The sequence below is a fragment of the Tamandua tetradactyla genome, chromosome 2, assembly GCF_023851605.1.
Source record: "Tamandua tetradactyla isolate mTamTet1 chromosome 2, mTamTet1.pri, whole genome shotgun sequence".
NCBI lineage: Eukaryota > Metazoa > Chordata > Mammalia > Pilosa > Myrmecophagidae > Tamandua > Tamandua tetradactyla.
Genome location: NC_135328.1, coordinates 213,298,904 through 213,428,912, shown reverse-complemented (window position 1 = coordinate 213,428,912; position 130,009 = coordinate 213,298,904). Strand labels below are relative to the sequence as shown.

At 48.1% G+C, this 130,009-nt stretch overlaps 2 protein-coding genes, 2 long non-coding RNA genes and 1 pseudogene across 17 annotated transcripts; 2 read left to right on the top strand and 3 right to left on the bottom strand.

Moving 5' to 3' along the window:
• Positions 1 to 12,726: 12,726 nt before the first annotated feature.
• On the bottom strand, positions 12,727 to 21,934 carry LOC143658648 (rRNA N(6)-adenosine-methyltransferase METTL5 pseudogene; annotated as a pseudogene).
• A 755-nt stretch (positions 21,935 to 22,689) lies between these two features.
• On the top strand, positions 22,690 to 33,650 carry MIIP (migration and invasion inhibitory protein). Of its 5 annotated transcripts, none has more exons than XM_077151269.1 (10): positions 22,690 to 22,801; positions 25,379 to 25,558; positions 25,754 to 26,113; positions 26,539 to 26,611; positions 29,561 to 29,669; positions 29,763 to 29,815; positions 30,587 to 30,716; positions 30,901 to 30,997; positions 31,634 to 31,768; positions 32,046 to 33,644. In XM_077151269.1, the coding sequence occupies exons 1-10, from the start codon at positions 22,727 to 22,729 to the stop codon at positions 32,094 to 32,096; spliced, it is 1,263 nt and encodes a 420-aa protein (XP_077007384.1). In that variant the 5' UTR covers positions 22,690 to 22,726; the 3' UTR covers positions 32,097 to 33,644. The 5 variants fall into 5 exon arrangements, with proteins under 5 accessions (XP_077007384.1, XP_077007387.1, XP_077007388.1 ...); XM_077151268.1 differs by having other exon boundaries at positions 22,726 to 22,837; XM_077151271.1 differs by lacking the exon at positions 22,690 to 22,801 and adding an exon at positions 23,238 to 23,318.
• A 33,445-nt stretch (positions 33,651 to 67,095) lies between these two features.
• TNFRSF8 (TNF receptor superfamily member 8) lies at positions 67,096 to 121,835 on the top strand. 8 transcript variants are annotated; one of them, XM_077151266.1, is made up of 14 exons: positions 67,096 to 67,183; positions 76,985 to 77,101; positions 82,819 to 82,971; positions 86,798 to 86,888; positions 87,262 to 87,425; positions 92,007 to 92,120; positions 94,670 to 94,822; positions 101,999 to 102,086; positions 102,390 to 102,517; positions 104,103 to 104,204; positions 104,336 to 104,389; positions 110,906 to 110,931; positions 112,075 to 112,279; positions 117,033 to 121,835. In XM_077151266.1, exons 3-14 carry the CDS (start codon positions 82,884 to 82,886, stop codon positions 117,275 to 117,277), a joined length of 1,458 nt encoding a protein of 485 aa, XP_077007381.1. In that variant the 5' UTR covers positions 67,096 to 67,183; positions 76,985 to 77,101; positions 82,819 to 82,883; the 3' UTR covers positions 117,278 to 121,835. The 8 variants fall into 8 exon arrangements, with proteins under 8 accessions (XP_077007381.1, XP_077007380.1, XP_077007374.1 ...); XM_077151265.1 differs by lacking the exon at positions 67,096 to 67,183 and adding an exon at positions 72,431 to 72,524 and having other exon boundaries at positions 102,393 to 102,517; XM_077151259.1 differs by lacking the exon at positions 67,096 to 67,183 and adding an exon at positions 72,431 to 72,524.
• LOC143674908 (uncharacterized) lies at positions 92,580 to 104,774 on the bottom strand. 3 transcript variants are annotated; one of them, XR_013171277.1, is made up of 3 exons: positions 104,630 to 104,774; positions 104,090 to 104,181; positions 92,580 to 93,193 (listed from the first exon to the last, which is right to left on the bottom strand). It is a non-coding gene; the product is annotated as an uncharacterized LOC143674908 (long non-coding RNA). The 3 variants fall into 3 exon arrangements; XR_013171279.1 differs by lacking the exon at positions 92,580 to 93,193 and adding an exon at positions 101,865 to 102,020 and having other exon boundaries at positions 104,090 to 104,227; XR_013171278.1 differs by lacking the exon at positions 92,580 to 93,193 and adding an exon at positions 101,865 to 102,020.
• Positions 112,841 to 120,167, bottom strand: LOC143674909 (uncharacterized). The gene is made up of 3 exons (XR_013171280.1): positions 119,939 to 120,167; positions 119,168 to 119,260; positions 112,841 to 113,071 (listed from the first exon to the last, which is right to left on the bottom strand). It is a non-coding gene; the product is annotated as an uncharacterized LOC143674909 (long non-coding RNA).
• Positions 121,836 to 130,009: the final 8,174 nt, after the last annotated feature.

Here is a 130,009-nt window from a genome sequence, read left to right as displayed (position 1 = left end):
CCTGAAAGAGTCCATCCCCCATACCCCTTAGACCCACTCTCCTCCTTCCCTCCCTTCTCCCTAAAAGGGGAGGTAGCATGCAATCAGGGACCTCTTCAAGGTGGCAGGCAGTGCAATCTCTGAAAGACTTAGAGGGTTAATGAAACCAGCTATGGGATCCCATCCCACCCCATTCCAGATTTCCCTCATCCCAGTCCAATACTGCAGCTGGTCTGGGTATTCACTGATGGGATGACTCAAAACTCTCATCCTCATGGCCCTGAGGCTTGGTGCCTTGCCCTTGTTGGGTGGTGGTAGATGTAATTTGCCTTTTACTGTCATCAGTGGGTGGGAAGACACCAAAAACACCACAGGGGATTCTAGAAAAATCTCCCTGCCTTGTTTGTTGTGAAACAGCAGCTTATCTGCTTGCGGTAATGAGCCCCACAGCCAGAGGGCCCACAGATCAGGAAGGTTCAGTGGGACCCTGGGGCCCTCCATGTTCCTTCCCAGAAGCTTCCCATCCAGAGGAACTGGATTCCCCAAACTGGCAGAACCTACATTTGAAAATTCCACAGTGGTTCGTGGCAAGAGGGGCCCCTACTCCACCCTCTGTTATCTGTATCCATGTGTTCTAGCCACCCGCGGCGGGATATGTCAGCATCCTTAGTACATTGCTAAGCCTTTAATCAGTCATGCCACTGGGTGTTGGGGTCCCTGATAAGATCAGTGGATCCTTTAGTTAGATACCCATTGCATCATCTGTTTTCCTATCAAAGAGTCCCTTGATCTGAAGCTGTGTTATTGGGGAAACCATGTGGCTAGACCAGGAAATCAAAAGTCTTCAGATATCGTGAGGCATGCGCCTAGGTGAATGAACCTTAAGGACAGTGTGCCAAATGGCAGGAAAAAAAGACAGATATTGGGCAGTGCAATGGTGGCTCAGTGGCAGAATTCTCACCTGCCATGCTGGAGACCTGGGTTCGAATCCCGGAGCCTACCCATGCCAAAATAAAAAGACAAATATTGTCATGCCTCACTCATATGGACTAACTATAATATACAAACTTAGAGGATTGAAGTCGAGAGCATGGGTCATCAGCTTGGGGCCTTTTGTAAAGGGTCCTAGATTGTAAGCTCTTACAGGAGTCACATATATATTCAGGAGTTGTAATTCTTATTTCTAAATTCTGAGATCCTGAGTTATTTGTGTATAACCTGGTCATTCCCTGAAACTTCGGGTAACTATGTGGCACCCGAGATTCCGAGTTAGAGCCCTGAAGCTATGAAAGTCAGTATTAGCTCATACAGGAGCTGTTCAAAAGTTGAAAAAGGGATCAGACTTCAACTAGAGATACAAATAAAGCTGGTTTAGATAGGACTAAGGTAGATCAGAATACAGGATAAAGGATGATCTCATCCATATTTAAAAACTTCAACTTTTGTGTGAAACCAAAGGGAAAGATGTTTATTTGGTGCAGGATTTATATTTTGGGTAGTGCATTATCTAATTTAACTTGTAATTTGGTCAGTTTTTTTAAACACCATAATTAAATGGAATCTTGAATAGGGTGTGAGATCCTGTTGGTGTGTACAGGTTAATGTGATGCCCTGATATATCCCAGAGTAATTTGGGCAGAGAATAAAAAAGTATTTGCAAAGTTCCCTTGAAGAACTGGGGAGAAAGGAGGAAATATTCAACTTCCCCACCTGCGGAATTCCTGATATTCCCGCAAGCAGTGGGGACAACCAATTCAATAGGCTGAACCCTTGATCTTGGGGTTCACCCCTATGAAACTTATTCCTGCAGAGAAAAGCTTATTTATAATTATGCCTAAGAGTCAGCCCAGAGAACCTCTTTTATTGCTTAGATGTGGCCTCTCTCTCTAAGCCATTTGGCAGGTGAACTCACTGCCCTCCCCCCTACCTGGGACACGACTCCCAGGGGTGTAAATCTCCCTGGCAACATGGAACAGGACTCTGGGGGATGAGCCGGGATCCAGCATCATGGGATTGAAAAAGCCTTCTTGACCAAAAAGGGGAAGAGGGAAATGAGACAAAATAAAGTTTCAGTGGCTGAGAGATTTCAAACAAAGTCGAGAGGTTATCCTGGAAGTTATTCTTACACATTATATAGCTATCCCTTTTTTGGTTTATGCTGTGTTGGAGTGGTTAGAGAGAAGTACCTGAAACTGTAGAGCTGTGTTCCAGTAGCCTTGATTCTTGAAGACGATTGTATAACCATATAGCTTTTATAATGTGACCGTGTGATTGTGAAAACCTTGTGGCTGATGCTCCCTTTATCCAGCATATGGACAGATGAGTGAAAAAATAAGGATAAAAATAAATAAATAATAGGGTGGGATAAAGGGTAAAAAATTGGGTAGATTGAAATACTAGTGGTCAGTGAGAGGCAGGGGTAGGGATGTGGGACGTATGAGTTTTGTTTTGTTTTGGTTTTAATTTTTATTTCTTTTTCTGGAGTGTTGCAAATGTTCTAAAAATGGTCATGGTGATGAATACACAACTATGCGATGATACTGTGAGCCATTGAGTATACTCTGTATGGAGTGTATGTATCTGAAGATTTCTCAATAAAAATATTTTTTAAAAATACAATTAAAAAAATATCTCCATGAAGGCCAAGCCTGACGTTCCATAAGTTTATAAAAAAGGATAACAGAGATGAAATTTAGTTAATTCCAAAAGGCACCTCAAGGTTAAAGGCTTTTTTTACTCCTATCACCAATAAAAAACAAACATACTTGTACTGCTATTCAAGTAGCAGAGGAAAACGTTACGCACGAGCTGCAGTCCAACCACAAAGAATTATTACTTGCTAAGACTGAGACAGGGAATTGGCTAAAACTGAAGTGTTCATAAATTTATCAGTGGAGCAACTGCCACTTTACACTTCCACCCGCCATGTGTAAGAAATGTAGTCCCGGGTCTTCACCAACACTTGGCATGGTCAGACTTTCATTTTTAGCTGTTTTGACAGGTGTGTGGTGATCCCTATGGTGGCTTTAATTAGCATTTCCCTGATACAGGATATTTGGATATTATCTTTTGCAAACTGTTTCTCAAATATTTTATCAACTTTTCTTAGACTGCCTATCTTTAATGGGAATTCTTTACCTCTTTGGGATGCGGCTTTTGTTAATTATATTATGTATGGCAAAAATCTCCTAACCTGTGGCATCTCTTTTCACTCTCTGATTGATGGCTTTTGATGAGCAGAAGTACTTATTTTTAATGTAGTAAAACGTTCATTTTTTCTTTAAAAAAAAAATGTCTCCAGATGGGGGTGCTGGTGAAGGACCCATGGGATGCGGAAGCAGATTCATGCCTAGACCAGGTGTCAACTCCACTAAGTAGAAATCACCACCCCCACCGGGGCGGAAGTGGGATTTGCTGTAATCTCTCTGCCACGTGGTAGGGGCTGGTCTCCCCAGGGATGGTTCCAGGTTGAGGGCTCAGCATTGGTCCTCCAGTGGAAAAATCAGGCATCCAGCAGTGGCAGGGGCCACATCAGCCTTTACAAGAGGAGCCCAGGCTCTTCATCCTGTGTCCGTGGCTACTCTGTCCATGGGTCCATTTCACCAGCACCAGGGTGGTTGAGGCAAGAGGTTGGCTGATGTCCACCAGCCACGGCATCCTGGCCTCTTGGTTCTTGATGGCCTCCCCTGCAGTAGACACTCACGGATGGACCTTAAACATGAGACATGAAGATAGGTATCCTTTGTAACCCCTCCCATAGGTTCATCTTCTACATTTCCCCCAGTTCTCCTTGGCACCAATCTGCCAACCTTCAAGGCTCCCAACTGACCAGCCAAGCCAGTTGTCACTACCCAGGACAACGTGTATATATTTCTGTTCCTTGGCCCGTTTACCTCTCCTATGCACGGACAGCTCACAGCTCTGCCTGCTGAGAGGACTAACTTTCACTGACCCTTCCATGCCACTTCCGAGATGGCCTGTGGTGGCAGTAATCCATCTCCAGCCAGCACAAACATGCTGCACCCATCTAGACCCAAGTTGTCATTTGTCTTCTTTCTTACTTTATTTTCTTCTCATCTTTTTTTTTAATTAACAGCTTTAGGGAGATATAATTGATATATAATAAACATTGCATGTTTAAAATACATGATTTGATAAGTCTTGACATAAGTATGTATGTGTGAAACCATCAATTCCAATAATACCATCAACCCCAGCCCCCCCCCCCCAAATTTCCTCATAACCCTTGGTAATTCCTCCCCCATTCACTTCCATCTTCAAGCAAGGACTACTATGTTTTCCATCACTCTAGGTTATTTTGCATTTTCTAAAGTTTGATATGCATGGAATCTTATAGCACATACACTTTTTTTCACTCAGCATAATTATTTTGAGATTCATCTATATTATTGCATATATCGATGATTTATTAATTTTTATTGCCTCCATCGACTCACCTCTTGATGGACATTTGGATGTACAATAAAGCTGCTATGAACAGCCATATAAAGTCTTTGCATGAGTATTTTCCCTTGGATAAGTGCCTAGCAGTAGAATGACTAGATCATATGTTTAACCTTTTTTTCTTAACTGCTTTATTGAGATGTAATTTATATACAACAAAATCATTGGTTTTAAGTGTACAATTCAATCATCTTAGTAATTTTGCAGAGTTGTGCAGCCATCACCACAATCCAAGTTTAGACTATTTCCATCACCCCAAAGGCCCCAGGTGACCCTTAATTTATTTTCTGTCTGGATAGATTTGCCTTTTCTGAACATTTCATATGATTGGAATCATACACATGTGTCTGATTCATTCATGTAGCATAAAGTTTATGACATTCATGTTTGTTGTAGTATGGGTCAATACTTGATTCCTTTTAATTGCCAAATAGCTTCCGTTTTATGAATATGCCACATTTTTTTTAATCATTAAGCAGTTGATGGAATTTGGATTGTTCCCTTTATTTTTGTTTTGCTATTATGAATACTGCTGCTTAGGAGAATTCATGTAAAAATATGGACATTTGCTTTCATTTCTCTTGGGTAGATACCTAGGACTGGAATTGCTGGGTCATATGGTAAATTAATGTTTAACTTTTTTAGGTATTGCCAAATTATTTCCAAAGTGGTTGTACATTTTACAGCCCCATCAGTCATGTTTGTGAGTTCCAGTTTTTCCCCTTCCTTGCCAACACTTGGTACAGTGAGTCTAAAGTTTTACATGCTGCAATTTTAGACAATTAAATAGGTGTGTAATAACTAAATGAATATTTAAATTAGCACCTAAAAGAATAAAATAACAGGAATAAATTTATCTAAACATATAAAAGACGTACACACTGAACACTACAAAACATTGTTGAGAGAAATTAAAGAAGGCCTAAATAATGGAAAGGCATTCTGTGTTCGTGGATCGAAAGACTTAATGTTTTTAAGACATCAATACTATCCAAATCAATTTATAATACAAAGAATACTGGTAAAAATTCCAGTAGACTATTTTTGCAGAAATGGAAAACCCAATCATCAAATTCATATGGTTAAGCAACACACTATTAAATAGCAGTGGGTCAAAGAAGAAATCACAAGTGAAATTAGGAAATACCTTGAAACGAATGAAAACAAAAACACAACAAACCAAATCTTACAGGATGTAGTGAAGAAAGTTCTCAGAGGGAAAGTTATAGCTCTAAATGCCTACATTAAAAAAGAAGACCGCAAATCAATAACCTAACTTCACACCTAAAGAAACTAGAACAAGAAATGCAAAGTAGTCCTCAAGTTAGTAGAAGGAAGAAAATAGCAAAGATTAAAGCAGAGATAAATGAAATAGAGAATAGAAAAACAATAGAGAGAATCAACAAAACCAAAAATTGGTGTTTTGAAAAGATAAATAAAATCGAAAAACTTAAGCCAATCTGACAGAGAAAAAGAAAGGACACAACTACAATCAGGAATGCAAGTACGGACATTACTAACAAACACAGAATAAAAAGAATTATAAAATGGTACTATGAACAGTTACATACCAACAAATTAGAAAACCTAGATGAAACGAACAAATTCATAGAAAAATACGAATTTCCTAATCTGACACAAGAAGAAATAGAAAATTTCAACAGCCTATAACAAATTTAGGAATTAAATCAGTAATCAAAAACTTCCCAGCAAATAAAAGTCCAGGACCAAATGGTTTCACTGCTGAATTTTATCAAACAGTTAAAGAATTAACACCAATCTTTCTCAATCTCTTCCAAAAAATAGAAGAGAAGGAATCACTTCCAAATTCATTCTGAGACCAGCATTACCCTGATACCAAAGCCACATACAGACAGCACCAGAAGAGAAAATTACATATCAATATTCTTTATGAATATAAATGCAAAAATCCTTAGCAAAATACTAACAAACCTAATCCAATAGCAGATTAAAAGAATAATAAAAAATTAAACAGCATGACCAATACAGAAATGCAAGAATGATTCAACATAAGAAAATCAATCCGTGTAAATACATCACATTAACAGAATGAAAAAAAAAAGATCATCCCAATTGATGCAAAAAAGGCATTTGATAAAATCTAATATCCTTTCAGAAAGACTTGAACACTGAAACCCATAAAACACTGTTGAAAGAAATTTAAAAAGTCTTAAATAAGTGGAACAGCATCTTGTGTTCATGATTGGAAAACCTAATGTCGTTGTTAAGAAGTCAAAACTGCTTAAAGCAATCTACAAATTAAAAGCAATCCTTATCAAAATTCCAGCACCTGAAAATAGATGGTAATCAATATTTTAAAATTTCACCTTATGTGTGAGACTAAAGCAAAAATGTTTATTTGGTACAAAATTTATATTTTGACCAGTGCATTTCCTAATATAACATATGTAGAGACTTGATTGAACAACACAAGTACACGGAACCTTGGGTAGGACATGAGATTTTGTTGGTTTGTCCAGAGTGATGAATCCCAGAGTGATTTGATCAGTGAGTGGAAAAGTATTTGCAAAGTCCCCTTTGGGGAATGGCGAGAACGGGGGAAAATTCAACCTCCCCAAGTTGAATTCTTGATATTCTCACAAGCAGTATGGACAACCAAAGCTATAGGCTGAGCCCCTAGTCTTGGGGTTTGTTCGTATGAAACTTAACCCCACAAAGGATAGGTCAAGCCTACTCAAAATTAGGCCTAAAAGTCACCCCCAAGAGAACCTCTTTTGTTGCTCTGTGGCCTCTCTCTCCAGCCAACACAACAAGCAAACTCACCACCCTCCCCCTGTCTATGTGGGACATGACTCCCAGGGGTGTGGACTTTCCTGGCAACGTGGGACAGAAATCCCAGAATGAGCTGAGACCCAGCATCAAGGGATTGAGAAATCCTTCTCGACCAAAAGGGGGAAGAGTGAAATGAGACAAATTGTCAATGGTTGAGAGATTCCAAACAGAGTTGAGAGGTTATCCTGGAGGTTATTCTTACGCATTAAGTAGATATCACCTTGTTATCCAAGATGTAACGGAGAGGCTGGAGGGAACAGCCTGAAAATGTAGAACTGTGTTCCAGTAGCCATGTTTCTTGACAATGATTGTATAATGATATAACTTTCACAATGTGACTGTGTAATTGTGAAAACCTTGTGCCTGATGCTCCTTTTATCTACCTTGTCAACAGATGAGTAGAACATATGGAATAAAAATAAATAATAGGGGGAACGAATGTTAAAATAAATTTAATTTGAAATGCTAGTGATCAATGAAAGGGAGGGGTAAGGGGTATGGTATGTATATATATTTTTTCTGTTTTCGTTTTATTTTTCTATTGTCTTTTTATTTCTTTTTCTGAATTGATGCAAATGTTCTAAGAAATGATCATGATGATGAATATGCAGCTATGTGATGATATTATGAATTACTGATTATATATGTAGAATGGAATGATCATACATTAAGAATATTTGTGTTTCTTTCTTATAATTTTTTTAATTTAAAAATTAATTTAAAAAAATTCCAGCACCTTTTTTTTGCAAAAATGGAATAGCTGATCCTTAAATTCATATGAAATTGCAAGGGACCCTAAATAGCCAAAACAATCTCAAAAAAGAACAAAGTTGAAGGTCTTACTGTTCCTGATTTCAAAACTTACTATAAAACTACAGTAATTAGAACAGTGTGATACCAGCATAAGGACAGACGTATAGAGCAATGGAATAGAATTGAGAGTCCAGACATAAATCCACATCTATGGCCAGTTGATTTTCGACAAGGGTGCCAAGTCCATTCAAATGAAGAAATAATAGTCTCTTCAACGAATGGTGCTGGAACCATTAGAAATTCACATGTCAAAGGGTAGATGTGGACTCCTACCTCTCACATATATACATATATATAAAATTAATTCAAAATGGATCAAAACCTAAATATAGGAGCTAACATTATAAAATTCTTGTAAGAACACAGGAAAGATCTTCAGGGACTTGTAGCAGGCAATGGATTTTTAGATTTTACACCAAAAACTTGAGCAAAACAAGAAAAAAAAGATAATGGGATTTCATAAAAATTAATTATTTTTGTGCATGAAAGAACATCATCACCGAAAGTGAAAAGATAACCTACAGAAATGGCGAAAATATTTGGAAATCATGTATCTGATAAGGGTTTAATATTTAGGATATATAAAAAAACTCCCATAACTCAACAATGATAAAGGCAAACAACCCAATTAAAACACCAGCAAAGGGCTCTAGATATTTCTCCAAAGATAGACATATGGCCAAAAAGTGCATGAAAAGATATTAACATCGTTGGTCATCGGGGAAATGCAAATCAAAACCACAATGAAACAGCACTTCGCACTCACTAGGGCGGCTATTGTTAAAAGATAAAACTGAAAATAACAAGGGTTATAGAGGTTACAGTGAAATGGGAACTTCTTCCCACTTACTGCTGGTGGGAATGTGAAGTGGTGCAGCCACTTACAATTCCTCAAAAAGTTCAACAGAATTCCACCCTTAAGAGATATATCCCTGAGAATGGAAGGCAGGGACTCAGATACCAGTACACCAGTTCATAGCAGCATTATTCACAATAGCCAAAAGGTGGGATATCCGAAGTATCCATCAACAGATGAAAGAATAAGCGAAATGTGTTCTAGCCATACAATGGAAAACTATCCAATCATATAAAGGAATGGAGATCGGATGCATGCTACCACATGGCTGAATCATGAAAACATTATGCTAAGTGACAGAAGCCAGATACAAAAGGACAAATAACGTCTGATTGCATTTATATGAAATATCTGGAAAAGGCTATAATTCACAGTTATAGACAGATTAGAGGTTATCAGGGGCTGGACAGAAGAGGAATGGAGATTTATTAAAGGGTAAAGAGTTTCTGTTTAGGGTGATAAAAAGTTTTAGTAATGGAAGGTAATCCTTGTGCAACGGTGAAAGAGTAATTAATGCCACTGAATTGTACACTTAAAAGTGGTTAAAATGGCAAATTGTGTGCATATATGTGCATGTGAATGTTGCCACAATTAAAAAAGATAGGTGTTTCATAATATCTCATTGTGGTTTTAATTTGCATTTACCTAATGAGTGGAGCCCAGAGCAAGAGAGGATTCTGAAGAAAGCAAAGCTGGGATGAAAGTTGGGGAAAGAGATATTCATGATGGATACGGATGCTGTTTGGAATATGTGGCCGAGTTTCAATGAGAGAATTTATGATGTTGAGCATATTTGCACAGCTTATTTGCCATTTGTATATAATCTTTGGTGAAGATTCTTTTTTCAGACCATTAAAGAAATTGAGTTGTAATCTGTAAGGAAAATCATTGCCCCTCCCTGTCCCCCACTTTGTGGTACAAGCCATTCAGGGGTGAAAATATCCCTGACAACAGGGGGCATAACTCTGGGGATGAATCTGGCCTTGGCACCATGGGCTCCACAATTTCTTCCTAACCAAAAGGGGATAAAGAAGTGTAATAGACTGTTCTAGTTTGCTAGCTGCTGGAATGCAATATACCAGAAATGGAATGGCTTTTAAAAGGGAGAATTTAATGAGTTGCAAGTTTACAGTTCTAAGGCCGAGAAAATGTCCCAGTTCAAACAAGTCTATAGAAATGTCCAATCAAAGGCATCCAGGGAAAAGATACCTTGGTTCAAGAAGGCCGATGAAGTTCAGGGTCTCTCTCTCAAGTGAGACGGCACATGGCGAACACAGTCAGGGCTTCTCTCTCGGCTGGAAGGGCACATGGCAGACACGGCGTCATCTGCTAGCTTTCTCTCCTGGCTTCTGGTTTCATGAAGCTCCCCGGGAGGCGTTTTCCTTCTTCATCTCCAATGGACTCTCCACTTCGTGGTGCTGCAGCATTCTCTGCTCTCTCTGAGTCTCTCTGAATTTCTCATTCTCCTTTTATAGGACTTCAGAAACTAATCAAGACCCACTCAAATGGGTGGAGACATGTCATCCCCTAATCCAGTTTAACAACCATTCTTAACTAAATCACATCAACCAGGGAGATGATCTCATTACAGTTTCAAACATACATTATTGAATAGAGATTATTCTACCTTTATGAAATGGGATTTATATTAAAAATGGCTTTTCTTAGGGGGCATACTTCCTTTCAAACCAGCACATAGACCAAGAGAGATCAAACAGAGTCAAAGACGCTACTCTGGAGGTTACCCTTATGCAAGCTTCAGTTAGATAATGCTGATTGCCACGGTTTGCTAAACCCCAACCAACATCACTCCTGTAGACTCTTAAGAACACGTAGGGCTCGAATGAGACTCTATAAAAGTTTCATGCACTAGGTTTACCTTCCTGGAACCTAGAATTCCCAAAGAATTCCTAGGTCAGAAAAATCCTGAACCTCAGAGGGACCAGCCTCTCCAGGATTATCAATTAATTACATCCCCCCATTAATTTAGTGTGGACACTCTTTCTCAACATGAAAAAGTCAGAGCAGGTATTGTCCAAAGATCCCTATAGATTGGGAGAAGGATTAAAGGAGAAGGAGGAGTTATAACAGAGAAAATGGGATTTAATAAACGAGTATGACTGCTGTATCACTATATTAACATTCCTTCCAGCCTCCAGTGTTTTGGAGCAGCTAGAAGGAAAAACCTGAGAAGGTGGAATAGTAGCCCATGACAAACTCTGGGATCTGTTCTGTAACAACTTGTTGAAGTGTGCTTTTAAAATTATTTCTTTTTTCTTTCTTTGCTTTGTATATATGTTATATTATACAATTTTAAAAGTTGGGTTGTTTTCTCTTGAGTTTTGAGAGTTCCTTATATATTCCTTAACAGATATTTGATTTGAAAATATTTTCTCCAATTCTTTGGCTTGTTTTTACATTCTCTTAACAGCATCTTTCAAATACTGGAGTTATTGATTTTGATATTGTTTTTCTCTCATGATTTGTGCTTTTGGTGTCACATCTAAGAAATCATTGCTTTGAATCTAAGGTCACGAAGATTTCCCCCAGATTTTCTTCTGGAAGTTTTTTATATTTTAGGTTTTACAATCAGGTATAGGAACCATTTTGAGTTAAATTTCACATATGTTACAAAGTACAGACTCAGGCTTTTTTCCCCCAATTGTTTGTGTTTTGCTTTGTTTGTGGCATCTGTATGTGTGTTTGGCATATAGAAATCCAAATATTCCAACATATTTGTTGAAAATATTTTTTTTAAAAATTTTATTTATTAATTAAAAAAATAAAATAAAACAACATACATAATCAGTAATTCACAATATCATCACTTAGTTGCATATTCATCATTTCTTAGAACATTTGCATTGATTTAGAAAAAGAAATAAAAAGATAACAGAAAAAGAAATAAAACGATAACAGAGAAAAAGAAGTTATACATACCATACCCCTTACCCCTTGCTGTCACTGATCACTAGCATTTAAACTAAATTTATTTTAGCATTTGTTCCCCCTATTATTTATTTTTATTCCATATGTTCTACTCCTTTGTTGACAAGGTAGATAAAAGGAGCATCAGACACAAGGTTTTCACAATCACACAGTCACATTGTGACAGCTGTATCATTATTCAATCATCCTCAAGAAACATGGCTACTGGAACACAGCTCTACATTTTCAGGCAGTTCCCTCCAGCCTCTCCATAACATCTTGAATAACAAGATGATATCTACTTGAAGCATAAGAGTAACCTCCAGGGAAAACATTGTCTTTTATCCATTGAATTGTCTTTGCATCTTTGTCAAAAATTAATTAATCATATATGTGTGGGATGGCATTATTTCTGGACTTTCCAGCTGGCCCATTGATTTTTTTATCTACCTTGATGCTAATATAACACTTTCAGGATTGCTGTAGTTTTATAGTAAGTCTTGAAGTCAAGTATTATGGGTCATCCACTTTATGAATTTTAAAATTTGCTAGACAATTTCTACAAAAAATCTTACAGGGATTTTGATTGGTGTTGCATTGAATCCATAGATCAGTTTGGGAAGAATTGGTATTTTAACCATATTGAGGCTTTCAATCAATGAATATGGTATATCTCTCCATTTACTTAAATCTTCTTTCTCTCAGCAATTTTATAATTTTAAGTGTGCAGGTTTTAACACAATTTGTCAGATGACAAATACTTGTCCGAAAGTATTTCACATTTCTCAATACTATTATAAAGGGTATTTTTTAGTAAACAATTTTTTTATTCATTTTACTAGATTTTAAGCTGCTTTTGTCCTTGGAGGTTTTTAAAAAGAAAACTGAACTAGGTACACTTCAGTGTCCAATGATTTCTTTTTATGAAATTTGTATGATGCTAGACTGTTACATCACAGATCTACAATAATATCTATATTGATTTTCCATTCTGCAGCTTTCTTTTGAATATTCTTTTAGTTGAGGATTTGTGTAAAGAATATACTGCTGTTCTTGACATTTGTCATTTCCAAAGCAGTCTTCGGAAAAGCCGTATCTGTTCCTTCATTATTTTTGGTTCCAAAGGAAGGATTCATAATTTTGGTATTGAATGATCTGCGCATTTTGTTAGATAATGAGCACTCCAATCCTTCTCTATTCCTTTTAAATATTTCCAGCGCTTCCTCACTGTTCTAGTTTGCTAGCTGCCAGAATGCAATATAACAGAAACAGAATGGCTTTTAAAAAGGGGAATTTAATAAGTTGCTAGTTTGCAGTTCTAAGGCCAAGAAAATGTCCCAATTAAAACAAGTCTATAGAAATGTCCAATCTAAGGCATCCAGGGAAAGACACCTTGGTTCAAGAAGGCCAAAGAAGCTTAGGGTTTCTCTCTCAAGTGGAAGGGCACATGGTGAACACAGTCACAGTTTCTCTCTCATCTGGAAGGGCACATGGTGAACATGGTATCATCTGCTACCTTCTTCTCCTGGCTTCCTGTTTCATGAAGCTCCCTGGGAGGCATTTTCCTTCTTCATCTCCAAAGTCTTGTGGACTCCCTGCATCTTGTGGCTCTGTCATTCTCTGCTCTCTCAGAGTCTCTCTCATTCTCCAATTTTGTTTCCTCTTTTATAGGACTTTAGAAACTAATCAAGACCCATCCAAATGGATGGAGACACACCTCCAACTAATCCATCTTAACAACCACTCTTGATTAAATCTCATCTACAGGAAGATGACCTAATTACAGTTTCAAACATACAGTGCCGAATAGGAATTAGAAGTGGCTGCCTTTACAAAATGGGATTAGGATTAAAACATGGCTTTTCTAGGGTACATACATCCTTTCAAACCAGCACACTCGCCTATCTCAAATCCAACACAAACTCCGCTGCCGACATTGCAGCCCCAAGTCTCAGCCATCCAAACCTCATCTTAGATCTGCAACCTCTTTATTTTCAGTGTCATCACGTGCGTTATGGATCGCATAGAGCAAAAAAAATGTAGCAATGTGCAGCCTGGTTGGACACTGTTCTAGAAGGGATGTGGGCTTTTCAAATCCATCCACTGGTTGCAGGTAACTCTCTAGTTCCTTAAAATTTAATTTCTTCTTCTATTTTTTCTTTCCAATGTGGGCTTGCAAGGTTTGACACTCACTGGATGTAGAGAGGCAGCCGGTGCTTTAGCCTTGGCCGGAAGCCTGTAAATAATTTTTTTTATCAATTTCAATTTATAATTATTCATTGCTGGTATATAGAATAGCATTGATTTTTTCGGGTGGGGTGGGGGTGGAGTGGAAGGTGAGCACTCTACCAGTGAACCACCCATGCACCCACCATTGATTTTTGTATATTCATCTCATATCCTGAAACCTTCCTAAACTCATTTGTTAGTTCTAGGAAGTTAGATTCTATGGCCTCTTTCATTATCATGTTGCCACAAGTAAAGACAGTTTTATTTCTTCCTTTCTAATCCGATGTCTTTTCTTTTTCTTGCCTATTTTACTGGCTGGAACTCCAGCACAGTGTTAAACAGAACTAGTGAGATAGGACATCCTTGACTTTTCCTGATTTTACAGGAAAAGCATTTTATTATTAGATATGCTGTTAACTGCAGGTGTTTTGTAGATGCCTTTTATCAGGTTGAGGAAGCTTCCCCTCCATTCCTAGTTTGCTGATTTATTTTTGTTGTTGTTGTTATTTTAGAAATGAACGTTGGATTCCATCAAATGCTGGAATCTCTCTTAAAGGTAAAGGACAGATTGTGGCAACTTCCATGTACAAGGGACAATGACTGGTGGATTTTCTGCATCTGTGGAGATTGATCATACGTCTTTTCTTTTTCTCCTTTGTCTTTATATATATGGTGAATTACTTTGATTTTTTTTGAAACTTTTTTTATTGTATACTATAACATATATACAAAGCAAAGGAATAAAAAAACAATAGTTTTCAAAGCACTCTTCAACAAATGCTTACAGGACAGATCCCAGAGTTTGTCATGGGCTGCCATACGATCCTCTCAGATTTTTCCTTCTAGCTGCTCCAGAATATAGGAGGCTAGAGGGCTTAAATACTTTTTTATCATCACAATTGACTTTTTTCCTTCTTTTTTTAATGAAAAATACCATATATACAAAAAGTATAAATTTTCAAGACAGCACCACAATTAGTTGTAGAACATATTTCAGACTTTGATATGGATTACAATTTCACAATTTTAGGTTTTTACTTCTAACTGCTCTAAAATACTGGAGACTAAAAGAGATGTCAGTTTAATGATACAGCATTCATACTCATTTGTTAAATCCTATCTTCTATGTATAATTCCACCATCACCTTTGATCTTTCCATCCCTCTCACTGGGGTTTCTTGGGCTAAGGTAATTCTAAATTTTTTATATTGGAAGGGTCTGTCACTAATATGGGGTAGGGAGATGGAACTAGCTGATGTTCTGGAGAGGCTGGGCTAGGTTTCAGGACTTATCTGGACCAGGGACCCATCTGCAGGTTGTAGGTTTCTGGAAAGTTACTCTAACACTTGTGGAATCTTACAAATTGCCCTAGGTGTTCTTTAGGATTGGCTGGAATGGTCCTGGTTGGGGGTTGGCAGGTTATGATAGGTAGTAAGGTCTACCTGAAGACTGCATAAGAGCAACCTGCAGAGTAGCCTCTCGACTCTATTTGAACTTTCTCTGCCACTAACACTTTATTAATTATACTTCTTTTCCCCTTTTTGGTCAGGATGGAATTGTTGATCCCACAGTGCCAGGGTTGGATTCATCCCTGGGGATCCTCTCCTACATCGCCAGGGAGACTTTCACCCCTGGATGTCATGTCCCATGTAGGGGGAGGGCAATGATTTCACTTGCAGAGTTGGGCTTAGAGAGACTGAGGCCACATCTGAGCAACAACAGAGGTCCTCGAGAAGTAACTCTTAGGCATGCCTATAGGTAGTCTATGCTGCCTTCATAAGCTTAACAAGAGTAAGCCTCACAATCAAGGACATGGCCTATTGATCTGGGTATCCCTAAAGTTTGACACAGTATCAGGGGATTCCCTGATGGTAATTTTAATAGTTCCATATTCCTTCTCTCCTCCCTCAGGGGACTTTGCCAATACTTTTTGATTATCTGCTTAATATATTCTAGGCTGTTTCGAGGCATTACAATAATCTATACAGGATTAAAGGACCTCTTTCTTGTTCTGTGCTCCCTGTGTTTCAGTTGTTCAAATGAGCTCTACAGGTTGAATTAGATTATGCACTAGAGAAAATTTCAGTGTCAGACCAAACAAACCTTTCTTCCATTGGTCTCAAAGAGTATGTGTGGTTCTAAAATATAGACACTGTCTTCCTTACCCCTATATTCTGAATTACTTTAACCCTAAACTGTTCAGCTTTGTTCTTATCTCTAAATATCAGGCCTCTCAAACAGCCTCTCAAAATCCAGGAACAATAATCACCACTCCGGACTTAATGTGTCTATCCTAAGTTTACAATCTAGGCCCCTGTTTTCTTATAAGCATTTTCTAAAGGTGACAAAACCATTGTTGTTCTTTTGTTTCTGGCTTATTTTGTCTCACCAAACATCCCACATGTTCATTCACATCGTTGCATGCCTCACGACATTGTTCCTTTTTGTAGCAGTACAACCTTCGTTCATAAGTATACACCATCAATCGCCAATCTACTTCTCTGTCAGTGCATCCTTCAGCCACCTGCATTCATCGGGCATCATGTAGAGGGCCTAAAGTCCACAGTTCATCAACATTCTCAATTTTAGATAATTTCATTGTTCCCAAGAGACAGAAAACCAATAAACACACCCCAAATAGGAAATCTAAACCTCCTCTTAACTCTTGTCCCTCACCCCATTATTTACCTCTGCTCTTGCTGTGGTAGTGCTGATGGTTTCCTTTTGAACATAGCCCATAGTATACAATAGCAGTTTTCTCCCTGTACCCTGAACTTAAACACTCTTTATACAAGAATCATATCTTTGAAGTAATTCTTATGAGAACTAATTCATATTTCTAGTGTGAGTCAGTGGGACATGTAGGTCTATACAACCCCTTTAAGTCTTGTTCATCTTCAGTATGGTAATATTACTTCTAAACCCACTAGAGAACCATCTTCGCGGCTATTGATGGACTTACACTGGAGTTCAACCTTATTAGCTAACGGTTCACCCATCTCTAGTTTCTATGTATATCTAAGTCCCCTATATTCTGTATTATTACTTTGATTTTTAAATGTTAAACCGACCTTTCATTCTTATGATAAACCCTACATGATCACGATGTATTATCCTTTTTATATATTTTTGTATTTGACTTGCGTATTAGTTTGGAAGCTGCTGGAATGTGATATACCAGAAGCAGAATGACTTTTTAAAAGAAGAATTGAATAGGTTAGAAGTTTACAGTTCGAAGGCAATGAAAATGCCCAAATTAAGGCACCAGTAAGAGGTGACCTTGGTTCAAGGAAGGTCCATGGGCCAGGAACACCTCTGGCAGCTGGGTAGTAAGGTGGCTGGCATCTGCCTTTCCAGGTCCTGACTTACTTAACTCCCATGGCAACGTCTACTGGGCTCCAAGCATCTCCAAACATCTGTGTCTATGATCTCCACGTGTCTGCCTCTGTGTGGGCTCTGCTGTGACGCTCCTGTCGGCTCTGAGGCTTCTATCGTTTCTCCCGTTTCTCTAGGCTCTGTCGTTTCTGGCATTTCTCCAAAATGCTTCCCCTCTTAAAGACCAGCAATCCAATAAAGACCCACCCGGAATGGGTTGAGTCACATCTCCAGCTAATCAAAAGTCAATATCCACAATTGGGTGTGTACATCACATCTCCATGGAGAAAATCCAATCAAAGAGTCCAACCTACATTATTAAATCAGGATTAAAAGAAATTGCTGCCTCCACAAGATTGAATCAGGATTAAAATATGGCTTTTCGGGGGTGTATCTACTATTTTCAAACCGGCACATTTTTGCTAAAATGTTAAGAATTTTTGCATCTATTGGCATGTAGCTTTCATTTCTTGTAATATATTTGACTCTCAGGGATCTTTGGTATCAGCAGGGTAGTGCTGGCTTCATAAAATGAGTTAGGAAGTATTCCTTCCTCTTCAATTGTATGGCAGAGTTTGTGTAGAATTGGCATTATTTCTTCTTTAATGTTTGGTATAACATACCAGTAAAGACATCTTCGTGCCCGAGTTCTCTTCTCATCCATGAGGTGGTCAGAAGGAAGTACAAGTCCACAGGTGCGACCTGAAGGAGAGACACTCCTGCAGCGGTGGCAGGTGACATGGGAGCCTGGGCGACCTATTCAAGTAATTTACTTGTGCCTTTTGGACCGGGTCAGACCCGATCCTGAGTATGCCATTCCATTTCTACCACCCAATGGTCTCTTATACCCAGCCTGACCATAAGTCTTAGTAACTCTGACAATACCAGCTCACTGCAGTGCCAGAGTCATTTGGTGTTCTGTGTTCAGGTGTTCTGGCTACCTAAGGGCTCAGTAGCATGCCACAGCTGTTTTGTTTTTTTTTCAAGCAGAGCAGCCATATATAACAGAAGATATGGCTTTTATCCAGAACCTAGGGGGTCTGTGTTGCAACTCTCTTACTGAGGCTTGTCAGAGACTCCATGCTGCATCTTTATCTGCCATGAATACCTCTAGCACCAGCTTTCATGAGTCCCTTCTTGCTCCAGATTCTATTCAAACTGGCAGCTGTGTCACTCCAGAAAGGGTCATAAGATTTTTCCCAAGAGAAACATGTTATCTTCAGAGTCAAAGACATTCACTAAGCACTTCTCTTTTTCTTAGTAATTGGAGGGGGAAGGTGCCACAATCTTTGACGTTGGAGGGCTGTTGCAACACGTTCTAGACACTACACGTAAAAATCATGGGATTTACTCACAGCCATCTGGCCTCTAAGTCTTCCTAGGAACACCTAGGGTAGTTGCTACATCCTATTCACTAAATCTAATTAGCTTGATGTTATCAGTTTCATGAGGCCAGCAGCACTCAAGGTCCTAAATAGATTAGATTGTGAAACAAAGTCGGAGGGTTTTATGGCCCTGAGTCAGGACTGTGAGCGCACACCACAGTATTTGCCTTGGGAATGGAAATCAATTTGACTCCTCCCCGCTGAGGGCAACTGAAAAGAGAGCATCCCTTAGCATTATAGCTGCAAATCCAGGGCCAAAGGCTGCGCTGTTCTGCTCCAGTAAAGAGTCCACATCTGGCCTCCACACTGGGACCACTGCCTGCTGTGGTCTATGAGCCATGCGGCTGTGTTTTGCAGGGTCAAGCAGGTGAAATGAGGGAGGACAGGATGTGGGCCAGCACCCCCCATACCCTTCACAACTCAGAGCAGGAAGAGGGAAAAAGCTTCAGGGGGTTCTACTTCCCCTCCCTACCTGCAATAGATTAAAGAGGTGGATTCCATTTCAACTCTAGCTTTGAATCTAGACCGCCTTGGTAACTTGCTTAGAGCAACAGAAAGTGAGGGAAGTGACTCTGTGCCCATTCTGAGCCTGAGACTTACAAAGGTCTGGAAGCTCTGCTTCCGTGCTCTTGGGATCCAGCCCCCGTGGAGGAAGGATGGGCTAGACTACTGAAACAAGCCAGGTGGAGAGAGACCCAGGAAGATGGGAGGACAACTTGGATATCCCAGCCCCAGCCGAGCTCCCAGCTGGAGGCAGCCACACGATTGAGCTCAGGAGAGACCAGAAAAGCTACTCAGCTGAGTCCCAGTCGGTCCACCTGTGACATAATAAATCTGTGTTGTTTGAAGTAATTAAGTTTTGGGGAGATTTTTAGCGCAGTGATAGATAACTGAATTGCCTGCCATAATGGCCCTTACTCCACAGATCAGGGAACAAATATGAAGGTTCCGCCAGCTGCTCAGGCTAGCCACCCCATCTATGCCTATGGGAACTGGGAAACAGTCACAGAGTGTTCTAGTTTGCTAGCTGCCGGAATGGCTTTTGAAAAGGGGAATTTAATAAGTTGCTAGTTTACAGTTCTAAGGCTGAGAAAATGTCCCAGTTAAAACAAGTCTATAGAAACGTCCAATCAAAGACATGCAGGGAAAGATACCTTGATTCAAGAAGGCCGATGAAGTTCAGGGTTTCTCTCTCAAGTGAGAAGGCACATGGTGAACACAGTCAGGGTTCCTCTCACATCTGGAAGGGCACATGGTGAACATGTCATGATCTGCTAGCTTCTTCTCCTGGCTTCCTGTTTCATGAAGCTCCCTGGGAGGCGTTTTCCTCCTTCATCTCCACTGGCTGGCGGACTCTGCTTCATGGTGCTGCAGCATTCTCTGCTCTTGCTGAATCTCTTGGCTTTCTCTCTTGTCATTCTCTTTTATAGGATTCCAGTAAGCTAATCAAGACCCACCCAAGCTGGTAATCCATCTTAACAACCACTCTTTTTTTTTTATTAAGTGTTTAATTTTTTTAAAAATATAACAACAAACAAATGCAAACATTCTTAACTTATGATCATTCTGTTCTACATATATAATCAATAATTCACAATATCATCACATAGTTGCATTTCATCATCATTATCATTTCTTAGAACATTTGCATCAATTCAGAAAAAGAAAAAGACAACAGAAAAAAATTCATACATACCATACCCCTTACCCCTCCCTTTCATTGATCACTAGCATTTCAATCTAAATTTATTTTAACATTTTAACAACCACTCTTGATTGAGTCACATCTCCAGGGAGATGACCTAATTACAGTTTCAAATATACACTACTAAATAGGGATTAGAAGAAACGGCTGCCTTTACAAAATGGGATTAGGATTAAAAGATGGCTTTTCTAGGGTACACACATCCTTTCAAACCATCACACAGAGCAAGTCCTGAAACCCACCGGACCCATAGAGATGGACTTGAGTCCAAACTCCATTTACCTCCTGGCCTCCATAAGCTTCCACTCCAGCTGGAGGGCCACGATGGTGTTTCAGGTCTCCTGGAATCAGTGTCAGCTCAGACTCTATACCTTAGGGTCTTTGGAAATTCTGAGTAGTCCACTTTTCCCATTGTACATTTTTCTGGCAAATGGCCACTGGCCCCCCTGCAGGAATATTTTCTATAGGTACCTGTGGTGGTATTGCACGTTCCTTTCTCAAGGAAACCAACCTTCCCTTCAATGAATGAGCTCAGTCTGAGAACTGAGTTGAATTTGGGCACTGGATGAGGAACCATGATTTTCCACCCTGTAGATGAAGTCAACCTTCTGTTTTAACATTTTTCAAGTTGAGCCATATCATGTTGACTGTCCATCTATCTGACTCCTAGGAACTTCATCATCTAATCACTGTCACAGATAACTGTAAGTTAAGAGACTCTCACTGCCACTCCAGCCCTGCAACCTCTTATAAAGTCTATCCTGCCTCTGGCAGTTATGTGATGGCTCTTGGCCTCTGCCATTCCCAAATCTCATCATCTCACTGATCCTAGGGAGGCCAGTGCCACGACAGCATCTGTCCCCATCAATCCCAACCTCTACAGCAGCCACCAGTGAGCTTCTCAAAGTTGCCAGGATCCCCTTATCAAGTTATTTCTTTTTGCCTGCCTTAAAGGGAATGTTCTTTGGACCTTCCTGAAAACACAGTCGGTTGGTAGGTTCTCAGAATGTACCTGGTAAAACTGTTCTTACATCCCTACTACCCTGAGACTTCTGACCCTTTCCCCAGTCCTATGCCAAGGAAGCGCTGGCATCTGCACCCGATTTACTGTAAACCATCACCACGTGCAAGCTGCCTGGGGCCGTCTCAGCAGATTCCTGCCGCCTGTTCAGGTGTCCTAGTCAGAACACTGGATCCCAAGTCATGGATGTGTGCCCCGTGGCAATAATTCTGTATTCAGATTTAAATTTGATACCACCCCACCCCACCCCCAGCATCCTCCAAGTGTATTCCCACGTCAATTTTCCTGCTTCTTTTTTTCTTGATGTTACGTATTAGTCAAGTCCTGCAATCCCTTTGATTCTGTAAGCAAGGCTTTACCTCCATCCTTGAACCGTGCAGGAGCTGACCCTGTTTATTGTCTAAGAGGCAGAGAGGGGTGAGAGTAGATCTAAATTTTATTTTCTTAAAAAACTGAGGTCTAATTAGTTCTTTCTCTAGTATTTAATGGCTGTGGGTTTCTGGGCAAGTCACTTTGGTATTTCTCCCAGCCTCGAGATTTTTGTTTGTTTTTCGGCTCTAAATGGCGACAGCATCACTCTTCGCAAAGCTTGGTTTCTAAGGAGAGGATGCATTGGCACAGGGGCTCTCCGTGTAAGCTGGCGCATATTCTACAGGCTGGATCACAGGTGTTCAGGTTCAAGTCCCACCCCCGCCTCCGCCCGCCCCCGTCAGGAACACCTCTTGGTTCTTCTCCGCCTCCCAGACCTTCAGACTAGATGCCCAATCAATCTCCCTTTAAAGAATGGATGCATAGTCGGCACACAGCAGGGAACTCGATAAATACGTGAACAGACGAATAAAAGATGAGGTCTCCAGCTCGCCCCGCCGGTTCCCACCCGCCAGCCTGGACACCAACGCCGCACCGGCCCACGAACCTATCGCTCTTGAACGTGCCGTAGCCGCCGGCCTCGGGCAGAACCAATCGGAGCCCGCCTTCCGGGCTCCCGCCCCGTTTCGAAAACCGACCCTCTGTACGCAGCCACCGAAGCTGACCAATCGGCTGTTGAGCCCAGCTGTTTATCCCGCCCCGCTGTTGAAACTGCCGCTTCGGAACGCGGAGTAACGCTGTCTGGAGCGACCGGCCCCGCCTCCACATCTGGCCAATCAGGGCCGCTAATGCGAGGCCCCGCCCACGCTCGGGCTCACCGCGTTATCTGCTGCGGCGGGCGGCGCTGTCCCGGCTTCCGGGTTGTGAGTGCGGGACCGGCGGGGCCGGGGAATGAGGAGGTGGGGCTCCGCGGTCGGACCCGCGTGCGCCCGCCCGGATGGTTCGGGCGGCCATGGGGAACGAGAGGGAGGGTTTCTTCTCCGGGTCCTGCCCCTGCGTCCCCAGGCACTGCCTCTTTCCCTCCCCCAGTTTCTCTTCGAACCTCACCTTCCGTTGCGTTTGTGCAGTTTTTGGTTTTCCTGAGCGCGGCTGGACCCTCCAAGGCCGTGCGAAAACGGGGACCCTCGGACTATAGGGGTTCGGCTTGGAGTCGCTTGGTCGTTCAGGGTAGTGGTCTGGACTCCCCGCCTGCGGATCAGGCTGTGTCCCCTGGTTCGCACCTCCACGGAGGCGTCTATATTCGCACCTCCGCCGCCCCCCACCCCCACCCCCGCGGGGGCACGTGTAAGGAAAGGGGTCGTTGGCTGACTCCTCTGCCCCAGCTCCGGCGGGAGGGCCGACAGCAGGACGTGTGACCCGGCCCAGCATTAATATGGGACGGTGCGTTTTGGGGGAAACGGTTTTCGGGTGTAGGAGTTTGGGCCTTGGGGTTCGGAGAGAGGTGGGAAGCCTCTTCCCCCACCCTGCAGAAATCCCTTCCACAGAGATCCTGGATCGCTGGGCAGCCAAAGGCTGGGAGAAGGAGAAAGAGGCTTCCCAGGCGCCTCTCCATACTGCCAGGGAAAACCTGGAGTGCCCTTGGTCCCTGGAGGCAGATTTGGGTTCACATCCTGACTTGGCCACTTGGGGCATGTTCCTTAGCCTTTCTGAACCTTAGTTTCTTCATCTGTAAAAAGTAAGGAAAGAGGAAAAGGAGGGCAGAAGGAGGGAAGAGTCCCCCGATTCTGCTGGATTCAGACATTGTAATGCTTTGCATTTATAGACTTGTACTAATTGCTTCCTATAAATTAAGCTGCTATAGTTCCATTTTAAGATTGTTAAGGGGGGTTACTTTTAGTAGGTAAAGGAAATGCACCTGCCAGACACTTATTGAATGTGCCAGGCACCGTATGAAGAATTTAACATGAACTACCCTATTTGATCCTTATGAGGTAGAGACTTATCATCTCTGTTTGGCAGATGAGGAAACAGGAGGCACAAAGAGGCTAGATAGTTAGCCTGTAGCTGAGGCTGCACAGTTAGGGAGAAGCATGGAGGGGATTCCTCACCCTATGCCATGCTCTCTCTCTCTCTTTTTTTTTTTTTCAGTATTTTAACATAATTATATTACAGTTAGATAGTATTGTGCTGTCCATTTCTGAGTTTTTGTATTTAGTCCTGTTGCACAGTCTGTATCCATTCAGCTCCAATTACCCAATATCTTACCCTATTTCTACCTCCTGATGGTCTCTGTTACCAACAAAATAGTCCAAGTTTATTCACTAATGTCAGTTCCTATCAGTGAGACCATACAGTATTTGTCCTTTTGTTTTTGGCTAATCTCACTCAGCATAATGTCCTTAAGGTCCATCCATGTTATTACATGCTTCATAAGTTTATTCTGTCTTAAAGCTGCATAATATTCCATCGTATGTTGTGAAAACCTTGTGTCTGATGCTCCTTTTATCTACCTTGTCCACAAAGAAGTAGAACATATGGAATAAAAATAAATAATAGGGGGAACAAATGCTAAAATAAATTTAGTTTAAATGCTAGTGATCAATGAAAGCAAGGGGTAAGGGGTATGGTAGGTATAATTTTTTTTTTCTTTCCTGTGTTCGTTTTGTTTCTTTTTCTATTGTCTTTTTATCTTTTTATCTCTTTTTCTGAATTAATGCAAATGTTCTAAGAAATGATGAATATGTAACTAAGTGATGATATTGTGAATTACTGATTATGTATGTTGTTTTATTTTGTTTCTTATTTTTTAATGAATAAATAAATTTTAAAAAAAAGTTAAAAAAAAATATTCCATCGTATGTATGTACCATAGTTTGTTTAGCCACTCGTCTGTTGATGGACATTTTGGCTGTTTCCATCTCCTTGCAATTGTAAATAACACTGCTATAAATATTGGTGTGCAAATGTCCGTTTGTGTCTTTGCCCTTAAGTCCTTTGAGTAGATACCTAGCAATGGTATTGCTGGGTCATATGGCAATTCTATATTCAGCTTTTTGAGGAACCACCAAACTGCCTTCCACAGCAGTTGGACCATTTGACATTCCCACCAACCATGAATAAGTGTGCCTCTGTCTCCACATCCTCTGCAGCACTTGTCATTTTCTGTTTTGTTGATAGTGGTCATTCTGGTGGGTGTGAGATGATATCTCATTGTGGTTTTGATTTGCATTTCTCTAATGGCCAGGGAAGTTGAGCATCTCTTCATGTGCCTTTTGGCCATTTGTATTTCCTCTTCTGAGAAGTGTCTGTTCAAGTCTTTTTCCCATTTTGTAATTGGGTTGTCTTTTTGTTGTTGAGTTGAACAATCTCTTTATAAATTTTGGATACTAGACCTTTATCTGATATGTCATTTCCAAATATTGTCTCCCATTGTGTAGGTTGTCTTTTTACTTTCTTGATGAAGTTCTTTGATGCGCTGTACCATGCTCTCTTAACTTCAGATAGAAGAACTGGGTCTAGAACCAGCTCTGAGGGTTCCCTGTGGGAAGCTGGACGATATATGGAAGATGCTGGAGGCTGAGGACACGGTGCAGCTGCGGCAGCTCAACCTGGAGCTTCTGAGGCAGCTGTGGGTCGGGCAGGACGCCGTGCGGCAAGCTGTGGCTGAGGCAGCCTTTGAGGTGGGAGGCACTGGTGGCATCTCCAGGGGAAGGGGCTGCTTTACCTGCAGATCAGAATCCAGGTCTCCTTGTCCAGAGAGGGGAGGGGAAGGGGTGGCTGGCCTGGACACTGCTGGGGCTGAAGCAGGGGTGAGGACCTTGGCTTTTGTGCCCAGCGAGGCCATCTGGGTAGGTGACCCGGCCCCTTTCCTCCAGTCCAACCTAGACTGCAGCGGCTGCCCCAGCGCAGAGACCCTGGCATCCCAAGACACTTCCTCCGCAGCCCCAGGCCCCTCCTGCCCACCGCGCAAGTGCCACGTGCAGGTCCCACCGGCTGCCCACCGAGAAGATCCCTGTGAGGCGGCCTGGCCTGGCAGGGCCAGCTCCAGAATGGTCTCTATTGCACCCCCCAAGTGCCAACCCCAGGAGTACTTGGTCCCACTGAGGCCCCACTCAGCCCCTGTTACGTCAGACTTGAATGGCCCAGAGCTTTCAACAGGGCCGGACAGACAGGGGCCCCGCAAGGCCCCAGCCCAGGGGTCCCTGCCTGGGCCTCGACAAAGCAAGCTCTCCAAGGTAATTGATGTGACAAGACATCCATTGATGGGTGCTTCCTTGAGCCTCAGTTTCTCCATCTGACAAATATACTCGTGGGCAGCCTTCCTTGTAGGGTGATAGGCTTCCTGGAGATGCCACGAGTTGTGTCTTGCTCAGTTTAAGTGCTTGATAAGTGGTGGCCGTTAGTTTCTCAGACAGCACTTTGGGAGGAAGCTGATTTGAGCTCTGTTTTACAGATGGGAAGACTGAGGCGCAGAGCCCCGTCTCGTTCAAAGTCACCCATGGTGAGGGGGAGGGGGCAAACTTTATCTTCCAGCTCCTGAGCCCCAGGGCCCATGTCAGGGTGTAAGTGAAGACATAGCCCCTCTCCTTCCCCCAAGGCGGGGCCTCCTCTGGGTTGACCTGCTGGCCTAGCCCTTACCTCCCTCCGCCTCCCTCCTCAGCCCAGAGTGACCTTCCACAAGGAGTCTGCAGAGTCCGAGAGCAGCTGGTGCCTGGGCTCCGACTGGACTGCAGGTATGGGCTGCCCTGGGCCCTCCTGGGAGTGGGGGACGGGAGCCCTGGCTGGCTGTGACCCTGCCTGAGTCCCTACACGCTGCTGCTTCTGAATCGGGTCTGTTCGCAGCCCCTGGCGCAGTGGCACACACAAAGGTGGTATTACTGAGCGTTAGTTGGGTGAATGAGTCAGAGCTGCCTCGTTTGGGCACCTGTTATGGGCTGGCATCTGCAAAGGTCTGTCCATGTATCACCTCTTCACATCTTACCACCCCTCTGAGCAACCTCAGGATTCTCCTGGCTGCTCTCCCTCTGGCCTCTTTTGCCCTGGTTACTATCTGGTTTAAACACAGCAGCTGCAGCACAATTTAGCACATGTGCATCACATCATGTCCTTTCAACACTCTCCCCACGGCCTTTCCCCAGCACTTAGCCTAAAATCCAAAATCCTCATCTAGACGTAAGTGTGTCATCTGGCCCCCACCTGCCCCGTGGGTGGCCTTGCGCTGCTTGCCTATGGACTCCTGGCTGGTCCTTGAAGCGGCTGAGCTCGTGGTCCCCTTGGGGGCTCTGCGCTTTGCTGTGCCCTCACCTGGGAGGCACCTCCCCAGGGTCCCATTTGGTGTCTGTCCGTCATTCAGAGCTCAGCTCGGATGACAGGCCTTTCCCAAACTCGATGTAGGGCCACTCCTGCCATGTTATCTCATCTAGTGCCAGTTATATCATCTAGTTTGATTTTTTTCCTGTCATCCTCAGGACTTGTCTTATGTGCTTGCTTCGTGTCCAGCTCTCATAGAACAAGTTCCTTAGCACGGTGGCCTGGTTGTCTTTCGTTGCCACGTCCCTGAGCCTGGCACGCAGTAGGCCCCTCGAGAAACACGTGTCGAATGAACAAGCGAACGGCCCTACGGGTTTGGTGCTGTGTGGCTCCTTGTTCTAGGATAGGGGAAACTGAGGCACAGAGCGGTTGAGTCATTGCCTAAGAGGAGGTGAGCTGGGTACTCTGCAGGCCCTGCCCTCCAGGACCTCCTCACAGCCTTGCTTCCTGTTTCTGGCCAAACGGTGGCCCCTGCCCCCTGCCTGCCCTGCATCCCCCATTCCACCCACCTACCTTTCCCGAAATGAACTGGCCGCTCTCCTCTGAGGTCTGTCCCTGCACTTGTGTCCTGATCTCGTCCCCTCCTGGCCCCTGAAGGATTTGCTTCCTGTAATTCTCTCTCTCCTGCAGCAGCCTTCCGCCCCCCTCCTCTGGTGCATCTCATGGGCAGAGGAACATGCTGGAATATTGATTGGAACTGATTTTATCCAGTGCTTCCTCCTGGCAGGGCATTGTTTTAGGAGGTTGCTTTTCCTCCACTCCCCTTAACTCATTTGCTCTCCACAGTAACCTGCTGGGTAGACCATCATCCCCATTGACAGACGGGAGGCCTGAGGCTCAGAGGCCCCAAACTTAACCAAAGTCACATCTAACCAGAGTCACAACAGCTGCAACCTGTTGTTTCCCACCCTGATGGGAAATTCCTCTCTTTCCCTTTGCTTCTAGTTACCGCCTATTTCTTCTGCTTTTCTTCCTAATGGAATTGCTCAAAAGGGGCTGCCTAGACCCGCTGTCCCCAGTTTCTCTCCCCCATTTTTCTTAAAGCCGGCCTCACCGCTGGCACGGGCTGGCCCACTGCCCTTGACCTTCCCACGCTCGGTTTGCAGCCGGCACCTGCCTTGGCCCTTGAGCCGCATGGGGCCCAGGGGCCTCTCCTCCTCCCTGACACTCCTTCCTTGACTTCCAGGCCAGACAGGTCCCTTTTTCTCCCCCACCTTGCTGGGTGCTGCTTCTAGTCTCTTCTGCTTCATCTCATTCCTTGGCCTGACCTCCCACCAGGGGGCCCAAGGTCAGCCTGACTCATCTCTGCCTGTTGTCTCTTGGAGCTCCCGCCAGGGCCAAGGCGGCTGACTGCACGTCCCCATTCCTTCCCCTGCCGGCGCCTCCCTTCGGAATTCCAGGCTTGTGTGTCTGGCTGTCTCCTCTAATTACCCATTAGGTGTCTCCTATTAATCTCATGTCCAAAGTCACAGTCCTGATTTCCAGGTACCTGCTCCTCCCGTCGTCTCTGTTGTCTCTGTAAGTGGCCATTCCATGTTCCAGATAGGTCCAGCCGTAGCCTTGGAATTGACCTTGGTTCCTTGCCTTTCATGCATGCCTCATCCAGCCCATTACTAGATCTCAGTCCTGCGTTAGAATATTTCTTAGAATCTGACTAGTTTGTCTCATCACATGCCATCAGTGGCCTCCTAACTGATGTTTTTGCTCCTGGAGGAATCCTGTGAAATAATTCCTGTCGGATCATGTGGTTCCTTGGCTCAAGACTCTCCAGGGGTGCCCCAACCTCGTTTCCTCTCTTCACCCCTAGCTCTCTTCCAGCCACTTCCGCCTTCTTGCTGTTCCTCCAACATACCGAGCACTGCCTGCCCCCAGGCCTTTGCACTCACTCTTCTGACCATCTGCCGGTGTCCTTCCAGGGGTGTCCATGTGGCCCCTCCCTTCCTTCATCAGGCTTCACCTTCCCAGAGGCCACCCCTGACCGCCCCTGTCCCACGACCCCGCTTTTTGTGTCCTGCCCTCTTTCACTTGCCAGAGGGTCTTATCATTTGCTGTTGTCACACAGATTTCTTTGCTGACTAGTTCATCTCTCTCCTCCATGTTAGAACATAAGCTTCTGAGGGCAGGGACTTAGTCTGTTAGCTCGCTGCTGTTTCCCCAGCACATGAAACAGTGTCTGGCAAGTAGAAGGGGCTCTAGAAGTATTGTCTGAATGGACGATGGAATATGAGTTGGGGTGGGCAGATAGGGGCTGTCACAGTGATTGGAGGTCTCTCTGTGAGGCCTGGTGGGCGCCTACACCTGGAGCAGTGGCCAAGCCCCAGCCCTCCCAGCCCCTGCTGCCCCTCATGGACCTGGTGCTGTGCCCACTCCAGGGTCCCTGGACAGTAGCTCTCACCTCAGCAGCAAGTCCGAGGCCTTCTTCTCAAAGCTGCAGGAGTTTCGGGAAGCCAACAGAGAGGAGTGTATCTCCAGAGACCCCGAGTGAGCAGGCCTGGGCCGGGGGTGGGCGAGGGCGGCTTGGAGACTCTGTCACCCCAGCCTGCTTACCCTGTTGCCCCCCACCCCACCCCCCAGACCACAGCTCGCTGACCTGCAGGAGAACGGGGGCCTGGAGGAAGATCACGAATGTGAGTGTAGCTCACCCCCAGATCTCCACACCCCCCTTTTCTCAAAGCACCCCCACTTGAGCATCTGGGAACCTAGGAGGCTGCCAGGGAGCTGGGGACTCAACAAGGGAGGCCTGGGGTTTGGCCAGGGTGGGGAGCCAGGCCTGGAGTGGGGGTGCCAGCTAGGCCTGGCCTGGTGGGGATCAGGGCCTGCTCTGTGTGCCCCACTCCTGCTTCTCCCCAGCAGCTGGCTGGGGCCCTGAGAGGGAGGGGTTGGGTGACAGGGGCCAGGACTTTACTTACCCAACAGTCTGTCACCAACATGACCCCTCATTTCTCCCTGCCAGTCCTGCCCCTGGTTCCCTTCCCCCTCCCCCCTGCACATGTCACCTGTGTGTGTAGCTGTGACACACACACAGTCACAGGAGCGCCTCTGTGCCGGCAGTGGGCACGTGTGTGCATACAGGTGTGCAGAAAGGTGTGAATGCACGTGTGTGTGCCTGTTATGAGTGTGCAGGTGTGTCCGTGAATGTAACTATATAAGAACACGCTTCATGGTTGTACGTGATGTTTGTTCATGTGACGGTGCTGTATGTGCCTGGGGTTTGTATGAGCATGTGTGTGCACATGGGTGTATCAGTGCGTGCTGGTGTCTTTACATGGACACCTGTGTGTGTGTGTATGTGTGTGTGCGCATGCACCCTATAAGTGTGGCCGTGGGGTGTGGTGGGGACCGCGGGGCCCTGGGCTCTGGGTTCTGGCTCAGGGCGCTGCGTCTTGCGGGCCGCACAGGTGTGTACTGTTACCGCGTCAACCGGCGCCTGTTTCTCGTGCCCGCGGACCCCGGCACCCCCTGCCGCCTGTGCAGGACACCGCGGGGCCACAGGGACCCTAAGACCCTGGTGGGGCCGGCACAGGTCAGGTGAGTGGCCAGAGCAGGTGGGGCGCTGGGCAGGGCTGGGGGAGGCGGGGAGGAGCAGCCACAGGTGGGGCAAAATCTGAGCCCGGGCGAGTCTGCTGCCCCCACCCCAGTGTCCTGTCTCTTGAGGGGAAAGACAGGGCCCGGGGCTGCAGCCTGCACTGACAGCCCCACTGCCCCCCGCCAGGGTGACCGTCCCACTGTCAGTCCTGGATCCCCCACACCGCTATCGCTTCCACCGGCGGAAGAGCTTCGACGCCTCGGACACGCTGGCCCTACCCCGGGTGAGCAGCCTTAGGGCGCCGGGCTTGGGGGGCTGAGCCGGGGCCCCCGCTGGGTCCTGAGGTCCTGGTAGGGTGGGCTCTGGGTCTGCAGAGTTCAGGCTGGGCCTCCTCCCTCCCCCGCCGGTGCTGGTCCCCGGGGGGCAGCGGACCCGCAAGTTGGGAGGCCCAGGGTGGGTAGGGGGATACAGAGGAAGGTCAGTTTGTCCATCTGTAAAATGGGTGTAATGGGGTGTTGGGGTGGGGCTGTCGAGTGAAGGAACGCCTGTTAGGCCCTGGGGCAAAGCCCACCTCAAGGTGGGATGCTGCTCAGTGAATGTCCTCCCTCCCCCCTCAGGTCTCGGGGCCCCCGGGGTGGCTGGGTCAGGAAAGGGGTGGCCTGCTGGGGTGATCCACTGGGTGGACGCCAGGCTCCTGGCCTGGGGGGACTCAGGCTGAGAGGGGAGGCGGCTCTTCCCTGGGAGAGCTACGAGTCAGAGGGAGGAGGCGTGTCTGCTCAGGGGGACCCCCCCAGCCTGCTGGCGGACACAGCCCCATCCTGGGGATGCTCCAGTCCAGGGTGGACAGCACAGCCCCTCCCTGGAGAGCCAAGACAGCCGCTGACCTGCCCTGGTGTTGTTAACCCCTTGCTCCCCACAGCACTGCCTGCTGGGCTGGGACGTCATCCCTCCCAAGTCGGAAAAAGCCTCAGCCCCCAAGAGCCTGGACCTCTGGTCCTCTGTCCCCTCCGAGGCCCAGCACCGCAAGCTTGCAGCCACCAGCCCTTCCCGCCTGGTATGGGGTGGGCCATGTCGCTGCCCGCGGTGTCACAGGGAGGGACAGGCCCGGGCTCCGTAGAGTCCCCTCGTGGGCAGGATTGGGGTGGCGAGTCCAAGCCAGGATGCATTGTCCAGCCATTCCTTGAGGCTCCCAGTGCTCCCTGCCTGCCGTCCCCAGCCCCAGCTGCCCCCGGAAGGTCACCCTGGTTCTGAGATCCAGGAGGGATGAGGGGCTGAGACTGGAATGGGGGGCGACCTGGGGTCTGACACCCGCCTCCCCATTCCCCATCCAGGTCCTGCCGCCACGGGCCCTGCCCCCGAGCCCCGTCTGGCCGAAGCCCTGAGAAATGACCACTTGGGGGACGCCGGCGCCCCTGCGGCCGCTCTGTCCGCTCCCCTCTGAGCAGGGGGAGCCCACGGGAGGGGAGCTGCTCCCCAGTGGCAGCAGGAGGTGGACCTAGGCCCTGCCCTCCTGGAAAGGGGGGCCCCGGGGGGGGGGAGCGTGGGTTGGGGAGTTCCGGTGACGAGTGTGAATAAAGCTCCCAGGTCTCTGCGGCTCCAGATCCCTGTGAGTGTGGCCTGTCCCGTGTGCCCAGAAGAGAGTGGCCTCTGAAGGCTGCCCTCCCCGACCTGGGGAGGTGGTGCTCTTGCGATCGCTCCTGCCTCTGGGTAGATGCTCCCCACCAGCATGGGGGTGGGGGCCACGGGGCCCTTGAAATCTTGAGACAGGCCAGGGTCAAGGTTAGGGTTAAAAAGCCATCCCATCCCAGGGAGGGGCTCGGGGACACTGTGGATGAGGGTGAAGTTCTGGATGCAGGGAGGTGAGTGAGCTCTAACCCTTCTTGGTCCTTGGAGCTGGGTCCCTTGGTAGAGGGGCTTTTTTGAAGTTCCTGGGCTGAGTGGCTCCTGCATGCCCCTCTCTGGCCTGGGCCTAGAAGCTGTGGGCAATCCATAGCCTCAGCAGGGACAGATGGGGAAACTGAGGACTGGTCGTTGAGCTGGGGGCAAGGTTGGAAGAGAGCCCAGACCTCCTGTCCTGGGTCGTAAGCAGCGCTCTGGCCTCTTCCCATCCCCGGTTTGTATTGGGCTGAGCAATCTGAAATTCCTGTTTTTTTATAGGACAAAAATGGAATCAAGGGGAGGTTGGAGCTTCCTCTAAGGATTCTCAGCTTAGAGGGGTGGGACTGAGGCTGCCGTCTCCTGTGGCTCCTACCTAGAGGGTTGCAAAGGCCTTGGTCTTCCCACGGTTCAGACTTGATGTATTAGGAAGGTCTAACCTAGGTGAGCTTAGGCTGCGTAACAAATTAACCCCCCACATCTCAGTGGTGTAACGTAAAGGCTTATTTGTTGCTGATTCGCTCACATGATGTGTCTGTCCGGGGTCTTGGGACCTTTGCTTGACGTCACCCCTCAGGGCCCCAGGTTTGTGAGGCCCCACCATGTGCCCCAGAGGTACTGGCACGTCAGCCTGGAGGGGGCACGAGGTCACATCTGCTCATGGCTTATTGGCTCTGCCTGACAGGAGGGGCTGGAGACATGGTGGAGCCGGCGGGGGGTGGGGGGGCCTGGAATGTTTGCTGAGCGTTATTGCCCACCCAAGCCCTACTTTTTTTTTTCCCTCTCTAAGCAGCTTTATTCACACATCAGACAATCCAGCCTGATTGTAGAGACGTGCCTTTGCCACCATAAAGCCCTACTTTTGAGTTCAGCCAGCACCAGTGTGGCCCGTGAAAGGCAGAGACGCAAAGCACCCAGGGGAGGCCTTTAATAAAATAATAGGGAGACCAACATCTTGCCTGAAGCCTTCGCTCACTTTGCTTGGAGTTCCACCTTCACCTGCCTTCAGTGGCCACGCAGACGTGGTGACAGGAATGGGGGCCGGGTCCCCTGGCTTTCAAGGTTTACAGTCTACACACACGTGGGGATGAGACTTGGCAGCAGGTCATGGGTTTGCCCCTTGATTCCAGAATCTGGAAAAGCCAGCTCTTCCACTAGTAATTGTAAGTCAAACAACCTGTGGCAGTCAGTGGTTTTATATGAAATCATTTGGCGAGAGCATCTGGCAACTGTTCTGATGGACAAAAATTACAAAATTTATATAGCTTAGATCTTACCGGTTCAGCTGTATGTAACAGAGACCCAAAATAGCAAAAGTTTAAGATAGAAACATTTTTTCTCTCCCCTAGGGCATTTGGGTTCTCTGGAAAAATGCTTCTTTTGAAAGTTTAGAAGGCTTCCAGCCTGTTAACTTCTAGTCAGCTCCATGTGCAAGTAAGCAACAACAAAAGTCTCTAAACACATAGGTTTGCAGCAAACCTACGACATCTTCCACAGACTCACCATTGCTTTTTGTACACAAAATTGCTGCTGTGAAACTGACCCTCCATTGACTAAGATAATCCTGGTTTCAGAGACGTTTAAGTATGAAATTAATTGCATCTTAGAAAAGACGAAATGTGAAAGGCCTTTACCTAAGAAGTGTGGTCTCCGTTTACTGCCCTCTGTGCCCTGCCACCTCTTGCTCTGACTTAATGGTGGCCTCCTTGGTGCCACCTGGAACAATCCTGGGGGTTGGGGGTGGGGTGGGAGGATAAGCTTAACCTGGTCTCTGCTGCTGGTCTGTCTGGGAACCTTCCAGGGAGGAGCCCCATCTTAGGCCTACTTCATTCGTTGGGGGCCCCCAAGTGATCTAAGCTCTGATCTTAGAGCTTCACGTCTTCCTTCACTGCCTCGCCCCACCTGTCCCCTGCTCCTTGGATGTCGCCGCTGCCTTCCCACGCACTGGCAAACCATCCCTCATCTTCCTGGGCTTTCACTCTTCTGTAATTTGGGGTTGCCTGGGATGCTCTTGGCCCCCACTTTCACCCCCAGCCAGTACCTTCCACGTCTTGGCTTGTGTGTCTCCTTCCAGGAAGCCTTCCCAGACTCCTGGGACCACTCAGATCCACCACCAAACCCTACCACGCCCTTCCAGACCACGCAGACCCCCCTCCCCGTAGCATACTTCCTCCCCATCCTCAGCTCTACATGAAATAACTAGTTGTGAAGTTAATTGCTTCGTGTCTCTCTCCCCCACTAGAAATTAAACTGCATGAGATGATTTTATTATTCCAATCGAAATATTTTATTTTCTATTTTCTCAGAATTAGTGTGTTTGAGGGCTTGGCTTTTTCCTCTGACCTGATTTCTTAAAAAAAGACGGCTGGATGGACACTGGGGCGCCAGAGAGCAGGATTCCTGTGGGTGGGCACTTGCCCTGTGCACATCTCGCACCCTTCTCCCCCTCTCCCAAAATAAGAGCTGGTGGGTTTTAGTTCTAGTTCTGGACGCTCCAAATTTATGGCGTAAATTCCAAAGGTAAAAAGCGGGTGTACCTACTTCCAAAATCGATGCCGTCTGTCAGTCTTTAGGAATGCAAACAGGACCGACCCCTCCGTTGAGCGTTACCAGGATAGACCCCGGGCCTGCACAGGTGGCAGGGAGAGGGACGCCACGCCTCCTCGCTTGGGCCATGCCGGGTCCCGCTGGCCCGGGGACCGTGCAGGGAGGAGCGCCACGTGCCTGGAGCAGGTCCTGCGCCTCGCTGATGCCTTGCCAAGTACGTGCGGGCTCAGGGGATTCTCCAGATAAAGCCCGACTCCTTGATACCGTCCAGTGCCTCCACCATTCATTTCATCCATCGAGCACACAGACACGGCGCTGCTCTTGTGTGCCAGGCAGTGTTTGCCTACACTCTGCCGATAACAGCGGTGAACCAGACACGGCACTGGCGACAGCATCGGAGACCTGCCCTCGTGGAGCTTCTATGCTCACGGAAGAGGAAAGATTGAGACAAGCGGGTGAACACTAAACATGGCACATGGTGATAGTGCCACGAAGAAAACCAGAGCAGACCAAGGCCCCTGCTTCCTTCTCCCACGTCGCTCACCGCCCATGCCCCTCGCAGGGCAGCCTCCAGCACTGCTCAAGTGTTTTTCTAGCTCTTAAATGTGCCAGGTTCTCTCTGGCCTTTGGGTCTTCATCCATGCTGTTCCCTCTGCCCAAAGCTCTCTTCCACCGAAATCCTACTCGGCCCTCAGCTGACGTGTGCACTCCCCAAAAGCCTTCCCTGGTCCCACAGAGCTGGTTAAGGCAGCCTGAGTCCGGGGCCCTGCAGCCCCCTCTACCCATCATGGCCTTCGTCACACCCAACTGTAAGACCCCTGAGAGCAGAGACTGAGCGTTCTCAGCTCTGCGCCTGTGGCCTAGAACAGCACATTGCCTATGATGGCTATTCCATGCGTAAAGGTAGAATGAATGAGTGAGTGAATGAGCACCATGTCTGTAGCTGTTAGAGCTGTTGGTTGTCAGTCCCTCAGGCTGTCCCCTGTCTCAGGCAGACCCTGGGGCTCCAGCCCAGCACCAGCCCCCATGGGAGTGTAGCCTCCTGGGAGGGTGACTGGGGACAGCTAGTTGTGACATCTCCATCTGTCCCTTGGACCTGCAGATGAGGAGTGTGTGGTGACAGCAGCACCTTGCCTTCCATGGGGCCTTCCCAACTTCCCAAAGGACAAAAGCCTCAGTTGGCTCCTGGGTGCCGTTTTTCCTGGAGCGAGGCCACAGACGGCTGCATCTCCTTGGCGGGGTTCAGTGGTCACTCGACTGCTTTCCACTTCTCTAACCTCATAGAGGTTAACCGTGTGTGGCGCAGAAAACACAAAATGCTGGGTGCCCCCAGAATTATTTTCCCATGTCTCTTTTCAGTGGGGTACACTGATGTTTTGAGAACTTATGACATTTTGGTCCAAATGTTTGTACCCTGTGCCAGCCTGCTGCTGCCTTGCTCTGAGCTTTTCAACCCAAATCGGGGGACATAGTGGGAGCCCAATCTCAGGGAAGGGCCTAGGGAAGCACTGAAGGAGACAGGTCTTCAGACCCCCCAGCTTTCCGCTTTCTCACCAGTGACCGTGGGCATGTCTTTGAACCTCTCTGTAGCCTGATTTCATCACCTGCAGAGCGGTGGTAGCTCTAAAGAGTCACAAGAGATCAACTCCCTGAGCTGACCCTTGGGCCGCACCATTGCCATCAGCTCTCTCTGTCCCATTGTCATAAGATCAGCGGGATGGAGTACCCCCCCCCCCCCCACTGCCCTGCATTCACTCTCTTTTGCTCTGACCACCGCAGGGGATAATGGGGGAAGTGGAGAGAGAGCATTAGGTCATTTGATTTAAAGATCTGTCCTATTTCCTTCAGGAGCCTCCTGGCCAGCCCTGGGGGCTGTGGGGGTGGGGTGGGTTGTGCAGGAGTCAGGAGAGAGGCCCAGGCCCGCACACAGTGCCTGGAGCCAGTGGGGGCAGGAGGGGGTCCTCAAAGGCTGGTTCAGGTGGCCCTTGGGAATGTCCCCCCATTGTGGCACAAATCTGAGCCGCAACTTCAGGGTCCTTTCCCGGACAGCTTCATTTGTGGCTGGGGGTGGCAGGACTTTTCTCTGCCCTCAGAAGCCCCCCACAGAAGCCCTGAGCCCGCTGCTGTGGCAGGGTGTGAGATGTCAGCTGGTGAAGAATGGACAGGGAGGGCATGGATCTTAAGTCTGTGGGGGTGTCCATCCTGCTCTAGGACTGGGGGTCACAGGAAACCCCAGGCCAGAGGGAGACCAGCTGCCCCTGCTCCCCACTCCCAACAAATTCTGAAGCACCTCCCTGGCCCTCCTGACGGGGTTTCCCCCCGGTGAGCGAGAAGACAAGGGAGCATCCCAGGTTCATGTGGGGTCCGTGCCAGCTGTGTGGGGCGAGGCGCTGGCCTGGGGCAGGGGGCCTCCCTGAGCCTCTGGGTCCTCCTCTGTCGAGTGGGATTATAATGCTCTTGCCTCCTCGGGGTGTTTTGAGGATTTAATGCGATGATCGTGGACCCGGCACTTAGTAAGTGCTTAATAAAGGTGACGGAGTGCGGTTTGAAAGCCTTGGGGTGTCCACCTCTCCTGGCCTGGAATCCAGGACAGAATGAGAGAGGGCCAAGGGGACGTTACCAGGAAACTTCACGGAAGGATGGATCCTGGGCTCTGGCCCAATCTCCGTGCTGCAGTGGGGCCCGCGCCGGGGAGAGCTGGCCGGAGGATTGGGAGGAATGCCTGCCAGTGGGAGGATGGGGGACAAGCCTGTTGGGCCTAGGGAGGAAAGGTCAGGGGCCCTGGGAACTCGGGCCCTTCTGGGAATCCTTGGGTGAGAACTCTGGAGGCGTGGGGACGGCATGTGGTTCCGTTGGGCAGGATATTGGGGCTTGCAAAAGCCTCCGTCCACGAACAAGGCTTGCTCACATCCTGCCTTCAGCCACCACTGTCCCAACCTTTCCTGGGTCTCCCCGCCTGGGCACATGCACTGTCACACCCGTCCCCCCCCCGCCCCCTGCCCGTCACCTTCTCGAGCCTTCTCTCATCATCATCAGGCTGCCTGTGTTGGGGTTTGTTAGCCCTTATCTTCCCACGTCCCTTGGCCCGGGTAGGAGGTGGGGGGCATGGAGGTGGGTGCTGCTAGACCACACGCCATCACACGCTTGCACACTACAGGCCTCTACTCACACACGTGACTTCAAGCACCCACACATCACACACTAATGCATCCTTGTACACACATGGTCACATACACACTCTCACCCCCCCACTTAGATGTACACACCCTCACACACATGCACATCTTTACTCTCACACCCTCACACACTCCTTGCATACACACGCCCTCACACGTTGCACACACACAGCCTCATACACTCACCCTTGTGCATACAAATCCTCACACACACTCATGTGTGCACATATACTTTCCCACAGATGCTAGCCCTCTCACATGCCTCCACACAATCCTCCCTCACACTCACTCTCCCGCACACCTACACCCTCACACCCTTGCACTCCCCCTTGCACACACTCTCCCACACACCCACACCCTCACGCATACCTCCTCCACCCTCCTGCATCCCCACATGTGTGTGCACCCATGCACACACTCACACACACGCAGGTATGCTGCAGGAGAGACCCTGTCGTGGCCGTTGTGGCCCCAGGACTTAGTCATTTAACCCCCACCATTCCTTTCATGGAAGCCGACGTTTGGCTTTTCTTTCGCTGAGAGCTTCTCACTCAGTTTCTCTCGGTCTCACTTTTCATTCTGACTGGGAAGGATTTTTTTTTTTTCAATCTCTCTTCTCTCGCGGTTTCGCCAGCGCCTGTCGCGGCCGCTCAAACCCCAAACCTCGCAGGTTACCACCCGCCGCTCTGATGTGTCCTCGTGGGCTGGGGGCGGCCCAGGGCTTCCCTGCCCGTCGGCCCCGCCGCTGCCCAGCAGTTTGCACAAAGGAAGGCGGAGGGGACGGCGGTGAGGGCGAGAAGTGATGTCAGAGCGGGGGCTGCGGCTGGTGGACAGAGCCCCGGAGCACGCGTGTGTGTCACTCTCCTCCCCTCGGGGTTTCTGTGAGCGATTAGAAAAGTGCTGGGGCCAAGAGGGTGCTGACGTCTTCTCTCTCGGGCCAGCAGTGCAGCACTGGAGCGCTCAGCACCTGCCGACCCCGGGTGCTCCTGCCGCGCCTCCCCCAGCCAGCTGGGGTGGAGGTCTCCAAGGGGGCACGTGCCCCCGCTCCCTGCCACTGTGCGAAGTCCTCCAGCCCCCAGCTCAAGACTAGCTTTACCATTGCTCGCAGAGTGATTAGATCCCCTCATCTGTAAAAGAGGGGTGACTCACAAGTATGTGGGCGTTACAGATTGCATCATGTCCCCCACAGAGACATGTCAGCTCCCAGCCCCGGGCCTGTGGACGGGAACCCATTTCTAAACAGGACCTTTGAAGATGGTATCAGTTAAGGTGAAGCCAAACTGACTCAGGGCGCCTCTTCTTCTCCTGCGACTGGAGTCTTCATAAGCAGATGGAATTTGGGTGCAGTCAGTAGGAAATGGGAGACGGATGGCCACGTGATGGAGGCAGAGCTTGAGTTACGGATTGCCTGGAGCTGCCTCCAGAACCCTGCAGGCTTTAGAGAGAGCATGAGCCTGAGGACCCCTTGATTTTAGACTTCTAGCCTCCCAAACCATGACACAATAAATTCCTGCTGGTTAAGCTAACTGCTCAGTAAAGGATAGCCAACATAAATTCGGGAGGTAATTCTCCCCCATATTCCTAGATATCCTGGCTCACTTTTAGTCCTGGACAACATTTTCAAGGATGCTTGAATAACAAACAGCCTTGGAAGCTAAAGACAGTGTCTGCCTCTAGGTCAGAAACTGGATTTCTTTACATTCCAGGATGGCAAAGTCTCCTTCCCCTCCCCTGAGAGACTTGCTGCCATTCAGGGTAATAAAGATAATGTCTTCGCAGGGGTGAAGTCTGGGCAGGTTTGCCAGCGGCCCTTTACGAGAGCAGGGGTTCCCTATGCTGTGACACAAACTGCTTGTGATCAGCTGGGCTGGTTTGAAAGGATGTATGTACCCTAGAAAAAGCCATGTTTTAATCCTAATCCCATTTTGTAAAGGCAACCGTTTCTCTTAAACCCTGTTTAGCACTATATGTTGGAAACTTGATTAGATTATCTCGGTGGAGATGTGACCTACTCAAGAGTGAGTGTTAAACTGGATTAGGTGGAAACGTGTCTCCACCCATTCCAGGTGGGTCTTGACTACTTTACTAGAATCCTATAAAAGAGGAAACATTTTGGAGAAAGCAGGAGATTCAGAGAGAACAGAAAAGAACGACGTAGCCACGAGAAGCAGAGAGTCCACCAGCCAGCGACCATTGGAGATGAAGAAGGAAAATGCCTCCCGGGGAGCTTCATGAAACAGGAAGCCAAGAGATGATGCCGTGTTTGCCATGTGCCTTTCCAGATGAGAGAGAAACCCTGACCATGTGTGCTGGTTTGAAAGGAAGTATGCCCCCTAGAAAAGCCATGTTTTGGTAAAAATCCCATTTCATAAAGGTAGAATAATCTCTATTCAATACCGTATGTTTGAAACTGTAATGAGATCATCTCCCTGGATGATGTGATTTAGTCAAGAGTGGTTGTTAAACTGGATTAAGGGACGACATGTCTCCACCCATTTGGGTGGGTCTTGATTGGTTTATTGGAGTCCTATAAAAGAGGAAATATTTTGGAGAATGAGAGATTCAGAGATAGCAGAGAATGCTGCAGCTCCACGAAGCAGAAAGTCCACCAGCCAGTGACCTTTGGAGATGAAGAAGGAAAACACCTTCCGGGGAGCTTCATGAAATAGGAAGCCAGGAGAGAAAGCTAGCAGGTGACGCCGTATTCGACATGTGCCCTTCCAGCTGAGAGAAAAGCCCCGACTGTGTTCGCCATGTGCCGTCTCACTTGAGAGAGAAACCCTGAATATCATCGGCCTTCTTGAACAAAGGTATCTTTCCCTGGATGCCTTAGATTGGACATCTCTATAGACTTGGGACATTTTCTCGGCCTTGGAACTGTAAACTAGCAAATCATTAAATTCCCCATTTTAAAAGCCATTCCGTTTCTGGTATATTGCATTCCAGCAGCTAGCAAACTAGAATACAGTGTTCACCGTGTGCCTTCTCACTTGAGAGAGAAACCCTGAACTTCATCAGCCTTCTTGAACCAACGTATCTTTCCCTGGATGCCTTTGATTGGACATTTCTATAGACTTGCTTTAATTGGGACATTTTCTCGGCCTTAGCAACTTATTAAATCCCCCCTTTTTAAAAGCCAATCCATTTCTGGCATATTGCATTCCAGCAGCTAGCAAACTAGAACAGATGCCTTCACTTGAACCCGCTCCACTTCACCCCATGGGGACTTGGGGGGCAGAGGGGACCAAACTCACGTTGCCTGCTGTGTCAGAAATCACAAACTATTGAAATCCATCTGGGCTCATTCTCTGCTTACAGGCCAAATCCATGTACATGGGGCAAACCAAAGTAGCTGCTTCATGATTAGTGTTTATCATTAGTGGTAGCAGTAACTCAGGATGGGTATATTAATTAACCCAGTAAATATTTACTGTGCCAAGCCCTGGGGAGTAAAGCACCGAGTAAACCAGACAAAATTCCCTGCCCTCGAGAAGTCTGCATGCTAGCCAGAGGTCTAGGGGAGGGGCGATTCCAGAGGCTGTGTGAAGCCAGGGACAAGTACGGATGGATCCAGGGAGACAGGGGAGCTGGAGGTGGCTGGGCCCTGAGTAGGTGACCGCAAGTTTCCAGTGGCTCCTGTTTGTGCAGTAGGGGATACCGTGTGTGCCCAGCACAGTGATAAGTGATGAAGTCTCCTTTAATCTTTGCACGACCCTGTGAAGTGGGTGCCGTTGTTATTTCCATTTCACAGATGAGAAACCTGAGACCCAGGGAGGTTAACCAGCTTCTTTCAAGTTGCTTAGCGAGGAAGTGGCAGAGGTGGGATTTGAACCCAGCTTGGTCTGACTCTTCCATTTTTATTTATGTATTTATTGGTATAATCTAGAAACCTCCAACGACCTTTTATTAGTCTAAGCCTTTTTACAAATTTATTATTATTATTATTATTATTTTAATTTGAAGCATCGATCACCTGCGAAAGGTTATCTGGGTGCAGCTTATTTTAAATTGTGCCCTAGGGAAGGCAACGCAGACCAGCTGTTGAGAGGAAACACTGCCTTGCCTCCTGGGGCTGTGCAGGGGGTGAACTCCCAGCAGAGGGGCCCCAGGGGGTGACCTGGTCATTCTGAAATCAGGGCCCCTCCCGGGAAGGGTGCAGGCCCGGGAGAGCTACAGGGTAGGCTCAGAGTCAGGGCTTGAGATGACTCATCTGTGGCTATTTATTGCCGGTCTCCATTTCTCGGTCTGATTGGGCTGCTTGCAGGCAGCGCCTCCTTTCTTCTCGGTGCTGAGTAAGCAGCCTGGACCAGCCCTGCCCATCTCTGGCCTCATCTGGAACCCTCTCCCCTCACCCTTAGCAAGCGCTTGGGTCCCCTGAGGTCCCCTGAGGCTGCTGGAAGTTCCCTGCAACTGTCATCCACAAGGTCTTCCTAGCAGCCCCACTTTGCCTGCCCTTGCCCTTTTTCCCCAGCTGTCCCTCAGGGTCAGCTTAAATGTCACCTCCCCAGGGAAGCCCTCCCTGACTACCCTGCTGCAATCTGGTTAGGGGGCCCTCTCCATGTGCTCCTGCAGCATCTGCCTCCCTCATAACAGCCAGCAAGTGAGGTAGCTAATCAATTTCCCAGTCCTCTGCCTCTGGGCTGAGGGAACTCCAGCCTTCCAGTTTCCCTGCAAACTCCTGTAGTCATCCTCCACACCTGACTTTCTCACTCACATCCAAGCCGTCAGCAAATCCTGTCAGCTCCACCTTCAGAATTCACCCCAAATCCGGCCCCTTCTCATGCCTGCACTTCTCGCCTCTGGATGCTGCAATCACCTCCCACCTGGTCTCTCCCTTCCCTGTTCCCCTCTCCCCGTCCACCCCCCTATACCCCCCCCCCATCTGCTTTCAACACCACAGCCAGAGTGGTTCTGACAAAACCTAAATCATGTCATGTTCCTCCCCTGCTCAGAACTCCCCTGTGTCCGTCAACAGGTGGATAGACAAACCAAATGCTATCTAAACACGCGATGGAGTACTATTCAATCATGAAAAGGAATGGAGTTCTGAGCCATACAGCAACACGGATGAACCTTGAAAACATGCTGAGTGAGATAAGCTAGAGATAAGAGGGCAAATATTGCATGATTCTATTTATGTGAAATATCTGGAATAGGGGAATCCAGAGATACAAAGTAGATCAGAGGTTATGGGGCGGGGTGGAGAGGGGTGGGCACAGAGGGAAAAAAGGTGAGTGATTGCTGAATAGCCACAGAGTTTCTGTTTGGGGTGATGGAAAAGTTTTTGTATTGGATGGTGGTGATAATCGGGCATCATTGTAAATGTAATTGATGCTCCTGATTTGTAAACTTGAAAGTGGTTAAAATGGGAAATGTTACGTTACATATATATCTTACTACAATTAAACACAAGCACATTTGCTAAAATTAAAAAATAAGAAAACCCCAATTCCCTAGAGCCTCCATCTCACTCAGAGTAGAAGCCAAAGCCCGAAGGTCCTGCACGACCCTCCCTACTGCTCTGACCTGCTCTCCCTCTGCTCTCACCTTCCTCGCCGCCCCCTCCCCAGTCACACAGCCCAGCTCAGGGCACCTCAGGGCACCTCAGGACCTCTGCCTGGAATGTGCTTCCCTGTAGGTCTGCCTGACTCCCTCCCCCTCTTTCTTCACTTCTTCGCCCAAAAGTTGCTTTCTCAGCGAGGCCTCTCCTAACTGCCTTATTTAAATCTGCACCCCCCTCTGACCAGCACACCCCACCTTCCTCTCCTCCCCTTGGCTTTCTCTCTAGCACTTATTCTCTTCCAATAGACCATCTGATGTACTCATTTCTTTTTTTTATTGTCTGTCTCCCTGCACCAGAAGGGAAACTCCACCACTTTTTTGAGGGGGGCATGGGCAGGCTCCAGGAATTGAACCCAGGTCTCTGGCATGGCAGATGAGAAATTTTGCCACTGAGCCACCGTTGCCAGCCCTCCACCTTTTTCTTTTTTGGCATGGGCAGGCTCTGGGAAGCGAATTTGGGTCTCTGGCACAGCAGGCGAGAACTCTGCCACTGAGCCACCACTTTTGATTGCTTTGCTCACTGATGTACAACCCAGCACCTAGCGCGAGGCCTGGCTTCCATAGGCCTGGAGTAAGTGTTTGTTGAGTGAATGAATGACAATCCCTGCTGTGCAGCCCCGAAGGTGCAGATCTGTGGCCTTTTGATCCGGACAATCTTTTTACTGCAGGCACGTGGGTCGCTGCAGCAGAGGTGGGTCCCACGGAAGTAGGCCTGGCACTTGTGGCTCCTCGACACAGCCACACAGGCCTGGATGGTGGAGCTCTGGCCCCTGGAGCACAGCAGGGGAGGGGTCTCAGGGTCTGGGGACACAATGGCATCTACCTGTCTCTGTCGGTGCCACTCGCAGTTTCTCTCTGGCTCAGTTCAATGGCTCCTGTCCAGCTGGAAGGCCATAGCTCAGAAAGACCCTCAGCCACGTGTCCAGGGTCTGTCCAAGCCAGGGTGGTGGCTGCTGTAATTGCGCTCAAACAGGAGGGATGGAGATGTCCGGTGAACGGACAGATTTTGGGAAACACAAGGACACTGCTTCCTTTGTGACATTGTCTAGATTCCACCCAGGAGCCTCAGAAATGCCGGCAGCAGCCCAGGAGCACACGGGTGCCTGAGAGGTGGGCGCGGGGCAGGTGACACGTCCCCTGTCTTGCTGCCCAAGGTATTCATTTCCCCAGTTTCTCTTTGGACACATAACCAGGACCATTTCCCAGGTTCTGGATGGCCAGGGTGAGGCTGGTGCTGGGGCTGGGTGCTAGCCCTGCCCTGACTCGAGCCTCAAGGTTGGTGTAAAAGGGGTGGGGAGGGGTCTTCGGGCTGGGGAAGGGACTCATCTCCTGGAGCCCCTCTCAGCTCCTACACTCTGGGCCGCGTTCAGAAGCTAGCGCCGGCCAGGAAATTCTCCCCTGGGCGAGGCCACCTGACTGCGTCAGGGTCCCGGTGATGGGGGAAGGAAGAGACCCTGCGTCAGCCAGGCCTGTGGGACCCATCGTATGACTTCTCTGAGCCTCGGTTTCCTCCCCCGTAAGATGGGGATGGCAAAACCCCCTCCCACACCCGCCATGAGGATCAAATGAGAAACACACACATGGGGCCAGGAGAGAGCTGGCACTGCCGTGGTCAAATAACAGTAACAAGTAGCTGGGGTCATGGATGATAACTGGGGGGTCTTAGCCCAGACCACAGACCCAGTCTATAGTGGGGACCCCACGCATCTTTAGACCTAGCTGAGGCCTGAGTTGGGGCTAGACCTCAGTTTCCCCAGGTCTCCAGAAGTTCCACTCATGGAGGGCCCCAGGCCAGGGCAGGCCTTAAGGCCTTCTGGCTCCTATTTGGAGGGAGCTGAGGTCCTGGGGGTGGGGCTGGCGGCCCCCTGCTGCCCCCCACTGGGCAGAGGGACTGAATGGGGAAATCCCAGAGGGCTTTTCTACGTGAGCCCCACACACTGATGAGGCAGCTCCTGCCAGGAACCGGGTCCCTTGGGGGTGGGGCAGCGTGGGGCTGGTAGCTGTGTTCTGGGTTTCACCTTCGGAGCAGCATCCGCCCTGCCTCGCCTCCATTCCTTGCCCTGGGAAGGAGCCCCGGGAGGCAAGCCTGGAGCCTGCGTGCCTCCTGGGTCCCTGTCCTTCGCCATTCCAGAGATATCCATCGAGCCAAGCCCTGTTCCCCTTGGTGGACCAGACAGACGGTTCTTGTTCCCCTGTGTCTCCTGTCCTGGTGGTGGAGACAAGCTCTAGGCGAGTAAAGAAGATAATTTCATATGGAGATCCGTCCCATGAAGGACCTAAGGTGACTGTGACGACATAGTCTTGGGTGGACCAGGAAGGTCTCTGAGGAGGCTTCATCGAGCCAAGATGTGAAGAATGAAAAGAGCAGCGGTTTTTAAAATTAATTTTTGTTTTACAGTTTTATTGAGGTATAACTGACATACAAGAAACTTTGCAAATGTAAAGTGTACAGTTTGATAAGTTTGGGCTTATATGTACAGCCATCACCCCAACAAAGGTAAGGAACATAGGCATCACCTCCAAAAGTCTCCTTGAAGGGGCAGCATTTTGAAGGGCTGGGAGACCAGGGTTCCGGCAGAAGGGCTGGCAAGTGCCAAGGTCCTGGGGCAGGGACAAGTCTGGAGGTCCCGGAGCAGAGCGGAGCCTGGGGGCAGCACGAGATAGAGGATGAGGTCGGCCCTCCCCACCAGGTCCTTGTGAACGAAGCGAGGACTCAGGTCTGAATTTAAGAGTTCCCTCGGCATTTTCCTCAATGGATGAGTGAGCCGCTGGAGCCCACAGGCTCCTCAGAACTCTGTAGTCCTGTTCTCCATGGAAGCTCTTCTGAGAAACCAGCCTGAGTGGGGCGGTGCTGCTTGTTGGTGACTTAGCGAGTACTTTCCCCCAGAAATGACTTACATCTTCACTGGGGCCTTTGCTACCTTGACCAAAGGAGTGACTAATGGTGGAATTTCAGGCTGAAAGGCAGGCCGGGAGATGGACGCTTGGGCAGCCCTTCTTTGGGTCTCTGTGTTCTCAGCCCCTGTGAAGATGGTATGCTAGTTTCTTGAAAATTCTGAGTTGTAAGTCATGGTTCCAGGACGGGGCTGCGTGTGGCCCCTCAAATCCTCCAGGGCTCTGTTCCTGGGCAGGGACCCCCACCCCGTTCCTGACTGCCAGGGGCCTGGTTCCCCATGCAGGAAGGAGGCCAATCACAGGAAACACAGCCGATCCCTTCAGGGCAAATCCCTTTTCAGCGGCAGCCCTGGGGAGTCGGAGCTGGAGCCTGGGCAACCGAGGGGGCCTGGGACAATGGCCGGGGTGGGGGGTGGGATTGGGCGAGTTCCTTCTCTGAGCATCCATTTCGCCACGGGTTAAAAGAAAATTGCCATGTTGCAGGGCTTTTGTGAGGAGCCTATGAACTAAAGTGAGAAAGAAGGCCAGCCCAGGGCTAAGCACTTTCAAGGCGCTTTCATTCATTCATTCATTCATTCGGCCAGGCACTGGACATGGCAGGCAACATTCATACCCTGGTGTGTTCTTTTCTTCCCAAGAAGCCAGCAGAGGCCCCCTCGGTTTTGGCACGTGTAGAGTGGGAACAGGGCTCCTTGGGAGGGGGCGCGGCCCATGGGGAAGGGTACTGTGAGGCCGGGAGGAGAGGCCTCCTCCCTCCCGAGGGGCTGTTCTCAGCCCCTCATGGACCCAAGACCGGCCTGCACCGACACACCCACATCTGGGCATGGCGGGCCTGAGAGCGCCACCCGCCTTGCTTTCGTCCCCCCGCCCCACCAGTTGGTTTTGTTTCCTGCTCACATCCGGGGCCTCGATGGATTCCGTGATTAATACTGGACCAGGCTGGGTTTCCTGAGAGTCTAGATGACTCACCTCGATCCACAACGGCCCTGGGGAGACGGAGACCCCTTCACAGACCCTGTGGGAAGAGTGGGCTGTGGCCAGCCTGTCTCCCTCTCTGGTCTTAGCTCCCTCGTTGGCTGTCTGGGATTTGGAAGGAAATATCGGTAGTTTTGGAAAGCACAACAGGGGCTCCCCTCCAGCTGCTGGTTCCCGGAGCTCAGGAAGGTTAACAGCTGCTGCTGAGGCAAGAGAGGGCTGAGACAGGAGAGGAGCTGTCAGCGAGGAAGGGACCCGGGCTCAGACCCGGGGAGCAGGAGCTCACACGCTGCTATTTACATTGCCTTGTTTAATCCTCACTACAATCTTTTGTGGTTGCTATTAGCATTCCTATATTACGGGTGAGGACACCAGGCTCAGAGATGGTGAGTAACTTGCCTGAATCTGCACAGCTAGTAAGTGGCAGAGATGTTGTAGTTCCCATCTGGCAGAGAGGGAAACTGATGACCGCCCCACCCCATCCCTGCCTCTGGTAGTCATACCCTTGTTCCCCACCCCCACACATACATACCTTGGACGGGGCTGGCCTGGGGAACCCAATAGAACATTCTGGAAATGATGAAGTGTGACTTCCAAGTCTAGATCACTAAAGCCACTGTGCTTTCCATCTAAGCTCTCTTGGATCCCTTGCTCGGGGTGGGGGCGGGGGAAAGCCAGCAACCGTGTTGGGGGCTGCTCCAGCAGCCGCCGCAAAGAGGCCCACGTGGTGAGGGACTGAGGCTTCCAGCCCAGAGTCCTGTGAGGGTGCCATCTTGGAAGCAGACCCCCCAGGCCCAGTCAAGCCTTCAGGTGGCGGCAGCCCCAACAACAGCTTGACTGGAACTTCCTGAGAGACCCCGAAACAGGATCCTGACTAACAGAGACAGTGTGATATAGTGCTTTATTGTTGCTTTAAGCCTCTATGTTTTGAGGTAATTTGTTATACAGCAATAGATAACTGTTACGCTCAGAAAAGAGTAATGACTTGTCCATAGTCACCTGGCCAGACCAGGACTCTTAAACCAGTGCTCTTTCCCCTGGAGAGAGCAAGGACAAGAGGGGCTCGGGAAGGAAAGAGAAAGCAGCTGACGCTTGAAATCAGACAGGATTGGAGATCAATCCCAGCTCTGCCACTCTCAAGCTGCGTGGCTGCAGGCAAGTTCCTAACCACTCTGAGCCTCAGTTTGCTCATCTATAAAATGGAGATGACAATACTGACTTGAAGTTTTGTCACCAGGACTAAATGTCTGGCCAAAGGCCTAGTACATAGCCAGTGCTCAGTGAATGACATTTACGAAGACTGTGGAGAGTTACGGAGTGCAAGCCTGAGGGCCTCCTAGCCCTCTCTCCCAGCTGTGAAGGGACACAGTCCCAATTCTGTGGGAGTGAGTTTCCAACCAGGACTTGGACAGGGTGTGCTTTCTGCCTGGTCTCTGTGGGACTCTGGCTTCTAGATGTACACTACTGGGGTTCACCAAAGCATTCGGGGACCCCTAACATTTGCTCCCAACTTACAGGCCCCTCAGAGGCCAGAAAACAGGAGGTAAGACCTGCTTACTTTTCCTCGCCACCTTCCTAGGGCTGGAGTTGTCACCAGGATCCAGGGGTGTCCTGGGCCTGGAGAGGGTGGCAGCCCTGGGGCTAGGTCGGAGGCAGTCTGACACTGAGGTCCCGCTGTCTGGGACCCACCTGGTGGGGAGAAAGTTCTGCAGCCAAGAAGCCCCTCATGGACTGGCCCACTTCCATTGAGGCCCCCGAGGAAGCTACTCAGAAAAGCACCTGGGCCCCTTAAAGTAGAAAGGACCAGGCTTTCCCCCTTTGGTTTTCAGCCTCCTACCTGTCGGCTGCTATCTGCGGCAGAAAGAATTCCTTTATGTGCTGAGGGTATTTTGGGGCCTTCTAGGGCTGGGGTTCCCAGCTGCTGGGGAAGTCCCTGCGTTTCCTGAACCAAGTTGGGACCTTGAGTCTTGCTCAGCATCCCTCCGATTTCACTGGTCCCGGTTTCCCTGTGCTGGGCTCCCTGCTCCACCCACTCTCCTCTCCTCTCTGCTGAGAATGCAGCCTAGGTGAGCTTGGGCCACCAAGCAGGAGCCCGTGTCTGGGCTCCCAGCCTGCTCTCAACGGCCAGGAGGGGCCTTTGGGCGCTGTGATCCCACTGCCTTGCCTCGCATCAGCCTGGGGACTTCCCCTCTCACTCTTCAAAGCACTTTCACATGCGTTAGGGGGTTCACGAACCTACTGAAACCTGCCAAAGGTGCAGAGCCTGTGGGGCTCCGTCCAGCTTTACGAGGCTTTGTAAAGCAACAGACCCTCTCTGGTCAGTCCTGTGTGCGTTATGGTCCTAGGAGGCTGCAGTTTCTACCGCCGAGACTCCCCGCTCCCCACGAGATGTAGCCAGGTCCCTGGCCGCTGGACGTTCGCTGCTTTCCACTGGCCGGTCCTTTGCTTACAGCCATGTGCCGGACACTGTCCTGGGCCCTCAGGACAAACACAGACCTGGCTGTCCAAGGAGCCTACAGTTTCCTGGAGCAGAGGGATACACAAACCAGGCATTACAGTTATGACACAGTGAGCTCAGTTCTAGAATTGAGGTACAGAGGATGACAGAAATCGCCTTTCTTACTGGGAAGATGGCTGTGGGCGGGGAGGGCTGGTGCCAGGAAAGCGACCAGGAGGAGGTGGCCATTGGAGCAGATTCTGCAGATAAACAGGACCTGACCTGGGTTCCAAGTGGAGGGACCAGTGTGGGCAAAGGCGTGGAGGGGTGAGAAAGCATGGCATGGTAGAGTAGAGCTAGTCCAGGGAAAAGAAGAAGCCAAAAGAGGAGCTGGAGAAGAGGTCCCACCCAGGCTGGGAAGGGGCCTTGAGGGCTGTTGGGCTTGTGGGATCTTGGCTAAGTGGCTTCACTGCTCTGTGCCTCAGTTTCTTGCCTGTAGAATGGGCACAAAAATAGGATCCACTTTGTGGGTTTCCATGAGGACTCAAGGAACCAATGCCTGGAAACTTAACACAACGTGAACACTCAGAGATAGCTAATATTATTACCATTAAGTAAATAACATACTTTTCTTGGTAGTGAGGACTCTCTCTCTAGGGACGTGACTTTGTTGGATGGATATATTAGGAGGTCCCTCTGGAAACTCATGGAGGAAAGACGGGGAGGGAGAGAGGAGTTTCCCCACATCTCTGCAGCGATCATTTTTAATGGATGTGTATTATTCCATGAAATAGATGTGCCACAATTTACTTAACCATGCCCTGTTGCAACACTGAGGTCTTTCCAAAATTTTGCTCTTATAAATAATGTTTTGGAAAACATTCCTGTGTTTTGAATTTCCTTAAAAAAATTTTTTTTTTGGTTGCACTGTTTATTTAGTTTTTCTTCACTGGGGTGAAACTACTGAGCCACAAGTCATAGACATTTTTTTTTTTTTTTTTTCTGTTTTAGCTTTTGCTAAGAATTGCCAGATTGCTTTCTGGTATGGGTTGTAAATTTACCAGCAGAGTATGAGTGAATATTCCAGTTTCATCATGACTTTGGGGCTGGATGTTACCAAAATCATTTTTATAAGTGGTTTCTACTACTGATGGGCCCGGGGGATGGAGTTATTTCTAGAAGATGAGGACCTGACACCCTGCAGGACAGATGGAGAGGTGGAAGCCCTGAGGGTCCTTGGGACATTCCATGCCCAGGGCAAACAAACGGCCTATCTTTCACTAGAGTTCCTGGGATTGCCTGCCTATTTCTGAGCCTTGGTTTTCTCATCTGAAAAAAGGCAAACTGAAAACAGGCAAGAGAACTCTTCGCGGGGGGCATATCCTGTGGATGCTCAAAAAAAATGCTTATTGACTGTTGAATGAGAAGAGCAAAGAGAACCAACGAGATGGGAAAGCACCGAGAGGGAAAATCATCCCCCTGCAGATGAGAAACTAATTAGAATGAGGCTTGAATTGTTTCTTTCCTTTAGAATGGAGTGGCAGCCTCCTCCTTCAGGCTGCAAACATTCAGAGATCAGAGAAACAGATGTGAGTTGATAACTAAATGCTATGTATTTTTGATCTCCTGGACATCTGTTCCTCCAAGATCAGTCCATCCATCCATCCATCCACCCATCATCCCAGTCCATCATCCATCCATTCAATATTTCCATCCAGCAAAAATATTTATGAATGGGTGTGGGTGGATGGCACTGGCTTTCTCTGAGGATCTCCTGACTCCACCTGCCCCTTCCAAAGAACTTCCAGGGTATGAAAGGCTGGATGTTGATCAGCTTGAGGGGCGGGACACCGGGTCAGGCCTCGCACTTCTTGGGATCGACGTGGGGTGTTGAGACCTGCCTGGGGTCTCCCAGTCCTTCTGTGAGTCCCCCACCCCCGGAAAGAGAGCTGCCTTCCGCGCCCCTCAGCCCAGCTGGGTCAGGCACAGCAAACTCCGGACCTCCCCGCCTTGGACTTGGAGCCGGGAACGACCCGTTCCCTCAAATCCGGGCCAAGCCATTCATACCGCGAACGGGGAGGGGAGTGTCTCCCTTCGCGCCGCGTCCTGAGTCATCTCTGCACGTGTTTGGCCCCCCACCCCCACCCCCCCTTTTTTTTTCCTTCGCTCTTCGTCGCGGCGTTCCTGGAACCCTCTCTGGGTACCCTGTGAGCCTCGAGGCGGTGGGGGAGGGAAGACGCGAGGCCCGGCCCTCGGCGAAGGAGCAGCCACCGAGTGCACGGCGTGCCGGCCAGCGCCGCGGGTGGTGTGCGGCTCCCGGGTCCGCCAGCGCCGCGCCCCGCTCCCGGCCGCCGGCCCCGCACGTGCGCGCCCCGCGCCTCTCACCGCCCCGAGCCCGGCCCGCCGCCCCGCTCCCCGGGATGCGCGCCCTCCGCGCCGCGCTGGCCCTGCTGCTCCTCGGGGCGCTCCACGCCTTCCCGCAGGTAAGGGGGTGACAGGAGCCCGGGGAGGCGCCGCCGGTCCTGAGCCGCCTCCTCCCACCCACTGCGCTGAGCCCCGGCCGGCGTGAGGGGCGCGTGGAGGCGCCTCACCCTCATTCCCCGCCCAGCTGGGGTGAGGGGGCGCGGGTGGCAAGTAGGGGCCCGGAATCTGTCCGTTTTCATAGGTGGGAGTTTTGGGCTAAAGGGCTGGTGGGGCGCTTCCTCTCCACCCTCATGAAGCACAGGGATTGATTCATTCATTCATCATTAATGGGGTGCGGGGTGGGGGTGAATGCGACTGCAGTTCACAAGGTAGGTGCTGTTTGTCCCTCCCGGGTGTAGGTTCCCATAGGGTCCAGTGCAGATCAGGGAAAGCGGGTGGGAGTCCTGGACAGGCCAGATGGGGTCTCCCTTGGCCGCAGGAGGTGGGGGTCTGGGCTCCTTGCCCCCTAGGGTGGGTCTAGGGAGGGAGGGAGAGTTGGGTATGGGTGAGAAGAGGGGTGAGGGAGGGCTGGACCAGCCAGGTCAGCGCCCCCACCCCCCCACTCCCCCCAACCAACTGCTGAGGAATGCACACCCTGGAGCTTGCAAATGGTAGGCACCCCTGCGAGAAGGTCAGCGGTGGGGCGGACATTGTGGGACGCCCCGTAATGTGTTTAGGGCCTGCTTTAGGAAAACTGAGCCCTTACCGGTGGCCAACATGGAGAACTCACACGAATCAGATGTGGTTTACTGCGGTGGTGCCAGGTGCAGGGCCTGGAGGCGCCAAGGGTGGCACAGAGGAGGTGTGGAGGCTGGATAAAGCTACAAGGGCGAAAGAGCCCCAGCCGTCGGCTTAGGGGTGGCGGGGTGGGGAAGCCCCCTTTTAATCCTTAAAGAAAGAGGTGGTCCCACCTATGGAGTTCAGTCCTGGGCATCCAAATCTTAGTGCAGAGGGAGGGCGAGAGTGAACTTCAGGTCAAGGGAGCACATGCCCAACCAAGAGGGGCATAGAGGGGCAGCTGACAGTGTTCCGGGAAAGAGAACTTCCCGTCTCTCCAAACCTTTGGCTGATCGCCTGGGAGAAGGTGAGAGTTTGGGGTGCCAAGGTCTTGGGGGGGATGAGGGTAAGGAAATAACATGGGAGGACCGAGTAGACTTTGCTGGTGTTTGGTGGCTGTAGCTGGTGTGTGTCCTTTCTATAGAGCGAAACCCTATTTCAAATTAAAAATATGCATATATGTATTTAATTACACATAGAATGTGTGAATATATCCTCAACACAAAAAATATGTAAGCACTGCAGTAAAGCTAAGTTCTGGCACCTCCTCATCTGGATTCCTTTAGAGAAATAACAGCCCTCATTGGTTCAGTACATTCCCTTTATAAGTGCATGTTCAGATTTGAATAGTTTTTAGAGAACTATATAGGGTTTTCCATACACTATACTATATGATACTTTTGGGTCAGCATCTGACTTTTACAGTGTCTTCAAGATGCCTCGGAGAGCTTTTTGTGCTGATACAGAGAGCTTTCTCCGCTTTCAAAATGTCTTTTGTCGTATTCTGCAAATGGGTGCTCTAGAGTTTCTTTATTTATGTCTCTTATGGATGGTGATAAGATTTCTTCTCTCTCTCTTTTTTTTTTTCCTTTCTCTAATTGCAATGTACAGCCCCACATGGAAGCTTTGGGGAATGTATGTGATTCTTTCCTAGAGAAGAAGCTGAGAAGAGAAATATTGAGGTTGCAGGGTAAAAATGCCTCCAAATGAAAAGCTATCGCCAAATTACCTTCCAGAGGAGCTGGACAATTTACCCTCCCACCAGCCGTGCTGAGAGTAGCAACTTCCCCACATCCTAACCGACATTTGATCTTATCAGAGTTTTTATTTTTGTCAATGTGGCCGGTGTAAAGGGCTCTATCCTTAATGCTTTAATTTGCATTTCCCGCCTACTAGAGAGGTTAGCATCTCTGTGGGCTCAGTCACTGGGTCACATCTGGGCAGGAATCAGAGCTCATGCTGGGGAGGGGCTGTCTGTTCAGCACGGTGCTTCTTCCAAGCTTTGTTCCATCTCTGTTCCTCCCCGCCCACCCCCCCCAAAAAAAACAACAAACAAGTAAGGGCTTGAATTTCCTTGAATTTCAAAATTTTTGTTCATCTCCGTCTGATCTTACGAGACTCCGTCATGTTGAGGTTGGCTCCCCGAGGGCAAGGAGGCCATCTCGCTAGCGCAGCCTTCTGAAGAAGAGGTTGAGTCTTTGGTGTCTCATCCCACAGTCTCACCAAGGGGGACTTTGGTCATGTGACTCAGAATTACTCTGTTTCAAATCCTGAGATAAGTGATCGCCCTAACCCTTGTCGCCCACTTCCATCCAGGCACAGTGGGGTGCAGGGGGAAGGAGGGGATCCAGGGCTCTCCAAGACCCTACTCCGTAGCTCGAATCCCCCCCACCATCTTCCTCGCCATCGCTAAGGGAGCCCCAGCTCCCGCCCACATCCGCGGCCATCTAACCCCAGCTTGATTCCCCTCCAGCCAGACACACACGTAAAGGCCCTGGTTTGCTGGAGAAAGACACCCAGGAATGAAACTTTGCTTGGGTGAAAACAAGCTCCCGCCATTGGGCTCTCCTCCACCCCAACACGTGGCGCGCCTACGGTGGGATTTCAGGTACCAGCAGGAAGGCAGGAGAGAGTTTTGGATTTGGGTTTGAAAAGAAGGGACTTTGCCAGGGCGATTGGATCCCGGCAGGTAGGCAGAATTCCACCATACGTGCCAGGAGGGGCACCCGGAGAGGAAGGGGCCCCTGAGCGGAGAGGTGGAAGGCGGTGCCGGCCTGCCTGCATGGTCTGCCCCTTTCTCCACGAGAGGCCAGGGCAGCAGGAGGGCGCCGCTGCGGTGGGGGGACCACATTACTCAGTGTGAGAACAGTCAGAGCTGGGAGAAGTTATTTGACCTAAACTTGTTCCTTGAGTCAATTTTGATTCATCCTTCGACTCACAAAACACTCACCTTCCTCTTTTTGCCTTAGGAAAATCATCAGGAGGAAAACGGGACTGTGGATGTTTGCATCTGGGCCTGGGGACCCCCAGGAAGCTCGGTGGGGAGGGTCCTTGGTGCAGACAGTTAATTTAGCTCAGCCTGGGCTGGCATGACCTCGTGGGTTGGACCCACCTGAGCTCATGGTTCCACCTTCCAGATGAGAAAGCCAAGTCCAGAGATGGGGGAGGGGCTGGGCAGGGACAGAGCAGGACCAGAACTCAGACCCAGTGAGCCCCAAACCAAGTGAGCAGAATGGCTGGAAAGAGACTCTGGCTGGCACCAGTTCTCCAGCTTCCTTCTGCCGGAGCTCATTCTAGAATCTTGGCTATGGTTGGACATTCTCAGTGGCCTCACTGCTGGGGAGAACTTTTCATAGACCACTCAGTTCAGTGACTCACTGAGTGCCTAAGCCCCTTTGGGGACAGTCACCCACTCATGCATGCATGAATGAATGCATTCATTCATGCATTCAATTAGCACACCTTAAGTCGTTCCAGGCTGTCCCAGGAAAATCACCCAGCCTCTGCTTGCACACCTCCATTGACAGGGCACTCACTCTTCAGGCAGCACAGGCCATCCTGGGTTAGCTCTGATGATTACAAGGGCCTTTATGATGCCCTGAAATCTATTTCCTCAAAGCTTTTCCTCATTGATCCCATTTCCAGCAGCTGGGCTATGTAGAGCCAGTCACCTTCTTCTTTCTCAGAAACAGCTTTCAGCAATATGAAGGGCGAGACACTCTGTTCCCCCTAGTTCTTCCAGCTGATCCCGTCTGGGCCCTCAATGTTTATTTCTCACATCACATGGGTTCAGAGCCCCTCGACAGCCTGTTCTTACAATTCACTCATTTATTCCACAAACACATATTGAGCACTCCTGGATGCCAGGGACTGTTCTGGATGCTGCAGTTACCCCCGTGAGCCGCACAGGCAGGTCTCTGCCTCCTGGAACTGACACTCGCCTGGGGTATCATTAAACATGACCATCCGCAAGGGAGAGGCCTATAACCAGCTGGCGGGAGAGACGGCAGCCCTCATCTGGGACACCCGACGGCCTCCCTGGGGTGGCAGCACACGCACTGGAAGAAAGAAGGGAGCTTAGCAGACGAGCATCCAGGCCGAGGGAGCAAAGGCCCCGAGGAGCTGGGGGAGCAGGAAGGAGGCCCGTGTGGCCGAGTGGAGTGGGCAGGGAGAGGGTGGAGGGAAGTGGGTGGATCATGCAGACCTTCGCGGACTGCGTGAGATGGTTTTCTGGCCAGGGAGCAACATCACACGCTCTGCTTTTAGTTCCCTCTGGCTGCTGTGGGAGGCAGGGGCGGGGGGAGATCAGAGGACTGCGTTGGGTGGTAGCCAGCAGAGATGGGGATATACAGGACCTTCTGGTGGGTTGGGTGCAAGTGCAGAGGCACGAGGGGTTTTGGGGATCGGGTCCAGATTTGGGGACTCAGCATTTGGCTGAACAGTGCTGTTGTTCATGGTAGTGAAGAGACTAGGAAGAAATACAGGAGGTGTTTTGGAGAAGAAGCATGACTGTCCTTGGCTTGCTGGATCCCAGGGGTCCTGTCTTCTCCTCTGCCTGGGTCAGTAGGGGAGGCTTTAGAGAGGAGGCAGCGAGGTTCCAGCATTTGTGGCAAAGAGATCCAGTACTAGAGATGGTCCATTGTCCTCAGCAGCTCTTCCAAGGGTTCTAGAGAGAGTGGATGGGGTGGCAGGGGACCAGAGTCCTCCTCCAGGTCAAATGGCACATCAGCCAGGATGCGCTCTTGAACCTCCATCCAGCAGGTTCCACTTGGACTTTCTGGGCCCTTCAAGGGGGCTGAGATGCTTGAAGGCTTCATTTTATTGAGAACACTTCTGGATCTCAGGCACACATTGGCCACAAGGTCCCCATTCTCAGGGAGTACATAGGATAATGTCACCTTTGAACCGTCTCCTGAAATGGTTCCAGTTCTCCAAGGCCATGAAAGCCGCAAACCAAAATGTCGCCTTCCAGCCCAGGACATCATGCTTTCTGCTGCTGGGGATGAAGACATTCCTGGGATCGGGTGAGGGAAGCCAGGGCTTCAGCAGCCACACCAAGCGTGCTGCCACTGAACAATCCTGGGACTCTGGGCCCCTGCCCTGCTCCACGTGGTCAAGAAAACACACCGGTCCCTTCTGGGCAAGTGGGCTGATGCTGGTAAAGGAACCTGGGCACCTCTAAGAGGAGATGGAGAGCAGAGATAGCATCAGGAGCTCAGTGCCCCCATTCCTCCTTGATCTTTAACTCCATCAAATGTTCTTTCCCAGCTGCCTTTTTTCTGCGGTGGCTGTTGCTGGGGAATGTTATTCCACAGCTGGGATGCTTTAACCATGTCTGAGATATAGCTGAGTTCCTGTGGTCTCAGAACTTTCAGGAAGCCTGTGGCTCATAGAGCCAGCCCTGGATTTCTTTAGAGCGGGAGTGGTATCAATGGCAAGTAAAGAGTAAGTGATTGCTCAACTTGGAAATCTAGGCCAGACCTGTAATATTGATTTCCTGTCCTCCATATCAATGTCCCCTACCTGGTCAGAAACTTAGCTCTGAAACCTTTTGTAGCTCTCCATTGCCAAAGGCAATGTTTCCCAAAGTCGGTTCCAGGGAATAGGAGTTTCATGAAAAAAGGGTTCTATGACCAACTGAGTTTGGGAAACAATATATGATTAGTCCCCTAACTTCTCCTTGGAGGGTCAGACAGCAAATAAGCATACAAACTGCTCTAAGAGACCCTGAGATTTAAAATTAAAACTCCTTAAAGGAGATCCGGTGATTCTTTTAAATTTTGTTTCTCTTGTCTGTCATCTCTGGACATTCTGTAGAACCAGCATTCGATGAAATGTTATTTGGGAAATAAGATTTAAGTGCAGACTTGTCACCGTCTGACCCTGAGTCCTGGGCCTCATTTTCTCATGCTCCCACTGGCTGGTCCGTCAAGCCACCAGACAACACACAGCTCTACTCTTTCCTGCCTCTGAATCTTCGTTTCTGCCATGCCTTCTGCCTGGAATGCCCTTCCCGCATGACCCCCCCGTCAAAGTCCTAACTATCCTTCAGTGATAGATGGAAAGTCTCCTCCTCTAAGTGAGTTAGCGCTTTGTTTACTTGTTGGATCTTATCTGCAAGATTCTCATTCATTTATTCCACAGAGTTTATTCGGCATCCTCCTGGGTGCCTGTTCTGGGAGCTGCCCTCGTGATTGTAACTGTCCAGAACTGGCCCACGTGTCACCCTGTGCACACTGTGCCTCCACGTAATGCATGTTGGAAGGAGTCTTGGGTTGGTTCTCTGTCTTCTGGGTTTGGGCTTAGAGCAATATGAATGTATTATCCCACATTCTGGAGGTCGGGAATCCAACATGGATCTCCCTGGGCTGAAATCAAGGTGTCGGCAGGGCTACGTTCCCTCCAGAGGCTCTCAGAAAGAAACCGTGTCCTTGGCTTTTCCACCTTCTGGAGACTGCCTGCCTTCCTTGGCCTTTGGCACCTTCCAGCACCTGCACAGCCAGCGGCGCTGCCTTTCTCTAACCATCCTTCCAGATTCCGGCTCCTGACTCTCCTCTTCCGCTTCCTTCTTCCTCATTTAAGGAGCCCTTGTGATGATCTGGGGCCCACACAGATAACCCAGCTCCCCAATTCAAACTCAGCTGATTAGGAACCCGAATTCCATCTATAACTTTAATTCCCCTTTGCCGGGTAAGGTGACAGATTCACAGATTCCAGGAATTGGGACGTGGCTGTCTTTGGGGCCTTCTCATCTTTTCCCACCTCCCCCCCCGCCCCCCGCCCCGAGGCTGGCTCCCATTCGTGTCAAGTTCATCTCAAAGAAGATGGCCCCTTTTCCTGGGCATCCCTCTTGCCGGAGGGCCCATGCTCTGTGTCTCACTCGGTTCACCACCTTTGGGTTTTCTCTCCACCTGGGGGCTGGGCTGCCTGGAGCCACACACCCTCTCCCTCTGCTCCCTGGAGGTGGGATGTGGGTCAGGGCGAAACTCAACTTGCTTCTTGGACATAGACTGGGGCAGCTGTGTGGACTGTGGTTGTGCTGAAGGGGGGAGGAGATGATGAGTTCAGTTTCAGACCCATGGCCTTTGGGGGGGGCGTCTACTAGTCCAGAGCTCAGGGTGGACAGGGGGGGTCGGAGTCCCCAGGACTAGGGGGTGATGAGGCCCAGAATGTTGTGGTCTAGCCTAGAGGTTGCCTAGAGGTGTGGGAGACAGAATATAAATCTCCCCAAAGATGCTCCTACCCTAATCCCAGGAACCTGTGGAGGTATCTCCTTGCAAGGCAAAAGGGACTTTGCATCTGTGATTACGGTGCAGGATGCTGAGATGGGGAGAGGGTCCTTGGTCATCCAGGTGGGCCCAGTGTCATCACATGAGTCCATAAAAGTGGAGAAGCTTTCCCAGCTGGGTTCCACGGAGAGCGATGAGAGGAAAGGAGAGATGGGTGACGTGAGGACTCCTTTCAAGATGGAGGAAGGACCCACAAGCCAAGGAACACAGTGGCCTCTCAGAGCTGGGACCCACCCTCAGCTGGCAGCCAGCGAGGAAACGGGCCTTCTGTCCCGTGACACAGGGAATTGGGTTCTGTCAACATTGGTTGGATCGAATCGTGTCCCCCTAGGAGATGTGTTGAAGTTCTGACCCCCAGGAACTGAGAACGTGATGTCATTTGGAAACAGGTCATCACAGATGGAATCAGGCAAGTTGAAATGAGGCCAGACTGAGGCAGGAGGGCCGCGAATTCAACACGACCAGTGTCCTTGGCGAGGCGGGGTGGGAAGAGATGGACACAGGAGACCAAGAAGACGCCCTGTGATGAGGGAGGCAGAGAATGAGTGATGCCACGATGCAGGGAGTGCCCAAGGTCTCCGGCCGCTGCCCCAAGCCAGGAGGAAGGCACTGCAGACCTTCTTCCCTGCGGACTTCAGATTCGGCCTCTGCCCTTCAGAATGGGACAGCGCATTTCCGCCGGGGAAGCCGCCCAGTTTGTGTGCCGCCTTGTTACGGCTGCCCCAGGAAGCTGAGAGAGTGAACGAGAAAACCCATTGTCCCTCCAGCCTCCATGAGGACATGCCCTGCCCACACCCAGATTTCCGCCTGGCGAGACTGAGTTGGTCAAGGAGGGCTTCCCTGAGGAGGTGACAAGAGTGAGACCCAAAGGATGGGCTGGAGTGGCCCAAATGAGGGAAATGGGGTGGGCAGGGGGGATGGGCTGCTGGCAGGAGGGAGGGACAATGGGCATGGGGAGGCCGGCGGGGAGGGCATGGAGGGCGGTGCCAGGGGACAAGGTTCCTTGAGCCTCAGGGCTTCGTGCTTTATTCCTAGCCCGGGGGAATCTACCTGAGGGTTTTTCCACAGTGGGGTGGGGAGGAGCGCAGACCTGTGTTTTTAAAAGATCCCTCTGGCATCTGCATTGTGAGTGGTGGTGGTGGGGGCGGGTGGATACAAGGAGACCCTCCAGCGGCCACTGTGAAGTCAGGTTGGCTGGGTGCCAAGTGGTGGCGGGAAAAGAGGAGCCAGGGGATTTGAAGGTCCAGGGGGGAACCGGTGACGGGCCAGGAGCAAGAGAGAGGGAAGCATTTCATAACCCCGGCAGCCTCCCGGGAGGGCCCCCGGGTCTTGCCATTCGCTGTGCTTCCATATCCTGCTCCGACACTGCCAAGCCGTGTGACTTTAGGCAAGTTTCTAAAATTTTCCTGTGGCTCAGTTTCCCCTTCTATAAAATGGGATGATAACAGTACCTAATAGCTGCTGGCTGTGAGGATTATTTTCCTTCCAGAAGCAAAACACTGGAGCACCCCTATGGCTGCTTTCCTAGAGGGCTCTGGCTTCTGTTAGACCTTACCCTTCTCAAACTTTCTTGTCAACATGACCTGCCTGGGGGCTCTTGTTAAAATGCAGATTCTGATTCAGTAGGTCTGGGGGCAGGGCCTGAGACTCTGCATTTCAAACTAGTTTCCAGGTGCTGCTATTGCTGCTGGACCTGACCTTGAGTCTTCAGGTAGGTGCCCAGCACAGAGGTGGGGGGGGGGGGGGGGCGGGTCTCAATGCTTCTGGCTCACCTCTCCAGCTCTGCACAGCTTCACCCCTTTGGGGATTTTGCATTTGATCTGACCCTTCCGCCCCATCCCACCCCCCTGCAGTGCCACCCCAGCTCTTTTTTTTTTCTTTTAACATTTTTATTGAGAAATCTTCACACACATACAGTCCATCCATAGTATACAATCCATGACTCACAATATCATCACATAGTTGTATATTCATCACCATGATCATTTTTAGAACATTTGCATCACTCCAGAAAAAAATTAAAAAGAAAAACTCATCCATCCCATACCCTTCACCTCTCCCTCTCATTGACCACTAGTATTGCAGTCTAACCAATTTTTTACCCTCTATCCCTCCCCTATTATTTATTTATATTTTTGTCCTTAATTTCTTACCCATCTGTCCATACCCTGGATAAAAGGAGCATCAGACACAAAGGTTTTCACAATCACACAGTCACATTATAAAAGTTATATGGTTACACAATCGTCTTCAAGAATCAAGGCTACTGGAACACAGCTCTACAGTTTCAGGTACTTCCCTTCAGCGTCTCTAATACACCACAAACCAAAAAGGGATATCTTTATCATGCATAAGAATAACCTCCAGGATAACCTCTCGACTCTGAAGTCTCTCAGCCACAGAAACTTTATTTAGTCTCACTTCTCTCCCACCTTTTCCCACCTCAGTCCTTGACCAGCCACCCTCAGCTCCTTTTTCTCCTTCAGCTGAGACCAGGTGGTGCTTTTTATTTATTTATTTATTTTGGGGGGGGTGCATGGTCTGGCAATCAAACCCGCATATAGGGCAGACATTCACCCACTGAACCCCCCGTGCACCCCAGGTGGTGCTTTTTGAGGGTGAAATTTACCAGGTTTTTACAGGGAAAAACAAACTGATTTGAAAATAGATAGGTTTAGAAATAGGATGGTTTCAGACCACTCTCTTTATCTTGAGGCCCCTAAGGCTGGGTGTCAGCTCAGCACCCTGCAGACGCCTTGCTCAGCCTTCACCCTGCTGGGGAACCCCACCCAAAAGCCCCCCTTCCAGTCCTTGGGCTTCCCCCTCCCACTCTCTCCTTTCTGACCCCTTGCCCTCCTAGGTAGGGCTGGCCCTTCCGGCCTCCTTGCTCGGTAGCAGCCATTGCTGACCAGCCGTCCAGGGTGGGGCCCCATGGCTGGTGACAGTGGACGGAGCTGTGGCAAATCAGAAGAGTTAGACTTCCTGGCTGCTGCCACCTTCTCTGTGGGGACCTGGGATGGGTGAAGGGCCCATGGGTGGGAGGTGGAGAGTAACAGGGGTCAGTGGGGCAGATGGGGGAGATCACAGAGGGAAAGCAATGAGTGGGGCTGTGGGGACCCTGGGCCAGTGTCGGGGGACCAGACGGGCACTTCTGGGTGAGACGAAGGGCCCAGATGTAGTCTCTCTTGGTTTCTGAGCTCCCCTCTCCCTCCCCCCGGGTCCTATTCGGCTATCTGGCACAGAGCAGGTGTTTGATATACTCACATGGTGGTCAGGAATCTCCTGACCTGGGCTCAGCCCCTGGGTCTCCCACACAGTGTGGCCCTTGGCCGGTGCCCCCTCTCTGACCCAGTTTCCACAGTAACAGTGGCCATGGGGTTGCTGGGTTGTTACTTCCACAACATGAGGGCAGAGTTGACCCCATTTTCTGGATGCTTGTAAGGTGATGATGTCATAGGAAAATAATTTCCCTGCTGTTCCACCACTGGTCTCCTCGGGGTCAGCCAGGGGCAGGTGGGGTGGGTGTTAGGTGACAGCTGAGCTGTGCCTCCACCCAGGCCCTGCCTGCACCTCTGGGAGTGGCTGGAGGGAGCTGGGGCCCAACTTCTCCGTGGGGGCAGGGGGTGCCTCCCTTCCGCCATAAGCCCCACATAGAAACCCTGTACTTCTTCCTTCCTGGTGCTAGACAGGCCTGATGCCCTGGCTGAGATCCTGTGTCCTCAGTAAACCACAAGAAAACGCTCCCCGATGGCAAACTGTATACCCCAGCTCCTTCCTTCCAGTTACCCAGAATTATTGTTGTAAAGAGCTGACACTCCGAAGCACTTAGCATCCTTTAGGTGCTGTTATTTACATATGTGCTTTGATACAGTTGCTTTATTTCTCTCTCTTTTTGTGTCACATATTATTACTATTTTCTTTGGTCAAACCATTTGCAGGTCAGTTGCTGACATTGTGATGCTTCATCTCTAAATACTTCAGCATGTTTTTTCTGCAACAAAGACATCTCTTAATAAACAAATGATCAAATGCAGGGTGTTTAACAACAGTAATATAACATTATCAAACATGAATTTCATATTCAAATTTCACCAGTCATTACAGTATTGTCCTTTATAGCAACTTTACAATCCCACCCTGCCCTGCCGTTTAGACCCAATCTAGGCATTGTAGCCAGTCATCATGTGTCCTTATCTGCAAATTCCTCAACTTTTCCTTGTCTCTTGTACATTGACATTTTTAAAGAGCCCAGGTCATTTGTTGTAGAAAGTACCTCAGTTTGGGTTTACCTGATGTTTGCTATGATTAGATTCAGATTACAGACTTTTGGTTGAAGGACCACAGAAGTGATACAGTGTCTTGCCCAGCCCAGGGCCCAGAGACGGGATAGATCTGAGGGTAAAATCTTTTCTCTGTGCTTAGTTGCTGTGTGACCTTGGGCTGGTGACTGCACCTCTCTGGGCTGCAGTTCTACAGTTTCCTCATTTATAAGATGGGGTGATCAACCCCCAGGGCTCGGGGGTGGGGGTAGGGGAAGTAAGGAGATGTGTGAAAGCACCAAGACCAACACTGTTGGGCTCCCTATTCTCCACACACTGTACCCCATCCCTCCATTGACTTGGGGTGTTCACGGCAAGAGATGAAGGGTAGAGCAGCCAAACTCCCCCTACCCAGCTGCCTCCCCACATCCTGGCAGAGTGATCAGGGACCTGAGGCTGTGGCCCCTCCGATTCTGCAGGCTTTCGGGAGATGAGCAGACAGGCCTGGTGGGGAAACCCAGGCCAGGGCCCCAGAATTTCCCCAACCCTCAGCTGGCCCAGTACTGCCCAACCCTCGTGCCCTGACCCATTCCACTCGCAGGCTTCCGAGGCTGCTCAGGGAGATGCTGGGAGGTCAGGGGGAACCTCCGGTTGTGTTGGCAGGTGTCTGCCCCCTGGCAAGGCTCTCAAGAGTGCCTCGATTTACAGCTGGGAGGTATGAGATCCTGCTGGAAGGAGGAGCTGGACGTGGGGTGGGGTGGCCTCATGTCCCTGGGCTCTGGATTAGATGAGAAAAGAGACACACAAGTTCCAAGAGACTGGTGTCATGCAAATGTCAGGCTATAGTTATTATTTCAAATTTATATGGTGATATGTTTCAGATGTGCAAAAAAAAAAAGAAAAATGGTATCAACACAACTAGGTGCATGCACCTGGCCAGCTGGACTCCTTTCTGTTCTCTGAACACACAAGATATATTGGTTTTATAGTTTGCACTGTTGCCTTGAGGGGAAAGAAGAGGGGGTGATGGCCCTTTTGGGGCAGCCAGGCCTCCCTCCTGAGAGGGGTCCAGCTTTTCTGCTTTCTTCTCCTCAAACCAAGTTCTTCCCTTCCCCCTGGATGAGCCTCGTCCATCCTAAAGGTAGCTCTGTCTCCCTGGAAGCCTGCCTCGGTGCTCTCCAGCCATCCCCCCAAGAAGACCAGAATCCCTTCTCCAGGATTCCAGCAGAAACTTTTCTTCTCTTGAATCCCCTCCGGCAGTGGGGCTGAATTTTTAAAGAGTACCAGACTTATGTTGGGGGAGGGCTTGGTAAAAATGCATGTTCCTGAAAAAAGTGAGCCTTGCCTCCATCACACATCACACACAAGATGGAATTCCTGATGGCTTGTCCACGCAAACAGGAAAAGTTAAATGACATCTTCTAGAAGATAAAGAGACTATTTAAATGATATTAGGTGGGCAGATGTTTCTTAAACAGGACACAAAAAAGGGAATTAACCATAAGAGAAATGATGGCTACATTGTACTTCATTACACTTAAGAATTCTGTTCATCAAAAGAGTCAATGGAGAAAGAGAAAAGGCAAGCTGTGGGACGGGAGACAATATTTACCACACATATATCCAACAAAGGACTTGTATCTAAAATATATAAACAAACAAATAAAAAAAAGTCAGACAACCCAATTAAAAAAAAATGGGCAAAAGACTCAGACATTCTACATGACAGAATATCCAGATGGCTAGTAACCATGTGAAAGTGCCCAATCTCATTTCTCATCAGAGAAAGGTAAATAAAAAACACAATGAGATACCAATACACATCCACCAAAATGGCTAACATTAAAAAACTGACAATACCAAGTGTTGGCAAGGATGTGGACAGTGGGAACTCGCACACACTGCCGGGAGGTATCAGTTGATACAGCCACTTTGGGAAACTGGAGAATCTATTGAAGCTGAACCTATGCATACCTTATGGCCCAGCAGTTCCACCCCTAAGTCTATACACAACAGAAATGTGAACATTTATGCAGCAAAATATCTGTATAGGAATGCTCTTAGCCACACTATCCATCACAATAAAAAACTGGAGACAACCCTAATATTCCATCAAGAGTAGAACAGAGAAATAATCTGTGCATATTCATGCAATGCAATAGTGCAAAGCAAAGAACATGGATCATTCTCACACTATAATGTTGAATTGAAGAGTTCAGTGGCAAGAGAACAAACAGCCTGCGTGATGCTAGTGGTCTCAAGTTCGAAAACAGACAAAAGCTAATCTGGGGTGTAGAAGTCAGGTTGGTGGGTACCTTTTGGGGATGTAGCATGAAGGGGCATGTGGAGGTGGCTGGGGTGCTGGCAATGACCATGAGGTCTGGGTGCTGATTGCAAAGTGTGTTAACACTGAAAGTCAGTGGGTTGCACGCTTGCCCTCTGTGCACTTTTCCATGGGTGCTAGACCGCAACAAACAAGTTTACTAAAAGTCCATGCTGGGCCAGGAGGGGGAGGAGGGGGGCTGAGTGGTCCGAAGAGGGCCGTGAGGATTTCCTGGTGGGTCGATGCAAGGACGAGAGGAAGAGAGACTCAAGGAAGTCTCGGAGGGCTTGGGTCTGAGCTACTGCCTGCTGGGGTTGTCATTGACCGGCCACGGGGATGTCCGCGGCGCAGTGGGTTTGAGGGAGAGGTGGAGTCAGGCCTTCCTGCCCCGGCTGTACATGAGGCTCGGTCCCAGCCTGGCTCTGACAGCGAGTGGAGACGACACTGGGCTTCCTGGGGCTGGAGGGGCCCACGGGGGGACTGATCACCCGCTGACCAGCTCTCGGCATGTCTGACCCCCCAGGACCGAGCCCCCAGGAACACCTGTGGCAGAGACCCCAGGCGCTACTATGACAAGGCAGCTGGCAGGTGCTGCTACCACTGCCCTGCAGGTGAGTGGGGTGCCTGGGGTGGGGACAGGGGGGGATTTTTGCCTCAAGGCCACAATCCTCTGGGAAGACCATAGCCCACATCATCATTGTCACAATCGGTTTAAGATTCTGCAAGGACTTTCCTGAGGAATCCACAATCTAGAAACTCTCTGTTGGAAGAGTAGGGCGAGAAGGATCAGGAGACTAGGTTTGTTGCTGCCACAAGGAAGAAGGTAGGTCTGTGAGTTCTGCTGTCAATTTCTAGCGGCCCCTATTGTTCTGAGACCTCCCATGCGTTGCATCATCTCATGAAGACCTCCCAATTATCCTTCCCTATTCCCATTTTGCAGTAGAGGACAGCAGGGCTTCAGCAAGGGTAAGTAACTTGCCCAGAGCCGCAGAGCTGAGAGCGGCAGGGCTGGCGGTGCCCAGGGCTGCGTTTCCCCAGAGCCTGGGCTGTCAACACCCACCGACCGCCCCGCTTCGGGTGCCTGGAAGTCCTTTGCCTTCCTCAACTGCTCCAGCCCCGAACATGCCAGTAGAGCTTTCAAGGGACCGGTCTCCCTGCCCAGAGCATGCTTCCTGGGGTGCTCGCCCACCCCCACAGTGGTTGGCTCCTGGTGGATTATCAGGAAAAGCTTCTGAGAACAGGGACGGGCATTGTCCTTCCCATCTCACAGACGATGCTCTGGCCCAAGGAGGTGAGCAAGTAGCATGAGGTCCAGAGGTATTTCCATCCTCAGAAGGCATGGCCAGGGACCTTAGCTGTGTTGGAAAAAGATAAAAGTGCACCGTGTCCTCTGACCTCCGGGGACAGGGCAGGTCACAGGGGAGGGAAGAGAGCAGTTATGCCAGCTATGCCGGGAACGTGTCTGGTTCATCGTAACTGCTGCAGTGCTTTGAGGACAGCAGGTCATCGGAGGACAAGCCTGCTCCATCTGTCTGTCACCCTTCTCCCCCCACACCCCCTCTCCCATGCACACTTCTCCCACTGCCTCCCACCCCTCTCCCATGAGCTCTTCCATCTACCCATCCAACAAATATTTATTGCTAGTTCTTATAGTGAGGTCACTCTTTGGCCCTTGGCCTTTCTGTAGAAAGCTGTGCTTGGTGTCCCTGGACATACTGGGGGCTTTCAGGTCTCTGGCCCTTTGCCCAGGCCTGCTCCTCTACCTGGGGGGCCCTGCCCACTGTCTCCTACCTGCCAAAGCCTGCCCCCTCTTCCGTGAGGTCTGTCACACATGCCTGTGCTGTCTCCCACACGGCACCTCCCGGGCTAAGCTCAGTCAGGGCTTTCACTCTCCCCTTTGGGCGGGGTGTGGCCCCCAGAGTTCTGCGGCTTTCCATGGGGTCTGCAGTCCCAGCCACTTCCTTCTCACCCTTCTCTGGCCCCTTTGATCCAGCCTGACAGGGCCCTGAGGCCATGAAGGGGTGGGGCGGGGCGGTGGGATGGGGCAGTGGGGAGGGGGAAGAGGCACAATCCCGGCCCCCCACCTCTCCCAGGCGCCTGTGACTGCGGGTGGCCACCCCACGCGGCTGCACTGGGCAGGGCATTTTGCTGGAGTTTTATTGGCCCAGTGCTTCCGGGCAAGCAAGTGAGGGAAGCCGAAAAACCCACAAAAACCCCTCCCTTGGTCTCTTGGGGAAATTTCTGACATTTTGTCCGTGGTCTACAATCAGCACTCAGCTGTGTGGCAGGGTTTGCACGGGGGCGGGGTGGTAGAGGAAGGAAGCTGGGAGACCTTTGAGTCTGAGAGGTTTAGATGTCACCAAATCCATCCTCTTACTCTGACCCTTTTATAATCCCCTTTCCAGTTGTCCTGACAGATTCCCCAGCCCTCTGCTTACATGCCCTCAGTGACAGGGAGCTCACTGCCTCACAACTACTGTAATTAACATTGAGTATGCGTGTGTGCCAGCCATAGTGCTGTGTCTTTTACAGAATTAGCTCACTGAACCCTGTCTTAGTTTCCTGGGGCTGCTGTAACCAAGTACCATGAACTGGGTACTTGGGGAGACTCCTTTCTTGCCTCTTCCAGTTTCTAGGGGTTTGCTGGCAATCCTTGCTATTTCTCAGCTTGCAGCTGCAACACTTCAATCCTGGCTTCCGTCACCCCATGGCCATCTTCTCTCATCTGTCTCTTCTCTTCTTATAAGGACACCAGTCCTACTGGATTGGAGGCCCAGCCCATTCCCATAAAACCTCATCTTAACTTAATGAATTCCATCTGCAATGCCCCTATTTTCAAATAAGGCCGGATTCCCAGATGCAGGTCATCCCGTAACAAACCCTTACAGGAACCCCATGAGGTAGGTGCTATTATTAAATTCCACAGCAAGTGAAGAAACTTGGACATGGAGAGGTTTAGGATTTGCACAAGGCCCCGTGCTGGTCAGTGGCTTAGCTGGGATTTGAACCTGAGCCTTCAAGATCTGAATCTTGACTTATTTGATACAGACCCCCAAGGCCTTGCTCTTTGGGTACAGCAGGGCATATCAGTTAAGAGCTGATATTGGGGCTACAAACCCACTTCCTCTTCTCTACCATGCCTCCTGGATCATCCTTCTTCTTGATGTCCAGACTTATTTCCTGCAGAAGGGGTCTCCCTGCAGATGAGAGGCCTGCCCAGGTGTGGGGGGCAAGAGTGTGGAAGCCAGGCCCAGTGTTAGGTGGAGAGCCAGGGTGGGGCTAGGTGGGTGTACCCAATCTCATCCAAGGGACTGAGGCTTTCTCCCAGGGCTGTAAATATTGCCGCTCAAAAGTGAGCCCTTGTCCGATGTGCATCACAGTCAATTAAGTGACACTGGGATTTTTTTTTTTTTTTTTTAACATGGGCAGGCACTGGGAATCGAACCCGGGTCCTCTGGCATGGCAGGCAAGCATTCTTGCCTGCTGAGCCACCGTGGCCCACCCTACACTGGGATTTTAAGAGGAGAAAAACTTTATTTAGCAAAGGCTAGCCTTGTGAAGACAGCAGGACAGTTCCTTACATCTGTCTCCCCAAATTGGAGAAGATTTCAGTGGTTCATAGCATTCAAATAAGGGCAGGCAGGCTTAGGGTAATGAGGTGGTTTGAGGTGATGAGGTTAGAGTTAGTCTCATTTCTGATTATGCACATATTGATTTCATGCTCAGCTCACTTTAAGGTTTAGGCTACTGTGCATGTAAGGCGTGGGCTAACTGTGATTAGAACTGGCTTGGTCTAGCAAAATAGATTAGGAATTGGGGTGGTTAGTTCTGGGTTGACTCATGTGACTTCATTAATAAACACTGAGGGGTTACATGCAGGAGTATCAGACTTCAGGGTTATAAAACAAGAGAAGGGGATACAAGCCGGGCCAGTTACGTCTCGTCACAAGGTAAAGATGGCAACGATCAGAGGTATTTGCTTCTGGCTATGTCACAATATATTAGAAAGTTTGAAAGCATTTAGATAATGCTTCAGTAACTATACTTGTTTGTTAGCACTTGGTTACTCAAGCAAGACGTGGCCTCAGCCCCTGCTGACCTTGGCTAGAGCCCAGCTCCTCACCTGGACCTACCTGGCTGACCTCCTTGTCCCCCCACCCCCATCACCCTTGCCTTCTAGGCTTTGGTTGGGTGTGTTGGGCTCCCTTTTGCCTTCTGAGATCTTGTGCAAGCAGATTCCCTCCCAGAGCTTCCTTGCCCCTTTCTGCCCTCTGTCTTTGCTTGACTAATTCCTCTTCATGCAGAATCCCCAGTTCTAACCACAAGGCTTGGCACAGTAGGTTCTCATTACACTTTTGAATGGATGAGTGAATGAATGGATGGATGTATGGATGAGTGATTGGATCTTAGCATATTCTTCTCGGAAACACACCAGGCTCCACTTCAGGGGTCCAAGCTTCACTTGTTCTTCCTCCAGCACCTCCCCCTGCTGCAGACAGGCCAGCCGCATTCTCCAGCTCACCCCCAGTCTGGTTCATTCCTGTCCTGTCTTTGTTTCAGCCTGAAAAACCCATGAGGGCTTTCTGTGTAGGAAGAAGTGTGTGTGGGAGAGAGGGAAAAGTAGATTCAGGAATCAGGACTGGTCCAATGCAACATTTATGTTTTAAGCCCCTGCTGTTTACAAGATTCCATGGGGGTGAGGAGGATACAGTCCTGGCTCCTTGAGGTTCACTGAGTAACAGGGGAGATGACACACTTACATAAATGACCCTGACACTGGAGAGGGAGATGCGCCAAAAAAGGGCTCAGGGAGGGGATGGGAGTTCAGAGGTGGGGAGGCCTTACATAGCTGGTCTGCATCCATGTTTTGAACATCTGCTCTATATCAGACACTGGGGAGTCAACTAGGGGAGGGCAGATATCCTAATGCCCTCACAAGTCCAATCTCCAGGAGAGAGACATTATAGCATACTTGAGGGTCTTCTATCTGTTAGTAAAAAAGCGGGTGTCTTTGGGTTCCCCCCAAAACTGACTTGGAGATAAAGATTTGAGTACAGGTAGTTTGCGAGGTGATCCCCAGAAAAACCACCTGGGAAGTAGGGTAGTGTCTTAGCTGCCAGAGTTGCTACGACCAACATCACACCATGGGTTGAGCTTAGAGAACAGGAATTTATCATCTCAGGGTTTTGAAAGCTAGAAATCCCGCACAGGGTATTGATAGGGCTCTCTCTCTCCACCCGCCCCACCCACCCACCCACCCCCACCTCCCACCTCCCGCCTCAATTTCCTTTGCTTATGAGGATGCCAGCCTAATGGGCTTCCCAAGACTGACCAAAAGGCAGAAGAAATAAGAAACCCTGGTCTGCATTATTTTGGTTATAACTAACAGAAGCCTAACTCACCTAGACCCAAACAAGATAAAAAAGAGAAATAACTGGCTCAATAACAGGAAAAAGGCCATGGGGCGCCCTAAATTCAGGATTTTGAGCCATGTCTTCAGCTGTCCATTTCTCTCCATTTCTGGACTCTACTGGCTTCTGCATCATCTCCTGTTCAGACAGGTTCTGCCAGAAAGGCCCTGTCCATGCTCATACTACAGGGCCGGACACTCAGGCAACTCAGAGAAATGCACTTTCAACCAGAAATCCTCCAGGAAAGAGGCCCCCTCCTTTCAGATAGGTTTTGGGAAGCTCCCAGGAATGATGCTCATTGGCTGGCATGGGTCCTGTACCAAGGCTGAACCAATCAGTGGTGAAGATGGAGTTCTCTGATTGGTCTGCTTGGATCATGTGCCCAATCCTGGCCCGATTACATTGGCTAGAAAGATGAAGTATTCTGATTGGCCTGCCTGGGTCACGTGCTGCTCTTGGCCCACTCACACCTGACAGGACGGAGTGGGAGGCGGAGGCGGCTCTCCCGCGGACCCCAGGACACTCTGAGGTGCCCCAGGCGGTTGGTGTCAGCCTCATGCCTCTCCCATCCCTGTCCCGTGGGAGACACAGCTCCCAACCCAAAGTCGCCTTTCATGCGTGGGAGATGGCGGGGGGGGGGGGGGGGGGGGGGGGAGGGGCGCGGGATTCACTGCCTCTCAGGCGGGGTGGGTCAGGCACCACCACCCGGGGATCTATGGCTCCGCAGTTCCTGTGGTGGAAAATGACTCCTGCCTGGGAGGCTGGCAGCCGGTGCCTGTGGGGGGCATGCTGCGTGCTAGTTTCCCACGTTAATCCTCAAACACGCCTGGGAGCTGGTCCCGTTCCTCTCCGGGGGCGCAGGAGGGCCCTGTCCCTGGCTGGAGGCGTCCCGGTCGTCAAGGGCTGCCCTGGAGGCCCAGGCCCACCTGCTCGCCCTAGCTGTGCTGCTTCTCCTGCCTGTCAGCTGAGCCTGTGGCTGGGGGAAAACACGGCCCTCAGTAGTCAGGCCCACTTGATTCTGCATCCAACAGAGAAACACATCTCTTAATTTTAGTATAAAGGTGAGTTTATTGAAGATACGTCATAAAGAGAACTGGAGGAAAAACTTTCTAAGACCAGTTGGGAGTGGGAAGGGTGGTTTGGGCTTTGATAACCCCAAACAGGCAGAGAAATGGCAAAAGTCCAGAAGAAAGCAGAAAAATTAAAAACTACATAAAACTCACAGAATTGATTAAAATTGAGTAAGGGGACTTCTGGGTCAAGATGGCAACTTAACAACGTGAGCATTTTAGTTCGTCCTCCAGAACAACTACTAAATAACCAGAAACAGTACAGAACAGCTCCTGGGGTCACGTTAGTGACCGGACACACAGCGTACCCCAGTCTGGACCAGCTGGACCAGCTGTGAGCACCCCCAAGAACCCTGAGTTCCCAAAGCTGTGGTGGCCAGCGTCCCTCCCCCACAGGCCGCTTCCCAGAGAGGAAAGGAAAGAGACTTTACCAGCAGCAGGGACTGGGCACAATCAAACGCCAATGGTGGAACTAATTAATAAATTCTGACTACTAAAAGTAGGCCCCCAGCTTAGGTGAACCTGGTCGAAGCGGAGGTTGCTCATTTTTACCCCAGAGCCAAGGGGGCAGGACTGACAGAAAAAGGGGGAAAAGAAGGAAACAGAGGTTTTTGTGGCTGTGTATCTACAAAGGCTTGACTGCCTCTGGATATAGCGGCAGGACTTTTCAGGCTGCAACTGCCCCAGGTATAGGCAGAAGTGAGCTCTTTTGGGGGCTTGTCTGGAGCCTGTGCCTTCCCCAGGGGAGGGGTGAAGCCTCACCCAGGTGGAATCCCTCCATCAAGGAATTCAGACACCAGGGCTTGGTAATTTGAAGCCATTAAAACCAGCCTACAACCTCTCTTCTGTCTCCACCACACCCCCAGCAGGGAGAGTCCACCAAAGTTAAAGGTACCGCATCATCTTAAGCTGGTGGGACCTGCAGTCAGACAAATGCCACATACTGGGCAGGATAAGAAAACCAGAGTCCAGAGACTTCACAGGAAAGTCTTTCAACCTGCTGGGTCTCACCCTCAGGGAAAACTGATGCAGGTGACTCTTTCCTCCTGATAGGAGGCCAGTTTGGTCTGGGAAAATCTGGCTGGGGTCTATAATATCTAAGTAGACCCTCCTAAGGGAGTGTGTGTGGCGGGGGAAAGGCACCAGACAAGCAGGGCAAGAAACAAGAAAACAAGAACTGAAAAATTCTCCTCTGTTAAACAAAACTTAAGCTAAAGGTCCAGATAAAGCTGAACGCAATGTCAAAGAACAGATGGACAACAAATTCATCCAGCAAGAAAACCCTAGATAAAAGAAGTGAAAGCAATCTCCAGAATAAACTAATTAAGGTAATTAAATGCCTAGATGCCAGCAAAAAAGAACAAATCACACTAGGAAAATTGAAGCTATGGCCCAGTCAAAGGACCAAACCAACAATTCAAATGACATACAGGAGCTGAAACAGTTAATTCAGAATGTACGAATAGACATGGAAAACCTCATCAAAAACCAAATCAATGAATTGAGGGAGGATATAAAAAAGACAAGGAAAGAACAAAAAGAAAAAACTGAAAGTCTGAAGAAACAAATCACAGAACTTATGGGAATGAAAGACAGTAGAAGAGATGAAAAAAACAATGGAAACCTACAATGGTAGATTTCGAGAGATAGAACATAGAATTTCTGAACTGGAGGTTGGAACATCTGAAATCCAACAAGAAACAGAAACTATAGGAAAAAAAATGGAAAAATATGAGCAGGGACTCAGGGAATTGAAAGACATTATGAAACGCATGAATATACGTGTTATGGGTGTCCCAGAAGGAGAAGAGAAGGGAAAAGGAGGAGAAAAACTAATGGAGGAAATTATCACTGAAAATTTCCCAACTCTTATGAAAGACTTAAAATTACAGATCCAAGAAGTGCAGCATACCCCAAAGAGAATAGATCCAAATAGACATACTCCAAGACATTTACTAATCAGAATGTCAGAGGTCAAAGAGAAAGAGAGGATCTTGAAAGCAGCAAGAGAAAAGCAATCCATCACATACAAGGGAAGCCCAATAAGACTATGCGCAGATCTCTCAGCAGAAACCAGGGAGGTGAGAAGACAGTGGGATAATATATTCAAATTATTAAAAGAGAAAAACTGCCAACCAAGAATTCTATATCCAGCAAAATTGTCCTTCAAAAATGAGGGAGAAATGAAAACATTTTCAGACAAAAAATCACTGAGAGAATTTGTGACCAAGAGACCAGCTCTGCAAGAAATACTAAAGGGAACACTAGAGACAGATACGAAGACAGAAGAGAGAGGTGTGGAGAAGAGTGTAGAAAGGAAGACTATGAGTAAAGGTAAAAAGAAGGAAAATTAGATATGACATATAAAATCCAGAAGGCAAAATAGTAGAAGAAAGTACTACCCATGCAGTAATAACACTGAATGTTAAATGGATTAAACTCTCCAATCAAAAGTCATAGTCTGGCGGGCCGCGGTGGCTCAGCGGGCAAAGTGCTTGCCTGCTATGCCGGAGGACCTCGGTTCGATTCCCGGCCCCAGCCCATGTAACAAAAACGGAGAAACAGAATACAATAAAACAAGAAAATGTTTAAAAATGTTTCCCTTTCTTCCTTCCTTCCTTCCTTCTATCCTTCCTTCCTTCTCTCTGTCTTTCCTTTAAAAAAAAAAAAAAAAAAAAAAGTCATAGTCTGGCAGAATGGATTAAAGAACAGGACCCATCTATATGCTGTCTCTACTCAAAGAACACGAGGCCAAGGACACAAATGGACATTTACACACCAATGTTTATAGCAGCATTATTAATAATTACCAAGAGATGGAAACAGCCAAAATGTCCATCAACAGACAGTTGGCTAAACAAACTGTGACATTTACATAAGATGGAATATTATGCAGCTGTAAGACAGAATAAAGTTATGAAGTATGTAACAACATGAATGGACCTTAAGGACATTATGCTGACTGTGATTAGCCAGAAACAAAAGGACAAATACTGTATGGTCTCACTGATATGAACTGACATTAGTGAATAAACTTGAAATATTTCCTTGGTGACAGAGACCATCAGGAGATAGAAATAGGGTAAGATGTTAGGTAATTGGAGCTGAAGGGATACAGATTGTGCAACAGGACTGAATATAAAAACTCAGAAGTGGACAGCACAATATTACCTAACTGTAATACAATTATATTAAAACACTGAATGAAGCTGCATATGAGAATGATAGAGGGAGGAGGGCTGGGGCATAAATGAAATCACAAAGAAAGATAGACGATAAACATTGAGATGGTGTAACCTAGGAATGCCTAGAGTGTATAATGATAGTGACAAAATGTACAAATTTAAAAAATGTTTTTGCATGAGGAAGAACAAAAGAATGTGTTACTGCAGTGTGCTGAAAATAGATGGTACTTAATATTTTAACATTTCAAAAAAAAAAGAAAAAATCGAGTAAGGGTCACTTGCTTCATTTTGTTTGGTCCGCGTATCATGTTGTCCGAGAGGCCCTGCTTCCTTCGTTGACCCTTCAGACTTTTGATCTCTGACCCCTCAGGAGGAGGGAGGTGATGTTGTTAATTCATATGATGTTTCGTTCCTGCCAGCTGAGCGAGGGAGGGGTTTTGAGAAGAGAGAAAGTTTTCTTTTTATTGCGATTAGACCAAAAGCAGCTAATTCATCAGGGCCTTTTTATGCTTGAAATAATTCAGGGCTGCTTGAGTGAAGGGATTAACCAGTTTTTTAGCTTCTGAAGAGTATTCTAAACGTTTTCTAGCTAAAGGATTACACTGAGTACTTTTTTTTTATTTATTCACTATCAATCCCAGGCAAGGTTCCTCTCTGGGCGATGGTGCTTCCATTTATACCCAAGAGTTGGGGGGCTGGATGGGGGGCGCCATCCGAGCCTGGCCCTTCTCTTCTTCCTTTGCCAGGGCTGATCCCCCTGCAGTCATGTCCACAGGACTCTACCCACTGCAGGAAGCAGTGTGAACCCGACTACTTCCTGGACGTGTCTGGACGCTGCACGGCTTGTGTGAGCTGCACGAGAGGTAAGGACCTTGTCCTCCCTCCAGGGGCAACTTCTGGGGTCCAGTGATGGGGCACCTCAGAGGAGAAGCAGGAAATCTTTAAGGTGGGAGCATCCAGATTTCACTCCTTTATTCTGCCTCAGTTTACCTCTCTGGATTTGTGAATTGAGACCAGTTGTGATCTTTTGCCGAGAGACTTAGTTAGCTTGTTAACTCAAGGAGGGAGATGCAAATTTATTGAGTTTAATCTTTGTAATGACCCTATGGAAGAACTATTTCCTTATCCCTGTTTTACAGTAAGGAAACTGAGGTTTAGTGAGGTTAAGGGCCTTTTTAAAGGTCACAAATCGCCTCTACTAAGAGGTGATACTGGAGTTTGAGCTGCTGGTCGGACACCAACTGCTGTGTTCTTTCCCGAAGACCCCACTGCTTCCAGGAGAACTCGTTCAGTAAGCACTATTGTTAATTTTTTTATTATGATTAGTGGATGTGGTCAGTGTGCTAGCTAGTGTTTTGTTCATTTTATATATATATATATTTTTTTTTGTGTGGGGTAGGAGGGGGAATTTGTTGCAATCTCTTGTAGTCTAATAAATGATCAAATTTTAAAAGAATGGTCAGTGTTGTTTTAAAAGAAAATTTTAAAAAATGTTCAGTATGTTTGTTGCATACAAAGTTCTCAATACATCTGTTACAGCAATCTTGTTAATTATGTTATAGAATATAGATCCTTATTTAATTTTTTACACCTTTACTTTTTGATTTCTGAGAGAGATGTGTTAAAATCTATCTCCTGGTATGTTGTTCATTTGTCAGCTTTTTATCATGGTCTGTTTTTCCTTTATATATTTTAGAGCTATGTTATCAGGTGCATGAATAGTCATGAATATTGTGTTTTCTTGGTGGGCTGGATCTTTTTTCAACATAAAATAATATACCTCTTTGTTCCTTCTAATGCTTTTTGCCTTAATTCCATTTTTGCTTCATGTTTACATTGGCATTCCTTGTTTTCTTTAGGTTAGCATTTCTCTGGTGTATCTTTATTTTTTAAAGTAATGACTATATCTTGTCCAATGAAAATTATTTATGTTCAATATAAAAAATTTAAGCGATACAAGAGAGTAGAAGAAGAAAACCAAAGTTTTCCCTCTTCATCCTTCCAATTACAAATAACTAGTATTAACGTTGGATGACCTATGTGTCTTTGTACCTCTCTCAAAAAAGAAGCATGGATAAGTTAGTAACCAGACAGACTGTATACCCCCAGAGAGAAGGAATTTTAAGATAGTGGGATCATGCTATTTATGGTCTTAAAATAATTACATTAATTTTATTTAAATGTATCAGAGGAGGAATAAACTGAAGTGAGATCAAAGGAATGCCAAATCTGGCAAAAATGTATCTTTATCAGGAGAGAAAACAGTTCCTAAGAAAATCCTCAGAAATTAAGAAAAAACGTTATGAGATCAATAAGCAGTTAGGAATGCTCTAAGGAACTACTATCTCTTGTGATAAAATCATAATTTACTGGTTTCAGTATTTGGATAGTATAGAGTAGATTGAATCCCTATAATGAAATGAAGTGATTAGCTTGCCCCCCTTCCCACCTTCTTCCCAACTTTCATTGCTTACATCATTTTAACTTTGTTATAACCCAGAGTTTATATTCTCTTCTGCAATCATAAGTCCCTTGGCACACTAGCCTCACTTTGATGTTTAAGTTTATCCATTGTACACTGTGAGTGTGTTTTCCACAACTTCTCCATTTCTGAATTTTCCAGTTTGATTTGTCATTTGGTTGGTGTTTTAGTTTCCTAGACTGCTTAAAGCAAATATGATGAAATGGTACATCTTAAACAATGGGAACTTATTAGCTTACCGTTCGAATCTGGGAAAATGTCCGAATCAAGGCAGTTCTTTCTTCCCAAAGACTGGTGGCTGGCAATCCTTGACTTCTCGCGTCAAGGATCTTCCTTGATTTTCTGACTTCTTGATCGTCTGGTCTCTCCCTTCTTCTCTTCCAAGTTTCTTTGCTTTCTGGTTCTTGCTTCTGTGGCTCTTTCTCCCATTCTTTCTCTCCCTCTGTATTCATTCCATTCATAAAGGACTCTGGTACTAGGATTAAGGCCCATCCTGAATGAAGTGGGCCATGTCTTAACTGATGTAGGTCCAACATACGATGGGTTTGCACCCACAGAAATGGATTAGATTTAAAACATGTTTTTCTGGTGTACGCAGCTTCAAACCACTGCAGTCGGCTAGATTTCACTGCCGTGGATTTTTTAAGAAGGGCTCATCTTTCAGTATTCCCTGAGTTCTTTCCTATTTGAGAATTTTGTCTGTGCCTTTATACTTTAAATACAAAGTAAGCAAATATATTATGCTTGGAACAGATTTCCTCTAGAACTGTGTAGGCATTAGTTCTTTTCTTTTTATATTGAATGTTGCTGTAGTGGGGTGTGCAATCAGTCTTCTTTTTACCCCTTCATAAGGTGACTGCCAGAATATTTCGTTCTTTATCCTTGAGGTTCAATAACTTAATCGAAATATGCCTTGATATTAGTTATTTAAAAACAGTGTTTCATGATACCTGGTATGTCTTTTCTATCTATAGATTTAGTTCTTCCTTCATTTCGGAGAAATTGCTGTGGATTTGATCTCTGCCCAATAGATATAGTATTTGTTGTAATCTCAACTTCTTGGACCTCAGTTGTTCTTATGTTGGCTTATCTTTACCTATTCGCCTTATCTACTATCTTCTTTAATTGCATTAAAATCTTTGTTTCTTTATTTTGCATCTGTTGGTATTTTCTCAATCTTTTCTCCATTACTTAAATTTTATGCCAGGTCTCTTATTTTTCTCATCTCTCAGGTAACACCAGACCTCAGGGCACTGGGACTTTATTTATTAGGTTTCTAATAATGGTGACGTACTTCTCAGTTTGTTTCTTTTAGCTCTGCATTCTTCTTTCCTATCTCATCCTTTCATTTGATCATCTTTTCTTTGAGCTCTTCCTTTATTGACTGTATATTCTTACTGAGTTCCTTAAGTGTTCAGTACCCCTGGAATTACATCTGTTTCCTTAGAGGGGGTTCTTTGTCTTTTGGGAACAATGTTCCTTTCTTTTTTTCTTTCTCTTTCTTTTTCTTGTCTTCTCTCTTTTCTTCTGCCCTTCTTTCCTGCTATCATATGTTTGCAGAGTTGCCTTGCTATTTCTTTTCTTCTTGCTGAGGTTTATCAGGAGCAGGAGCTCTCTCTTACTTCTTTTTTTCCCTGATACAGGTGAGTGACTTCTTGACATGTCCCCACTCTTTGAGCTCTAGTTTATCTTCTCAGTTCATAGCTTCAGTTGGAGGCTGTTATTTTAAAACTCATTTTAGGAGCCTGAGGGTCTGGGGAGGGAGGCAGAATTCGTCTAGAGATGGCAGTAAACCTTTCTGGAGGACAGGGTTTGTTCTGTTTTCTCCTCTGAACTGCTGTCAGATGATCTTTATCAGATCTTATGACAGTAAGAAAGGGGTGTACCCCACTCCTGTGATCTTTCCTCTTTCCTGCAGCTTGGCACAGCTCCCTGGAAGGTAGCAGGTCCATCCAGGCAGTCTTTCCTGCCTCTGGCATGACCTATGATTAGGTAGGGACTGCTCTTCTGAGCGTTTTTACTTGAATTTTTCCGGGATGTCTTCTCACTACTCTCATTTATATGACTTCAGTCTTTCCAGGTTTTTGAGAATTCTTTGCATTTTACTGTTTCCTCAGTCATCTTCCGGGGTTCATTAAGGACTACATCAGGGTCATAACAGCAAGGAGGAGAGAGTCAGGAGCCTCCAGAGATGGTTTGATGGGCAGGCCTGGGAGACTCTTTTGCAATGTTTGGTCACATCCCATTGGCCCGAGGATGGTCACATGAACTCACACCAGCTGCAAGTGAGGCTGGGAAATGTAGTCTTTCTCTGAGGCCATGTGACCCAGGATCGGTAATCACAGAACATTGTTTTGTTTTGTTTTTGTATGCTGTATTCTTTTTCCACATGAGTATCCCCTTATTACAGCACCATTTGTTGAATTTTTGTTTGTTTGTTTGTTTGTTTCGGAAATGCATGGGCCAGGAATCAAACTCGGGTCTCCTGCATGGCAGGCAAGAATTGTACTGCTGAGCTATCTTTGCACCCCCCATAATGTTATGCTTTTTATAGCTGCAATTTCCTTTTTTTAAAAAATATGTATATTTATATATTTGTTCATTCATTTATTTTTTCTATAAATAACCCTATATAAAATGGATCTTTCCCCCTTGTACATTCTAACTTATTTAGATTCGTGATAGTTTTTGATTTTTCATTTTTTTGCATCTCTGAGGATGTGCATTATACGAATTCTGAAGGCTTGTTCTATTTTCTCTTTTATCTGCTTCCTTGAGCATTGGTTCTTTTTGAGCGTGGGGCCCCTCTGACATTTCCGTTGGTGTTTGGTGACTTCTGTGCACATCCTAGCCGATGCCTCTGGGAGCTGTGTCTGTAGCTTCTCCCACTTCCAGGTGTGCCCACTTCTCCCAGTACCTGCTCTGATGAGGAGTATGGGGATGCTGGTCACCTGGCTGCTCCTGTGGCACTCCATATCACTTCCCTGGGACCACTGCTGTCCCTGCCGTGTAACGTTAGGAGACTGGAGCACCCTGGGGACTCTGCCACCTTCTTCAGCATTGTGTATTTTTTTGGCTGTGTACCTTTTGGCTGTGGTTTCCTTTGTCCATCGGATCCTATCTACCTTCCATATTTCAGAGAGTTTTCATCATTTCTGGTTTCCCAAGGATGCCCTTTATATTTTCCAGGGAAGTTATGAATTAATTAGCTGTTTTTAAACTAGTGATTTTTTTTAGATAAAATTCACATAATAAAGCATTTGCCATTTTAACCATTTAGAAATGTATAATTCAGTGGTTTTTAGTTTACTCACATTCCATTTCCCTAAAAAGTATCCCCTTAGGTCCTAATTCTCCCCTACCCCCATCCCCTGCAGCCACTAATCTACTTTCTGTCTCTATGGATTTGCCTAGTCTGGAAATTTTATCTGTCGTTCTGTGTCTGACTTATTTCATGCAACATGAGTTCTTCACAGTTATCCTTGTCGAAGCATGTTTCAATACTTCTTTATATAGCTAAGTAATTTTCCACTGTATGAATAGAACAAACATCCCCAGTGTATGGATAAAACATATTTTGTTTCACCATTCATCAGTTGATGGCATTTGGGTTGTTTTCATTTTGGGGCTATTATGAATAATGTTGGTTCGAGCATTTATTTATAAGTTTCTGCATGATATATTTCAGTCTTCAGTTCTCTTGGGTCTAGGACCATAATTGCTGGGTCATGTGGAAGCTGTGTTTAACTTTTGAGGAACCATCTGGCTGCTATTTTCTTTTCTTTCTTTTTTATTATTATAGCCTTCTTCAAGGATAGTGGTTTCTTGCCCATGTTTTAACTGGGTTACTCATTTATTTGTAATATCATTTTTGTGCTCATCAAGTATTTTGTAGGGTGGAAGGTGGAGCTGATATCAAGGGTCTTGCCTGCCATCTTACCCTCATGTCGGGAACACTCTGCAAAGAAGAGCTGAGCATGTCCCACCAACAGGCCGCAGCAGCCTCTTCTCTCACATGCTGAACTGCCTTTGGAGGTTCTCGGACATCCTTCCCAGGCCCTGTCTTGATTCTCTGTGAGCTGACTCTTTGTCTCTTAGATGACCTGGTGGAAACGAGGCCCTGCTCATGGAACTCCACTCGCATCTGTGAATGTCGACCTGGTATGTTCTGTACCACATCAGCCACAAACTCCTGCGCCCGCTGCTCAAACCACTCCATCTGCCCAGCAGGGGAGATTCTTAAACTCCAGGGTAAGCAGTCCCTGCCTGCAGCCTGGGACCAAGATCTGTGCCAGCTGTTCTATCATTCCCTAGACCCAACCCAGAAAATGAGTTCTGACCTCCCACTTCCTCATTCCTGTTGGACAGATTGCATGTACATTCACAAACCCTTGGAAACATCAGCCCCCCAGAGTCGTCTGCTACCTTTCCCCACACTCCAATTCCAGGCTCAAAGAAACCCTGGTGGCCTGAGGATCAGGTCTGGCTGGAGAAGGTCTTGGATTGGTTTGAGCCTCAGAGCAGAAGTTCTCTGATGCCCAGTAAACAAGAAGGAAGCCTCAAGCCTCTGTCCTGGGAGTTCCCAGAAACACTGGGGCTGGTTTACCCATATCAGAATTTAGGCTGTGGGAGTTAGAAGTGCCGAGAGAGTGGGCACTAGGCTCAAGGCTAAGAACTCTTACCCATTCTGGGCTTTGGGTTTTCTGACAGTGTAAAGGGAGTGCATGGCCAGAGAAGGTAAGGGGAAAAGGTGCCAGCAGCTGAGCAGCAGGGCCTCACCTTCCTCCGAGGCTGTAGATTCTGTCTGGGCTCCTGGAAAACATCTTTCAGAAGGAGGGCAGGGGATGTGGGTGGATTTTGGACCACAGTCCAGAAGAGACTCCTATAGCCACAGTGGGTGCATGGAGAGGGGGCAAGATGGGGGAATCAGAGGGAGCCACATGTCCACTGGGAAGAGAAGTGCCTCAACCAAGCCCATGACCTCACCCCCTTAACCTGGCCCTCTTCTGAAGCCCCATCTCCTGCTGCACAAACCCGATGACCAGCAGTCCCCCCACTCTAGTAGTGAAAGTGGCCCTCTTCTTCACTGTTCCCTTCCCTCCTGTCTCTCCCTGTCTTCTCTCCACAACCAGCCCACACACCGGTCCCATCGATTTTGTCTCCTAATGTCTCTCCCTTCATCCCACATCCCACACACCCCCTGCCCTGTTCCTCCCATCCCTTCCCCTGACGGCAGCCAGAGCAAAATAACAAGTCTGACCATGCATTTGTCTCATCCACACGCGCACACACACACACACACACCCTGCCTACAACACTTTGGTTTTCCCGTTACGCCTATGATAAGGACACGGTCGTTTGGCTAGAGAGAACAGGTCTTTGTTGGGATATTTTTGGTTTGTGCCCTTTGGCAATTCTGGGTACTGGCATCATCAACTTCAAGTCTGGGGTCTATGAAACAAAGAGAAAATCTGGGGACCCCTCCCCAACTCTGTGTCATTCCTGAGGTCCCGAAGGCCTTGGTCTGTTTCTTTTTCTCACCATTTCAGGGTCTTATGTCTGTTCCATAATGTCCCCAGTTTTTAATTGTACTTAATGGGAGAAGAGAGAAAAGTACATCAATTCCATCTTCCTGGAGGTGGACATCTCAAGCGCGTATCCTGCCTTCCTCCCTGGCCTCAGCATTCAGCACCTTACCCCCCATCCCCTTTCTGTGGTCCAGCCAGGCTGCTCTTTTGCTTCCAGAAGTGTGCCATGCTTCTTCCTTCCACCAGGCCTTTTGCACATGCTGTTCCTTCTGTCTGGGACACCACTTAGATAACTCCTACAGTGTCCCTTCTTCTAAGGGGGCCTCCCTGACCTCTCCTCGCCGTCACACATCTGATGGTGCCTGCACTTCACAATGGTGCTTCGTGTAGTTTACCTGCATCTCAATCCTTGTGGGATCAGTGCTTGCCTCTCCTTAGGCTGTGAGCTCCACATGGCAGAGCCCATACTCATCGAGCTTGCCATGACAGCCCCATCAAATGCTGGGCACGTAACATACCCTCAGTAGATATTTGTTGAATGAATGTGGGGGCACCTGACATGGGGATCAGAACTGGGGTAGATGTTGGGGGTCTCTTCATCTCTGGTCAGAGTCCCCTTTGGGACCCAGAAAAATGCTTTGCTAAGGGACACGTGAAGCCCTCCATTCCCAAGTGGGGCAGGGGGGTGTGTGGAACACGCTCTGGACTGGGCATCGGGCACCTGGCTTTTTGTGGGGCACTTGTGGGGACATGCCCTCTCTGGGCCTCGGTATCCCCATCCATAAATTGAGGAGGTGCAGCTAGAAGGCCTTGGTAGCTAAAAACTCTGCCATCTTTGTAAAAAATAGCCTTGAGTTTAGTGGTTACACCCAGGGAGTGTGGACCGGCTTCTAGCCAGCGGGGCCCTCTGGTCAGTGTTCCTGTGGCTGCCACATGGTGGCGCCAGAGGCCTCTCCTCCCAGCCCTTAGTGCCGTGCGGCATCACTTGCCCTCTGTGGCTCCAGAGAACCTAAAACATGACTTGTCCGTTGAGATGTGCTGTGTCACATGTGCACTGGATTTCAAAGACCTAGTATGGAAAAAAAGTGTCAAATATCTCGTTAATATTTTATATTTATTACATGTATTTTGACATGATAATGTTTTGGAAGTACTTGGTTAAGTAAATAGATTATTAAAATTAATTTTACCTGCGGCTACTAGAAAAAAATTTAAGTTAAAAAAAATTTTAAATTTAGAACTACATATGTGACCCACATCATATTTCTGTTCTAAGAAGCGCTCCAACCTTTGGTTTCCAAATGGTCCTTAATTTCTGTATTCCCGTGTGGACTGTCCCACAGAGAAGCTCTCAGGGCCTCAGTTTCCCCAACTGTAAATGGAAAATAGTTTCTGCTTTAGATTGAGCTCTCAGCTAACCCCCAGGCTAAGTGCTTTCACAGGCTTTCTCTTTTGAAATTGTCAAAACTCCATAAGGCAAGTTATATTAGCCCCATTTTACAAAGAGGACATTGCGGTCCAGAGAAAGTAGGAAATGGTAGAGACAGGATTGGAACGTCAAGTCCAACTCTCTTCGCTCCCCCACTTCACATCCACAGAGAAGTCAGCATTGTTTGAGTGCTTTTCCCCTGGAACCTTCAGATCGTAATCTAGCACAAGTGTGGCATCTTTTAAATGATGGGATGCATGTTCAGGTGGGGAAAAGGACATGATATTTAGTGAGCCTTTATTATATGCCACACAGTGTGGTAGACACATCATTTTTGTTATTTTGTGACAAGTGTGTTATTAAATCCACTTTATAAAGGAGGAAATTGAGACTTAGAGGGTGACTTGTCTGGACCAGCTGGCAAATAGTGGTGGTGGCATGCAGGCCCAGGTCTGTGTGATGGAAAACCTGTGTGTTTTCTTCTCCATTCTGCTTTCATTGGCATTCTTCAGAACTTTTTGGATTTCAAGTAACAAAATTCCAAATTTTTTGGCACAAGTAACTGAAATGTCTGGAAACACCTCTGAGTAGCTTCAGGTATGGTTGGATCCAGGGGCTCTGTCTTTTCCAGTCTCTTGTCTCTATTTCCTTCTTTGTTGGATAGTCTGTAAGATTCCTATAAGCAACCCCAGGCTTACATCCTATGAACCACAGTGGAAAGACAACCTCCCCTTCCTGCATTTTCAACAATCAAAAACCCAACCTTGCAATTGCACCTGATATTTGTGACATGGGTCATGTGCTCATCCTTCAACCAACCCATCATGGCCAGAGGACTGGGATGGATTAACTGCTCCAGCCTGATTACTATGGCTACCCCTGGGATGAGGGGACAGGCAGTCCCAGTCCCTAACCATAGAAACTGGGATTAGGGAGCGTAATTCTTTATGAAAAATCAGGCTGTTTTACCCTGAACGAGGGCCTGGCAGCCCAAGTACGAGAAGGCCTTCAATATCCATGTACCTCATTGGTGACTCTGGTGTGTAGTGGTATAAGGTCTGTTCCTGGAGACCTCGGCCTCCTTGATACCAATTCTGAAGACATCATCATTTTCCTGCAGGCACAGCACAGAGGGACACGACTTGTGAGCTGCCACCCCAGGGGACCCCTGATTGCAGCAGCAACCCAGAAGACTGCAGGGCATCTGCCAGGTGACTCCCAGGCCCTCTCCCTTCCGTTCTTCTGCAGCTAATCCTCAAATGGGGCTGTCCTTGATCCAGAAGATACCCAGAGCAAAACTGCGTGGGGGGCACTGGTGGGCTCTGGCCCAGAGTACCAGGACTCCACCTTTCCTCTCTGCCAAGCCCACAAGTCATCTGAGGCCCCACCATATGCTCAACTCTTGATCTGAGTGCCATGGGAGACCCTGAAGGTCTAGCAACACAGCCCTGCTTCCTAGGAGCTTATAGTAGGCCCTGGGCAGAGGGTCTGCAGACTTTTTTCTACAGAAAGTGTGATCCCTTAGTACGGACCTTCTGACCCCATTGGAAAAATGGTCAGCCTCATTTCTGGCTTCTTCCCCAGCACCTCCATCCCCCAGGCCTCATCCACCCTGACCTCCCCAGCAACCTTTGGTACCGGGACCATGCTTCCAGGAGAGGATACCACCCTCACCCCAGAAGATGCTTCTCAATCTGTGAGGGCTCCTAGCTCTCCCTCTTCTGTGGAGGAGCCCAGTCCAGGTCCAGGTAATTTCTCCTGTGGGTTGTCTCCCAGGATGGCAGTCTCTGGTGGGTGGGTGGCCTGTGTGTGGTACTAGATGAGGTAGATGGCAGTGAGCTGTGGTCTTTTCCCAGTGGGGAGAGAAGAAGGTCTTGAGATATGCTCTCCTAGGGCTGAAAGCAATGAGGGCCAGAGGTAGCCGATGGAAGGACTTGTTCATTTGACATTTTTGAGCACCTGCTGTGTACCAGGCACTGCAGGAGGTGCTGGGATGCATTGGCCTCTGCTATGCTCCCAGAGGGGCTTACAACAAAGCAAGTGAGACACTCGTTGGACATGGACACAGTTTAAGGTAGTACAAAATCATAACTGTGTTAAGGGAAGAAGGCAGAAGGAAGGAGAAAGAATTCCAGGAAAGGGGGCCTGATTGGGTCAGAGAGAGGTGTTTGAGCCTAACTGTAAGGAATGGGTAGGCATGAACTAGGAAGAGGCAGGGGAGGGGGGATGGAGGGAGGAAATGGGGGTGGTTTCAGGCAGGGGAACAGCAGGAGGGAAATCCAGTGGTGAGAAGGACACTAGACGCCAGTGAACTGGGCCGGGTCAGCATGACTGGGGTGCAGGCACTGGGAGTCCATTGTCAAGAGTTTTGTGTTTGTCTTAAAGTGGGAGAAGGGCTTCTGGTTGAGCTGTGGTTGGTGGGTTCAGTAGCATTTTGAAAACAAATGCTTTTTTTTAACTTGTAAATTGTGAAATATAGAGTCCTGAATCATATTGACACATAGATGAGCCCTTGACTTACAACAAAGATGATACAGAAAACAGTGGGGCAAGGACTACACAAAAAATACACAAGCCAACGAATTATCATGAAGTGAACATTGTGTAACTGTCACCCAAGCCCCCTTCCCCAGAGGTTCCCTTGTGCCCTCTCCCAACCACCACAACTCCCCACCCTAACCTGATAACCATTATGACTTTTGGGGAAGTCAGTTCCCTATTTTCTTTTTACTCATTCCACCTAAGTTTGCATCCATTTCTAGTTTTGTTCTGCTTGCTTTTAAGCTTTATATGAACAGAATCATACAGTGTGTGTTATTTTGGATTTGAATTCTTTTGTTCAGTGTTATGTTTGTAAAATTCATTTCTTTTGCATGTATTTGTAGTTTACTCATTTCAATCCTATATCCATCCACTCTTCTCTTTTGGTCACCTGAGTTATTTTTGGATTTTAGTTATTACAAATAAGGCTGCTATGAGCTTTCATGCTCAAGGTCTCCTTGGTTTACCTGGGCCCATTTTCATTTGTATATTGGCCATTTAAATATCCTCTTTTGTGAAGTGTCTGCTCGTCTTTTGTTCATTTCTCTATTGTTTTTTTTTTAAGCTTTACTAAGATAGAATTAATTCAGTGATTTTTAAATAAATTTGCAGGGCTGTGCAGCCACCACTGTAATCCAGTTTTAGAATATTTCCACAGCCCCAGCAGACCTGATGCCTTTTGACCCAGGAGACCTCGGCCTGTTCTAACCTGCTGTCTGTTCTATAGATTAGCCTTTTCTGGGCATTTTATATAAATGGGATCATATAATATGTGGACTTTTGTGCCTGGCTTCCTTCACTTAGTATAACATTTTCAAGATTCATCCATGTTGTAACGTGTATCAGAAGTTTTCTCCTTTTTTTTTTTTAAATATCTCAGTTCTCAATAGTTAGAGTTCTTTCCAGGCAGTTGAGAACACAAGTGGCAAAGCCAAGCTCCATTGTGTGTGAGAGAGAACACAGGAGGCAGGTGGCCTTGGAGCTGAGGAACAGCTCTGCTTGTGGGCCTGAGTTGTGAGTGGATAGTGCTCAGGTTAGCCTTTCGCTGCTCTGGGAGTTCACGTTTCTCTTTCTCTGTGTTAAGGATCCCACCTCCTTGCTGTCTGGGCTTACGCAGCATCTTCCTGGAGTAAGAATCAGCGAGCTATTTGGGGATCTTCACACCACTGATAATTTTGGTGGTGGTGGCAGTGACAGCCTTCTGGTGTCATTTCGGATAGTCTGTATAGAAGTGGGTTGAGGACCACTGTTCAGCTGCTCCAGGAGGACCCCCTGGCCTCTGGGGTACCAGTGAGCGTGAGCAGAATGGAGGGAGGGAGGCCCACAGTTGCCTCACTCGCTGACTGAGGGCTTTTAGCTTTGGCATTACATCTGTAGCAGGTTAATATCTGGGCATTTTGCAGATTGGGTACCTCCATTCTCGTCACCACTCATTGGCTTTGTGACAGTAATAGGAACCTCTTCCCCTCCTTTTTCTTTTCCGTCTTGGATTTTGCTACTGAATACTTTGTCTTGAAAATGAACTTTCTGGAATATGTTACAGAATGGGAATATCTGTTAATTCCTCTAACTGCAGTGGGGTTTGGGCTGCAGCACGTGCTTCCCCTACTTGGATGTTTGGCCCTGAGGTTTCCCTTCTTAACCTTGTTGCTGGCATCAGTTCTCTTGGGTTCAGGTTTCTTCTCTTTGGGGTTCAGCTTCTCAGCTCTGTCAGCTGCCACCCACCCTGAGGCTGCCCCAAACTCAGGTGAAAGAAATGAAGCATTTGGGGGGCTTTTATTAGCCCTGAGCATGTCTGACTCCTGGAGGTGTTAACTTGATACCCTCCTAGTTCCCATGGCGAAAGATTGAGGTCCTTCATTCATTCCTTTTTATTACTGACAGCTTTCTGTTGTGTAGTGACACCACATTTTGTTTAGCCGTTTACAAGTTAATGGATGTTTGGGTTGTTTCAACTTATTAGACTATTATGAATGATTCTCTACGAAGTCTTTGTGTGTTTATTTTCATTTATCTTAGACTTTTAAAAAATTTAATTGTGGTATTAAAAAAACAACAACTCTGAATTAAAACACTTTGTAGATATATTGAAGATATCTTCTCCCCCAACCCCCTGCCCCATGGTTTGTCTGCTCATTGCCTTTATGGTGTCTTTTGATGGGACATGTTCTTAATTTTGATATAGCCAAATGAGCAGTCTTTTCCTTTATGACTAGTGTTTTCTGTATTCTGCTTTGGAAGTCCTTCCTCCACTTAAGACTCAAAGATATCATACATTTTATTTTTCTGGGAGCAGTTTTGTTTGTGCCTTTCATGCTTAGATCTAAAACACATCTTTAAATTCTCTCAATGACATTTTATATTTTTTGTGTGTAAAGTTATTGTATAATTTTTTATATAGTTTTAAGTGTTACCTATTTTTATGATGATTTTAATAGTATCTTTTTCAATTTTTCATTTTTCCTTTATTGTTGACACAATTTTGAACCATGCATAATTGCCAATACTTTTGATGTACATAAAACAGCAATTTCATATTATTAAGCCTAGTAATAGAAAGTCATTTGATTCTAATATGGTGGCATTATATCAAACTACATTGCTAAACTCACTTGTTAATTCTAATAATGTATTTGCAGATTCTTTTGGGCTTGTCTGTGCACTTAATCATACCATTTGTGAATGATAACAGCTTGACATCTTTCTTTCCAAACCTTGTAATTTTATTTTTTTCTTGCCTTACTGCATTGTCTAGGATCTCCAGTACCATTTTGAATAGAAATTATTATAGTGGATAATAAGAGTTTAGGCCACCTGAGAGAGTCAGCAGGTATACAGTTTAGAGGGAGCACAGTACCCAACTTCTGACACCAACTGCAAGCTTGGGGGTTCCCCCAAACCACCCTTGGGTTCTGTAATTCACTGGAAGGACTCGCAGAACTCACTGGAGGCTGTTATACTATTAAAAACAGCCAAGGGAAGAGATGTATTGGGCAGAGTCCAGGAGGAGTCTGGATGTGAAGCTTCTGGTCATCCTCTCCCTGTGAAGTAACAGATGGCATTAACTCTTCCAGGTCACCATGGGTGACACTGCACATGGAACACTGCCAACCAGGGGAGCTCTCCCGGGCTAGTGGTATCCAGAATTTTATTGTGGCTCAATTACTTACTGCCTGCATGACTGACCTTTAGTCTCCAGTCTTTCCTGGAGGTTGAGCTAATACTTTAGTCTATGGTTCCTCCAGATTTCGGAATTGATATCCCATGTTGCAAAGTCCCCACAATAAATCACATTGTTAGCTTGTCCAGTGGTCAAAACCTCTAGCAAACAAAGACACTATTAATAGGCAGGACATTCTAGGGACCCAGAGATCACCTCCAGTAGCTGAGGACAGAGAGCAGACCTCTCTCTGGATCAGGTTAATTCTTCACTGCACTGTGGGCGTCCTTGCTGATCTCAGAGGGAAAGATGCTATGAAAGTTTTGAGTCAGGAAGTGACTTAGTAATGAACCTGGGGAGAGGGTTCTGGCAGTGGTGGAAACGATGGATCAGAGGTGGGGGAGCAGGAAGCAGGGGCCAGTTAGGGGCGCAGTGGGTGCTTTCTGGTGGGTCATGGACATGTTCCTTTCCTCTCGGAGCCTCCAGACTTCCTCTGAGAGGCAGGACTGATCTGATGTCTGCAGAATCTGGGAGCTGGTTGTGGAGTTGGGGACTCAGAGATGGGGGCTCGTGTGGGAGGTTTCTGCCAAGGAGGGCTTGGCCTGAGCCTCTCTGCCTCCTCTTCCAGGGCTGTCTCCACAGTTGTGTCTGCAGGGCTCTGCCGATTGCAGGAAGCGGTGCGAGCCTGACTACTACCTGGATGCGGCTGGACGCTGCACGGCCTGTGTCAGCTGCTCACGAGGTAAGGGCTTTGTCCTCCCTCCAGGGGCTCCTTCCAGGGAGCATGGGGCCCTTGGAGGAGATGGAGGATCTGGGAGTAGGGGGCCCTGTGTTTGGCCTTGGGCTGCTCAGTTCTCTGAAAACTTGGTTTACCATACCACGTTTTTAAACTGTCACTTCCAATGCCTCTACTCACGTTCATGGGTTTTTGATGTTAGTGACGTGTTTTCAGAGGACCTCCATCATTCACTCTTTCCTTCAAGGAAACGCTTATCACCACCTGTTCCACATCTATCTCTAATTTTAATCAGCTATCCTACGAAGCAGGGATTGTCATTATCCTATTTTACAGAAGAGGCATCTGAGGCTTGGAAAGGTCAGGAACTTCCCAAAGGTCATGGACCTTATCTAGGGGCAGGGCCAGAGCACACACCTAGGCCTGAATGTCACCAGGCTCTGCGCCCTGCTCACTGCCTCTTAACGTGCACTTCCACCTAGCACTTCTGGTGACACTGGTGCAGCAGCTGGTTGTGTGCTCTCCCAGCCTCACCGCAGCCTCACTGTGCCACTCGCCCTCCTGAGGTGTCCCTGGAAACCTCCTGGCACAGGGGAGGCTGCCAAGGCCCTGGCCACCTAGAGGCACCAACCCCTCATGGAGAACACCGCGGGATTGTATTTGACTCCATCTCCTTGTCCAGGGCTTTTCTCGTGCAGCATCGTGAACCGGAGGATCTGTGGAGGCCAAATAGAGTAAAGAACATGCCATTTATTGTCACTGGTGGTCACCGTTCTTGTTGCTAAGGCTATATAGCAAGTTTTCTCAAAACTTAGTGATGAGAAGCAAACCATTCCTTGTACTCCCAACTTCTATGGGTCAGAATTCAGACAGACCGTAGCGGGATGGCTTGTCTCTGCCCCACAATGTCTGCGGCCTCAGCTGGAACACTCTCAGGCTGGAGGCAGGAGTCACCTGATGTGTGTTCCCTCACTGGTCAGGTGAGGGACGTCAGCCGTGGCTCTGGGGGGCCTCTCTGGGTGGGCTTCTCTGTGTGAACTTTCCATATGGCCTTTGTTGAACTTCCTCACAGCCTGGGGCTGGGTTCCAGAGAGGGAGAGAGAAGCAGAAGTTTATGGCCAAGCCTCAGAAATCACACAGCCCCCCAACTTCCCCCACTATTTTCTATTTGTCCAGGCAGTCACAAACCCCACTTAAGTTCGAAGGAAGACAAGTAGCTCACGGTTCCTGTGGGGCAGTGTCAGGGCTCTGAAAGGGCAGATAGGACCAGAAATATTGCCGTGGCCATTTTTGGGAAAATACAACCATGTCAGATGGAGAAACAAGGAATTGCTGCTGGGCCCAAGAGTTCCTTCAACTCTCATAATCCAAGCTCTAAGAGGCAGCGTAGTGGAGGGGCTGAGAGCAGGGACTCTTTAGCCCACATACTTGGGTACAGATCTTGGCCGTACTGCTTAGTAGCTTGTTTCTTAACCCTTCTGTGCCTCGGTTTCTTGAGCTGTATAATGGCCTCATGATGGGTCCTATCTCAGAGAGCTATTGTGGGAATGGAATGGATTGCTTTGGGTCAGTTGGGTAGAGTGCTAAGAAGGTCACCTTGCACACTCAGTTCTGTTAATAGTGGAGTAGTGATAGGAGCTGTTGTTGTCCCACATGAGCTCACTCGTGCCCTCTGCTAGACTCCCCGATTCCTCCCCAGTCCTCCCTCTTAGAGTTTTCAAGAAGAGACTGTATGTTCCCTTGTCTTTCTTGTTCTGGGCTTCTGAGTATCCTGCCACTGGAGAAATGTTCTTGTTGACCAAGTCACATTTATCTAGTCTCTTGAGGCAATAATCCTATTTTCACCCATAAAACAGCAGGTAAAACATTCCTAAACATATAAAATGCATTATTATACTTTTACTTTTTCTTTTATGAAAACACTAACATTTTATTATTATGTTTTTGAAAAACAAGGTCTTTTTATCATCGAAAATTTCAAACATACTCAGAAATAGAATAAGGAATGTTGCTAAGAATTGTCATCCAGGTTTAAACGATTATTGAGACAAGCTACTCTCATTTCATCTACTTGATGCTCACTCATCCTTTCCCCCTAGATTATTTTCTTTTAACCAGTTTATTGAGATGGTTGACATACAGTAATGTGCATATATTCGAAATGTACCACTTGATACTTGTGACATCTGAGTACACCTGTGAAATGGTCACCACAGGACATATCCATCTACCCCCAAAGTTTCCTCTTGCTCCTCTATAATCCCTTCCACCTTTCCTGGGCCCCATACCCCTTCCCAGGTAACCAGTATTCTGCTTCTGTTACTATGGAATAGCATTTTCCAGAATTTTATGTAAATGGAATCATATGGTGCTTCTTTTTACTGTTTTTTTTTCCCCTTGCATAATTGTTTTGAGTGTGCCAAGAGACCTGCCCAATGAAATAGTAAAATGAGCATTTATTTTCTTGTTGGATGACCCCCAGGCAAATGCTTCTCTGAGCCCCCTCCCCTTGCCATCCCTTGATCCTTACAATAGTGCTTCTCTGTGTCTCTTAGATGACCTGGTGGAGAAGAGGCCCTGCACATGGAACTCCTCCCGTGTCTGTGAGTGTCGACCTGGCATGTACTGTGCCACATCAGCCACCAACTCCTGTGCCCGCTGCCTCAACTACACTATCTGCCCATCAGGGATGATGGTCAAACCCCCAGGTAAGCAGTCCCTACCCCCAACCAAGGGGCTGAAGTCTATGCCCTCTACTACTTTTTCTCTTTCTATCTCCACCAGAGCCAATCCTGGCTGTTAACCAGGTCACATTTGGGCTTTGGTTATTGTCTGAATAGTAAGACCTAGTGAGTGGAACAAAATCCAGATTTGGTATTGTGGTGAGAAGCTCTAAGGATTTTTTTTTAATGTTTATAAGCATTTTATTATAGACTTAAAATGTGTAGCAAAATGTTAACATTGTGGTAGTATAGTTGGGAAGAATAAATTTACTTTGTTATGATTTCTAAAAAAATAAAGTTTAGGCGGGCCGCGGTGGCTCAGCGGGCAAGAATGCTTGCCTGCTATGCCGGAGGACCTCGGTTCGATTCCCGGCCCCAGCCCATGTAAAAAACAAACAAACAAAACAAAATATAATAAAACAAGAAAATGTTTAAAGATGTTTCCCTTTCTTCCTTCCTTCTTTCTATCCTTCCTTCCTTCTCTGTCTTTAAAAAAAAAAAAATAAATAAAAAAAAAAAAAATAAATAAAGTTTAATCAGTAAAGGGAAATTTACTAATTTTCCCTTTACTAATTTATTTTCAAAATATATTTTACTGCTGTGAAAATAAATTTTACTACTATGGCAACTATAAAGCACAAAGATTATAAATAAAAGATAACCATAGCGTAACACCATATATTTGTAGGTGACATGTGGGCTGAGAGATTGAATTCTTAATAACTATTATGAAAACAGTGCTTCAGCCAATTCTGGGCCTTTCTTGGTATACTGTTATGAAGAAACATTATTTTTGCTTAGTCTGCTTTGCCTTTTAGTAAGCCTAATTATATTCATATCAGAAAAACTTGTGCACCTATTATGCACAACTTTCTCACTTTTTCATCGTCTTCAAAAGATTTTCACTGTAGATAGTGATCTAGTAGATACGTGATAACTATTGCTTTATCACTGGATATTTAGGTTTGCATCTCCCCTTTCTTTTTGTAGTTTAATGATATTTTTTAACTTTTTCTTCCTGAAATTTTTGGACTGTTAAAATTTTTACTTATTTGCCAGTCTGTTTTATTGACTTATGATAGATGAATTTAGAATTTCAACTTAAGATGGTGGATATTTGCCAGTGAGCAAAAGTAGAAACCCTTGATAATGAAAAAAAAAGGGCTCATCAGCAAATGAGAGATTTCAACAAATTTCTGCATGGTAGAAACAGATAAAAGGGTGGTGTCAATGGAAACCATGAGGAGGAAACCCCAAATTTACTACATAGGGACTATAGAGGAAGTGAGAGCTAACTTATTTTAAGATCCTTAGAAAAGCTCTTGCCTCAGAGGAGGCAGGTAAAATGAAGGGCAGGAGTAAAGTGGAGAACTGAAAATAGAGATCTATTAAGGGAAAAGGGACAAAGGAAAAAACAGAGTATATTAAACATTTGTAATAGTGGTATGGCATGGTCACTTACCAGTCTGAACAGATAGTGCTTGAGTTTTTATCCTCTGGCAATAACAATTTACATTTTGTTTAAAGACACTGAAGGAAAATCTAGGGAAAGCTTGAGTTTTGGTGTGGTGCTGTCACTTTGATATAAAGACCTCTTTATTTGTATATTTGGGATGCACCCTGTCAACAAGCCCTGCTCAGTTACCCTAAAATGAAGACTACCAATTTATGCTCCCCACCCACGGGCCCAGAATTTCCAGGCAGACTTTCTACTCAGGGAAGATACCCATTGTGAAAATGACATCCTAATGTACCTGCAGAATAAATCCCATCAGCTAGAGGAATATTCAGCATAGTCCTTTTTAAAAAATAAATATGAATGAGTGGTAAAGATCTTCTAACAATATAAGGAAAACCAGCAATATGAAAGAATATAACAAGATAGACAAACAGTAAATTTTACTACAGATGAAGAAATGATGAATCCAGGAATATGAGAGAACTTAAAAAAATCAAATTAGTGTGCACAGAAAAATTTGAGAAGTTTTTACAGAATGCCATTAAGAACAGGATGCTATGAAAAAGGAACAGTAAGAGACTAGAGGATAAGGAATGGCCTATAGAAAACTTGCTTGTTATCAGTCTTTTGCCTCTCAGCTCATCTTTCAGCATCTGCTCTATGATAATGGACTGGATTCAAAGCTTTTCTATTTTACAGTGAGCATAACGTTAAGCTTTGTTAGTAGTGGGTCCTAGAGGGCCATTGTGGGAAGAAGGGGGCTTCTCTTCCTAATTCTGGTCAGTTGTATTTTGCTTTTTCTTGCTCCTGCTGCAGAGTCTTGTGGTGCTCTGCCCTAGTCGTGCTCCAGAGCAGGAGTCCTTTGGCAACCTCACAGCCCTACCCTAGGCCTGGTGACCACCTTGGCATGGCCCTCTCAATGCGGACACTGGCACGCTCCGGCCTCACATCAGCAGAAGCACCCTGACTTCCTCTGTACAGCCCCAGCCAACCTTGGCTCTCCTGCATCCAGAGGGCTGTTTCTTTTGGTTCTCCTGAAGTGGACACTGTACTCCAGGCCTCATACCTGCAGTGGTACCGCAACTCCCTCTGCTTACCTGCTCACCAGCAGCAGTTCTCAGAAGAGGGTTATTTCCCAGCTGTGGACCAGCTCTGGAACTGGGTAATCCAGGAAGTTTCTCTGCCATCCACTGGGCTGCAACTTCATCTTCTCCAATGACATTATCTTTACAGTTACTCTCTTATCAATAGTTTAATAGTCTTTATATTAAACATCCCCTGTTTAAATTGCTGTGTAGTTTCTGTCTCCTGTTTGGACCCACACTGATACAGAAAGTAAATGATGTAATTGCTGAAATAAAAAGTTTCATAGAAGGACTTGAAGATAAAGTTAAGAAGATCTTCTAGAACACAGAGCAAACTAACACAGAGATGGAATATATGAAAGAAAATATAATAACCCAGGGGATCTATGCAGACAAGGGCAACATCTTGCCAACAGAAATCCAGAGATAGCATAGAAAGTGAAAGAAGGTTGTGGGGAGGGACAATAGATACAAGACAAAATTTCCTGACCTGAAAAATATGGAGACTTCAGTTTGAAAAGACCTCTCAAGAACAAAGCAGGATGTATGAAAATTACCCACACCTAGACATATTTTCATAGAATTTTAGAACTTTCTGGACCGAGAAAAGATCCTAAATATTTATGAAGGGTTAAAAACAAACAAACAAGAATAAGTAATCTACAAAGGGCTATACCGCCACAGTTCTGAACCTAGATTTTTTTTACCCAATTAAATTACCATCAAGTTTGAAGGCAGAATAAAAACATTTTCAGATATAACAGGTCCAAAGAACATTTTCCCATATATCCTGTCTAGGAAGTTACTTGAAGATGTAACCCAACTAAATGGAAAGAAAAAAAACAAAACAAAAGAGGAAGCCATAGAATATGGAAAACAGTGACTGTTTCCCAGGATAGCAAGGAAGGGAAGTTCCAGGATGACAGTTCTGCTGCTGACCTAGAATGCAGTTGGGCCAGATCACAGCAGGACAGAGAGGGACTCCAGGAATAAAGAGAGGATTACAGTAAATTTCTGATTAGTAGAGTTGAAAAACTTGAGGATATGGTGAAAGCACTTGTTCTTTCATCAATAAGAAAACAAAAGATGATTGGAAACTCCAGGGAAAATAAAGAGCTGACACTGTCCAAATATGAAGATGAAAATGTTACTCTAATTTTAAGCAGTTGATGGATATACAAAAAGAGAATCCATTTGACCTTGATGCTGAGACCATTCTCCTTTAAATAGCCCAAAGATTAGGTGTTTGAACTATGTTAGTCTGATAAATAATCTATATATTTTAGTTCCAAAGTTGGGACTAAAAGTAGGTGGTTTCTTTTTGTTATCTTCGAGTGGGGCCTTGCTAGAGAAGACAGGCAGACCAACTAGCGGTTAAACAGTGCTTTCTCCTGCTCACCTCCAGAGGAAACTAACCTAAGGAGGAAGGAAGAAGGTTACAGGAAGGGTGTGGTACATAAAGAGGGGTTTGGTGGCACCCAAGGAGCATCTTCTCAGCTCAGAGGAGGGACAACAGTGGGTTCCAGCAGGTGTTCCAGAGGCAGCTCAGACCCTGGGCTAGAAGGCTCTCTCCAAAGGAGTACCAGGCATTCATTGTTAGTGCATTTGAATACAAGAGATCCTCCAGTCTTCTCAAAGTAATCTCTCACTGAAACCAATTGCATTTCAAATACTAATTCAAATGCTGATTTGCATATAAATAGAAACTACTTGTGACAAATCTCATCATCCTCTTCACAGTTTAAGGCCTACAGGTTTCAACTAATTTAGGTAACAGTCTGGTAACCAGATGGAAGGACAGAGCATTTGTTTGGAAGTCCCCCAAAGGCCGCAGGGCCCTACCGGTCCAAGAAGGAAATTAATCCTAACTTCACTTTCTCTTCTAAGTATTTCAGGAAGAATCTGTGAGACATGGTGAAAACTTTTTAGAAGGGAGGTGTATGTGTGGAGTTATGTGTGTGTTTGCTTTGAACCACATCAAAGAAGAGGGGCCTCAGCCCGCGTTTGAACATCATTTGAATGTGGAGGTGGAGAGGTGGGCATGACCTCCTTCAGACGTGGGCCAAACTTTTCTGCCCCAGGGAAAAGCATGTAAGCATAAGATTTTAGGAAAATGCCCGGGGCCCAGGCAGGACGCAGTGTGGTTCAGTGGAGGGTGTGCTGGGCTGGGACTCTGGATCCCTGTGTTCTGGTTCTAGCTGCAGTTCGGTGTCTGAGTCAGAGCAGGGCAGGCCTGGAAGGTATCTTGTGTGGTCACCACAGTGGCCCGCCTACCCACTCCTAGATCTCTATTCAAGAGAAATGAAAGTACACGTCCGCACAAAGACTTGTACGAGAATGTTCACAGCTGTTATTTACATCATAGCCCCTAAGCAGAAGCCAACCAAGTGTCCATCAGCTGGTGAATGGATGGATGGTGGTACATCGAAGCAGTGGGACTCTATTCAGCAATAAAAACGAATGACTTACTGATATCTGCGACATGAATGAATCTCAAAAACATTATGCTGAATGGAAGAAGCCAGCCACCAAAGAGTACCCTACCACACCCTCAACGATTCCATTTATGCGAAATACTAGGAAGGGCAAAACTAGCTTAGAGTGACAGAGAGTGGTTGTCTGGGTCTCTGGACCTGGGGAAGGAGTGACTGCAGAGAGACACTAAGGAACTTTTGGGGATGATGGGAATGTTCTATCTTCTTTGTTTTTTATTAATTTTTACTGTGATAATGTATACACAACATAACATATCCCATTTTAGCCACTTTCAAGTATCTAATTCAGTGGTGTTGGCACACTCACAATATTGTGCTGCCATTGCCACCACCCACGACCAGAACTTTTCCATCACCCCAGACAGCTCTGTACTCATGAAGCACTGACTTCCCATTTGCCACCTCCACTCAGCATTCTAGATCTTGATTGGAGTTAGAGTTACACAAAAGTACATACTTGTAAAACTCATCAAACTATACACTTACAAAGGGGGCATTTTCTTGTACATAAATGAGATAACCTCAGTGACCCTTGAGGCTGTGTTTGAACATCAGGAGACTTCAGGTTGCATGACCCTGAGCTGGCTGACCATGAGTAACAGCTTCTCCATCGTGAGCTTCTGAAGCACGGATCTGTCCAGTCACCCAGAGCAGGAGGAAAACCTGCATTGCAAACAGCATCAAAATTCCAGCACCTGGGTGGGCCACAGTGGCTCAGCGGCAGAGTTCTCACCTGCCATGCCGGAGACCCGGGTTTGAATCCTAGTGCCTGCCCATGCCCCGCGCCCCCCCCCCCCCCCAATGTGATAAAATTCCAGCACCTGTTTCTCACTGGCTCGTCTGGGGGGTCAGCCTGGCTGCTGACCTTGCCTGGGCTGGGGTCTGCCCCAACATTTCTTGTAGTTGTGGGAGCAGCGGCATCTTCTTGGAGGTAGTAGAGGTGAGGAAGGGACACGCCTGCCGGCGGAAGTGCCAACGCCTCCACGGCCACGGCCGGGAACTGACCCACTCATTCCTCCCATGTTCCGCAGACCTCAGTGAGTCAGGCCATCAAATTCAGACAGCAGCGGGACAGGGACACATGCCCGCCCATGGCAGGAGGAGCTACAGAGCCGCCTGGCCGAGGGCAAGGGTGCAGGCAGGTAGGATCAGAACAGACCTGCAGTCAGGCACCCTGGCCCCTTTCATTCCTGATGAAAATCACTCTTTGGGAATAAGGTCCCAATTAAAAAAAAACATTTTCAGTGAGATGTAATTTACATACTTAAGTCCACTCAATATTAAATGTGCAAGTCAATGACTTTTAGTAAATGTAGAGCTGGGTGGCCATCACCACCATCTAGAAGACCTCGTCACCCCTCAGTCCTGTCCCAGCCCCACCCAGGCGGCAGGTCATCTACTTCCTGTCTCTATAGATTTGCCTTTTCTGGACATTTCATGTCAGTGGAATCACACAACGGATGGCTTTCCTGTCTGGCTTCTTTTCTGAGCCTTTGAAGGTCATCAGCACTCGTTCCTCTGCTGCACGGATAACCAGCATTTTATCTGTTTTCTAGGTGATGGGTATTGGGTTGTTTCTACTTCTTTGACAATCGTGGACAATGCTGCTGTGACCAAGATATTTTTACTTGGCGGGCAAGGCCAGGGCTGTACCTCCAACCTCCCTGGCTCCCGGCAGCTCTTCCAGTGTGCTCTCCCTCCGCTCACCTCTGGGCCACCTCCTTCTCTGCTCAGAATACCCCTACCCTGACAAATATCACACCATCTCCTTGTCAGGAATGTCTTCCTGGTCAGATGGGGTTGAGGGCCCCATTTTGGGGCCCCACAGTGCCATGCACTGTTGCACTGTTGGGTGAGCCCCTGAGGGTAGAGGTCTTGCCCTTTTGCTCACTGCTGCATCCCAGCACCTAGTGTGGTCCCTGGCAGCTAGCAGGTGCTTAAAAGAATGGTGGCATGGAGGGAAGGAAGGAGGGAGAGAGAGAGGAAGGGAGGAGACAGAGTCAGGACTCAATTCTTAGTCGGCTTGCCTGCAATGCCTGCACCCTGGCGGTCCCTGCTGTTTAATCTTCCCAGAGATGCCAGGTTCCTTGGCACCAGTTCCAAGACACTGCCAATCCCACAGGTACAGCTGAGAGGGACACCACCTATGAGCCAGGGGAGACCAGGTCTGACTGCAGCACCAGCCCTGAGAACAGCGAGGCGCCTACCAGGTGACTCCCCAGCCCTTCTTTCCGTAGGTCACTGCAGGATTGGCTGTTCTGCTATGCCCAGGGGACCCCCAGGGTACAGCTGGGCTGGGGTGGGAGCAGGGCCCGGGCTGGTTTCTCTGTGCCAATCTGCAGGTCATTTTGGAGACTCGTCATGTCCTCAAAGTGCCTGGCAGAGACTGTGGGTACATGGTCTGGGGACCTGGGCTTCGTCTACACAGTCTCTGTAGAAAGGGAATTTTTCATCAACTCGCACTTCCCTTCCTGTATCTCAGTTGTCAGCTGTACCTCTGGCTTCTCTCCCAGCAGCACCACCTCAATCACTGAAAGGGCCTCCCAGGCCAGCAATGGGCATAGAGAGGGCGGGGATGCCGCCATCCCAACGAGCACTTCCATCTCTCTCTCCTCCACGGGAAAGCCCCTTCTGGATCCAGGTAATTCTGCCCTAGCACATCAAGGGCTTCCCCCCAGGACAGCACCATCCATTATGTGTGGACACAGGGGTGGGGGTGGGGGCGGGGTGGAATCCAGGCTAACGCCCAGGTTTCCAGCTTTCTCAGTTGGGGCTGTGGCTCTGCCACTTGCTAGCGACTGTTCTTTAATTCTTGTGAGCAGGAATTTTATTCACAGTTTTGTCCCTGTGGCCCGCCCATAACTGCTATCCAGAAAATGTTTGTTGCATGATTGTATGACCTTGAGCTAGTTGCTTAATAACTTTGAGCTTCAGGTTTCTCCTTGTAATGACATATACCATGCAGGGTTGTCATCTATATGATATGGACTGTTAGCAGGGTTTTAAGCAGTATAGGATATACTTTGCATGTTGCACAGCATCTTGCAGACAGCTGCTGTAAATAACAGGCACTAATTAAATATTGGGCCATTCATTTTAGGACTTGCAGTTCTGGTAGCTGTCACTAGGTGGTGGTAGTGCCTCAGAATGGCTTCTCCAGAGGGTGGTCCCGGACTCTGAGGCAGCATCAGCACCACTAGGGAACTTGTTAGGAAAGCAAATTATCAGCCCCCACCCCAGACCTCCTGAATCGGAATTTGTGTTTTAACAAGAACTCCTGAGGAATTCATATGCACATTCATGTCTGGCATATATTACTTTTTAAACATTGAAAAATGGACATAAAATAAAAAAACAGTAATAGATATATGATCTTTCTGAGCGACAAAAGAAAACAGGAAGCTTGTAAGTGCAGTACTAGGTTGTAAAGAAATACATCCAGAGAGTGGTTATGAGCATGGACTCCGGAGACTGTGTAGCCTGGATCGAGCTTTGACTCTGCCATTTACCCTTAAATGACCTTGGGCGAATCATTAAACCTTTGTGAGCCTCAGTTTCCCCTCGTTTGTAAAGTGTAAATAGGAATGGTGTCTCTGGTATTGGGTTGCTGATTGATTCACTCGGGGAACGCTTGTTGAGTGTGTGTGTGTGTGTGTGTGTGTGTGTGTGTGTGTGCAGGGTGGACCCATGCCTGCCCACTGGAGCTTAAGGTCTAGTGGGGAGGCAGGTGGCTGTGCCCCAGCTGTGCCCACCTTACCCATCCTCGCTGCTCTGCCGTCCCCACCCTGACTGACATGCTGTCAGTGCTGCCAGCTGCCTGGGGCTTTTCATTCCACTGCTCTTCCTCCCCAGCCCCCAGACTTTGCTCTTTTGGACCTCAATCCTATCTCCACTCTGGCTCCTTGACTCCTCAATTCCTCACCCTCTAGAAATGCTTTGCTGTCCTCTAAATGATTTAGCCTGATGGGCTTCCTGGGGCCCAGGTGAGAGGAACAGATGAGTAAGAGCTGAATCAGATACAAGGACTGGTTTTCTGTCCTGGTTTGGGAAAGAATCTAGTACTGTCAGCCACACTGGACTCCATGTTCCAAGAGAAAGAGCAAGTAGCCTGCAGTTGGGCTGTCCTGTGTGGCTGCAGCCAGGGCCCTTGGCTCAGTGTTGTGAGGGTTAACTTCGGGGCCACTGGTGCCAAGGACTGAGCATGCAGGGCTACCTTTGTGTTCCAGGACCTGTGTTCCTCTTGGTGGTAGTGGTGCTGCTGCTAGTGGCCATCTCCGCCTCCTTCCTCCTGTGCCACTGGAGGGCCTGCAGGAAGGGCATTCGCCAAAGTGAGTGGACGCGTCCTTGGGGCCTGGGGAGATCCAGGAGGGGATGCTCTGTGTTCACCTGGCCCGGGCCTCTCCTCTGCCCTTGCCCTGCAAGCCTGGCACCTCCAGCCCTCCTTCTGGTGTCGTTTCAGAGCTGCATCTGTGCTACACAGCCCAGACCTTCCAGCCCACTCTGGAGCTTGTGGGTAAGTGTCCAGAGGTCCAGACGGACCCAGACAGCAGTTTGGGGTCCTGGGCTTGGGTTCAGCAGGTTTCACTTCTTTACCTAGCCCAACCTTGTGGCTTCCCCTGTATGGCTTCCCAAAAGTTGCTGCCCCTCTCTCTCTACAGGCTCATTTGCAATGAGAGAAGGGTGCCCTGGACAGTGGTATTTGGGTGGAATGCTGGTAGAAGGTTTACCAATCCTCCTTATCTTTCATTCTTACCTCCATGATAATCCCCAGGACAAGCATTCCTGGATGCCTTGCCTGTCCTTCTCCCTTCCCTGCCTCTGTTCCCTCCTCGCCCCCTTTCTCCCTCCCTCTCTTCCATTGACTCGCAGGGCAGACAGGGCAGGAGGGCAGGCTGATTGGCTCGAATCCTGGTACTGCCCTTTATGAGGCGTTGTGACCTTGGTTGGTTCCATCTCCTTTATTTAAAATGAGGAGAGCAGACTCGAAGCAACAGGGTCGGCCAATGGATTATTGAAGCAGGGCCCCGTGAAATCTCCAGCTGCTTTTGGATGATAGGCCGTCCAGGGTCTAGGGCCTTCTTCTGTACCAAGAATCCCTGGTCTTCCAGAATTCTAGGTGGTTCTGAACCCATTCCTGGTCCTTGCTCTTTCAGCCAGCCTTCTGGAGCTGTCCTCACCATAATCCAGTCAAGAGTGCCTCGGGTGGGGGTGGGGCTGTAGCTATCTTGTGCCCTGCACAGCCCCTGATGGCCCTTCAAGATTTTCCTCAGCATTCCATAAGCATTGGTTGAGCACCTACTGTGTGTTTGACCTGGGGCAAAGTGGACATAGATTGTCTGAGTTTCCATTGGAGGCTCCCAGGGAAGGCTATGTGGTGTTCTCTACCCCACGGGGAGGAGGTGAAGCTCAGAAGGGAGGATGGCTGGCTCCAGGCCACATGGCTTGTTGGGGCACAGCCAGACCTGGGCACCGGTTCTTGAGGAGACCTGCCCAAACAGGGGCTGTGTTTGAAGAGGCCTCTCTTCTGTCTCATCTTCCTCCCTTCTCCTCTGCTTTGTCCACTATCCCAGGGCCCACCCAAGAGTCCAGTGGTCAGCTTCAGGCCAGGTCATTGCCTCCCTGTACATATGCCCCCGTCCCCCACTCCGTCCCTCGCCCCTAAAGCTCCCTAAGACCGTTGGAGAGCCTGGCAGTTGTCTGACTTTGACTTGGGCATAAAAACACAGTTCCACTGAGACATGTTTTGAACTTGATGAGTTTCCCTTCACAAGGGGGGTTTTTGTATTTTGACAGTTTCAGGCCTTTTTCCATGAGCTGTCGTGCTCCGTGTCTCATTGAAACCGGTGTTTGCTTTCTTGACATTTTTCTAGTATTAGAATTTGCATTGCTGTCAGTTTATTTTTTTCTTCAAACCTTCATGGTAGCAGTTTTGTCTGAAAAAAATATAAAGGGCAAGAGAAAAAAAGCACCTTTCCTTCAGAAGCAGATCTACGAGGAGCTAAGTGCTGAGACTCAGCAGTTGACGTTGCTTCTGGCCTGCTGGCTTCTGGCCCACTGGCTTCCCGTGGGCCCCTGGGGCCTGGGCCAACCCCCAGATACGGAAGGTGAGGCCAGGAGAGGCATGCAGGGTGCTGGCTGAGAGCGGACTGGGCGAGATGGATTCCCTGTTCCCTCTGGAGCATAGGTGCTGAAGGGGCAAAGGGTAGCATCCACTCATTTGTTCACTCATTCCTCTATTCAAGCCGTCTTCACTGAGCCCTTCTAGATGCAGGCTGAATGCTGGAGACAGAAACTGTCCTTGTTCTCCTGAGCTTTCAGTCAGTCCAGTGTCAGTTATTGTCACATCCATGAGGGACTAAAGAGGAGCCTGACAGGAATGTGCTCCCTACCCCTCCATGCCCCGAAACTCTAGGGCTGGAAGGTCTCTTGGTGCTTAAACAGTACAGTAGGAGTTGTACAGGTGCTTGTGAGGTGCTCCCCAACCATCTCTCAAATTGATTTCACTTCACTATGGTGTCCTCTGTGGCAGCATTTGCAAAGCCCTTCATTAATTTCATTTCATTCCCCCTACCAGGCTTGTGAGACTATTATCACCCCCATTTTACAGATGAGGTGACTGAGGCACAGGAAGATGATGTAATTTGTCCCAGGCCACTTGGTTAGTAAGCACCAGGGCCGGAATTTTGTTTGCTGTTGTCATTGAAATCATGGTTGAAAGAGGACTTCTCACCTTTGGCACTGTTGGCCTCTGGGAGTGGATGATTGTTAGTGGTTGGGGCTGCCCTGTGCATGGTGGGCTGTTGAGCAGCATCCTTGGTCTCTCCCTACCAGATACACCAGTATCCTCCAGCTGGGACAACCAAAAATGCCCCAGACCTCCCCAAATGTCCCCTGGTGGGAAAATCACCCCTAATTAAGGACCACTGGTTTAAATTCTTCATTTAATGGGCATTATGGTCATTATAGGCAGGTGTATGTTGAAAAGAAAATTTTTATTGTATTGAAAAATTTCAAACTTATGGAAAAGTCCCAAGTGCAATACGAAGGACCGGTTTTTCCTGAACCACGTGAGAATAAGGTGCTGACTTGATGACTTATTGCCCCAAAAACTTTTGTGTGTATTTCATGCAAACAGAGGGATATTTTTACATGACGGCGATCAAACCATAAACATCAGGGAGTTCGTCTTGATTCATTACCACCACCTAGTCTGTGGTGATAATGGTTCCAGTAATTACTTTCCAGTGTGTGCCAGTAATGGTTCCAGTAATGTCCTTTGTAGCGAAAGAGTTCAGTTCAGAATCATGTGGTGCATTTAGTTGTCGAGTTTTTTTAGCCTCCTTCAACCTGAAATAGTTCCTCAGTCTTTTCCTTGACTTTCATGGCCTTGACACTTTTCAAAGAATATAGGCCAGTGATTTCCTGGCTGTCACTCACTGTGGTCTGTCTGCTTTTTCTTGTTGGAGTCAGGTCATGCATCTCGAAATATCTCAGAAGGATGCTGAGCTTTTGTCATTGTGTCCTGCTAGGTTTCAGTTATCCTTTTTCTGGTGATGTTTTCTTTGAGCCCTTGATTAGGGCAGTGTTTGCCAGGCTTCTCCACTGTGAAATGACTCTTTACTCCTTGGTAATTACTCAGCATTTTGTGGGGAGGCACTTTGAGACTTTGCAAAAACCCTACTCCTTATCCAGCTTTCATTTTATTCATTTATATTCTTAAGTCTATATGGATTCAGGGATCCCCACTTTCTTCGATGGTTATAACTTGTTGCTTCCTTCCTTATTTTGATGCTCAAATGGTCCTGGATTAGGCCAGCTGGAGCCCCTTCTAGCAGGCTTCTGCATCCCTTTGACACACTCCCATCCTAATATTTTTTGAGCTTTCTTTACTTTAAGATGTTCCAGGTTTCTCTTGTATTTTCCCCAGCCCTGGAATCAGCTGTGTCTCCAAGGAGCCCTGGCAGAAGCAGGATTTGAATTGAGCGGTGCCTCTTGCCACAGCCCGGCTGACCCTCTGTCCAGCTCCTTCTTTGGGCTTGTTCTGCTTTCCCGGAGCAGCCGGGAATGACAGGCCAGAGAGGGATGGCACCAAAAGGATGAGAATGAGGCTGGGTGGAAGGGACAAGAGCTTTGAATCACAGGTCAGAACTCACACGTGCTCCGTGTGAATGGTCTTCGGAGCAGTCCCAGGCACCAGGCACTTCTCCTAGTGGGGCTGCCGCGGTCAGCCTGTTCCCGGACTTGTGCCCTGCGGGGCTGGATGGGTTTACGAGAAGATCATTGTTCTTCCACAAAGCAAACAAACCAGTAGGTGAAGACGGTGGACTGAGGCAAGTTTTAGGGGAAGAGCACTCACAAAATTTGACCTTTGGACTTGGCAATATTTGCTTTGGCTCTCCATCAGAGTACACGCACCAGCTGCAGCCCTGCTGTAGGCAGGTGCCAGTACTTTATTGGATTCTGTCTTTTTAAACTTTACATTATTTTAACATTGTTTCTGAGGGTCAGTAGTGAATGCTGATTTTCTTTCCAGTGCCAAGCATGTTAACATCCTGAACCTTATGGGGCATCGTGGCACCTCCCCTTTTTAACTGTTTCATTAAAAAATTCAATAGGTTTTACTTTTTAGAACAGTTTTAGATCTACAGAACAAGAGAGTACAGGGAGTTCCCAAATAGCTCACCTCTAGACCGCTCTGTTGCTGCTGTCTGGCTTTAGCATGTACATTTGTCACAATCAGTGAACCAGTATCAATACATTTTGTGAACTAAAGTCCATATGTAGGTTATCTAGATCCCCTTTGTTTTTCCTTAATGTCCTTTATCTGCCTAGGATCCCATCCAGGACACCACCTCACATTTACTTGTCATCTCCTTGGGCTCCCGTGGGCTGGGACACATTCTGAGACTTTCCTTGTTTTGATGGCCGCAATGGTTGGGTAGAGAATCGGTTGGCATTTGGCAGGAGGCCCTCTGTGGGGGTCTGTGTGGAGTTTCTGTCACGTTTTGGCCAGGTTGTTGGTTTTGGGAAAGGGCAACAGAGGGAGAAGCAGAATGTCCTTTCATCACGTCCTCTCAGCTCAGGGGCGCAGCCTGATTTGTCGCTGGGCACCTTCGCTTGTGATAGCTCAGGTGAAGCTTCGCAAAAGCCCTCCTGAGTCGGTGTGGTCACTCCCATTCTCCAGATGGGAGGACTGAGGCTTGGCAAGGCGAGTTCACCCTGGACAGGGGCTTCGCAGCCAGCAAGGCCCCACTCCAGGCTGCACAGCTGCCTCGTTGCTGGCATCTGGCTTGTTTTCAGTTTTCATTCATTGTGAATACCACTGCTGTGCACTGTCTTCTTGATTTCTTCTGGGTTACTTCCGAAGAGGAATTACTGGGTCAAAGGGTGTCAGGGTTTCAGTGCCAGATGCCTGCTCCTGTGAAAAGATGGAGCCTTTGACAGGACGGGTGCTGCCTGGTGCTCCTCTTCACCCACTTCCTCTCCAAGAACGAGTTTTATAATTTTTAATGTATTTTGTCTTTGTCACACACTTTTTTCCACCCCCTGGCCACCCCAGTGACTTGGCACCAAATAACAGTTGGCTGTTTTCAGATCTCATTTGGCTTTACTGACATCATTTAAAAGAATGTGCCCTGGGCCAGAGAGCATTTCCCAAGTGGTGGCTTGAGCAATGCTGCCTGGCGGGAACAAGGCTGGGCTCCTGCGCGCTCTGCGGGAAACCTCGTCCTTAGGTGGATGAGCCACCCCGTGTGCTCAGGAGCCAGTCAGGGTATTTCACACATGGATGTCTCTGATCGTCATTTGGGGCCATTTCCCCCTTAGATGCATTCCGCCTGATCACTTCATTTAGAAGGTACAAGAAGGAGTGTTTCCCAAGCCCTTTCGGAGTCTAAGTGTCATTGTCAAACTGTAGGACTTGCTCATATGTCTAAGCGGGCCCGCCTTCTGTGAGCAGGTTGGCTGGGACTCGGGGCTGTTGGCTCCCCCGAACTGATGAAATCAGGAGTAGCTAGCATGCTGGCATCTTAGCAGCACATTTCTCTAATCAGAGATGCATACCTAAAAAAAACACACCCCGAGTATCCATGGGTGGTTGGTCTGCTGGGGAGCCGTATCAGCTCTGCGTCCCTGGAGGACCGTCTGTGGCTCAGAGCTGGTTTGCCCCATGGAGGACTGGATGCCTGGGCACCGTGTCCAGCTTTCTCAGTGGCCGATGGCTGTGGGTGAGCGTCAGCCTCATGACCAGGCACCATATTTAATATGAAAGAAAAGTTGGAGTGGAGGGTAGGGATTTGGGATGAGAAGATATGGTGCCCCAATAATCACTGTATTGAATCGAAATACCTCCAGAGCCCCCAGAATGGTGGGGTTGAGAGAAATGGGGAACTAGGGGACAGCTGTTCTCCTTGAGGTGGTAGTGGGGGCTCTTTAGGGCACACATAATAAAAAACCCAACTCAGACTGGCCCAAGCCCCAAGAGCCTCCAGGGTAGGTTGGCTTCAGGCATGTCTGGGTGCAGAATTCAGGGTGCATTTTCTCTCTGCCACCCTGCCCAGAGGTGCTCCACCTAAGTGTCTTGTGGTTCTCTGGGAAGTTCTGGCCTCTCCAGACCTAACCATGGTGGCTACTACACACCAGCTTGTGACCCAGCGCAGCCTTCTGTGCTCCATTTGAGTGCTGTGTGTCTCCCGAACCAGTTACTTGGGGGTGGGGTTAGGGTGGGGGGCAGCATGCTGACTGGCTCAGCCCACTTGCAGTGAGAATGGCTGAGGGGGAGGTGGCTCCCCAGAGGTGCCAAACCCAACACCTGCCACTAGAGAGGCTGGCACCAAAAAGTGAGATCCCGGGCCTGTGCCTGGGCACTGACCCTGAAACTCATACCCATTCTCCAGACTGAGGTCCTGGTTCCCGGACCAGAGCTCAGTACCCTCTATGATCCAGGGGTGCCATTTGCCACTGGTAGGGTGGGGTGGGGCCAGATGGCTGCAGTCTCCTTGGTGAAGTGGCTGCTCTTTTTGTTTTGCAGATTCCAGACCCAGGAGGAGCCCAACAGTAAGTTGCCCCTTCCCTGCCCCTATTCCAGCTTTGCCCCTATTCAGACCCTTTCCCTAACAGACCTCTTGGTGCTGAGAGCTGTGAGATGGGTTGTGTGCCTTCCACATTTCTGGGGCCTGGGCTCTGCCTGCGGGTGAGGCTGGGTCTGCCCCCCTGCAGGAAGCTCTGAGCCTCGTAGGTCCTCGCCTGGGGCCTCAGCCAGGCCTTGGCCAAGAATGGGGAGCCCTGCCCCCACTGGGCCTCCAGCTCCTGGCTCACCCTGCCGGGGACTTCCACAGGGGCTGGTCAGACAGTGGAGTTGCTTCTGGCCACTTTGGGTGCCAGGTCTAGTCAGGAGGAAGCCCATGCTTATTACCCCTTTTCTCCTTCGCTCCTTCTGAGTGACATCCCCATCGCTGAGATGACAAGTTAATAACATAAAAAATTTTTTTAATTGGCTACTACATATTGAGCTCTTACTATGTGCTGGGCACCTTGCTTGGTGCTTTATAGAAATGACTTTGGGTAGTCCTTACAACCCTCAGAGGTGGGTACTGCTGTCCCATTTTACAGAAGAAATAGCTGAGGCCCAGAGTTTGGGGCAGTGCCAGGCAAGGCTGGTACCATGTGCGTGGTTCACAGGAGGTGAGGGGCTGGCTGATGGGGGAGGGCCCCAGGAAGTGGCAAGCCTGGGGCTGGTTCTTATAGACTCAGGAGCTTATGAATGTGGATCTGGAGTGAAATTGCAAGGGTTCAAATCCTGGCTCAGGTGCTTACTAACTGTATACTCTGAGCAAGTTGTTTGATTTGATTTTCTGCTGTGTAAAATGGGTAGGTGCTAACATTACCTACCCTCGGGTGGTGGTGAGGATCTGTGTAGATTAGAGACTTAGAACAGGGCACAGAATAAGCACCTTTGGGTGGCTGGCTGTTATTCTAATACCTGATATAAGTTACAAGCAGCCCGACTGAATGCCCCACATGGGGACGTCATGCGATCAGGGCTTAGACGTCTGGGGGTGGCTCATGGCAGTTTCAGGCTAAGAGGGAGAGAGTCGCTAGGGTCTATCGAAACAAAGAAAAGGGGACTGTCCAGTTCACAGGTTTGGGGAGGCTGGGGCTGCCTGGTATCAAAGCCTACTTCCTTTGTGTCCACTGCAGATCAGGAGAAGCGTATTGGTGGCAGAGCCGGACACAGAAGAGTTGGGGTTAATGAGCACCGCAGCGGTGGAAACCTGCACCAGTGCAGGGACAGTCTGCCCGGAGAGCTTAAGGCTGCTGGAAGCCAGCCCAGATGGGGTCCCCGAGCCCCCCAGGGACCTTCCTGATCCCCAAGTGACTGCAGAACACACCAATAACAAGATCGGTGAGTCACCTGTGCCAGGGCCGGGGACAGGAGAGGTGGGTGCTAGGCCTGGCATCTCGGGTCAGGAACCACTGGGCCCAGGCTGGAGGTCCAGTATGGAAGATCAAGAGGATTTTTTTGCCAGCCCTCACAAGGAGGAAATGCTTGTGAAAGAGGTAAACAAAAGTTAAACCTAGGCGTGTGTTTCAGTTTGCTAAAGTTGCTGGAACGTAATATACCAGAAACGGATCGGCTTTTACAATGGGGATTAATTAACTTAAAATTTACAGTTCTAAGGCCATGAAAATGTCCCAATTAAGGCATCAACAGGATGATACCTGGACTCTGATGACAGGCTGCTGCCATTTGGGTTTCCCTGTGAGATAACAAGGCACCTAGCTGCTGTCTGCTGGTTCTTTGCTCCTGGGTCTCATTGCTTTCAGCTTCTGGTTCTGATAGCTTCCTCTCTAAGCTTCTGTAAGTCCTCTCTTAGCTTCTCTGGTACATTTCTCTCTCCTCCAGGGACCTTTTCTCTAAGCTTTCTCCAAACTTCTCTGGGCATGTCACTCTAAGTTCTCTCTCAGCTTTTTCTGTCCTTTGTACTCTCACAAAGGACACCAGTAACAGATTTTGACCCACCTGCATTGGGCTGGATCGCATCTCAAGTGAAACAGCCTGACGGAAAGGTCCACACTCGGTCTGCATCCGCAGGAATGGATTAAAAGAACATGGCCTTCTCTGGGGTATAAACAGCTTTGAACCAGCACCAGTATGTGACGCAGCTTGCTTTGCCCCCTTAGCCAGTTGCCATTTCTGTAAAATAGGAATAGTGGCAGCACTTCCTTCATTCAGCTATTGTTGAGAATTCAGTGAAGTAACGCAAAGCAGAGGTGCAGTGTGGAGTGTGGAGTGGCAAGCACGATGCCCACTGTTAGCAAAGCGAGCAATGACTCCCTCCCGTAACAGGCACAGAGCCCCTGAGGGGACAGGAGGAAGATACACCAGTGACAAGACATGCCACACTGCAAACATCACCTCTGTCATACCCTGGCCTTCTGAAGGGAGTGTCTTTTCTTCCCATTTTACAACCGGGAAATCGCGGCTCAGGGAGGTGAAATGGTGACACTGCTGCTCAGTGGCTGAGCTGGGACTCCCCCCACGCCTGCCAGACTCTGAAGCCCATGGCTTGTCCCTGGCACCCAGCATGCCCCAAATGACAGCTGCTCTCCAGCTCTGCTGCCTCAGTTTCTCTCCATCATGGTACAACCAGAGTGTTTTCTCTATCTGTCCGTATCCCTCCCCTGCTTACAACCCTTCAGCGGCTGTCTGCTGCCTTCCGAGTGAGTCCCAGGATCCTGATTCTGATCTTCAAGGCTGGTCCTGAGTGGGCCGTACCCTGCCAGATTCACCAAGGCTGGTCCTGAGTGGGCCGTACCCTGCCAGATTCACCAAGGCTGGTCCTGAGTGGGCCGTACCCTGCCAGATTCACCAAGGCTGGTCCTGAGTGGGCCGTACCCTGCCAGATTCACCAAGACTGGTCCTGAGTGGGCCGTACCCTGCCAGATTCACCAAGGCTGGTCCTGAGTGGGCCGTACCCTGCCAGATTCACCAAGACTGGTCCTGAGTGGGCCGTACCCTGCCAGATTCACCAAGGCTGGTCCTGAGTGGGCCGTACCCTGCCAGATTCACCAAGGCTGGTCCTGAGTGGGCCGTACCCTGCCAGATTCACCAAGGCTGGTCCTGAGTGGGCCGTACCCTGCCAGATTCACCAAGGCTGGTCCTGAGTGGGCCGTACCCTGCCAGATTCACCAAGGCTGGTCCTGAGTGGGCCGTACCCTGCCAGATTCACCAAGGCTGGTCCTGAGTGGGCCGTACCCTGCCAGATTCACCAAGGCTGGTCCTGAGTGGGCCGTACCCTGCCAGATTCACCAAGGCTGGTCCTGAGTGGGCCGTACCCTGCCAGATTCACCAAGGCTGGTCCTGAGTGGGCCGTACCCTGCCAGATTCACCAAGGCTGGTCCTGAGTGGGCCGTACCCTGCCAGATTCACCAAGGCTGGTCCTGAGTGGGCCGTACCCTGCCAGATTCACCAAGGCTGGTCCTGAGTGGGCCGTACCCTGCCAGATTCACCTTTTCTCCTAATTCCCCAGCTTCCCACTTAGCAGTAGGTTCATGAGTGTACATAGCCCTGGCTCGCTTCCAGGCCCTTGGGGGAGCTGCTTTGTCACCTGGAACAGCCAATTCCCCTGTCCTTTGAGTCGACTTAATTTCTGAGGTCCTGTGGGATGCTGCTTAATTGCCTCCTCCCCGGGAAGGCTTCCCTGCTCTCTCCATTTTCTTGTCTAGGCGAGGTGCCCTTCTGCTGTGCTCCCTCACCCTAGACTCCCCCAACCTGTGTCTTTAGCACCCCAGCAGTGGGACTGTGCATTTACAGGACTGTCCCCAACATTTGGTGTGAGCTCCCTGGGGACTGGGCATCAGCGGGCCCTTCTCTGTCTTCTCTGAAGGGGTAACTAGCATTTGGCTAATGCTAAAGGCATTTGTAATTTGTTCTGCACATTTCCTTGGTAGACACTGATAGAATCTTCAGGTTGGAGCCTTTTGTACCAACTGGAATTTTTGGAACTGTACCTTTTAGCAAGTTCATTTGAAAAGAATGTTTTTGGGGAAATACCATTAATTAAAAGCTTCTCTTTCGGGTTTCCTAAGAAATCCTAATTTGAACATTTGGGTTGGTGCTGAGCGCACTGCCTGGAAGTCTGCAGGCAGGGCCCATGGAGTGTTTACGGGGTGGATGGAGGAGGCGCCAGGCTCCCTGGACACAGCCTTGGACGGCCTTCCCGGCCCTGGGGCCAGCCTTCTGGGAGGATAGGCAGTGGCACACTCTCCACTGTGGCGGGGTCAGAGGTCTGGGAGGTTTTCTTGGATACCCCAGAGATAAGTGACCCTCTTGTGGCCCCAATACTACCCAGAGGACCGGCCCCTCCATCCCTACGGCCACCATCCGGTTCCCAGATGCAGGGGCGTGGGGCCTGAGGAAGGCTGAAGGACTTTCATACCTTTCCCCGCCCCCCTCTCCCCTTACAAAAGCGACTTCCCAGACTTCTGGACCCCTGGGTGAGGCAGAAAGTCCAAGCAGCTTCTGCAGAACCCCTCCCCGCAAAACACACTCTGGGGGATAGGCAGCCCTGTGAGGGAGGCAGAGCCGGAGGAATCGGGACTCTGAATATGTGGGGGGGCTGGGGTGGGGAGAGGCCTGGCCGCCAGCTCTGGCTTTTTCTACCTAAACACCCTGCCCCCATCCACTCCACCACACCCCAAGTCCTCTGTGCCCTCTCTCACCTCCCCTCCCCTCCCCTCCAGGAACCCCTCCCTTCTTCCTCTCCCCCGCCTTCTGGCCCCCTCATTAGCCCAGCCCTGCAGATCAGGGTCCCAGGGTGAGAGCCCTACAGGCCTTGGTGGAAGGCGTGTTCTGGGCGTGGGGCCCTGCTTTCTCTCTCGTCCTGCTCTCTTGATCCCCCCATCTAGTTCTCACTGCTATTTTGAACACTTCCTTTTTAGAAACAAAAACAAGGGCCTACATTATGCAATGGGGCTGAGGGTGGGGGCCTTTGAGATTCTTTTTGGGGTTCCTGAATTGGAGGCATGCAACCTGGATATCCAGAGCGGCAGGGGTCTCTGATCTCTCAGGCCTACCCCAGCTCCAGAGTCTTGGGTCCCCCATTCAGCCTCCAGAGTCCAGGGCAGGGCAGCCTCCCCAGAGCCTGAGGTCATCAGAAGCTGGGCGGTTCTAAGTCAGGGGATCTGGCACATTCCAGGTGTCCCCACTTTCTAGCTCCTTGGGACCTTAGCTCCCAGACATCTGTGTCCCCACTCACCAAAACAATGCTAGAGGCTCTGCATTGGATTGGGGATTAGGCCTGTTGTGGGTCAGGCTTGGTCTGCCCAGCATCCACTGTGTGCCAGGTGGGCACGGCTATGGAGGAGATGGGAGGGATTGGGGGGCGACCAGCAGGCCATGTGTGGGCCCACAGCAAGCAGGGATGTTCCAATCACTGGCTGCTGTTGATTAGCATTAGGGCCGAGGTTTCCGTGGGTGACAAGCTGTCCTGGATGGCTTGGAACTGAGGAGGGTCCTGGCATGTAGCATTTGTGGTGTGAAAACTGGGCTGAGCTGGTCTGCCTAGACTTCTGCTTCAGGCACGTGGCTGGGCCCTGCCCCATTGCTCTGTGGCCCCCTGCTCACCAGCCTGCCACCCTCTGCCTGGCCCCAAGGGAGCAGAAAGGACCACCAGGTGGGGTGGGAGTCTGGCGGTTTCTGCTGAGTACCTGGTGACCATGGGCAGGTCCTTTAACTTCTCTGGGCTCCACACCCCTTACCTGCAAAATGGGGATAGCAGCTGTCTGCCTTGCAGGGCCTTTTGTGGTGCTTTTGTCACTGTTGCCGTCACCTTCTTCTTTCCCTTGACTCACTTTCTCTCCTGACCATGAATCCTCTTTTCTCATCCATCCCTGAATAAGTGCCGAGAAAGTCTCAAGCCTCCCCCGCCAGCCCCCAGCAGACCTGTTCTTCATTGCTCTAATCATCTGTCCTCACTGCATGATCTCCGTTAGCTCAGGTCTCTGGAAGGCTGGTGCGTTACCTGCCTGGAGAGATTGTGTCATCTGCCCAAATTCCCACAGACCAGGCAGGTACCAGGATGCTCCTCTGCCTCCTGTCCTCTCTCCCAGCCAGGGCTTTGGCCCCCCACCTCACCCCTCCCTTTGTCTTGCAGAGAAAATCTACATCATGAAGGCTGACACAGTGATTGTGGGGACTGTGAAGACCGAGGTGGCCGAGGGCCGGGGCCTGGTGGTGCCAGTGGGGCCTGAGTTCGAGGAGCAGCTGGAGGTGGACCACGTGCCTGGCTACCCAGAGCAAGAGACAGAGCCACCCCTGGGCAGCGGTGGGGATGTCATGTTCTCGGTGGAGGAAGAAGGGAAGGAGGACCCCCTGCCCACAACTGTCTCTGGGAAGTGAGTCCTGGCCTGGTCTGGGGCCAGGAGGGCAGCCAGGGGTCCCCCTGGGAGCCCAGAGCAGCACTGGTGGCCCCAGGTTGGGGGGCAGAGGCCCACCTGGCCTGAACTGAGGTTCCAGCATCTGGTGGTGACCAGCCCATCCACCCAGAAGGGATCTGGTGGTCTCTGCTTGTACCCCCTTGCTGGCCACCCCCTAATCCAGACCTGAGGGGAACTTGGGCTTGTGTATGAGAGACACTCAAGGGGGCTGGATCTGAATGGTGGTGCTTGTTGGGGCAGCCAATGGGCAGGGGCTGGGCAGCCTGCCTTCTGCTGGGGCCCCGGGAATCAGGCCCAGACCACAAGGCTGAGCCCACCAAGCAAGAGTGCAGGCCTTGAGGCTGTCCAAGACCCCACCTGTACCCTTGCCCTGGGTCTCAGAAGTATATTCCACTCAGCCTGGCATGCAACCAGCCCCTGGTTACAGTCATTGTGCCCCCTGTGGTCACCGAGCCAGCTCCTGTGGTTGTTTCTCCTGAGTCAAAGGAGAAGTCGAGGGATGGGGCCTTGTCATCCGGTCCCCATGACAGCTGCAGCAGTGCCTGCACAGCCCGCCCTCTATGTGGGGTGAATGCCTATGGGGGCTCTCCTGGGACTGCCAGATCTTCCTGGTTCCATGGCGCCTGCAGCAGGCTCAGGATCTAGTGCCAATCACCCATCTGGAGAATGGCTCCCCTGTCCCATGTGGCAGGAGGCCTTTTGGGACCTTTGAAGACCCTCAGCAGCTGCAGTGCCCCAGCTCTGGCCAGAGACCCGTCCACCCAGCTGCTCCTGAGAGAAGGACCTGCTCTGCCCAGTGACTTCCTCTCCTACTCATGGAGATGGGAAGCTCAGGCCCTTCCTCGGGCCTTGACTGCTTTGTGGGCATCCCTCTTTGTGTCCTGGAAAATGAAGAAGTGACTTCCCCCAATCTGCCACGCTTGCAAATCACACTGGCCATGGAATCACCAGCTGGCTGCTGACACCACAGAGGGGTGCGGGTGTCGAGGGATGCCAAGCAGCAAGGTTTCACCAAGACAGTCTCCTCCTCCTGAACTTTTGGGAAAGAGTTGTCGCTTCAGTCTGGATTTCAGGATATTTGCATTTCACACTGGGGAGTAAAGCTACCCATCTTCTGCCTGCTGGTCCCCCACGATCTTCTGACTCATGCAAGCCAGCCAATGGCCAGAGGTGGAGCTTCCGGGCTGACAGCAGCTTTGCCGCAGGGGCCTGGGACGTTGAGCTGTGGGTAGCTAGGGAGACTCCTGGACTTGCCCACCGGGCCCAGGCCCAGGGAAGTGGCTGTTTACTCCTGGCCGGCTCGCTCTCTGAGGAAGTTGAGGCTGAGTCAGGCATCAGGAGGGTCAGTTCTGAAACCACTAGATGTTTTCCCCTTCGTGGGGGAAAGTTGGAGAGGCTGGGGCATGAAAGAGGTGGTTATACCTGAAACCTGGACTTGGGCTGGAAGAAGTTAAAGTGGGGTGGGCAGCACTGCTGCCTTGGTGTGGGGGCAGTATGAGTATGTCTTGCTCTCTCCAGGTGGCAGCGTGTGCAGTATCACCCCCTGGGCAAGCCATTTTGGCAACCCTTACGTGGAAATACTGACACATGTTTAATGAAATGCACTCTCTCGCCCACTCACTCTTCCCAAAACTTTTGATCCTCTAAAAATTCCTAAGTTCCTTAAAAACTGAGACTCATAAAGCTAAGGAAACTCTCCGTGAAATGGAGAGAATTTTAGACCCTCTGAATGGGAAAGGGTCTGTGGAATTTCTTCCCCCAGGGCAGGGTTCCCTTTGCAACTATCTTTATCTCCAGATGCCTGGCCCACCAGTCTCTGATTGAATACCTCTGGGGACAGGGAGCCTACTACCTGTTGTGGCAGCTTTTCCCGTTGCTGGTAGCTCTTCCCTAGGGAGCAAGGCAAATTCTTCCTCCAAGTCATGCCTACTTCCTGGTCCAAGGCCTGCCCATGAAAGATGCACAGAATAAAATCCCTCTTGTCTTAAAGTGCCCTTCAGATATTTGCAGAAAGGGATTGTGGGCCCCACAGCCTGGAAAAAGGGCCCCAGCCTTGGAAGGCAAGTGGGAAAACGCAGAGTATCTGTGGGCCTGGGGGCTTCTGTGCACAAGCTGGGAGGGCCAGTTTGGAGCCTGCTGTTCTCCACCACAGCCAGCTTGGAGACCCCCCGCCCTGACCATGGGGTGGGGGAGACTGAGGGTTACCCACCCCATCCCCAGGACTCCATCCACACCTAGACGTCCATACCCACCTGCCACTGCATTGGCCACCACCCACCCGTGTTGAGGTCAAGAGCCAAGGTGAATGTCATTGCCCAGACCTGGGTCCCGTCTCTTCCTAACCCCTGATTGTTCTGATGTCTAGGTGGGTGGATAGACAAGGGTGACCACTCAGTGTGGCAGTTCCCAAACTGTGAAGACAGCCCTTCCCTCCCTCTCCAGCCCTCTTCCTGAACCTTGTTGTCAGGGGGTGATTGCAAGTGATTGGCCACTGATTTCTAAAAATGAACCCTGCTCCCTGAGGCAGGAGGCAGTTTTGTGGGCTCAAACTTCTCAGCGTTCTTAGACTTTCCAAGACTCCACACCTCACTGTAGTGGAACTTAATCCCTTAGTCCCTCTCACCTTCTGACTCCTCCCCTAACAGTGGGTCCTCCAGACGCAGCAGTGCCTCCTTCTCTGTCGTCTTCTCAGTCCTGCAGTCCCTAGGCACTGGCCTGTTGCTCTGCATAGTAATGGAATCTGCAAGGGAGGGGTGACTGCCATCTTTGGGGGCCTCCTCTCCTCTACAGCTACCTCTTGACCCTCCTTGTCCTCATGATACCGCAGTGGGGAGAGGGTAGGGTGGGAGGAGCAGAGGCCAAATGGGCCAGGGAACCGAATTCAGGCAGGGCCTGAGACGAAGGCTTAAATGTGTGATGATGGCAGGAAGCTAAGGTGAGAGTGTTAAAGGCTTCAGATTGGTGTCTGGGCCTCAGGAGAAGCTGGCCCAGTGAACCATGGCTTCTGCCCCTCCCCCTTACCCCCTCCTAAGACCCTTGTACAGGCTGACCCCCAAAGCAGGTCCCCTGCAGTGAGATGTGAGCGAAGTGCAGGGCCGAGATGCCTGCCTGCCACCCTAGGCAGCCCTGTGAGTGGGTTCCCCTGGGGTCGGACCAGGTGTGAGTGCCCCTCTGCTCACTTACTAGCTCAGTGGTCTTGGTTATTATGGCCCTTGATTGCCCTAAGGCTGTTTCCTCAGCTATGAAATGGGGCTATTTGTCCTTGCCTGATGGGTCACGGGACTTCCTGAGATGACCCCTGACCTGGGACTTGTGTTCACCATGCGACAGTTTCTGTCCTCACTATTCAGAAACCATCTGCCAAGGGTAAGCCTGTCCCAGGTCCCTTAGCTTACCAACAGGCTGCCTTCTAAAGGGCACTGGGCCCAGAAGACCTTTTTCTCAGAAAAACGATGTTGTAATGGGTGGTTGGTTCCGAGGCTGGCCCACAGAAGTCTATTTTTGCTTCCTGAAGGTTAACCAGGGCTTTGGGGCTAGCCTGAGGACCTGACCCCTCTTGGGGCCACAGGGCTGTAGGAACACCTGTAGAGAGCAGGCACGTGCCCTCGCAGAGCCCCATCCCCTTCAGTAGGGGGGCCTTGGGGGGTTCTCAGGTCACTGTCCTATAGGCTGCTAGTCAGATGCTTATGGCTGGGCGGTGTGTGAGGGGCTGGAGAGCCCTCTGTGGGCATACCCCACTCCTGTTTCCAGCGCATTCCACTGCACTGATGTTCAAGATCTTTCCTCAGTTAAAGAGTGACTTGCCCCTGCCAAAACCACCTAGGACAAGGCACAGTAGATGTGGTGAACAGAGAGACTTGCTCTCATGGATCCTGTGTCCAGTGGATGAGACAGACATAAGCAAAAATAATTTCATCTGTGAATATGATTGCTTCAGAGTCAGCTCATGCCAGGTGCTGTGGGAAGCCCTCATCTGGGGATGGTGGCAGAGAGGGGCACATTTAGCAAGCTGGTTGGGGAAGGCTTCCCTGAGGAGGTGACCAGCCATCAAGGTGGGAGAAGGGAGAGGCAGAGCATTCCAGAAAGACAGAGGGTCAACAAGAAGGCCCTGAGGTGGCCTTTGAGGTTTGGGAAGGACACCACTGCAGCAGAGGAGTGAGGAGTTGGGTGGAGAGAGGAGGTGAGCAGGTGAGGCCGGCAGGGCTGAGTCACAGAGGGCCTGGTGGGCCATTGTGAAGTGCTTAGATTTTATCATAAGAACCACAGTCTACTTCTTTTCCCTCCAGTTAGCACAATAAACATCCTGGTATTATCTTAGAATGGGTGAGAAAGGCCAAACAAGGGGTAAAAGACTAATTAACCTACTTCAGAGGGAAATCAGAGGGGAAAAGCAGTGACTGCTGGGAGCCAGGAAGCAGTTTAATGTGTTTTCTCAGAAAGGGTAGAGAGCTAATAGAACACTCTTGGTTAATTGTGCAGTGGCGGGCTGCGGCTGATGTCACACTGTGGAAGTCGAGAAGTCGAGAAGTCGGGATTTGAGGTGTCTCCCCTTTCTTTGGTTCACTTCCAGGGAAGTGAATACCAAACCAGAATTCCTGGGAAAGCTGGAGACCTTTGCTTATGTTATGGGGTGCTTTTGTTATGGATGGTGGTTCACAGATGCACAGATCATCTTGAATGCATTGCTGTAGTGGGCAGTGGCCTGCACTTTCCTCCTAGGCCCTCCAGCAGGCCTTGTCTGTCCCAGTTTGAGGGTGCCCTGCCACCCAGGGACATTTAACCATTTCATTACTGTGGCCTGTGGTGGAGGCAAAGAAAGGGAGCCCGGGCAAAGGACCTAGCAGAGGTCAACCTCCAGCTCAGCCGGATACCAGACACATGGTCTCAAGCAAAGCTTTTAAGTGCTTTCAACCAGGGCCCTGACCTGCGAAATGGATGCAATATCTACTTTGTGAGATGGCTGTGAGACTTAGAGGTAATATAGGTAAACAGCTCAGCCCAATGCTAGGCACATATTCCATATTCAACAAATGTCCCCTTTATCGTGTTGAGGAAGTTTCCTGCTATTTCTAGAATTCCTTCTATCAAGAAAGAGTACTGGATTTTGTCACATGCCTTTTCTGCATCAGTTGACATGATCATGTAGTTTTCTTCCCTTCAGTCTGCTAATGTGGTGTGTTACATTGCTTTTCTTATGTTGAACCAACCTTGCATATCAGGGATGAATCCCACTCGATCATGGTGTGTAATTCTTTTAATATGCTGTTTAGATTTGGTTTACAAGTATATTGTTGGAGCGTTTTTGCATCTATATTCATAAGAGATATTGGTCTGTAGTTTTCTTGTGGCATCTTGATCTGGCTTTGATATGAGAGTGATATTGGCCTTTTAGAATGAATTACAGAGTGTTCCCTGCTCTTTGGTTTTTTGGAAGAGTCTGAACAGAATTGGAGTTAAGTCTTCCTGGAATATTTGGTACAGTTCCCCTGTGAGTCTTTTCTGGTCCTGGGCTTTTCTTTGTTGGGAAGTTTTGATTACCGATACAATCTCTTTACCAGTAGTTGGTTGTTGAAATCATCTCTTTCTTCTTGAATCAGTATAGGTAGTTTGTGTGTTTCTAAGAATTTGTCCATTTCATCTAAGTTATTTAATTCATTGACATACAGTTCATAGTATCCTATTATAGACTGTTTTATTTCAGTGGGCTCGGTAGTAATGTACCATTTTTCAATTCTGATATTCATTATTTGTATCCTCTCTCTTTTTTTCTTTCTAGCTAAACGTTTCTCAATTTTATTGATTTTTTTTCAAAGAATTAGCTTTTGGTTTTGTTGATTCTATTGGGGTTTTTTTTGTTTGTTTTGTTTTCTATTTCATTTACCTCTGCTCTGATCTTTGTTATTTCCACCCTTCTTCTCATTTTGGGTTTAGTTTGCTTTTCTTTTTCTAGTTCTCCAAGTTTTGAGGTTAGGGCTCTGATTTGAAGTCTTTCTTCTTTTTTAATGTCAACATTTAGAGCTATAAGTTTCCCTCTGAGCACTGCCTTCACTGTATCACATAAATTTTGGTGTTATGTTCTCATTTTCATTCTCCTCAAGATATTTCCTAATTTCACTTCTGATTTCCTCTTTAACCCATTGGTTGTTTAAGAGTATGTTGTTTAATTTCCACATATTTCTGAATTTTCCATTTCTTCCACTTGATCTCTAGCTTCATTCTGTTGTGGTTGAAGAATATATATTGTATGATTTCAATTGTTTTGATGTTATTGAGGCTTGTTTTATGACCAAACATATGATCTATCCTGGAGAATGCACCATGTGCATTCAAAAAGAATATGTATTCTGTTTTCATTGGGTGTAGTGCTCTCTATATATTCCTTAAGTCTGTTTTGGTTTAGGGTATCATTCAAGTCTTGTACTTTCATATTGATCTTCTGACTAGAAGTTCTATCCATTATTGAGAGTGATGAGTTAAAGTCTCCTACTATTAATATAGAATCATTAATTTTTCCCTTCAAATCTGTATTTGCTTCATGTATTTTGGGGACTCTGCGGCTAGGTACATATATACTTATAATTATTACATCTTCTCATTTAATTGTCTCCATTATTACTATGTAATAGCCATCTTTGTCTCTCATAACTGTTTTTGCCTTAATCTCTTTTATCCAATATTAATATAGCCACCCCAAATCTCTTTTGGTTCCTACTTGCATATTGTGTTAGTTTGCAAGCTGTCAGAATGCGATATACCAGGACTGGAATGGCTATTGAAAAGGGGAATTTACTAAGTTACAAGTTTATACTTCTAAGCCTATAAAAATGTCCAAACTAAGGCATCCTAGGAAAGATACTTACTCTGAGGAAGGCTGATGGGTCAGGAACACCTTTGTCAGCTGGGTAGTCACATGGCTGGCATTTGCTAGTCCCTTGTTCCTGGGCTCTGTTGCTTTCAGCCTCTGTTTCTGGGGGGGGGGGGGGGGGGTTCCTCACTTTGCTTCTCCAGGGCTGGCTTTCACCTTTTGGTTTTCTTTGGCTCTCTCCATGTTCTGGCTTGCTTGACATCTCAGGGTGATGCCTGCTGGGATCCAAACATCTCCAGATATCCGTGTCTCTGTTCTCCAAATGTTGGCATCTGTGTCACCTCTGCTCTGAGGTTTCTGTTTCCTGTTACTTCCATCATTTCTGAGTCTTTCAAAACGTTTCCTCTTTTAAAGGATCCCATAAACTAATTAAGACCCACCTGGAATGGTTGGACTCACATCTCCTTCTAATCAAAGGTGACACTCACAGTTGGGTGTGTCACATAGTTGTGGAGATAATCTAATCAAAGGTTTCCAACCTGCAGTACTGAATCAGGATTAGAATAGCTGCCTCCACAAAATTGAATCAGGATTAAAACATGGTTTTTCTGAGGTAAATAATATTTTTAAACCACACACATAGTATATATTTTTCCATCCTTTCACCCTCAACCTACTTTATCTTTGAGTTTACAGTGAGTTTCTTGCAGACAACATACAGGTGGGTCATGCATTTGTATCCATTCTGCCAACCTCTGCGTTTTGACTGGAGAGTTCAATCCATTTATATTTAAAGTCACTACTGATAATATAGGACTTTCTTCTGCCATTCTACTATTTAGCTTTTCTAAGTCTTATACCTTTTTTGTCCCTTATTTCTGTTAAAGTTAAAAATAAACATTAAAGCCTACTTTTATGTGTATTTGCTTTTTTTGTGTTGTACCATATTGAGTGCCTTCTCATTTGATCTGGGTATATATTTTATCTGTTTTCCTTGTGGTTACCATGGCGTTAAAATTTGACATCCTAATGCTATAATAATCACATTTGGTTTGATGCCAACTTAACTTCAATAGAATGCACTTACGCTTTTCCTATACCCCACTATTTTTTTTTCTTTTCATCTGTTACATCTTTGTACATTGTGTATCCAAAAACCTACAGTTGTCATTACTTTTAATGCATTTGCATTTTAGCACCCACAGGAAGAAAGAAGTAGAGTTACATAGCAAACAATACAATATAATAAATACTGACATTTATAATTACCCAAATGGTTACCTTTACCACAGGTCTTCATTTCTGCATGCTTCTTTGAACCACTATCTAGTGCCCTTTCTTTTCAGTCTGAAGAACTTCCTTTGGCATTGCTTGTAGGGTAGATGAACTCCCTCAGCTTTTGTTTATCCAAGAATGTTATAACCTCCCCCTCATTTTTGAAAGACAGTCTTACTGAATAAAAAGTTCTTGCCTGGCAGTTGCTTTCCTTCAGCACATTAAGTTTTTCAACCCACTGCCTTCTTGCCTCCATGGTTTCTGATGAGAAATTGGCACTCAATTTAATTGAGACTTTCTTGAACGAAACACACTGCTTTTCTCTTGTGGCTTCAGAACTCTCTTGTCCTTTCATTTGATAGTGTAATCGATATATGACAGGGTGCATTTTTATTCATATTTATCCTGTTTGGTGTTCTCTGAGCTACTTGGGTGTGCATAGTCACATCTTTTGTTAACTTTGGGAAATTCTCTGTCATTATTTCTTTGACAATTCTTCTTTCCCTTTTTTTTTCTCTTTCTTCTCCTTCTGGAACTCCCATATGTATATATTGGTGTACCTGCTGGTGTCCCATAGCTGTCTTAAGCTATTTTCACTTTTCAATATATTTTTTTTCTTTCTGCTCCTCAGTCTCACTCATTTCGAGTGTCTTGTCATCAAGTCACTGATTCTTTCTTCTGCTAGCTCCAATCTGCTCTTGAAACCCTTCTGGGCATTTTTCATCTTAGTTATTGTCGACTTCAACTCTAGTAGTTCTGTTTGGTTTCTTTTTAAAAGTTCTGTTTCTTCTGAGTTTCTCATATTGCTCACTCATGGTTTTCCTGATGTCTTTTAGTTCTTTCTTTGTAGTTTTCTTCATCTCCTTGAGTTTTTTTGGTGGTTGTGTGTCGGGGCGGGGGTTACATATTCTGGCAATCGAACCTGGGTCTCCTGCATGGAAGGTGAGCATTCTACCACTGAACCATCCATGCACCCTTCCTTAGGCTTTTTTTTTTTTTTTTGCATAGGCAGACGCTGGGAGTCAAACCTGGGTCCTGCCTGCTGAGCCGTCGTGGCCCGCCCCTTGGGCATTTTTAATAGCATTAAAAACTATTTCTATCGAGATATCTTCACATATATACAGTCCACTCAAAGTATAGAATCAGTGGCTCACAATATCATTACATAGTTGTATATTCATCACCGTGATCATTTTCAGAACGTTTGCATTGTTTCAGAAAAAAAAAAAGATAAAAATAAAAACTCATACATCTGATACCCCTTACTCCTCCTTGTCATTTGACCACTAGTATTGCAATATACTCATTTTTTTTGTCCTTATTTTTTTTCTCTTCTATCCATACCCTGGGTAAAGGTAGCATTATAATGATGCGATATTTTTGCAGTCACGCAGTCATGTTGTAAAAGCTGTATACTTATACAGTCATCTTTAAGAATCAAGGCTACTGGAACACAGTTCAACAGTTTCAGGTGTTTGTCTCTAGCCACTCCAATATACTATACTAAAAAGGTGATAGCTATATAATGCATTAGAATAACCTCCAAGATAGCCTCTTGACTATGGTTGAAGTCTCTCAGCTACTGAAACTTTATTTTGTCTCCTTTCTCTCTTTTCTCTTTTGGTTGAGAGAGCTTTCTCAATCCCATGATTCCAGGTCCTGGCTCATCCAAGGAGTCTTGTCCCACATTGCCGAGGAGATTTATACCCCTGGAAGTTATGTCCCACTTAAAGGGGAGGGCAATGAGTTCACCTGCCAAGTTGGCTTAGAGAGCAACAAAAGAGGTTCTCTGGGGGTGACTCTTAGGCATAATTATCAGTAGGCTTAACTTCTCCTTTACAGGAATAAATTTCATAGGGACAAACCCAAAGATCAAGGGCTCAGCCTATTGAATTGGTTGTCCCCACTGCTTGTGAGAATATCAGGAATTCCCCAGATGGGGAAGTTGAATATTTCCTCCTTTCTTCCCAGTCCCTAAGGGGACTTTGCAAATATGTATATATATATATGAAATTTTTTATTAATTAAAAAAAAATACAAGAAAGAAACACAAACATTCCCAATACATACACTCAGCAATTCACAAAAATATATATATTTTTAATTCTCTGTCAAAATTACGCTGGGATATATCGGGGCATCACACTAACCTGTACAGACCAAGAAGATCTCATGCCCTATTCGAGATTCCCTATAATTATGGTGTTTGAATAAATAGACTATACAAGTTAAATTAGATAATGCACTACTCAAAATATAAATTTTGCACCAAATAAACATCTCTTCCTTTGATCTCACAGAGAAGTTAAAGTTTTAAAATATAGACCATATAATCCTTTACCCTGTATTCTGATTTATCTTAATTCTACCCAGATCAGCTTCATTCATATCTGTAGTCAAAGTCTGATCACTTTTTCAACTTTTTAAACAGTTGCTATATGGGGTAAGGCTGACTTTCATAGCTTCAGGGCTCTAACTCTGAGTCTCAGGTGTCACATAAATACCTGAAGTTTCTGAGAGCAAGCAGGTTATACACAAATAGCTCAGTATCTCAGAATTTAGAAATAACAGTTACAGCTCCAGAATATATATGACTGCTATAAGAGCTTACAACCTAGGAACCTTTACAATAGGCCCCAACCTGATACCCATGCTCTCGACTTCAGTTCTCTGAGTTTGTATATCATAGTTAGTCCAAATGAGTGAAGCATGATAATTTTTGCCTTTTTGTTTCTGACATTTCATTTAACATAGTGTCTCAAGGTTCATTCACCTAACTGCAAGCCTTATAACTTCATTCCTTCTTGTAGTCACTCAGTATTCGGTAGTCTGTCTTCACCACAGTTTCTCCTTGCACTCCTCGGTCGTTGTACCCTTAGGCCATTGTGAATCATGAACACGGCCACCATAAACACCGGTGCACAAAATGTCCATTCGTGTCCTCACTCTCCGTTCCTTCAGGTATATACCTAGCAATGGGGTTTCAGGATCATATGGCAACCCCACTCCTAGCCTACTGTGGAACCACAGCACTGCCCTCCAAGAGGCTGTGCCTCTCAGCTTCCCTACCAACAAGGGGGTAGGTACATCTCTTTCTCCACATTTTCTCCAGCACTTGTTTCTCTCTGTTCATTTTTAAATAGTTTTATCTGCACATCACGCAAGCCAACCTAAGTAAAAAATCAGTAGTTCCTGGTATAATCGCATACACATGCCTTTGCCACAACAATCTACATGAAGACTTTCCTTTTCTTCTTCAAAGAATCCCATACCCCTCACCCATATCCCTTCCTTGTTAACTTTTAGTGCTGGCATAATGCCTTTGTTACAGTCAATGAAGCATATTACAATGTTACTGTTGACTATAGACCCTAGCTTGCATTGATTGTATTTTTTCCTGTGTATCATCCCATTGTCAACATCTTGCAATGTTGACATTCATTTGCTTTCTCTCATGCAAAAATGTTCTTATATTTGTACATTTACCTGCCATCATTGTCCATTCTAGGCATTCTTAAATTATTCCATCTCACTCTTTATCCTCTATCTTTCCTTCTGGTGTCATATGTGCCCCAGCCCTTCTCTCTCAACCATATTCACTCTCAGCTTCATTCAGCGTACTGACATTATTGTGCTACCATCAGATAGTCTGTGCTATCCATTTCTGAATTTTTACAGTCAGCCCTGCTGCACAGTCTATTCCTTCAGCACTAAATGCCCAATCTCTGCCCTCTTCCTATCTCCTAATAAATTGTGTCCTTAACTTTAACTCTCAACGTTCACTGATTAATGTTAGTTAATATTAGTGAGACCATACAGTATTTGTCCTTTTGTTTCTGACCAGTCTCACCCAGCACCATGTTCTCAAGGCTCACCCACATCGCCACATGCTTCATGACTTTATTCTGTCTTACAGCTGCTTAATATTCCATCATATGCACACATCATAACCTGTTTAGCCTCTCATCCGTCAGTGAACATTCGGGCCACTTCCATCTCTTGGCAATCATAAATAATGCTGCTATAAACATCAGTGTGCAAAAGTCCACCAACATCCCTGTCCTCAGTTCCTCTGAATATATCCCTAGTAATGGAATTTCTGAATCATGTGGCAATTCTATACTTAGCTTCCCGAGGAACTGCCAAACTGCTTTCCATAGCAGCTGTACCATTTTACATTCCCACCAACACTGGATAAGTGTGTCTCTTTCTCCTCATCCTCCCCAGCACTTGTTGTTCTGTTTTTTTGATGATGGCCTTTCTGGTAGGTGTGAGATGATATCTCATTTTGGTTTTGATTTGCATTTCCTTAATAGCCAGTGAAGTTGAGCATCTTTTCATATGCCTCTTAGCCATTTGTACTTCCTCTTAGAAGTGTTTGTTCATGACTTTTGGTCATTTTTAAATTCAGTTATTTGCCTTTTTGTTGTTGAGTTGTAGAATCTTTTTATATATTCTGGATATTAAACCCTTATCTGATAATGTGGTTTCCAAATATTATCTCCCATTGCATAGGCTGCCTTTTTACTTTCCCGATAAAGTCCTTTATTGTACAAAAGTGCTTAATTTTGAGGAGAGCCCATTTATCTATTTCTTTTTTTCATTGCTTGGGCT

Bases quoted from the DNA above. Each gene is read 5' to 3' on its own strand.
- TNFRSF8 (XM_077151266.1), top strand. From the start codon at position 82,884: ATGTTCTGTACCACATCAGCCACAAACTCCTGCGCCCGCTGCTCAAAC. The intron at 104,205-104,335 runs GTGAGTGGACGC...GTGTCGTTTCAG, and splicing joins CAGGAAGGGCATTCGCCAAA to AGCTGCATCTGTGCTACACA. The intron at 112,280-117,032 runs GTGAGTCACCTG...TTTGTCTTGCAG, and splicing joins ACACACCAATAACAAGATCG to AGAAAATCTACATCATGAAG.
- MIIP (XM_077151268.1), top strand. From the start codon at position 22,727: ATGCGAGGCCCCGCCCACGCTCGGGCTCACCGCGTTATCTGCTGCGGC. The intron at 25,559-25,753 runs GTGGGAGGCACT...CCTTTCCTCCAG, and splicing joins TGGCTGAGGCAGCCTTTGAG to TCCAACCTAGACTGCAGCGG. The intron at 29,670-29,762 runs GTGAGCAGGCCT...CCCACCCCCCAG, and splicing joins TGTATCTCCAGAGACCCCGA to ACCACAGCTCGCTGACCTGC.